Below are 141,432 nucleotides of genomic sequence, written 5' to 3' on the forward strand. Positions count from 1 at the left end.
TGGTTAATCTTTAAATGGAGGCTCCTATTAATACCAGCACTTTTCTTCCCATAATTATTTTCAGAGGGAAGTAAATCCCTGTCAGTGCTGCTCCAACAGTTTCACCTGGAGTAGTAGGCACTGCAGGGAGGCAGAAGGGCTCCTTTCCCACTGAATTCATGATGTAAGGTGTGTGGGGCACTGGGGCCCATTGGGTCACATCTTGCCCAATGAAGGCTCAGATGGCTGAAACTCTCTAGGATGCAGATAGGGGCCAGGACAGTTCCAAGAGGCAAAACAGAGAAAAGAATCAGAACTGCTGCATGGAGTAAAGATCTAGGAGATTTCCCTTGATTTCAGGAAGCAAATAATGGCAGGGTCTGGGCAAAGGGCTTGCTGGGAGCAGCGCGGAGGATCTGGTGGTGGGAAAGGGGATCCAGCAGGCCTGGGGATGGATTCCCCAAGAGAGAGACAGCACCTCGTTCCAGGGGGAGAAGGTCCCCAGCACCTTCTAGGCAGTGGGGGTTCTTTTTTTAAAAGCAAGCTCAGCATTTCCTTTGCTGTTCACATGCATGCACATGGTTATGCTGAGAGAACTGACAGAGCCAGTCCTAAGCTGTGAAGTAGGGACCACGGGTGAGTGGGGAGACAGTCGGGGCAGAGGAGCTGTCTGAGCATGAGGCTTGGAGCCAGGACCTTTGATACTCCAGTCCTGGGCCTGACCCTGGTCTCCTCTGAGACTGTGGGGTCAGTTGCTTAACCTCTCCTCATTCGTGTCATTATTGACCTTGTGGAAGGGCTGGGTGTTAGGGGCTCCATATAATTTGGGGAAGGATTGTGTCTTCCTTATGATACAGAAAGGGAGAAGGATTTGGGGGTCAGGTTAGTGGGTCTCAGTAGCCTGGTTTCCAAATGCCTTCTGATGGATTTGACCCACTCTGTGTGGCCACACACATGTAAGCACACCAGATGCACCAGTGCAGAGAGCTGGGTGCTGTCTGCTCCCCCCAGCACCCAGCATGAGTCTGCCTTGTGTCTGCAAAATCCTGCTGGCACAGGGCAAATGAAACAAATCATCTGAGTGTACATCAGCAGGGTGAGTTATTTTTCCTCTTGCTCACACATACAGAACAGCCCCTTGGACCTCCTTCCAGCCCCGAGAGAACGAGAGAGATCAAAGGCAGAAGCAGAGCCCAGGAATAAAGGCTCAAGTCTGGCAGGAGGGCAAGTAGAGATTGGCTGGGCCACCCCACAGAGTTAGGGGGACAGAGGCCCCCTTCCTCACCGAACATGAGAGGTGCATGGCCATCAGCTGACCATGCTAATATCCTCTGCTTGTCTTGCCAAATGTTAATGCTGATGCTCGACAGGCTTACTTAAGGAGCCTTAGCCAGTGCCCAGGAGAGATTTCCAAATCTGGCTCTTTCCCAAAGGAGTGATTTCTGAGCCAGCTGTCAGCAGCTTCCTGCTTCCAGCTGGGGAGGACCTCCAGGTCTCCCCATGGAGATGTGCCCTCCGTGGAGGGGCTGACTCACCTCCAAAAGGCTTGGGAAGGCTGAGGAACGGTGCTAGACTGTGTCTCCCAGATTCAGTCTGAGGCCAAGGGAAACTGTTAGAACATCTCTTTCCACCTGCTGCCTAGCACTGGACATCACATTTCACCCAGACTGGTCCCCTTAACCTGGGACCAGTCAAGGTCTCTCTCCTTAAGGCACCTGAACTTAGACACATATGAAGAAGGAGATGCCACCTCTCTGGGCAGTATGTGTGAATGTCTCTTCACCCATGCTGCAAAGGCCAGGCCTGAGCTCTCATTTGAGCTGATCTGGTGCTGTCTTCCAGCCAGTGTCCCTTCTATCTTTGTTCTCTAGGCTGAACCTTCTAGTACCTGGGATCCCACCATGCGAATATCCACACAGCACACATGTAAAGTGTATTGCTGTCTGATTACTTCTAGTTCCCTCTTGCCCCCTCTTCATTTTCTAACAGCTCTTTAACCTCAGGACAGCAGAACTAGTTGCACTTTCTCATTGCTAGTCTTAGCACGTGCTACTCCCTGTTGGGGAAAATCACTGCCCCTCACTCTTGCTCCCTGCTTTTTATGGACACTTCCTGGGGATGCAGGTGGCTCTGGTCTTCAGACAACCTGTGCCAGTGGTTATCCAGCTTTCTCCATTTGCAGCTCCTTCATACAACAACATGTAGCTCCTCATCCTGGCCTGTCCTTAACTCTAACTTTCAGACCCTTTGAATGCAATCAGACAACATCAGGCACTGCGGTTTGAAGCCTGACTCGCTGCATATCAGATTCACAGGTTCATTTTTCCCAGCTCTGGCAGCTTCTCCATCAAGGGTTTTATCCTCCTCTTGCCTGTCCTGGGAGTTGGTGCATGTCCCTGTAGTATCCTAATCCTCCCATGGGCTTCTGTTGCCAGGACTAGTTTCACTCTCTAGGCTTAGCTCGCAGACCTCCTTCTAGGTGTACCACTTTGCATCTGAGGCTATTAAAACATATTTTGTTGGAATGGGCCCAACAAAATAGCGATCCAGCTCTCTGAGTGACTGCCTCATTATTCACAACTCTGCCAATCTTTATGTCATCTACAAATTTTATCCGGAGAGATTTTGTATTTACTGCCAAGTTATTGATGTGATGGTGAATAGCATCTGGCCAAATGCAGACACTCCTTCAGCACTAAGATGATGTGGCCAGCCTGGAATCATTTCCTAGCTTACGTACTACTCTCCTCACTGACCTTCAGGATGTCATTTAGCTCCATATCTCCAAAGATATTTAAATGCATAAAGCTCCATACCAGTGACAGAAGCACTAAACAATTTACACACTCAATTTACCGGAATCATGTGTGTCCTGGGCATTGCAGCAAGACCCACTGGGAAGCACCAGTACCTTCACAGAAGCAGCTTGAGAGGCACCAGATCCCATATTTTATTTCCCCAGATAAGACACAGACCTGTCCAAATACTTAGTTTCCTGGTCCTGAGAAGAAGAAAGGGGTTATGTGTACAAGTATCTGAAGGGAGGGTGTCGAGAGGATGGGGCCAGACTCTTTTCAGTGGTGCCGAGCGACAGGACGCGAGGCAATGGGCACAAACTGAAACACAGACACTTCCATCTTAACATGAGGAAAAACTTTTTCACTGTGAGGGTGACAGAGCACTGGAACAGGTTGCCCCGAGAGGTGGTGGAGTCTCCTTCTCTGGAGATATTCAAAAGCCGCCTGGATGCAATCCTGTGCAATGTGCTCTAGGTGACCCTGCTTGAGCAGGGGGGTTGGACTAGATGATCTCCAGAGGTCCCTTCCAACCTCAGTGATTCTGTGATTCTGTTATTTTCTGTCTCATGGGAGCTGCCAAGATACTCCTGTAAAACAGTGTGAGGTGGGCATTGTTTTGGCAATGGTGGCCAGGAGCATTTCAAGGTGGGTAGAGAGAAACTGGGGAAGTATCTCGAGCAAGGAGCCATTTGGCACCATGGGAGTAACAACATGCTTACTGCCTGTGTGTCTGTGTTCACGGCTACCTCTGCATGGCTAACTCTCTCCCTGGGAGACAGTTTCCTGAACCCAGGTGGCCCAAGATACTGTCTTTTCACAGACCATCTGAATCTCATTGCCTTCATGATCTTGCTAAGAGGCACACAGGGTAGCAGGAGGCTATTACTACAAGGTAAGGGGGTCATCTGCTCAATGCACATCCACACTGACATTCAATCTAGGTGCTACCTGCACCGTCATATGCTCCGATGTATGCACACCTATTCACCCAGCACTGGAGCTGTGCTGGTGCCTGGATCCCTAATAGCAAGTCCCAGTTCCCTGTGCTCTGCCTCATAGCTGAGCATTCTGTAGCAATAGGAGGGAGACAGGAGATGCTATGGCTGTGTGCTGGAGTGTGCCTGACATGGCAGCAGTTTGCGTGCACACACAGTCAGCTGTCCAGAGCGCAGGGCTGGTTAATGAACTATATGAAAGCATCATCCATGGGATTGCACAGTTTTTCACAGCTCTTCTGGAGGAGAGGAGGGTCAGAGGAGGAGCAGGCCAGATAACGACCTTGCCCAGCTTGTTAACCTTCATGTCTCCCTGTAACATACTTGGCTGCTTGACTCTCTTTTTAATTAAAGCATAGGTTGTTTAACAATTAACAGGTCTGAAAGAAGTGCTTTCCGGCATAGACTTACATGGAGTTGCAGAAACTGTCCAAGGCTTGTTGAAGCAAGAGCTGTCCTCAAGGAGGAGAGCCAGATCATGCCACCCTCCCCCTGTAGCTCCTCCACCCCCCAGCTACTCCTGCATCATCAGTTGCTGTCGGCACTGGATTGGAGGGGTTGGAGCCCATCAGGGCAGAAAGAGGCACTCTAGCCTCCAGCAAAACGTACCTCCTGCTCATTCCTCTCTGCTGGATCATCTGGATCTGGTGTGAATTACACAGCACTGGTCTGTTGGAGAAAGACTAAGCAATAATGAGTTGGCTGAAACCTTTTCTGGAGAAAGATGAAACCAGACACATTCAAACAGGAGATAAGGCCCAAATATTTCACAACATGGGGAAAGAGCAGCAAAGCATGCTGCCGGGGCAGTAGCAGATTCCCCATTCTTGCAGTCTCCAGATCCAGATCTGAAGGATGTCTGGAGAACACTTTCACCCATAAAAAGAGTGTGGGTCACAGCTCCCAGCTGTGGAGATGCAACAGTGAGACCAGATGCTCTAGTGCTCACTCCTGGCCCTGCACTCTATGGCCTTGAGAACAAAGAACAAAGATCATTAGAGATCTGCAGTCCCAGGGCTGTGCTGGTTGCCTGGGGTGGATGTAACATTTCCAGAAATTTGTTATTGTCTCTATTACCCTCTTGGGCTACTTGTTCCAGGAGAGCCCAGACTGTGGGATTTGTCTGACTGAGTGTGGGTGTCTGCAGCGTAAATGTCCTCATGGGAACTAGCCATCCTGGGAACTTGTCCGACACCTAGCAGAGCCCAGGACTTTCGACCATGTCAGGGTCTATTCCTGCATGTAATGAATTGCTCCCTCACTTCTGGACTCCACTGGCTGACCCTGATGCAGACACTGACATGCAGATAGCAACCTTTAGCCAGGCAGATCCCTCCTGCGGGTGCTGCAGGCTATGCCCATCAAAGAGCTCTTGAGTGGGGTCATTTCCAAGGGCACAGGGGCCTGCATCAGGAACCAGTCTTTGCTGGTACGTGTGAGCCAAGAGAGAGGAGGAGGCTGGGCCTCTTTGCTGAGAGGACCATTGTTTTCTGGGGGGCAGAGGCATGTGCATGTGACAATGGTTCAACAGACCTTATACCTAGCTGCTGAGCGAACAGAGTGGCACCAGGTCTGGGATGCTTTTCATGCACGATTGGTGACATACCTGGTGTGCATGCTGATCTGCAAAGTGAGTCTGAGGGAGCAGGCACTGCGAGGGTTAATCTTTGCTGAAATACATGCCTGGGAATCAGCCAGGCAGCTGCCAAGGCTCTATAGATTTTGGAGCAGTAACTCTTCAGTTGGAGAGTGAAAAGGGGACAGCTAATGAGACTCATGAGATCTGTTAATACTTAACCTAATGCAACACCTACTGGCCCTGGCAATAAATCAGAGATGAGCCCTGGCGTGTTGTTCCAGCTGCAGCCTGGCCTGCCAGCAAAGGCCCCACCACCAACACACCCACAGGGGTTCCTCCACTCTCACCTACCTTGGGGTTCAGTTTCCCTCTTCTCTGCTCTCCTTTCTGAGAAGTCTGAGGGAGACTGGTGTGCCCAGTGCTTCAGAGAGGTCTGGAAGGCAGCCAGAAACCCCAACTCCAGGGAGTCGTGGGCTCAACTCTAGAAAGGTCACAAGCATGCGAAAATTCAGTCTAATGGTCTGAGGGTGGGAGCATTGGGTGGCAGCTTGACATTCAGTTTTTAAAACCTCTCTAGGAAAATCTAGCTTTGGTTTAATCAGTACTGATTAGCTTCTGCTGCCAGAGCAGGGAGAGAGGCTGCTGTCCACAGCTCTGCACATGCAGAGGGCTTGATTTCCAGCACTTGCTCTGATTCTCAAGCTGCTCAAAGACTTCCGTGCTTTCACTTAGTGCTACAATTCATTTCTCATGCAAAAATCATAAGCAAACAATAGAGGCAGAGCCCTCCTGGTGGGACCGTGTTACAACGTGGTGGCTAAAGAGGTGCCCCCTACCATGAAAAATACAGAGTGCTCCTCTTTGGGAGGCATAAGACATTTCAAAGGCATCGCTAGTCCCCTGTATAAACTTTTCTAATGTCCCTGTAACAGCAGAAACAAAACTGAGTTTGTTAATTCACATTAGGGGTCTTTCAGTGCTAAAGGAAAGAAGACAAGGAGCTGCCATTCTCTTGTGGACACGTTCGAGCCTGGTTTTATGGTCTGACATGTAGGTAGATGCTGAAGGGGTTGGGGAGAGACCAGTCTATATTTGTTGGTATTGTTCACATGGCAGAGATCATTGTTACAAAAGGGCACCTAACAACAGGGTCTATTTCGTGGATCCCAGGAACTGTGATAGCTGCAAACATATTTGGATCAGGTGTTCAAGGCTGTGCGAAGATGACATTGCTGGGTTCCTGGTCATACAACATGGTACTATCTTGGCAGGCTGCTGATGGTTTCCTGTTTCGGACCTGGCTGTGTCTGCTTCTTCCTATGCGGTCTGCATCTGACATTTTCTCTTGCTCTTTCAACTGTGGTACTCATGGAACAAGTCGAGATTAGTTGGTGTAACCTGAAAAACTCATTGTCTGTTGGTTCTGGGATCTGGTTTGGATACCTTCAGATTTCTGAGGAGGTGGCTCCAATGAAGCTCTCAGAAATTTTCTGTAATTAGAGCTGAGTGAAAAACCATATCTTGGATCAACAAAATGGTGAAAAATCCTAGTTCTTTAAAAGAAACTCACAAAATGCAGCATTTCAGAATAATCTCAGTTTTTAATGACCTAATAGTTTCCATTGGTTTTATCTCTTCCTTTTCCAAGAAGGCAAAAAGGAAGAGAAGGAAAGGGAAACAAGGAAAAGAGAGGGAGAGACAAAGCCCCAGGTTTGGAAACTCCTGTGCTTTAGGAAGAGCACCAGGACATCTGGAATAAACTAGAATAATCATTCTGGGGAAAAGTCTACAAATGGCACATTTCTACTAATCTTCATAATATCATTCTAAAGCTCCCCAAGATGGACTTTTGGCAAGCACCTGCCCTTGGTGGCAGCTGAGGGCTGGGGGTTTTACTTGGTGCTGCCATTTGCACTTCGCTTCCAACCCATTTGACTACGTACCACATGTGTGAATCTGAGCTGATACACTAGCAGGAACTGTTGAACTGAACCTCCCAGAAATTATACGCACTTATCTGTTGTCCTCAGCTCCTCTAGAAATCCACAGTAAGCAAACTCTGAGGGAGAATTACGTTTCTACTTGATGTGTTGCCAATCACAACCATTTCAAAGAATTTGAGTCATGTTCCTCTAACAAGAAACAATTTTCTCTGTCAAATCCAGCGGATCTGTGCTAACATTGGATCAAAGTTGCTCTGAAACTTTATGGGTTTCTGTGGTGTTTCTGAGTTCTGTTCCCTGCTTTGGCTACAGAGGTCACACATGGAGGATTTATCTCTTCTATCAGCAATCTTGTCTGACCAGTGTAAGACAGCACAGGCTGTCTAATCCCAGACAGAGTATGTCTGTGGATAATGTTTAACAGTTTCAGTGCCGTGACGTATATTTTTAAACATAAAGTCTTGGCATCTCTTTAGCCTAGTAGATTGGCATGATCTTTTGTGCTTGGTCTTTGCTAAAGCATATGTGTCTCACATTGGAAACATTTTGTGTGTGTATGCGTGGGTGTTCCTTTGAGATGATCAAATTCTGCTTTGAAACCTTGTCATGATTTTTAGTCCAAACACCTCTGTCTGCAGTTCCACTTTGTCACTCTTTTCAGGCATTCTTGAAAGGCCAGTGCTGAAAGCAGCTCTCTACTAGCCACTGTTTTGCATCAGCTAGTATTTTTTCAATATCAGGATTGCTGCATGCTGCCTAACAGGTACTCTGGACGGTGATTTGGATGATAGCTCCCAAACAAGGGAAAATACAAATTGGCCTTCCCCCAGAATCATAAGACTAGCTCAAAAATCAGAAGATTTGAAAACAATTACTAGAGTGCTTCCTGCCTTCTCTGGATGCTTTCATCATCCCATTTGCAAGCAGTCTCCATCATCATGTGCTTTAGAAATTTGCACAACTGAAAGAGAGCCAAGACTCCCCTTTGCTCACATGATGCCAAGACCAGAGGCTATGTGAATATAACATCAACCATCACAAGATGCACAGTGAGATCATGAGATGTGGTCACTCCACAAAGACTTAGGGCTTATCATTATCTTCCCCATTCTTCGACTATCAGTGCAGCCTCTCTATGGAATGGCTTCTGCCTCTCACTGGGTCATTTCCTTGTATTTCCATCTGCTCCTTGGAGCTGTGGACAGGACACGGAGGACTTTGAGTCATCTGGGATGGGTGATCCTTCCAGACTTGGGGAGTGGTGACACAAGCTTCATTTCATAGTTTGCAGGTGCTAACCCTCGTTCTGGGAGTGGTGGGGCTTCTGGTCCTGGCACCTAGCCTGGCTTCAGGAGGACAAGTCTAACTGGGCTCAAGGAAGACCAGATAAAAGAGAGGGGAACCATGACCAAGGCCCTGCCAGTACATTTCCCTGGTAGTTTTCTATCTGTAACAAGTCAGAGAGCAAAATAAAAAGAAGGCAAGCAATCAGCCAATCCACTTAACTGCAGTTTTCTTCCATCAGGATCTATTTAGTTTTATTCAGCCTGACATTGCTCAGACAGAAGAAGAAATTCTGGGAGCCTAAAGCCAGAGGGAGACCACACAATGTGTGCTGGCCATACTGGGGGAGCTTGTCTCCCTTATTGTATCTGACACCAGCCAAGAGAAGCCAGGGTCTGTGACTGTGGGTTTGAGAAGCCTTTCCAGGGATGGAGACACCCTCCCCCACTGCATGCTGGCTGCGTAGGCATTGGGATCCTGCTTTTGCTGCTATTTTGCAGGCTGAGGAGCGCAGCTCCCTAGAGCTCCCTGCCGTGTTCAGGGAACGGGACATGCCCACAGCCCCCAAGCCACTGGGTCTCTGCTCAGCTCTGTCATGCAAATGCAGGTGGACTGAGACAAAACACTGCCCTGGTGGTGCTCCAGCTGTGAGTCGGGGAGGATGACATTAAGCCTACACATTGGAAACCACAGCTGCATTTTGTAGGCAGAAGCACATCTGTGTTCCTGCTTTCCAGGGAAGCCTCTTCTCAGCCCAGATTGCCATGGAAGAGGATTTTATGCTGTGTAACACAGACAAGAGGAAGGAGCAGACCTGCTAGGATGCCTGTTCCCTATAGTACAGCCCTTAGTTGTGGGATCTGCCACACTTCAATGGATGGGGGATATAATGAGGTATGGGGTTGGGGGGTCCACAGGGTGAAGTACTGAAGGCTGCCAGGCCATGGGAAGCGGACAGTTCCCGGCCTGTGACCAGCACTACACAGTGGTTGAAATATTCCCATTAGCTCCCAATGTCTTGGGTGCAGCTCCTGTCGAGGGTGAGAGCAAGTTATCTGCTTGTCCCAAGGGCTGGGACACAGCACTTATCCAGAAGAAGAAAGTGTCTGATGGGATGGGAGACGTGATAGCACTATCATAGTGATGCTGTGGAGGGCATATGTCGAGTTGGGTCTCTACTGTATTGATCCCAGAAGTAGTCCCTTGGCCCATCCTGCCTCTGTACAAGCCATTTCTGATCATGCTTCAGCCTGAGGATAAGCAGATGCCAAGCTGTCCTGGACAGGCAAATTCTGAGGGGAGCTCATCACACTTCTGGCAGTGTGCACTTCTGCACCTTTCCTAGGCTGCACTACCCAGAGCTGCATAGATGATCATGAACCTCAGCTGACTGTTTCTGAGTGCTGGCAGAGCCCCTGGACCTGTCCATGCGGACACTCACAGAGATCTTTTCCTGCCCATCTGCACAAGCACAATTCACCCTGATTTCCTTGCCATGCAGCCCTGTTAGAGCAGCAGCATTTTTGTGATATTGCACCTCCTGCCACCCAAAATGCTGCTGTGTCTATCATCTACCCAGCCAATGCTCTTCCTGTATAATGTCTCTCTTTGAAACTTCCTCCTGCTTAGCTTTTGCTAGAACGTCAAATCTAACTACTCATCTCCATTTCCAAAACCCATCCTGCTCTGCCCCCCTCTAAGCTGCAGTCTCTTTGTATGGAGATTTTTCTCTGTGTTTTACAGCACTTAGCACAGAGTGCACCTTTTCCACATTGAGACCCCTTACAGAAGTGCAATGGCACAACCAGCAGTCCTGGTGCTCCTTCTGCATACATCATCCATCCTATTGTCTCCTTATCTGCCCCTTTCCACAGACTGTCCACCCTTGATCCAGGATGGTGCAGGACCCAGGAGGGCTCAGAGAAGAGCTGCAGGAATGACTGGAGGTTTGCAACTCCTGGATGACAGGGAGAGACTGAATGGCTCAGTCTATTTAGTTTATCAAGGGAAGGTTAAGAGGCAACTTGATCATAGTCTATAAATACTTACAGAGGGAGGAGATTTCTGATAATGGAGGGTTTTTTAATCTAGCAGATAAAAACCTAATGAGATTCAATGGCTGGAAGCTGAAGCTAGAAAAACCTAAATTGGAAATAAGATGCATCTTTTAAACAGGGAGTATAATTAACCATTGGAGCAATTTGCCAAGAGATGTGGCGGATTCTCCATCATTTGTGGTCTTTAAATCAAGACTTTCTAAAAGAGATGCTCTACCTCAGCCAGAAGCTACTGGGCTCAGTAGTGTCATTGCTGCAGGAGGGAAAACAGTTCCCTGTGCTGCAGGGATCACTGGTGGATACTCTGTCTGGTGCAGTGTGGGAGTTGAACTAGGTGACCACCGTCATCTCTGCTGCCCTTTCAGGCTGGATTCCCCATCACCTTACAGCCTGGGTACTAATTTGCACATGGGCAATGTATTCCCAGATAAGAATGAGAGCGTGTCCCCTCCTCCTCATCCTGAACTGGGGGACACAAGAGACACACAGTGAAGAGCCAGGCCTTGTGCGTGCACCACACATCTCGCATTTGTCCAGCTCAAAGACATGTGACATAGATGAGATTGGGATAAATCATAACACATGTGAAGAGACACTCTGGACCTGCTGGCACTGCCCAGGCCCTTCTTCTCCAGCCCTTTATGTGTATCCTCTGTGGAGGATGTGCTGGAGAGGAGGGCGGAAGAGCAAGATCTCCGCTCAACCTTAACTTCCTTGCTGGTGCTGTGCTCATTCACCTGCTTTTTCACCAATGTCCACCCCTGCAAGGCAAACCCGCAGTCTGGCAGTGGGGCTGCCTGCCTCGAGCAGGCTGGGCACCACTGCAGGCACTCACGCCACAGCACCTCGGCACCCTGGCCTCCACGCCTATCGTTTAGGGTGACTGCTCCCAGGAGCTTGGCAGCCACACAGCCTTGCTGGTGCTGTCACTTCACTGCTTCTTTTTTCCCCTGGTTTCTTTCTTGATATTTTTTCCTTGCTGCCCTAATTTTTTTTTCACCTATAATTTTCTCCATTGACTTTAATTAAGCTCTCCCCAGGCTCGCTCTGTAGGCAGGCTTCCCCAGGTCTAATTAGACTCTCATCATAAGTAATCTACATGGAAAGCAAACGTGTGTGTGTGTGAGAGCCAGTGAGATTTATAGAGAGCATGCAGGGAGCAGATGGGTGCATAAAACACTACAAATAATTCTGGTACAGATGCAAAAAAGGCAGGCACTGTGGTGGGGACTGGAGTCTTCCCCACATGCTCCCATAAGTCAAATTTCTGTCTGTCTCTCTCTCCCTAGGTATCACCACATTTCCCACAATAAAATCAATAGTGCAGATCAGAGTAAATCATCTTTGACTGGAAAAGCAGGACTCGTTGATAGCAGCGATTCCCAGATGAGACTTAAGGAGATGTCTCACACTGATCTGTTTCTAACCATGTACTTAAGACCCAAGGTGTATGCTGAAGTAATTATCAGAGGTAGGCTGCCCGTGGTGAGAGCTTTGTGCTGTTTGCTCAGGGGTGCAGTGGAGGATGTTTTACGACGTGGGGACGAGGTGCCTGGTGTAGCCTTGGAGCTGATTACATACTCCTGCTGCCTGGGAGCCCAAGGGAGGCAGACCCCAGCACACTTCTCAGACATGAGAGCTTCAAGGAGCCTTCACTGCAGCAAGAGAAAAAAATTGCCCTAAGGGGAAAAGAGAGCTTGGAAGCGGGCAGATTTGAAACTAATGAAGGGAGTTAAAAATACCCACCAGCTGGGAGTGTGTGGAGTCACCCCTGCTGTGATGCCAGTGCCTGCCTGCCTTGGGCTGCCTGCCACCAGGGAACCATGGAAAGCTGACCCAGGATAGCAGCCATGCTCAGGGGCAGGAGAGGTCTTGGGATGCCATCAGTGGGTCCTGTTGGGCTGTCACAGCAGCTCCAGAGAAGCCCATGATCTTGGCTGGAAGATACCATGGCCTGGAGGAGAAAGTCTGCCCGCTGCACCCCTTTCCCTGCTCCTACTGGGAGCTGCCTAGTAGAGAAGAGAAACAGAAGATGAAGAAGAGCCGCAAGCTGTGCTGTGAGCTGAACCTCTCAAAGCTGCTGGGCTCTGGTTGTCCTGGGGGTATTCTTGCATCCATAAACAACTAAAGCTTCACGTTGTTCCTAATCCCTGCTTCATCCCTCATCCAACCAACCTCACACAGAAGAGGGGAATGCACACCCACACAGCCTGTCCCCAGCCACAGTGGGAATGGCAGGCAGACAGGAGAGCTGATATCCTCCCCACACCCACTGAACATCCAGGGATGGACCATCCTGTTGTTGGGCACCAGGGACTTTCAGCAAGCAGCTTGAAGGAGAGGGGCTAGGAAGCCAAGGCCCAGCTTTCAAGTTGATCTCCATGATTGACCCTTGTGTTCCCCCAGCACAGCTGAGAGCATCTGTAATGCCTGGAATGGGGATCGGAACAGGCTGAAAGCCAAGTCCAGCACCAGTTGTGGGACTCTGAACCCTGCTTCATGAAACTCTTGGTGCTTGTTCGGTAGGGAGGAGGACTCTGCCCTGCTGCCCATTCCCCAGCCCCAGAAGGGTTTTGTGCATGAAGCCACAGTTAGTTGCACTGCACCCTGCACTTTCACCCTGGGCAGCGTGGGTGACTGTGTCCTGCAGGAGGGAAGCCACCAGACATGCCTGAGATGTTTCTCTCACAGTTGAGTCTGCCAGGGACCTGGCAGGCAGGCTCTAAGTATCTCTCTAGGAGGCGGTTTGTGCCCAGCAGGCTGGGGGCATGTGGCTCACCTATGTTCCTATTTGCACAGGGACGTGGTGCAAGGGGAGAGCATGTGCTGGCTGGGCTGGACTTACCCTTTTCCTCCACTCAGTGTGACCATCCTTTCCTAGCATCCTCTTTCTCTTCATCACTGCTAACACATAAGATTGGCACTGATCTTTCCCTGGGGAGTTCTACCACTTCATCTGCTTCCTAGAGGCTGATTAGGATTTCTCTAGTGCATCTTTCATTTGCAGTGATTGACCATAGCAGAAATGTGGTTCTTTAGACTGTGTGTCCAGCACAGGGCAAAGGCTCAGTGTGTTATATACCAGAGCACAGCTGCCCTGATATACTTTGCTTGGCTGCAGGGTCATACACGGCATCTCTGCTCTTGGAGGAGGCAGACAAAAAGCCCTGCTGTGCACTGCGTTAGGCAAGCGCTGGCCAGGAAGACATGCCCAGAGAGGCTTCAAAAGTGAGATAACGAGAGAAACTGGAGACAGGTGAGTACAAGGAGTCTGCATATGGCAACAGTGTCTGCACACCAGCAGTCCCACAGGGTTTGGACATGCTCCCTTGTTTGCTTTGCCCCAAGACATCTTGGGCAGGAATCCCAATCCCATGGAGGTGCAGGAAGTGCACTGTGTGAGGATGCGGCAAATCCCTGCCTGCCAGCCTCTGTAATGTCTCCCTGTCATTCTTTAACGCCCTGCATGCAGGAACAGGATGAAAATGGTCTGGCACCCACGCAATAATGGCTTGAATTGCTGAAAACAATGAAACTCACTACCATACAATGTCATGAAGACCAAAAATATAAACATATGAAAAGGCAGGTTAGACAAATTCCTGGAGGACAGGGCCACTGATGACTGCCATGGGACCTGCTGGACTGACCCAAATGCTACGTGCAGCTTTGGGAGTCCTTGAATCATTGACTGTCGGAAGCGGGTAAAAATACCATGGGAAAGGATGGCTCAGTGCCTTCCTTGATTCTCTGAGCATCTGCTGCTGACCTTGCTAGAGATGGTCTAGGGTTTAGATGGAGCTTTGGTCTGGCACAGTCCAGCCACTCTAATGTCTTTTGTGTGCAGAGAGAAAGGAGAGTCTTCAAATGGTCAAACATCAGCTTCTCCCATGCAGATGTGTCTCTCGGGCTGTTCACCCAGGCTTCTTTACAGACTTTGGAGGCAAAAGGGCACTTCCAGGACATGAATTAGCTTGTTCTGAGCTAGTCATGTGAAACAGGGCAGACGACTCACTCCCTAAAGTGCCTGATTCTCCCTGCTGACCTGCAGGTGGGGGAGAGATGAGCCCCAAGGAAACCACCATCCTGAGTCACCTTGGTGCTCCACTGCTCCCCCACAAAGGAGGGCAGTAACCTTTGCTACACCCACTCTGTGTGGGTCATCCCTACAAGCCCCTGCTGCCATTGCAGATGGAAAGCACTGATTTAGACCCAGCTCACCATCACCTCCTACCCTCTTGATTCTGCAATACCATGTTCATGCATAATATGAACCCTAGTTGCCTCAAAATAGTTGGGGAAAATGTAGGCAGCAGAAAACTTAGTACTGGGCCTACAGACCTCCTCCAGATGCCCCTGCATGGCTATTCCCTTGAGAGTCTTTGGGGTAGTCTCTTGAGCCTGGAGCCACCAAACCTAGTATCAAACACCCATTTGAAGGTACCTAGTGGAGGGACTATGAATAATGGGAGGGAACAGGCCTCTGCAAAGGGCAGTTTATCCCTTCAGACATCAGTTCTACTGAGCAGACTTACTTACTGTAGCTGCATCTCTCTCTGGCAACTGTTGAGTCCTCTCTGTGCTCCTTTGATGTATCTGGGGACCAGGCAGAGTCTGAGCTCTGGACCTGACCCATATGATTTATCTCATTTTCCTGGTCACAAAATCATTTAACATTGACACTAGAGGGTTGCAGAAACTCTCAGCCAGCTCTTTTCAGACTCTTGATGTATGAAATTAGACTGAATATTGAGATTACTATTATTTTTAGGGTGATTTAAAAATGTTTGTCCCGTGTAGATGTTGTTTGACTTTCTCCTTGGATACAAAGAGGCTGAAGAGCACTTCATTGTCCTTGCATGCTGCAAGTGCTTCTTTCTAAATATACAGAACAGAAATACTCGTCGATCATGTCTGCCTCTTCTCTCTTGTTTTGAGCAATTTTACCATCTCTATTTAGTAGCGCCCTTTGCCATCACTAGGATTTATTTTATTCCTAATATACTTCTAAAACATCTTCACCTTGCCAGCCCAGGAGTTTATCCCAATACTTTTGCCACTTGTGACTTGAGGACTGTCACTCTAGTGCCAGCAGAGCAGGCATGGAGAGGTGCAAGCATCTGGAGAGCTTTGGGAGAGGCTGGTATGGCAGAAGGACTGGATGAGTGCCAGCAAAGGGATAGGAAAGATCACAGACATGACCACATTTCTGAACTCACCTTAGGGGGCAGACCCGAACCAGACCTGGTATGGTGGTTGTAAAATCCAAAGTAAACTTTGCAGCCACTGGGAGAGTGAATGCAGGCAGGAGGGGTGAATCTGGGTCAGTGACAAGTCAGAAGGGACCCAAGGCTGAGCCGGTGTGGTCACCCACCCCGTTTCTGCTGACGATGTCTTAGTGCGGCAAGGTACTGGCAGGGCAGGGAGTTTCACCACCCAGGAGGGACAGCCAATGGTCTCCATGGTCAGAGCCTCTTTCACCCATTCTCCTTCTCCCCTGGTTGCACCTGCAATCTGGAGGTTCCCAATTGCTGTCCTTGGGTGGTAGTGCTGCCAGGCTGGAGGGCAGAGAATTGCTTCTTGCTTTACTCTGCCTTAACTGAAAGTCTGTGGGTTTGCTTCACTCATCTGTTGTCTCCAGTCACTGTGCTTGGTCTAGGATATACTTTGGCCCTCTCCAAGATACGCACAGTGCCCTCTGTGGCATAAACACCATCTCCTCTCTATAGACTGTCTTCACTATGGGTTATACACCATCCCCTCTCAGATTGTGCTGTGTTCCCAGGCTCCTCCAGGGACTTTAAACAGGAGCGAGGGAGACACTTCTGTCTTCCAGCCTCTAGCAGGCCCTGGGGTGGGACAGAGCACCACTTGGGTGCCTTTACACCTGGTCACTCAGAAGCAGAGCTGCCTTTTTCAGCCTTGCTGCAGCCCTGGGACCCAGCTGGACTAACTGAGCGGGTCCCAGCCCCCCACATTTCACATGTGTCTGACAGGGCACCTCGCCTCACCGTGCCATGCAGAGCCCCCTGCCTGCGTGCCCTGTGTGACATGGGTACCTTCTAGGCGTCAGCTGGTGGGGGTGACCATGCAGGACTGTCATCCTCCCATCCCTGTTTCAGTCACGCTGCTTGTGGACAGTGGCTCTGTGTAGCATCACAGCCTTTTGTGTTGCTCTGGAGCTGGGGAAAAGAGCACCTGCTTCCTTTACCTGTGGGCCATGTCCCAGACCTTCCTGGGGTCTAATAGCTGCTTCCCCGCTTGTCACATGGGGACAGGGGAAGGTGTCCTCCTAGTGCCAGATCTCCATGCCTCCGACTCCTGTTTGTGAGGCTCTGGGCATGTGGTCAGGAGCAGAAACAAAAGAGCAGGTTGCCTAAACTGACTAATCTGCAGCCTGCTAGTCCCTTGCTTGTGGTGGCTCTGTCACATTGCGAAGGCACAGAAAGATTTGTAGATAAAGGGGCTGATGATGTCCCTCCACCACGTGAGAACTGTGTTGTTACCAGCAGAGCTGAGCTCAGGGAAGGCTTTGCGCACACCCAGGAGGCAATGTGCCCACAGCTGACTTTGGGATAACTGTCCTTGCTCCTTGCTGGACCAAGCCACGGAGCACAGGATATCCAGAGGGACATTTTCCATCTCTTCCATGGCACAGGTGGCAGCTGGGCACTTGGGTATGTACTGTTTTGAGCTTGGAAATAGCTGCTCATACAGTTCATGCTTTGGGAACATTGGTATGCACAGATCCAGCAGAGCCAAATGCCCCAGGCAGAAGTGGGATTCACCCCTGGGGTGGGACGTTACTCATGAAATGGCCAAGGTTAACAGCTGAGCAGTTGGTGACCTGGAGTGACGTTCACATGACAAGAGCATGTGGTCCCCTAATGATAGAACTGCAGGGGCTGTTTCCACAAATAGTAAAATCTCGGTGTCATTTTAGGGGGCTGCTATGGAATTTGGCTGCACTTTGGCAAATCATTTTGGCTGAAACCAAAATGGGGAGAGGAAAACAAAAAGTTTCCCTTTTACAACTCTGAAAGTCTGATTTTGTTTTATAACTGACCATGTTAAAGGGGTAAAAGGAAAACCAAGAGGAGAAAAGATACAAAAACAAAGTCCACTTTATTTGGAGATGAATAAATTCTTTCAGGTCAATTCAAAATGTTTCCTTTTGCTTTTGCTGTAGAAAAAAACAGGAAGTTTCTAATTTGGTTTAACATTAACCATTTTTCTTCTGTTTTACCTTTTGGTCCCCGAATGAAAATTCACTGGGCTCTGCCTGATGTGATCATTTTCTGCAGACGCTGGTGCTGGTGCCTGAGATATTCCGAGCTGCCAGCATCACCCTGAGAGAGCCACTACCTGCAGCTCCTATGGGAGCCTTGGGGCATTCCCACCTGCAGCATTTCTTCTCTGTCAGCCTTGTCGAAGTCTGTACTGCTGCTTCCCTCTCCCTGGTGGAGGATAGCTCCTGCCTCGTACACACGCAGACGGAGAAGGATGAAGGGTGGAGGCTGCCAGCCCTGAATCCTCTTGTCTCACCCTCGGAGAGTGTACCTGCGCTCCGGCTGCTGGGGCTGGCCAGCCCAGCTGCTTCAGCCTCCGCTGGGTGGATCTGATAAACTGCACATTGTATATTTGTTTCAGATATTTAAATACATCTCAGGGTTCAGATCACAGCTTCTCAACAGCAGTTAAATAAGTAACACATTCATATTTTGTAAACTGTTTCTCACAGCTTGTTTATTTAGGGTTATAACTCGATTTGGGCTCCTTATGGAAGTGTGACTCATTGTTTAATGTGTCAGCTCATTAGCAATACTTGTTTTTGCCTTATATTTCTGTGCTACCACTAATTGCTGAGCCCACTGTGAGCTTCAATTTCCAATGGCACTGTGGAAAATGCAAGAAAATAGATCAGTTACTAGATAAAAGGCAACAGAAATAAACAAACCCATGAACCTGCAGAGGAAGCTTTTTAGCTACTGTGATTTTACTCTAAAGAGAGACTTCCCTTGCTTGGTAAAATGATGCCACCAGTTCCTGGGCTCTTCTGTTAGGAGAATTCGAGCAAGACCAGGTTAAGGACCAAAGCACATAAAGAAAATGAATCAGGACCAATTCTTCACATCAACACAAGTGGGTTGAGTACATACAGCTCAGAAAAACTCAGTCTTCTGTCTTTGATTAGCTGAGAGAATTCTGTGCCTTGATGCCCTAAGAAAGGAAAAATCCATGAGCTGGATTTCGGGCATTTTCTTAGTGCAATTTATTTCTTTGATACAGTATCCCCTAGGTCTGGGACAAAGGTGGTCAAAGTAATATTCACCCTCCTCCCTTTGGCAAGAGGACAGTGTGTCCCAGGAAATATCTTTCAAGGTCCTTTGTAGACTTGTGTAGAGAATAAACTATCCTGAAAAAAAGCATCCTCCTCGGAGAGACTGCAGGCAAAGCTGAGAGCAACTCCAGCAGCCCCCCAGGATGGACTGCAGGAAAAGACATCGCAGAACAAGGGTGACTCTGCCGTAGCTTCATGCACACGCTTGGCATCTCCTCTTCTGACGTGACTGCTCTGCACTGTAATAGTTTGTACAAGAAGTGTACAGGCTATAGGATGGGTGGTTTCTCATTTACAGTTTTCTGCTGGGACCACACCATGTCTTTAGCAATTGACAGCTAGAGATAGAAGAGCCTTTGTCATTTGTTTCACATGTTAACCATGGTCTTTCTGCAGAAGCCTTGAAAATCCTGATGTTCATGATCACATTGTCTCTGACAAAACAAAAGTTCTGGACACCTGAAAATCAATCTTGCTTACTTGCTTGCTTGCTTCCTTCCTTCCCTCTGCATCACTCAAGCAAGAATCTTTGCTGCTTTGCTGGCGCAAGCTTCCATTTAAGAAAACTGCTGCTAATGTCTTATACAGTTTTATATTTTTTCATTAAGTATTTGCAGCAACAACAAGCACCAAATGAAACACACTTTGTGAGAGAGAGGCAAGAAAAAAATGGAGTGGCCAGTGATGATGACAAAGGGGGAATGAGCCAGGCTTCTCTGGCTAATGTTTTTAACATTTTCCTCTTTGCATGGCCTCTTAGGGGTGACACTAGGAAAGGCCTGGCCAGGTCCCTGAAGGAGTCAGGCTGGAAGTGATGTTTTCAGGTGCCACCTCCCGCTCTAGCTTCCTGCTCCAGCATCTCTCCTCCTCCTCAGGAGGAAGGAACCTTCACAGGCTGCTACTTCCCCACTGCCCACAGCAGCGCACAGTTGCTCACTCTGCTGGTGTCTTCTCTGAGAGCTGCTTGCAAAGAAGGCTGCTGGCCCTCAGTGTGTGTCACTGGGGAGCGCTGGGTTGAGGCTTGTCCCTGGATTGCTGTAAAGTGGTGGCAGGCAGAGGAGACACCAATACAGTGTGACTGGCCTCAAATGTAATATTTCAGATAATAAGAGGAAAGTCAGGGAAGTCTAAGTAAATGCAGGCTTTCTGAAGAACGCTGCAGTAGCAAAAACTCCAGGGTCATGCTTCTGGCAACAAGTGCTACAGATTTGGAAAAGTGTCCGTTAGAACTGGGGAACATACAAGCTGGGTATAATTTGGCCTTGATTTCAGCAATGCTGAGAGGTGGTCCTTATGTAATCAGCTTAAAAGCAAACCTTCTCCTGCTGAAATACTGTGCCCCAAAATTGAGGAAAGCCCACTGGCAGAACAACCTTTGCATTCAGCACTTGTCTTATTTGGTAGGTTCCCCAAGGAGGCCTTTGTGATAATCCAGGTCTGTATGGGATTGCTCAACAGCACTGAAAAAATGGGCTTTTAAATACAACTGGGAAGCTCTCTGCTACCCTCCCACAGTGAAATTTAACACACTGACTGCCTAAACTAAAATCTAACTGCCCAGCTCTGGAGAGTCATTGTGGTATGTCTTGGTCCCTGCTAGCTCTGCAGGAGACACCAACCCCATCTTCCCCAGAGCTCTACTGAAGTTGGAGCCCAAGACACACTACCTCTCTCTCTCTGTTCAGCATGCCAAAGAGAAAGAAAAATTCATTGTCTGCTAGATGTAACAGGGCAGAATTGCATTTTCCAGCTCTGAGGAGGGCTTTGCAAACAATGGAGATTAAAAAATAAATAAAAGCCATAAAAAGTGCCTGACAATGTCCTTTTAAATTATATTTTTTTCTGAAAATATGCAATAAATCCCATGCAAGAGTCATAAAAGTACCTGAAATGCTCTTAGAAAGATTTATGGGCATCTTACCAGTATTCTCAATAAAGTGAATATGCTGCTTCGAAGATAATTTCTCATCATCCATACTTCAGATTCCTGAACTCCTTTCAGTCAGCCTATCCCAAGAAATACTGTAACATCAGGCTGTCTGAATTATGTCTTCTTAGACATAAGCACCTTGCCTGATTTATATGTTCTAGCTGGGATCTTTCTCCTTTGCCCACATTGCTGAATCCAGTGCTTTTTAGCTTTGATCAAATGCCAATGAGCTGTCCCTGTGACTTTTACAGAGAGCTTTGTCATCCAAAAATAATCTAATTATTACCCCAAAGTAGTTTGGAAACTCTGCTTCTGAGACAATCACTCCTGATATGGAAAAATAATGGGTTTCTAATACCTGCACGTGGGATGTCATTTGTCAACAGAGGAACCTAGGAGAAGGAGGTGGAGGGGGTACAGCTGCCTCTCTCGCTATGAAAAAGGAAGAAAAAATGTCTTTACTGGACAGGTCAAGCCACTGGTTACAAATGGGGATCCTGTTCCCAGGGCCACTTGCCATGCAGACTAGGATCACTCATGACACCCCCTCTGAGCAGAGCGGCTGCTGGAGCAGAGGCCCTGCCCAGCCAAACTTTGGACTGATCAAGGCCATCGCTGGTCCCTGGGTCACCGCTCCTGGCTTCTGCAAAGCAGTGTGCCCTTGGTTTCACCATAGGGCCTGCACTCACATTGGTCAGCATCTTCGTGGTTTTGCATCGCTTGCTGGGGCTGTTACTGGCCAGTGGATGCCTGGGGGCCCATGGCATTGCCTGACCCATTGCTGGATGGTGTAAAGGCTTTAGACAGTGCAGGATTCAGGTGACTAAAACATGATAAATATGATTCCAGCATCACCCTCCAAATGGCTGCACCCAGGATGGGGCAGAGCCTTTATGGGCTGCCCACTGAGGCAGGGTGTGAGACAGGCTCACGTCCTCCTTACCCTGCAGTCTTCTCCATCACTCACATCAGGGAAAGCCCTCTCATTCCTACTAAAATAATCATCCCAGGCAAATCAATGCAATGTCTGGGATTTTCAGAGACATCTACAAGAACTGGCAGCACCTGGCTCACTCAGGAATGGAATTTATTGAGAGGAAAGAAACAGCGTTGGGGAAGAAAATCCCCAAATGTCAGTGTTATATGTTCACTCCCCAGTAGGATTTTTTTTTTTAATTCTTTGATTAAAACAGTCATCCCCTGGAAGAGATAATAACCCCAGAAGAATGATACCCAGAATTGTTAAGGGCTCTGGGTTAACTGCATTTTTTCACCTTCTTTCTTTTCCCACAGTCCCTTTTGCCAGTTTTCTAAGGTGAAGAAGTTTGTAAAATTAGGCAGTAGCAAGGGGAAAATTACAAAAAAGAAAAGAAAAAAAAGAAGAAAAGGCAGGTGATGTTGTAAAAGGTCCATGTTCTTAATCCTGACAAAAGGATGTGGAAAATAGAAATTTGTCAAAGAACTCTGAAAATGGGGGGGAAAAAAGGCAAATTATCTTTTCAACAACAACAAATGGAAAATCAAAGATGGATTTTTAATAAGAGGTTATTTTTATAGGTTTCTTGGGACAAAATCATTGTCCTCAGAGGTAACTACTGTGATCTGTCCCATGGCCTCTCAGATCAGCTGTGCTGGGGAGGCAGTGAGATATTTTTGGGAAGCTCTTACCTTTGAGACTGTATGGTCCACCCTCACCAGAACTGTATAAATCTCACTAAAATCTTTGTTGTGCCATCTTACTAGTGACAAGTAGTGGTGGCGTAACACGAGGTAGCTAACAGGGAGGTAAACTAACATAGAGCCAACAACAGGTAGCAAGTCCAAGATATTTTTCCTGACTGACACTTAAACACATTGCTGTTTTCCTGTGCGTTCGTGTGCCAGCATAGCTGCACTCGGTGAGGATCTCCCTGGCTGTCCCTACCTGGCAGATTCAGGCATGCGGCAATACAAGCTAAGCACAAGAAGGGGCCATAGGAGAACCTACAAGATCCTCTACAATGCAGTGGCCATTATTTTCTCTGTTTTCCAATGTTTAATAACTAACCGTAAGGTAACTAAATGCTCCCATCTTGCCAGCACTATTTGATAATGAATAGTCTTCTTTCGGTATGATATAATTCTCTTGAACCTCTGTTGCCTTATGCAAGCATGCACAGACACACATGCATGCATGAGTTTATACTACAAATTTTTCTTTTGAGGGCCCCCAGCTAAAAACCATTACAGCATCCACTGGAGGGAAGTATGTAGCTGAGGGTGTGAATTTTCTTGCAGATGCCTTTGATCTGCCAAGACAGAAGGTGCTGGCAAAGCAAAAGCACTGTGAAGAGCACAGCAGAGTCCTGTCACCACTGAGAGCACCAGGGGCTGAATGTGTGCCGGGGGTCTGTCCCAGTTAGACCAAGTCTGGTCCCACCATCCAGGCACAGACCCTCCACAGACCTGCTTGGCTGAGCTCTCAGCTCAGGGCAGGGACAGGGACTGTCAGGCTTGGGTGACGGCAGGTGGGTACACCTAATCTGGTCTTGCTCTCATCCTAAGACTCAGTCTGACTCATCTATAGGGAACCTTAAGATTTCTCTGCAAATATCTGTGCTTTCTGCTGGTGAGTCTGAAAAATCAGTTCCCACTCAGAAGATGAATTTACAGGAAATTAAAAAAAAAAGAAAATCTCATTTCACTTTCATACATTTCTAACCACTTTTTTTAACGGCAACTGCAAAGTTGGAAACAATGAGTTAGATCAAGGCAAGGATTTAAGAATCATTCAGATCTGGAAATGGGAGAAGTTCCTTGTTGTGAATGCAGTGTCTCCCAACACTGCCTGAAGAGGGGTGAAGGGCATGAAAGACAGGCATTCATCTACTCCCTGGGGAGCCTGCCAAGGGCACAAATCTCCCCCGTGCCCAAAAAGCCTGTGCCAGCATCACAAATCAACCTTTTCAGCGCTGCCCAAGTATCTTCATATTGTTTCATCCCTAAGTATTGAGAAAATTTACCTCAAATTTAGTAACATTCTCAGCTGTCCAGTCATGCATTTCACTGGTGGGATTTGGGGTTTTGCCTTTTGCATTGGCATACAAATGCTTTGCTACAAACATGCTTATTCATCTCTGGTGAGAGCCTTTGTGAGAGTCCTTGATCTGTGTCTCAGCCACTGCAGAAGCCCACACAAGTGCCCTGGGCTGTCCTGCATTGCCCCAGAGGGGTCTGCTATCGTCCAGCATTTGAACAAGTTCCTCTCGTTCCCCAGTGTGCACCAGACAAGCTTCCCAAGGTGATGCAATCACCCTGGAGTCAGAGCGCTGATCTGGACAGGGCTGCATTGACCTTGAAGTGGTGGTGCCAGATCTGGGGCATGATTTTCCAGCTGGTCGCCCTTGACTGCTCCACCTGATGCTGGAGCTGCCTTGCAGCAGGAGGTGCCAGGTGCATGCCTGGCTGCCTCTTGGAGAGCACAAAGACAGAAATAATCAGGGAGTTGCATGCACTGAAGAAAAAGCCAGAGTGGAGATGAAAGGAACGACAGTAGCAAATGGCCTCTGCTTTGACAAGATGGAGAGCAAACTGAGGATTCAAATAATTACAATGGTTAATTGCTTGTGTGACGGGAAGCATGCACTGACTATAAAAACGTTCCTGCACTGGCTCATGCTTCTGGAAGCATAGACATGCATGAGTGTTTGCACAGCAATGGTGGTATCATGCTTTCATGAGATTTCTTGATGTCATTTGTCTGCAACATTGATGTCTTAAGGAAACCCAGCTGTCCCACCTCACGTCCTCTGTCTGTACTTCCAGATCTGCTGCTACAATAGCATCCTTTGAGCTCTGCCTAGCTCTAAAGGAACTGGCACCTGCTAGCCTCACACCCCATTCCTCAGAAGGGCAAGCCATACTCCTTGGCATGGTGGTATGTGGTATGAAAGAAGGAGATAAAATTAACTGAGATGTTTGAGGCTGAACAAACTCACCAGGGTGAGGGCTGTTTGACACCTTTTCCCTGCATCCTTGCCTCAGTCCCCATCTGATGGAGGGGATATATGACTGCTGCCAGTGCCAGGACTGAGAGGATGTGAGTGTTGCAGAGAGAGACTCTTGTGTCCGCTGTGATCCCTGTGGGATCCATCTCTCTAAGAACAAGCGTCTGTGTCTCCATGGTCTCCGGAAAGCCAATCAACAATACTTGTTAGCTGCCATTTGGGCTCCCAGTGTCTCCAGCCTATAATTCAGTGGCTTGCATGCATTAATTGTCAAACTCAAAGTGCTACAGTGCCCAGCCTGACTTTCTTGTGGTTTGTACTGGCGCCTTTCAGTGCAGGCTCGCTGTCCTTCAAGTTAGCTTTTTGACATAGCAGCTTGAGTCTGAGGCTTTGTCTCCAGGTCGCCTCAGCGGTCCTGGCCTCTGTGGTCTCGCCCCAGCCAGCTGGGATGTCCCAGGTCTATGAGAATGAACAGCCCAGTGCTCCCCACAGGAGCACAGCAGATCCTCTCTCACCCTTCTGCACAGATCTACAGAGATTCTTCAATGACCAGGGAACTATCCAGTCATCTTTGAGACCCAGCAACAACCTTTAACTCTCTGATGTCCCATGGGGCTGGGTGCCTCTGGCTGGTGCCATGCCATGCTCCTCAGTCCTTTGCAGCATGGAGAGATCCAGAGCAAGGTGGCCATCTCTGGGGATTTTATTGCAAGTCACATCATTTTCTTGTGGCTGTAGGTCTTGGAGTCAGATGATCATAAGAAAGAGAGGGACTGGACTTCTAAACTTACTAGGTAAGTGTACACATGGAGCCCCCACGCTGGTTCCAAATGCATCAGCGTGTTTTCACAACTCAGTGCGGGCTAAGATAGACCCCCATCTCAGAAACCATATCGCTGTTACCCAGATGACAGGAGTATGCCACAGAACTGCACTCATGTGCTCACAGAGCCTATGCAGACTCCGTTGCATGGCGCGTCCAACCTCTTGAAACTAGCCACTCTCAGTGTCCTTTGAAACACTCAAGAAAATGAACCTAAAGAACAAAGAACCTAAGAGACTTGTTAATTTGCTCAGCGCCCTCTGTGACTCGCAAGTGAGTAACGTAGCTGGAGATCCTGGCTGCATCCCCCTGCTTGTGGGTTGCAGACGCTCACTCTGTGGGCAGATCTTTGATCTCTCACTGAGACCGCTCTTTTACCTGCCATGAGTTGCTGCTCGCAATATTACAGCAATACATGGGTGCATGGGGAGAGAATTAGGGTAAATAGATAGGAACCTTTTATGTTGTACTCCTCTGTCAGTAGCTTAAGTTCCTCCTGAGATCATGGGTGCATCTGGCATCATAATGTTGTATGGACCTGTCCTTCCACTGTGTACATATTGGGCTGCATTAACAAGAGCAAAGCCAGCACGTTGAGGGAAGTGACTATTTCCCTCTAGCTGGCACTGGTGATGCCATGTCTGGAGCACTCTTTTGGCTCCTCAGTGTGACAGAGATATCAATGGGGTGGAGAAAGGCAGTCAGGATGGTCAGGGAGCTGGAGCACATGATGCATGAGGACTGGCAATGGGAATTGGTCTTGTTCAGCCTGGAGAAGAGAAGACTTTGGAAGGGGGCCAAATTTCTGTCTTCCACTACTGAAAGCAGCTGGGGGGATAGAGAAGATGGAGCCAGACTCATGTCAGAGGTGTTCAGTGAGAGGACAAGGGACAATGGACAAAAATTACAAAGGAAATGCCACATGGACATGAGGAAAATATTCTTTACCACAAGAGCAGCGCAGAGCTAGAAATGGTGCCCAGAGGCAGTGGAGTGTCCATCCTTGGAGATTTTTAAAACTTAGTTGGACCAGGCCCTGAGCAAGTTGCTGAAGTTTTGAAGCTTTCCCAGCATGGAGTAGGAGCCTGGACCAGAGACCTCCAGAGGTCCCGTCCAACCTAAATTTGTCTGTTTCTGTGTTTCTGTGATTCCCAGTCCCTGTCTGAGTTCAATGATAGTTTACAGTTCCATGTATTCAGTGGCCATGAATCCCACAGGGTGATTGTGTGTGGTTTGGTTTAACTCCGCTACCTGATTTTTTCCATGGGGTAACTTCAGCTCCTTACTGTGAGAAATAACAATGCTCCTCTCCCTGTGCTGCTGACGGTTTTATGAACAACTATCAAACCTCTCTTATTCATGCTTTTCCCATGCTGGAGGGGTCTTGAATTCCTTCCACATGGGTAAGAGATGTTCCATACCCCAGTCCTCAGGTCTGTCTTTTCCTGCCTTCATCATTTGCATTTCACATTTTGATTGCTGGGATGCATTGTGTATATCAACTGCAGGATTATATGGTTCCAAAATGATGTATTGTGTTTTGTCCTCTGGTCCTCTCCTTCAGTTTGCCTTTTTAACCACCACTAAGTTCTGAACTGATGTTTTTGCTGCACTCTCTTCAATGCCTCCCAGCTCACTTCCCTCAGTAATGTGAGTTAATTTAGAGTCCATCCTTGCATGGGTCTATGTAGCCTTGTTCTTTCCCATTTACACTACCTTGTGTTCACTGATGTTGAATTTAATCTGCAGTGTCTCAGCTACTCAGCATTGGATTCATCTGTCCAAACTGCAGCTGCATATAGCTAGCCATCTATATTTCTTTAAGAAGGAGAGAGAGATCAGCACTTCTAAGGCATAATTCATCTCATTCAGAGGGGAACATCTAAAACAGGGCAGGTGAGCTGTGCCACAAGGTGCCAGCTCCTCTCCAGTAGCTCCAGTGGGAAGTTAAGTACCAGCTCGGGTAGAGGACCTCCTGACAGAAGAGCAGGGTAGATGGCTGGTAGTGAGTCCTCCTCCTCCCCAGACACATGGGTCTGTGAGCAAGACATCAGACACAGGGTAAATGTGAGAAGCAGACAATGTCACGGAAACAGAAGCCCTACAGTGTTGACAGTAGATTTCCAATTTCTTGTGCTGAAAACTTGTCTATTTTTACCAACTATAGTCATTTAGTCTAATAAAATAATATTGCACCTCCCTACAAACCTTCTGACACCCATGTAGGACTTCCACTCTCCATCTAGTACAAAGCCAGGCTCTGGTCTGCCTGGCTGCATCACCTCTCGAACCCTTTTCAGGAGGTATCACATCTGCCCTCCCCGTTTCTTTGATACCAAAGATAATTGAGGGTGAGTAGTTCAGCAGTTTCATAACTGGGTTCCTGAGATCTCCCAAGCTAATTCCACCTGGTTCTGGTGATTTGCTCCTCTTTCTGATTGATGTCTCAGTTTGAAATGCTTCCTAGAGCCCCATCCCCAAAGAACAGCTCTGGCACAGGAACCTCATGAAGCTCTCCCTGTGAACGAAGATGCAGATAATTCATCTGTGTGACCTTTTCCTCACAGAGGGTTTCCCTTACATCTTCACCATCTCTTGGCCCTGCAGACTTTTTGGCAGGCGCTTTCCTTCTGATGTATTTGAAAAACCTTTTATTACTAGCTTTTACACCATTAGCAAGCTGCTCCTCCAGGTCTTACCTGGCTTGCTCTGCCAGGGTTTAATATTTAGCTCACTTGCCTTTATGCCACTTTGTTACATGCACATACTGGGGGAAGCTGGTCTCAGCTGCCTGCCTCCTGTGTGTGCGTGATCTTCCTTATGTTCCCCAGGCTCTTTCATTCCCAGAGCAAATATGTGGGCAAGACCTCTTCATTGTATTGCAACATCTGGTGCTTTTCTTAAAGCTTCAACTTCTGGAGCCAGGTAACTCCCTGGCAATCTTAGTTTTCACTGTCACCTTCTCCCAGCCCAGAGGCAAGAAAGCAAATGAGAGCCCAGGGGAGCCCCAGGAGCACTGGGAACATCAGTGCCCCAGGATGAGGCAGGAAAAGCCAGGAAGGATCAAGTGGACTGAGCCAGGTGTCAGAGATCAGCAGAGGCAAGTGAGTTGGGAGCTGGGAGGTGGTATAAAGTCATGAGTGTTGTAGAGCCACCAGCAGTGGTAGAGGACAGTGGGCCAGTGCCCGAGTGCTCTGAATATAGGTGGCTCTTTAGACTCACCAAGGTCTCTGTCCTCCTCTCCAGATGAACTAATTCAGTCTGCACCTCCAAGGGCCATCATTCCAGTGTCCTCAAGGTCCTGGCCTGGGCTTCACAGTAACAGGCAAAATTGCCACTTTTTCTACAGGTAGATCATCTTTGCTGTGTGTAGCTGAGTAATTTTTCATAATAAATCGTCTAGGTTGTGGAATTTTCCTTGATTCAGACCTGTTCACGTGTCCAAGTTGGAGTCCTGGTAGATTTGGCCCAACACACATCCTGCTGGAAAGCAGATCTTGGTGATAGTTTCCAGATGAAATTTCCCTTCTCAGTCCACCACTGATGAGCATGGAGTGCCGGTACCCCATGCTCCCTCCCAGACTGGGCTGCCCAGTCACATCAGGCCTGGCCTCAATTCCTTTCTGCCCTCCTCAGAGGATACAACCAGCCCCAGGCAGTGTCTCCAGCTAAAGCACTGCAGCATTTCAGTCCAGGCTGCCCAGAGCAGGTGAGGATGGTTCCACAAGCTGGTGGTGGGAAAGGGACCACTTCCAGCATTTAATAAATAGTTCTGGTTTGGTGTGAGAGTGAAATGACCAGTTCTCCTCCATGCTTTGTCTCAGTCCACATCACACATGGAAGGAGGAGAAAGTCTACTGGGGTGAGACAGTAGGACACAGGGTTTCATCTGGATGTTAACAGGATTCAAACAGCTGATGACAAGATGCTTGAGCCAGACAGCTGGCAGGAACTGCCTCTGGCATTCAGCAGCACTTGTGTGACACTGTACAGAGCCACTGATTACACCCAAGCCCTTCAGCTGGGTGGGGGGACATTACAATCAATAAGCAGCTCTGGATATTATTTAAGAAGTCAACAGTACCAGCCTCAGAACTCTCTCATCAGATAACTGAATGGCTGGGAGAAATTCAGATAACAGCACTGTGAGGTCGCTAGTAAGGGAAAAAGAGGTTAAGAGGCACAGTTGCCTCCAGGCAGCACAGACTATGTATTATCTGCTGAGGTGCTACAAGGTTTTACTGTCAGGTTTTAAAGCTTTTAATGATACAGCTTGTGAATGAAAATAACCCCTTTTAAAAAAAATTGCTGCTGTTTCTCAGTCTTCGAATTTAACTTTCCAATATTAGCAAGGAACTCTTCAGTTTTTCATATGAACATAAAGATCTAGATTGGTTCATGTTAGGTTGTGACTGAATGCTTGGGCCTATGAGGGTCTTTATTTAATCTTTAAACTTGGGCTTGCAAAGAAAGAAAACTAGGAGTACCAGGTTAATGTACAGCCTATGCATAACATGGCATGTATCATCCCCTGGCCCTTTCCTGGAAGGGCATCTCCTTGCTGTTCCTCACATGCAATGCAAGGGCTGGTCAGCGCTCACAGGATGGATGAGGACCATACTGGTTAGAAGACACAGAATCTGTGCTGCAGGTTTAACCTGGGCATTTGCTCTGCAATGGGTGTTTCTCCATAAACTCTGTGGGGCAGAAGAACATCTCAGCCTCTGGAGCAGGCTGGGGCATGGGCACTGCAGATGGAGATGTGGGTATACCTTGTGTCTCCTGCTGCTGTACCTTGGCATGCAAAGTGCTCCATGGATGGGAATGTCTCCTGATAACTAAGAACATCAGGCCCTGAGACCTCGGAAGTTGCTGCCTGCACCCCATGGCCCGTCCCCTGCTAGAAATGATTGGGATGGAGCCAGCCTCATGGTGTGGCCCCTCCCCAGTGAGGAGGCTGGGTCAAGAAGCAGGAGAAGGGATGCCAGTCACCATGGGAGCCAGCTAGTCAGTGGCCATGGTCCCTATCCTGCTTCTGGCTCAGTTCGAGGAGCGAGTTTGTGCTGCAATGGACAGGAGCTAATTCCAGGCAGTGGGACATGAGCAGATGGCAGAGCTGCTCCTTCTTTGATACTGGGCTGTACTGGTTGGCTCAGAGTCACAGGCCAACCTTGGCAAGCTGCAATCTGGGATGCTGAAAAGGCACCTTTGACCCAAACTACCTCAGCTCAGTGGCTCTTTGCTTCCTCCCATGTCTCCTGCCTATTGCCTTACATGGATCCAAGAGCAGCTGTCCTCCTTCTGCCTCTCCTCACATCCTCTGTCACCCCCTGTGCTGTGTGGCTAAGTCATCAGCATGTTTGGCTCTTCAAGACTTTTGCTGTAACACAGCAACACAGTTTCTCCAGACTCCCTCCCTGTAATGGCTCTTTGCTGAATTTCCTCTAGTTTGTCAATAATGAGGTGCTCAAATCAAAGGAGAATATTCCAGGTGTGATTTAAACTGACACCTATGCCTTATATTAGTGAGAATTACAACAGATGCTTTCAGAGAAGCCTTTGCCTCATGAAGAACTTTGGAAAACAGTCCACTTTGAATCAGTTCTGCAAATGTGAAAAGAGAATAACTTCAAACCAAGAAAAAAAAATTTGAATTTCATCTAGAGAAAGAAATCAAGGTTTACCATTCTGTCAGTTGTAACAAAAGTCAACAAAATGAAGGCCTTGATTCATTAAACATCATGTGGAAGTAAATTGACCAGTAGCCCATTTAGCCAGTAGCCCTGTGGCCAGGACACATACCCAGAACAAGAGTCTCATTTGTCTCCCCAGTCTACAGCACCTTCAGGAGGGCCATATGCAGCCTTGGGGAGCTCTGGGATACACTGCTGTCATTCTCTCCTGTGGTGGGTGCTCTTCTCTGCTTGGAGTGTTTAACCATTTGGGAGTGCCAGGATAGCAAGAGCGAGGAGGAGGGTACAGGCTAGGGGCTCTGAGCATTGCACCATGGGTTGACATCTCCCTGCAAGGCCGAAGGCCTTGGCTTTACTTTCTTTGTTGCCACCAGCTAGAGTCCTCCCCAAATATGTAGAAATTTTGCTCAGTTAGAACTGCAGCATAAACAGAAGTCGCAACAGTGCTTTTATTTCCATGTAAAAAGCCTGCTGATAAAGAAGATGGGAAGGAATCTCTTCTTGGCATTTTACCTGGGGCATCACTGTGCTCCTAATGATCGTGCTCATTTGGGTGAACTGCTTGTAGTACCCACAGACATAAAACAAAAGTATGCTCTGGATAAATCATGCTGTGATCTGCAGTGTTCATGAAGGAAACTTTGGGCAAGAAAAGTCTGCAGGAGCAGGTTTTACATGCTGTGATTTGGCACTACCCTGTGCAACCAAGACACAATAAAATGAGAGAAGAAATGAACAGAAAATCTGTTTGTCCCAGCAAATACCTTCCTTGGCATCACCCTCAGGGCATTCACAGGTTGAATGAAATTGGGATGGATTCCACCATGGTGACCATGGTGACCACAGTGCCGCAAGAAGCAGATATTGAGACGTTCACGCATCCCTGTGTTTTGGGACAGAAAGCTCCATCATGGTCTGGGCAAACTATGGCACTGGGATCAAGCTGCTCATGGATGACATACCTTCCTCGAGACCCCTTCCTGAAGACTCACATGGAGTAGTTCTGGGAAAGGGATCATGGTCTCTGCAGAAAGTTCCCAGTATGGCCAGCACAGGCTTGCCTTGCCTTGCACGTGCACGTGCACAGTGGGTCCCAGCTCTGCTCACAGCTGTGCATTTGCCAGGGAAGAGCAGAGGGGTGCTGCCTGAGCTGGTCGCAAGAGTCTGTCTGTGCAGCAGCACTGTGTACAGCCAGCTGGGATGTACTGAGGTGGTTTGGACCCTGTGCTGCTGCAGGGTTTGTTTCTCTTCATGGTGTACACATCCGGGGAATCCAGAGGTGCTGGGGCAGGCCTGGCTTGCTCACAAGCACAGGAAGTTGTGGAGGAAGCAGGCACGAGCCTCAAGTTGCATCAGAAATCTGCCTTCTCCACCAAGATCTTGGCTCTGCTTTGTCTCCTGTGCCACCCTGCTTTTTCTTGCAATGTTGTTTGCCCCTCTGCCTGTCCCGTCTCCCCTGTCTTCCATTCCTTGGGACATCCCAAACCTGTTTCTGGACTGCCTTACATCATACACTAGGTCATCATTGCTTAATGACGTCCCCAAGTACTTCTTCCTAGGCTTCTCAGCCTCAGCAACTGGGTTGGGGGGCTGAGGACAGAAGCAGGTTGGCCTATTAGTGAGCTCCCAGACAGGGCAGACAACTGGGCCAGGGAATGGGGCCCAGCCCCTGCTAAAGACCAACTTCCATCATGCTCCCATCCTCAGCACTGATTTACCCCTCCCCTGTAATTTCATCTCTGCTTCTCAGACCCCTCTTCAGCCTGTTAGGGAGTCTGCAACCCACAGCCATGTGCCAGTCAAGCAGCGCCTTTTCCTTATCCATCCTGATTCTGACCCTGGCCTTGCTGGTCCCCTTGGCAGAGGAGGCATTTGTCTGAAGCAGATTGGACTCTGCAGACAGAAGTGCCCAGAGCTGCAGGTGGTTGTGGGCAGCACCCTTTGAGGAAGCTCATGAAGAGCGCTCCTTCCTCTGCAGGAACCCTGCCACTTCCCCCAGCATTCACACCTGAGCAGGGCTCTGCCCTGCGGTTCTGGCATGCTTGGCTCTTCCCCTCCCACAGTGTGTGCAGACTTCACTCTGCTCCCTGGGTGATTCCTGAACAAAGGGTGTTTTTATAGGGGAATTTTGGAATGGAAATGGGCCGTGTGCTAGGAGTGCCCAGCCCTCTGCTTGTTACTGCCTAATTGTTCCATCTCCAATACCACCTTCCCTTGTGCTGTGCTAGTGCTTGTGGCTCTATGGGCTTGAAAATGTAGGGCTGCTGGCAGCCTCTCCCAGTGCTTGCGGTGAGTTTAGCACTCATAAATCCCCAGTCATGATTAATTCTTCATGGGGTTATTTAACTGCTTGTCAGGGGTTCACATGGATGACTCCAGGAAGATGAAGATTTAGGGACGGCTTTACCACATTGCATTCTGATGGGAGCTGCTGGCTTTGGGTAGCTCTGTGAGCAACCACTTCTTCATCTGGACAATTAAAATAAGGGACATTAAAGTACAGTGCTCCTGATCTACATGACCCCACGATTTGAACAATTGCATGTCCATAGGATCATTACTTCCCATGGCCTTTTGGCCAGTGGTCCCCAGAAAACTCCAAATTTTAGTCCGAGGCTCATGAAGACTTTGAAGTCACCTAGCTTTCAGTCCTGACTTCCTACAGCTTTGAGTTCCACATAGGTTTTGCGCTGCAGGATTGAGTATTTCCTTTCTATTATTCGACTTAAAATCATTTATGACTTTATGGGGAGCAGCCCCTTGATCCTTTAACACAGGGGAAGAACTCAAGGAGAACTGATGAGCTTTCATAGTCTCCTGAGTCCTGAAGAAGGTGGTGAGTCCACCCATGCCGTCATCCCCAGGCACCTTCACTTTTCCCTTCCCCATCACCTTTCCAAAGCTGCTCCCTTCTTTGCAGTCTTGTGTGTATTACAGATCTCTGCTTTTTCCAGGGCTGAGGTGACCAATTCTTGGCCTGCTCTCTGGGGTCCTGGTAGCCTGTGATATACAGGGTTGTTACTGAACATTATGCTCCAGTATCTGCCATCAGCTTTCAGGGGATAGTAAATAGCTGTGCTGTATGCACAGGATATTCCTAGGAGGAGAAGGATCTGACTATAGCCTTTAGCATTGCCTTCCTCTTCCCTGCCCACGGTGATACCTGCTGCTGCTCAGGAGCTTTGGCTGAGATCCTGAACAGAGCCTGAATCTCTGAGCTGTCCCCTTCTCTGGCTCATCAGAATCACAGAATCACAGAATCGCTGAGGTTGGAAGGGACATCTGGAGATCATCTAGTCCAACCCCCCTGCTCAAGCAGGGTCACTTAGAGCACATTGCACAGGATTGCATCCAGGCGCGTTTTGAATATCTCCAGAGAAGGAGACTCCACCACCTCTCGGGGCAACCTGTTCCAGTGCTCTGTCACCCTCACAGTGAAAAAGTATTTCTTCATGTTCAGATGGAATTGTCTGTGTTTCAGTTTGTGCCCGTTGCCTTGCGTCCTGTCGCTCAGCACCACTGAAAAGAGTCTGGTCCCATCCTCTTGACACCCTCCCTTCAGATACTTCTACACAGTGATAAGATCCCCTCTCAGCCTTCTCTTCTCCAAGCTAAACAGGCCCAGCTCTCTCAGCCTTTCCTCATATGAGGGATGCTCCAGCACCTTAATCATCTTTGTGGCCCTTCACTGGACTCGTTCCAGTAGCTCCATGTCTTTCTTGTACTGAAGAGCCCAGAAATGAACACAGCTCTCCAGGTGTGGCCTCACCAGGGCTGAGTAGAGGGGGAGGATCACCTCCCTCAACCTGCTAGCAACACTCTTCCTGATGCACCCCAGGATACCATTGGCCTTCTTGGCCACAAGGGCACATTAGTGGCTTGTGGTTAACTTGGTGTCCACCAGCACTCCCAGGTCCTTCTCCGCAGAGCTGCTTTCCAGCAGGTCAACCCCCAACCTGTACTGGTGCATGGGGTTATTCCTCCCCAGGTGCAGGACCCTGCACTTGCCTTTGTTGAACTTCATGAGGTTCCTCTCTGCCCACCTCTCCAGCCTGTCCAGGTCTCCCTGAATGGCAGCACAGCCCTCTGGCGTATCGGCCACTCCTCCCAGTTTTGTATTGTCAGCAAACTTGCTGAGGGTGCACTCTACCCCTTCATCCAGGTCATTGATGAAGGAACCACCAAAGCCCATCTCCAAGACCTGAAGAAGAAAAGGTGAAAAAATTTGAGACAGGACAGCAATATCCTCCTAGGAGACCCCCATCCATAGCAAAACTCCCAGCTTGCTCACTGCATTCTGGATTTCCACGTGACTGAGTCCCAAGCAGATCACAGTTGCTTGGATCAGTCAACAGAAGGACCCTTAACATGCTGTGTGCCCTCAACCTGCTTTGCTGTCAGCAGGGTCTGGAGTACTCAGGTCTTCCCAGGCATGCTCAACTCCATGCACCCTTGAAGAATGAAATAGGTTAGCTGTGCAGTGTTTCACTCTCCCAAAGCAGCAAGAAAGATCAGGGTTCTGACCAATCGCTGGTAAAGGATGGAAAATCTGTGTTCCTGTGAAAAATGGAACTCCTTCATTAATGACACATGACCTTGAAACTTTTGATTTGATTTGGCAAAAGAAAGAATGAAAGAAAACAAATCTGACCTAGCACCATAGTGAACCTTCCCCTGAGGAAGAGAAGTGTGGTATTAACTCTCAGGGTGCCTTGCTGGTATTGCCCTGCCTGTCTCCCCTGTCTCGTTCAGGGTCTGGGAAGTAACAGAGCTCTTCATTCAAAAGGAAGAACAATTAACAAGAAATAAAATATCAGTGAGCCTTGAAAATCACCTGGAAGATAATAAAGGGAAGACAAATCTATCTCTTTTTTTGAGAGCTCTTCTCAGCTTAGCAGATTTATTGTTGCCTTTTTAAATTTTAACAACTTGTGAGGCCAATGCACTGACTTCCATTACACTAAAACTTTCGCTTTTTATTCCTAATTCGAAGCAGAAGGGAAGCTAAATCACCGAGCAGTGAAAGGTTTGCAGTCGACAGGTGCTACTGTGCAGGGAAATACATTTCTCTTGCAAGATGTCCTGTCTGCTAGGCAGCACTGAGGTACAAGGGAAATTGCCTTCCCCAATTCTTGGGGATGAGCAGGGAGAGAAGCAGGCTCTTGCAACCTCTCAGGGTCCCTGAAAGCAGGTAAGAACTTGCTCTGAGAACCTGCTCCAGCATTTTGATGTCACAAGACATGTACTTCCCAGGACAGGGGCTGGTTGTGGTGAAGTGCCCACTGAGAGACCCATTGTCTTAGGACATGCATGTCTGTGGTGTGAGATGATTGTGCATGAGCCAGGTGTGTAGCTCTGTGCTCCCACAGGAATGGGGTCTGATCCCACCCAGTGATGATGAGGCCTCAGTCTAGCCAAGACAAGTTGGAAGATGCTGTGCTCCGCCACTCACTTGCTCTTGCTGCAAGACCTTGAGCAAAATGCTCTTCTCAAACTTCATCTACAAGAGGCACCAACAAAAAGTATCTTTGTTGAGGGTCTTACAAGGCTTTCTCACTTGTCACTGTTTGGAGAGGACCTGAGGAGCCTCAGAGGGATGCTCGTAGGGGTTCCCACATCCTGCCTTCACCTACTACTTCCAAGCACGGGTATACTGCACCCTATGCTTCCCTCTGGGTTTCTCTGGTTGGTCCCTGAAGTTCAGAGATGAGCCAGGGCAACACGGAGAGGTGCAGTGCCTTCCATTGCCTTCAGAAGCTCTAGACCACAGGAACCCAAACAGATGTGCAGGATGCCACATAGGACATGGCCATGCTTGGGGCATTCAGGGCCTAATACTGGTATGTGGCAGTCACCCTGGACGATGAAAAAGACAACTGCACTGAAGGTTGTAAATACTGTGTGCACCTGAATGTTCCTGGCTCAGTGCACAGGTTTCCTGTGGTCATTAGACTCACTGGGGGTAATTAATGCAAATTGTTGAGCCTGGTGACAATTCAGTGAATGCTTCATTAATGAGGGGATGTGGTTCTGGTATTCTGTGCCAGCCTGACAAACAGGAGGAGGCAGGCTCCTCAGGCTGCCAGACATCCCCTCACACTGTTTTGGAGGCCAGGGAGTGTATACAGCACTGTGTTCATTTGCACATCCTGGTGGCTCCCTCTCCTTGTGCCCTGCCCTGCCAGCCTCACCAGCCAGATATTGAATACTGCCCTTCAGATACAGAACAACTTGTTCCTGCTGGGCCTCTGCTTTGCACTTCTCCAGTAGGTCACAGCAATCCAAAGCAAGCACAGACGTTCTCATCCTTGACACATACGTGGCTAAATCCTCTGGGGTTTTATTTGGCCAGAATTCAGGGAAAACTCCCAAAGGGACAAGTTTTCCATCCTTCTCCAGCCCCTCTCACTTATTTTCCATGTGCCACACTGCCAAACACCAATCTACACCCCCACACCACCTTGTCCTTCTCTGGTGGCCCCAGTTTATAACCACAGCTCCTACCCCCTGCTCTCACTGCAGGATGGCCCCAACACAGTGATCACCCTGCAGTAAATCAACTCTGAGGCTAATCTGTGGACTTTGATGAGAAATGAGCCTGGGAACAAAGACCAAGCAAGGTCTGCCAATTTTGTTTCTAGCTAGAGTGTAAAAGTATTCGGGGTCACATCCTCTTCCTTTACAAGCTAACAATGTTTCACCTGGGAAACAGGTTTTCCTGGCCTGGGAAACCTGATGGCCATAATCCTGCAGGTGCCTTAAGTACTGCATTGCCCATGTGCCAAGGGGATCTGCCAGCATGAAAACGAGGGTGATGCCCAGGCTTCAAATTTCATCAGGATGGAAAGGGAAGCGAGATGGCACAAGCAGAGGTTGTGCAAGCATGTGGAGTTACTCATGGTCAGATGTAGCATCAAGAACCTGCTTTTCATGAGGAACTTGACTTGCTAATGAGCCACGAATCTGGGTCAGGCATTTCCCACACTGGGAATGGGTGGACATGGGCATTGGCACTTTACCAGGGAACCTGGAGACATGAGGCAGAGCAGCTGGATTGTCTCTGGCTGGGCCAAACACAGGTGAATTTTTGCAAAGGGCCCTTGGCTTCTGTGTCCTGCCAGTTTCACCAGGTTGGGGTGTGTGTCTCCCCTGGCTGAGAGCAACCACTTTTGTGAATCTGGCCCTGACATCATCACAGAAACTTGGCTCTTAACTGAAGGTGTCTGATGCACAGTGGGTGCACGTCCTTTCAGGCCCTGACTTCTCCTGGCATGCGGCTGAAGGTCATGGCTGTCCCTCTTCTAGGAGCAAAGCAAAAGCTGCTTTGGAGATTATTCATTACTTTTTTAATGCAAGACAAGTCAGCTAGACTGTGTGCTGCCCTTCTTGGGGTTTTCATGGGGTGAGGGGTTGACCCAAGTTGTGTGTCACAAACCAGAGCCTGGTCCATGTGATACAAAAGCAGGTGCTCTCTCAGCTGAACTGAGCGAACATCTCTGCAGATTGCTGTCTGGGTCAGTGCAGCCCTCATTCAATACTCTCCAGCTGCTGGGGCAAGAAAGATGTTCTCTCATACCTGCTTGAAGGTTATTTTCTGCATGTCCATGAGGATTCTGACATCACCACTGGGGTTGTTGGGTTCAGGGACTGTCTGCCAGCTCTGACACCACGGCATGCTCCAGCACCAAGCAGATTTGCTGAGCCCTCAGGGCTACAGCACCATAACCATGGGGGAAAAGACCAGACAGTGGATCTTTCCTCTCTTCTCTGTCCTACACAGGGATGTGGTTTGGATGTTTTATTTTAGTGCCACTCAGATCTTTGACCAAAATTTCAGAAATAGTGCACAGCAGCATATTTCATTTGTATGCATGTCTGGGCACTGGATTTGAATATGAAATTGGTGCACTAAAGAGGGGTTAAAGTACAGGCAAATGGCTAATCAGATCTTTACATCCTGTGTGCAGACTGGGATGCCCTCGCTTGATTTGCAGGTTACTCTGCCTTGTAGTCCTTTAATTCCTTGATCCAAGCAGCACATTCAGTGGAAATCAAAGTAAATAAGGCTCCTGTGGTTCTGCCTCTCCCCATCGGAGTCCAGCACTGAAGTCAGATGGACCAAAAACTGTTCTCAGTGACTTATTTATTTTTTAAAATGAATCCAGCCCAGAGCAGGATTACATGGATTAGCAGCAGAGCATTCCCCTGACTACAAAACATGCACATCCAGCCAGCCAGATATTTGCTAATGGGAACCCTGTCCTCCAAACACTACATGTATTTACATGGCCTCTTGACTGCTTGCATCTGAGCCCATCTGTTCATCTGATGCGGGATCTGCCCATACTCCTGAGCTGCTTGGACCTCTGCCCTGGGGTGGGGGCACCAGGCACAGTGGTGTAAGCAGGTGGACAGACATTGCTATGAGTTTCTTTCTCTGTCTGCAGGAAAACTACTTTCTGACATCATTGCATACTGATGGGTGTCATGGAGCCAAGCAGAAGGCCTCCTCAGAGCAGGGGAGTGTAGGGAAGCAAGGGCTCTGGTAGAACAGCTGGCATTTTTACAGCTGGATGCCAACAAAGCTGGTGGCATTTTTCAGCAGACCCCCTTGGGGAGTCCCTGCCTGGTAAAACACCTGCAGAGGTGGGAAGAAGGATGAAGTGTGGCCTGAAGTGATCAGATCAGAACCCTCGCTAGGAGGGAAGTATTGGGCCACAAAAGCTCTGGTGCTTTCCAGGCCTCAGAAGGCACCTGAGCACCTTGTGCAGGGCCATCACTGGGATGTGGTCTCCAAGTCCCATGTGAGATAGCAGAACGAGGCAGGAGAGCCTCTTCCTGTAAAGAAAAATCCCAATGGGACCTTCATGGAAGAAAACAATACCCCAGCTGTCATTGTGACCAGCACATTGATAACTGAAGGAAGGACTTCAATCCTAAAGGGCTGGGTGGCTCTGAGCCACTTGGAACAGCACAGAGAAGGCCTGGATCCATCCTCATATCTGCCCCCATGAAGGGTCAGCCCTGGGCACAGAGTCCACTTGTCCCCGTTGAAGGGCCTGTCCTCTGGCCAGCCCAGGAGAGTCAGTTTGGGGGCCCAGCTGGGTCAGTGGTGAGCACGTAGGTCTGCAGTGGTGCTGGGAGCCTGCTCATCTGAGTCATGCAGGTGGGTAGGACCGGGGTGGATTGCTTCATGTTGGGTGGGGCAGGTGAGATGGGCCACGTGTGTTGCCAAAGCTTCAGGGATGCAAGCGAGCACTGCGGGAATGGCACCCCATCCCAGTAGGCCACTGGGGATGCCCTTGCAAAGCATCCTGTGGAGTGAGAGGGGACTGTTTATGGTGGAGAAGGAAGGAGGACAGCCTGGAGTGCCTCACCAAATATCTTGTGTTCCAGGCCCCATGCTTTGGTTGACGCTTTGACCAACAATAGTGTCAAGTCCTTTCGCACCTGAACTGGACTTTCACCCATCTTCAGCTCTGCCCTAGCCCCTCCAAAAGAGCTGGGATCAGCTCCTTAGAAGGTTCTTGCTCTTCATCCACATTTGCTGCTGGGACAATGCCAGACTCTAGAAAATGCTTGCAAACTGTGGCTAAGCAGAGCTGGCCTGCCCAGATCCCCCATTCCCTGTCCCACCGTAGAGAGCCACACAGCCTCTAAAGCTGATCGCATGGCTCTGGCTGCTGCCAGCTCTGCTCTGCTCCCCACATGTGCCCACACTGCCTGGTATGAAGTAAAGACCACAGCAGAGAGGGGTGCTGTTCTGCCCCAGTCCCTGTGCCAGGGAAGCCCACTGGGCTAGACAAGACTATTTTCTTTAATGGAAGTGTTTAAATTGCTTTCCGCTGAGCAAAGCAAAGCCAGCTGCCTGTCTGGTGCTTGCTTAGAGAAGACAGCTGGTTCCTGCCCTGATCTGGCCTCAAATGCTGAGTGCCGAGCAGACAATACATGGGTCCCCCACTCTTTTTCATGCATGCTCATATGGAGAAAGGGGTGCCCATGCAGTTGTGGGAAGGCTGGCACTGCTGGATGCTAACACCTGATCTGCAGAATAGAAATCCCATCCCTGAGTAGGCACTGTTGTGCTAGCAGAGGAGGCCTCAGGGTCTGGCTCTGACCCCTGGCTGCAGCTCGTGGGAACTCCCTGGGACTCCCCATGTGGTGAACTCCCCTGGAGATTCCCTCCTGTGAGCCCGGACATGTCACAGCTCTGCCCAAGGGGTGACAGCTTGAAAGAGACACTGGGGCCGGTTCAAACAGGTGCTGACAACCTCCATCCTCTCTGGCGGACATCCTGGCTTAGTCTAGTTTGAGGACTGCGGACTGAATCCTCCCACCTGCACGGCCAGGCTCCCTGCATGGGCCTGCCCTGCTGTGTTCCTGCAGAGTCATGACCGTCTCTACAAATGCTGCCACATAGGCTTCCCAGGAACTGCCCCTGGAGTTAAAGAATAATTTGGGAGAGGGAGATAGGTGGATAGAATAAAGTTGAGGTGAACAGAGATGGCTGGCTGGCTGGCTGAACAGATGGATGGATGAAGACAGAAAGGATCCTGCTACATTTGAAGGATCCTCTCATTAATGTCTTGCTGGTGATTCCTGTCTTGTTCATAGCAGGTGTCACTTGGGGCCCTTCTACCTTGCTCAGTGTAAGATTTAGACATGAATGAGCCTGTGATTCACTGAATGAGTGCCGAGGAAAAGAAAATATTGAGCAGCTTTGTCATTCAGGATGCATTGTTCCTCCTTCACTGAAAAGGCAGGGGTGAGTGCTAATAATCTAGGATCTCATAATTAAATACCCTGCAGCCTGAATACGTATAAGAAAGTGGAGTTATGGTTTCATGGATGATCTTACTTGTGGCATTTCTGTGGGTTGAAGTTTCTTTGCTTTGCAACCTTAGCACTTGTGTAGGGCTTGCTGTATGTGGCACATTATCAATCATGGGTGTGAAAAATCCCCCAAGCCACCAGAAAATGGAAACAATCTTGAATGTTCCTGAAATGAAAGCACAAAGACATTCCCAAGACAGCAAAATGGCTTTTTAAGGAATTCAGATAGAAAATGTAATAAGGGAAAAGCTGTACAGAAAAAGAAAACCCCACTACCTGCAGCAACATAGTAGCATAGGATAATTCATGGTGGAAGGGACTTCTGGGTGTCTCCAGTCCAACCTCCTGCTCCAAGCAGGGTCAGACCATGTTGCTCAGAACTTTATCCAGTTGAGCTTGAAAAACTCCAAGGCCATAAACTGCATAACCTCTCTGGGCAACCTGCTCCAAAGCCTGCCTTTCCTCATGGTAAAAAAGTTTTTGCTCTTATCCAATCCTGGTTTCAATTCTCAGATCTCTTGTTTCAGTTTCTCAGCCCTCTTGTTTCAGTTCATACTCATTGTTTCTTATCCTCCCACAGTACACAGTTGTGAAGAACCTGGCTCCATCTTCTTGATGACCTTCTTATAGGTAGTCTCGAAGGCTGCCATTAGGTCACCCTGAAGCCTTGCCATTCTCAGACTGAACAAACCCAGGTCCTTCAGCCTCTCCTCATAACGGCATATGCTCCAGCCACCTGACCATCTTTGTGGCCCTCCACTGAACTTGCTTCAGTTTATTGATGTCCTTCTGGTATTGCAGGGCTCAAAACTGGATGCACTATCTAGATGTGGTCTAATGAGTGCCAAGTAGAGGAATGACAAAAGGCCACAGCTCCTTTCTAAGCACCTCTAACCTTGTAGTCTGCCTCACCAGGCATGCTCTCCCCCATCAAGACAGAAGTGTTCACACAGGCAGGTGGCCGGTGAGGGCTACATGAGAAATCCTGAGCACAACAGGTCCCTGGATGTGAAAAGCTTGGTAGGAGAGGGCTAAAAGCACCATCCTGGAGTATAGCTGGACAGACTGGCAACCAAAGATGTCAACGCCATTTTCCGAAGAGATTACAGCCTGGGGAGAGGACAATTTGTCCCCTCAGGGACAGCACCAAACCCACAGCATCTGTCACCCCTCTGAAAGGCTCCACAGGGAAGTGGGAAGAGATGACACCAATCAGGGTGGAGATGGTGTGGGGAAATCAGCTTGGCTGTGGCTTCTCCATGGAAGAGAGAAAGTGCAGCACCACCCTCCCCTAGGGCATGGGGCCAGTGCGCCTCTGCAAGAACAGGCAGAGCTTCCTGCGCAGAAGACAGACCAGCATTTACTGCAGAGACACTGTTGAAAGCATTAGAAGAGCTTCTGTGCTCTTTAGTGCCTCCTGGGAGGCATCTGCCCACTCGGAGGTATATACTACTGCACCAGAGGGACCTTGCCAGTGTAATGGTCATGGACCTAAATTCCAAATAAAAATGCTTTAAGTGGGGGTTGTGAAGTAGTTCCTCAGTTACTCACACAGCTGTGAAGGAGCAGAGCCCTGGCTGTGTGTACCAGCTGTGATGGAATTGTTCAGGCTGTAAGTGATCTTTGTCATGAATTTATAGCTAATGCTGAGATACTGGAAGTGACTTTGGAGGATGCAGTACTTAGCTGCCACTCAATGCACCATATCCCTCTTTCTTATGGGAGAAGGAACAGGATTCCAAAGACCTCTGAGCAACAGTGACAATGATGCCCTAAACCAGTACAAGTGGGGTTCCTTAAGTCTGCTTTTTTTTGTATGGAAGTGTCTGGGAGGTTGGTTGCAGCTGTTTGGCCAATAGGAGGTCTGCACAGAGCTCTCCCCATGTCTGCAGGATGAAATACAGCACACTATTATTATTATTATTACTCTTGTTTAGGTGGCTTATATGCTGCCTTCATCGGACATAATCCCTCAGTGTCAGACATAATCCCTCAGTGTCTTCTCCTCTGGTGTCCTTCACATTTGCTGAAGGCCTGTAGCAGTTGAGCTCTCCCATTGCTCTTGTTTCGGTCCCTCTCCACTTCTATGTTGCCTGTAGCCCTCAGCATGATGAAGTAGCTAGTCTGGAAGACCCCTTGCTCCCAGTGCTCCCCATTTCTGTTTGCATCTATCAGCTGGCCCCTGCTACGTGTGGGGAGTGAGGCAGGTCCTGCAGTGTTTGAACACCACATAGTTGTGATGATAGCTTGCAAGGGGAAGGGATAGTCACTTCATGGTGTAGAGTTCCTCCTTGGTTGTCTTAAGTAACCTGTCAGACACATTCTGTTGCAATAAATAGGAAAATGGGTGTTTTGACTAAGGCTTTCCTAAGAGAAACCTGTCAGCTCTCCAGTGATGGACTGGCCAACCTCTTGAGACGTGCCATCAGCTGAGAACTGTCCATGACTAAGGTTATGGCTATTTCCTGTGAGCAAGGACGTAGTTCATGTGAACCTTGGCCGTGGATTGGGACTTCCCTGTGGAATCCCAGCCTGAAGTCTTCTGATGCAAACAAGGGCCTAGCTTAGTGTTGGGGTTGAGGCACGTGAGGTGGAGGAGCGGTTCACACTGTCTGTTGCAGAGGTGAGGAGTGGGGATGTTGCCTGCTGTCTAGTCCAGGGCAAAGTCTTTTGCCGAACAGCAGCTGAGTGTGGCTGGGCCATGGCTTTGAGGTGGGTGCTGGAAAGTGCAGTGGGTTGCAGGAAGGGCTGAGGTGGATACTGTAAGACCCGGAGCTGGGGCAAGAGTTTGGTGTGTGTTGTAAAATCTTCACTGCCAGCTACCCATTACATACACATTGTTTAACCAGTTTGTCTACAGCAGTCCAGTTCTTACCTTTTCATCCTGGGGTAGTGGTGCATGCAGTATTTAAATGCAGATTGCCTGGCACTGAAATACTTCATTTCATACTCACTGGTGCCTAAAGAGTTCTGCAGATTGTCCAGCTTTTAAGCAGTTAATTGCAGAGCTATTGGCACGTCTGCAGTGCATCAGAGACTGGAGACATGTAGTTTGTTGTAGGCCTACTGAAGATTAGATAATTTATCCAGAATTGCTGACAAGAACACACTTTGACACTGACTCCCTAGCTCATTGCCAAAGCAAGCCAAGACCCTGGTAGGCAAGAGAAACATTTTTAGGTAAGCGCAGCCTATGCACTGGGCCTTGGAGAAAAGTGGATCACAGGAACACTGCTTGTAAAGCCCAGTCATTGAGGAATTATAGTTTTCCACCATCGTTTTGGGAAAAAAAATCACAAAATTATTTCCTCTAAATTCACTCATTACCCAGGAGAAGTAGCTGGGCTGTGGGGAGTTCCTCTGACCCATAACACATCTCTGAATTGCCAACCCCCAGGGTGGAATTCATGGTTGGCTGGGAGAGAGATGGGCCTAATTTGGATCCTAATTTACCGCCTTCGCTCTGTCAACCACCCACAGCATGAGGAAGAACAAGACACTTGCTGTGGGGCTGGTCTGATCAGAGCTAATGGAAAATGTTCTGGTTCAGCAGGACTTGTGCAAGGCACATCATGATCACCTAATGAAGATACCCTCCCACCACTGGGAATGGGTACCCCATAGCTGCACCCCCAGCAGAGAGCCCCAGGCCGGGTAGGACAAAGTGCCCATGTCCCCCACTTCTCCTGGTTCTTGACTGTAGTCTGTAACCCCAGATGTAATTGGCCACTGGCCTGCTTTGTGGTAGCAGAATGGGTGGAAGGCAGAACGTGGACTCAAGTTCAGCCTGAGGGACTCTCATTTTAGGCTGAAAGGAGGCAGCACTTCCCAATGGTTGGATCAACGGCATGGGAACCTGGGTCTTCCTGGCTGCTTCAATCATCTATAAAATGGGGCCAGCGCGTTACTCGACCTCCACGCAGCATCTCTCCCAATAACAAAGGATGCAAACCTTTCTTCACATTGTTGCAGTGTGTCTCTGTGTGCCGGGATGCCAAGGGTATGCCAGGTTTTGTGAGGCGATTGCATGTTGGTGTGGGACATTGTTAGCATGTGTTGGTGCATGTGTGGAGTGTGCGTGGTCTGCGGGTGAGATCTCAGAGGCCTCTTTCCACCCTTGTCCAGGCACTTGCCTGTCACCCCTTGGTGCTGAAGCAGTGCCTGTTTCGTGCACTGCTCCTTGCTCAGCTCAGCTCTTGCAAGGTACACCAAGCTGAGGAGAAACTGAGGCAGGCTAGCAGTACAGGAAAGGGGGTCTGGGGAAGGCAGAAGGCCTGTACTGTGAAAGCTGGAAGAAGTGGGTGCAAAAAGCAAGGGGCATTAACTGACCTGACTGTCCCCAAGGCAAGCTGAGAGCAGGTGACTGCATCCGTCGGGCTCCTCTGTGCAGGGCGGGACCTCTGGCTGAGGGACCAGGGGCTAAGGCAGTGCTGTTTATTTACATAGCTGTTGGAGAGGAGCTGGCGGGTGAGCACGGCCGTGGGGTTCGGGCCATGTGTCAGCTGGGGCGGGGAAGGCCTGGCCTTCTGCTGGATGCATTTGCCTTTCGGGATATATTGGGATTGATGCCTTGTGCACGGCTGAACAACTGAAACGGTAGACGCGCCTACTTTGGGGAGTCCTAGGGGCGTCGCGGATGAATTTAGCATTCCTCCAGCGCTTTTGGAAAGCCTGGCGTTTTTTTTCTCCCTGTGGGCAGAAGCAGGGAACTGAACGTACTCTCTGAGCTGACCTCTCCTTTGGGGTCAGCAGGTCCGCTGGCCCAAACCGCAGGAATGCTGGAGCACAGGCCGTTCAGATGTCTTGCTAGTTAACTTCAGTCTGAGCACTGAACTCATCTAAAAATATCCTCTGACAAATACCTGCCTCCCTCCCCAGCACAAACTGGGAGCCTCTGCAGGGAAAAATACCACCTAGTTCTTTAAAAATGCATCTGTAATTTTCCACAAGACGGAGGTACGCTTTTGGCCTCCCCGCCCTGAGGCTGCTCCGAGGTCCCTTGCCCACCATCCTGGGTGCTGCAGCCACCAGGGTTCACCCTGCCCCTCCACCAGCGGCCTTCCAAGCTCTGGCTGAGGAGCAGCGGAGTGGGAGGGAGCGTTACCTACCCAGCGAGACCCTGGAGGGTGAGGCTCGCAGAGACGAAGCACCCGCCTAAGACTTCCCAGCAAGCATCTGGCACGGCAGAGCAGGGAGCAGGTCCTGCCTCCCATTCCTGCGCTGACCCGCTCAGCCGCACCCTCCTCCTCGGCTTGCCTGCGCCGTCCGCTTTGCGCTCTGAGCTATTCCCTGCGCTCCAGCGGGCTGGCACTGCCTGCTCCCAGCATACGGCTCCTCACCTCCCTCCTACACGGGCGTCAGGCACCTCCCAGCCGGCAGCTGCGATGGCCTTTCGCACTCCCGTGGGAAAGGGCTGAGATGGGCGCTTGGTTCCCGGCTGAAGTGGGTTGCCTGACACTGGTTTGGGGCATTGGCAGGAAGGATGTTCCCAGGCAGAAGCCTAAGATCAGACGCAGTGTTTGGAGGGAAGAAATGCCAGTCTTTCTGTCTGTGATGAGCTGTGCTGGGTGCCCCCGTGTCCTCTCAGCACCAGTTCCGTGTACTAAAGCTCTGTCTAGTTTCAAGGCCCTGGGAGCTGTGGGTGAGGAACTTCCAGTGCTCTCAAGGACCATGTATCTGATCGGGCAAGAGAGGGGAAGAAGAGGCTCAGCGCAAGGGGAGAGTGCAGCCTTGGGGAAAAGCCTGGCAAGGGTCAGGCACAAGGGCTGCACAGAGGCACTGGAACATGACCGGGGTGCCCAGCCTCTGGGTGCAGGACCCAGACCCATTTTGGAGGCAGCCTTGGGAACATCCCCACTTTGCAGACATCCACTGGGCAGCCAGCACCCAGCCAGCACCTGGCTGTGAGCATCAGCTGGAGGGGAAGAGCTGGAGCGCTGTCCAGGGATGGGACCAAGGTGTGCAGGTACCTGTCATGGAGCACAGTCCCCTAGCCACCTGGCACATCCTCCCCAGCACTACCCCCTGGAGCCTCCTTGTGAAAAAGCATGACTTGGAGATCCCCCAGTTGGGTCCCTCTCCTTGGCACAAATTCTTGTTCAGCAGGGACTGGGTCCTGGTGCGGTGTAAAGAGCCTGACTCCCAGCCCTGAAGGATTGGGCAGGCTCCTCCTGGCCTTTAGCAGCGTGGGGAGAATGTGTTACTGGGATCCAGAGCTAAAGAGGTACTGCAGAGTGGAGGAAAGGTGGCAAGGGGGGTTGAGGAGCATTAGAGAGCAGAGGGAGCTGGAGCCTGGTTCTGGAGGCATGGAGGGTCCGGGAAGGCACTGTCAAGGATGCAGGGCTCTTGGCAAGCGCAGCTTCTCTAACAGCAAATACGGGCTAGTGCCTCACGCAGGCACTGCGGAGCACACCAAGGCACTGGGAGACCCCCAGCCCTCCAAGACTTGGGCCTGGTGCGCCTCCCTGGATCAGTCCCATCCTCCCTATGGGCTTGCAGCAGGCTGTGGCCTGTCCAGCTGCCTGTTTTTTTCCCTCCAGATGATCTCTCTTCTGCCCGCTCTGTCCTGCTGGGCCCTCCCAGCTCTCCCTGGGCACGTGCGGCAGGGCTGCCCCAGGGAGTCAAGAACCTCAGCACTGTCTACATCGCTCCAGGAGTAGGAGCAGGCATGGACGTAAGTGCAGTGCACAGACCTGGGAGTGCAGGGCCCTGGAAAATGTTGTCCTCCTTCACGAGAATGGTGTAGCTCTGTGCTCAGCGCTGGCAGGGAGAGCTAGCACAGTGATGCTCTCAGCTCCCTCTGACCTCTGTGGGTCAGTGATGCAGGACCCACCTGGTCATGTGCTCTGCTGGGACAAGATTCCCATGGTCACTTTAAGAGCGAGGGTTTGTGCCTTTTGTGGAGGTAATTTCCCTCCTGCGGAGCAGCACTGGCAGCAAACCCCGGCAAAGTGTCAGCTGGCTGTACCGAGAAATGCTCTGAGTGGGCAGAACATTAACCTGTGCTCTGCTCTCATCCCTGAGCTGTAACCCCGGCGCCTCCCTGCAGCCCCTGTGCCGTGCGCCCGGCAAGCGCTAATGAGAAACACATTCCCTGCACCGCAGTGACCTGCAGCGCTGCCTCCTCCACCCCCACCGTTCACTGGCTCCCTTCCTCATGCACGCAGAGGATGCTTCATTCCTGGCTCATGACAAAGCTGCCTGCCGGGCATGTTTGCTCTTTGAGGGGCAGAAGGGAGACTGCTGGGCTGCGTGGCCTGGCTGAGGTGCAGAGCGCCGTGAGCGGTTGGCACGGAGCGTGGAGCGTGGCTAGCGTGGCTGGCCCTTGCCAGAGACACACAGAAGGGCAGCGTGAACAGAGCACTCTCATCTGTGGATCCCCGGGAAAACTGCTGAGAGTCTTGGTGCCGTTTGAGTGGTGCAGGGCTGAACTGTCCTCATGGGACAAGGCCCTGGGCACTGGACGCCAGCCTGTGTGGAGCAGGGCAAGGTTGTGGAAGGGTGTGGGAAGACCTGGAGCAAGGGGTCTCCAAGGGCCTTGGAGGCCTTGAAGCACTTCTGTCCTCCTCCTGACTGCTGTGGGAACAGCAAGAATAGTCTCTGGAGCCCTGTGGACAGAAGAACCCTGCTTCAAAAGTGGCACAGCTCTGTCGCCAGAGGTACAGGCAGCCTAAGGAAGCCAGAGCTCCCTGGCTCCGGGACTGAGTCTACCACAGCTCAAGGAACCAGGACCTCTGAGCAGGTGCATGTGGGTTTCTGTGCGAGGGTGTGTGTGTGCGTGTGTTTGCATGGCACACATACATGCACATATGTCTGTGCATGCATATGCAAGCGTATGTATATGAATGTGGGCACATGCATATATGTGTGCATGTATGTATGTCTGTATGTGCACACACGTGTGTGCACAGGAGATTGTGCATGTGTGTGTGCCAGCAAGTGTGTGCACGCATGCAGGTATGTACCTGTGTACATGCATGTGTGGGCGCATAGACATGTGTGTGCCCATGCTCATACAGTCTTGTTCCTTTGCCCTATGAGCCTGCTCCCCTCGCCCTTCTACAGGCAAAGGCTCTGCATAGGAGTGCACATAGCCCCAGGAGCCTTCCTGCAGGTGTGTGCGCTCCTGCTCTCTCTTCCTTGGAAATGCAGGTATTTATGTGTGAAAATATGGGCACATATTCAGTCCCTGCTCAGTGACCTTCAAAACCATCCAGCAAATTCAGCTTGGACACCGAGCCCAGCCAGATGGCCCTTCTCAAGCATGTTGGCCGTGCAAACTGGGGTTTTACTCTTGATTCCTGCTCCTGCTCCAAGGCAGGCTCGTGAAACAGCGTATTCAGTATGTGCTCTGGGAAGGCAGCCACGCAGCCTGGCTCCAAGGAGGAGGATGTGGGGAAAGTGCCAAGCCGGGGTGGGGAGGGAGGCGGGGGAAGGGACGATGCAGCATGCTCCGGCAGCCACGGGCGAGCGGCCGAGAGGCTTTGGGATTTTTAATTGAAATGTGAAACACAGAGTTAAGTTTGGGGAATCCAAACAACCCACAGGCTCAAGGGGAGGGGGGGCCACCGCTGCGCAGCCGGAAGCCCCGGCTGATCTGGGTAAGGGAGGCCGTGTGCAGCCGCCCGGGGCCGTCAGCGCTGCCTCCAGCCGGAGTGGCTGCTGGAATGCGCGAGCAAGGCTGGGGGTGGCGGGAGACATCTCTGATGCTGGCGGAGAGGAGCCTGTGGGAGGGTGGCTGGGGCAGCCCGCAGCTCCTGCCCTGGCCAAGGCAGTTGGACCTTGGGGAGCCGGGCCAGGCCAGGGCTGCATGCTGGAGACCCTCTCATGGGGAGCTCACTCCCCTCCAGCCTGTCTCCATGGGGCCGCGACTCCTCCCCATCACTGTGCTACCGCCAGCCCCTAGCAGGACAAAGGCACCAGTTGGGACCGGTGGCTTTGTCCCAGCACAACAGCCTCCTGAAGCCTTGGGGCCACTGAGAAGAGACAGCCTTGTGTTTTGAGACCCGCCCCCCCCCCCCCAAGCAATCCCATCTCCTGACAGAGGTGCTAGAGTGAGGGCCAGACCCATGAAAGACACCATCTCTCTCTCTGTGCCACCCCTGTTCCCTGGCCTACTGGCTGTTACCCCAGCTGGTCCAGTCGGTCCTTGGTTCTGGGTTTGTACAGCTCCTGGCACGTGCTCCCCACCATGCATAGGGGTGATGGTTGCAAGCGGCTTCTTGGTGCCGGGAGCAGGGATGGCTCTGCCTCTGGTTGCTGCTGGCTGGTGAGCAGCCCCAGAAGTGCCCCGTGCCTGCGTGGGCACATGTGGCCGGGCCCAGTTACACTGGGTCAAGTCGCAGGGATGTGTAAAGGCAAGTTAGCCCTTTGGCAGGCCTGGAGCCTGCCGGGGAAAGGCATATCTTGCATCTCCTCCTAAGGAAACATCTAGTAAAGCCCCTGTGCCATTGCCCTGGGACAGCTGCTATCCTTTCCGAGCAATTGCCTTCCTCTGCTCTGAAATGAGGAGACAGCATGGGGGAAAGGGCCTGGGGGTTGTATTTGGCAGCCTCAGAAGCTGATGGGTATGGATGGAGCAGTGTGACTGGCAGGGCTGGGCACTGGGATTCTGGAAGAGGAGCTGCCTATAAGAGAAATCAGCTCCAGATCTCATAGTGCCCTCACAGCCCCAAACAGCAGTGCTGCTCAACTTGCACAGGCTGATGTGAACACCTGATCTTGCAGACAGACAGACTCCCATGGAAACCTGTTCTCCACTCCAGAGTGGCACCAAGACCTGGATCTCTGAGGAGCACCGTGGGACCAGTGTAGTTCTTGAACCCTGGGAGAGAAGAGCATCAAATCAAAATACAATAACCTAATGGAAGGGAAGAGCTAAAAGACCTGACAGAGCTGTGACTCCGTGGAAACATGGGAGACAGCTGGAAAAGATTTAAATAACACTTTGCTGTGTTTCTGCAAGCCGTGGGTGCCAGCGAAAGGTAGTCTTATTTCTGATAATATCTGGTCTGACACACTCAATGTGTTTAACAGTTTTCAGTTCACTCAGGCAGATGAGACTAACTAGGAAGCTATAAAGCAGGAATTCCTGAATGCTGCATTAAAATGCAATCTCCGAGAGGAATATTTTCAACTCTACATGCAAATAAAGGAAGAAACTATTGAAGAATCTGTGACTGATCTGAGTCTGGAGAATAAATCTTGCAAATTCAGGGGTAACTGAGTCCCCAGAGTGGATGTGATCATGCTTGGAACCAGAACGAAGCCTGACAGAGAGACCTCTGGGAGCCCCGGATGCAAAATTGGAGAGGCAGTCCCGGGCGAAGGACAGTGCTTTGTGCTGGAGAAGGCAGATGGAGCTTGGATGCTCTGGCTGGACTGAAAACCCAAGAAAAGGGAAAAGCCACTGATGAAAAAGGTGAGAGAAACCTAAAGACAAGCAAGAGGAGCTGAAGAGACTGTGCATGCTGCAATGGACCCCTTCACCCAGGACATAGTGAGAGGGGCAAGAACTGCCCGGGCAAGCTCTGAGGGACTCCTCGCAGGTGGCTCAATTACCCCCCTGAAAGCAAACAGGCCTTTGCTTACCTCCCCACTGGAGACTGGGCCACAGGAGCCAGTGCTGGCCCTAGCGGGGAAACTGCTGCAGGCAAAGCTGCCTTGGTGCCTGGGCAACAGGGAAAGGTGCAGTTCTGCAACCCGAAAAAAGCCACGGACATGTGAAACAGGACTGGCTGCAGCATCCACAGGGAGAGACACTTTGAGGAAAGTGGCTGACGCCAATCATTTCCTCCAGATCAACAGGGCTCTGGCAGGGCACTGGTAAAAACAGAGCTTACTGACATGGGACACAATCCCCAGTAGTCACCTGAGAGGTGCAAAGGGCTCCTCAGAGGAGGAGCTCAGTGCCGTGTGGGAAAGGCAAAACTCAAATATTCGTAAATGCTTCCCATCGGGATTGGCACAGCCCCCATTCAGCAGCATGCCCCAACTGAAGACCTGCTACCTTGTGCACTGTGGATGCTAACAGCACGTTGATGCACTCACACAGAAAATGAGGCTCTGGCAATGGTTTCATGTCCTCCTCTGTGGGACACCACCGTTGTCTAGAGCTGATCGCATCCCACTAAGAGCTCTTGCCAAAACAGTCCTCTTTGGAGACGGGGGACTCTGCCCAGGGAATCAGAGACTATAACAAGTGACTGGGAGCTGCTGAGGTCATGCTGTGGACAGAGGAGCTGATGCAATCTTTTGGTGTAGAAATAGGGGAATGTTGTGCTGGCCTGGACAGATTTTATTGCCTTTGTGTTTGGCAGTGGTAACTATGCCAGGAGGTGAGATTAGAGGGTTCATGAACTTGTTATACCACATACACTGTTTTCTATCGAGCAAAGATATTTTTAATCACATGGAATTAGTACCAGGAATTAGCATTGAAAACTATTATTAAGCATTACTATTATTAAAGAACAGCTACAGCGTGTTCCCTAAGTGCCATTCTGCAGCAAAATTTAATAGCAAAAACGTACATCAAACGATGGTCAGAAATTTTCCATCCAAATTATATTACAAAGAAAATGGATTTATCAGCTACATGAGACTATTTATGAAGTGTCTGCTTGATTCCTCATCAAAGTCCCAGCAAATCAAAATGTAAAGATTTTCATTTTCAACTGAAAATTTTTGTTACTGAAATTTCTCCAAATAAAGGTAGGAAAATTTAGTTCCACTCTTGCCCTTTTGGTTTGACATGAACATGAAGGAGAGGATAAACCCTGCTGCTGATGGTCTGCCTGTGCCCCTGCTCAAGACTAAGGCTTCAGCATAAGCCCTTACCAGATGCTGGAGAACTGAGCCCCGAGATGCAGAGCGGACCCGGTAGAGCTGTCAGCGCAAGGTGCTCCCTGTCTCCATCCTTCCCCTTTCCAGGTGCTGGTGAGAGCAGTCTTCTCTCTCCGGCAGTGCCCGCTGCAGCTCCAGGAAATTATTCAGGTGACTTACAAATGGGTGACATGGTTCTTTACTAGAAAACTCTCTAAGTAGTGCTGAAGGAAAACATTGTCTGGAATGACTTTCCATCAGAAAACATGGTTTAGTTGAAATCAAAGCTTTCCCTGAGAACTTGTTGATTTTGATGCCATTTTCTACAGGAAAAAGTCTAGCAGAATCACTTTGACTTTCTTGTTTCAGCAGTGTCAAAATGTTTATTCTGATCATGTCAAAACACCAAACTCATTTCAGGAAAGTAAAAATATTTCATTTTGACTTTATCATTTCATTTGCTTAACTTCAAGTTTATGTTCCGTGAAAGTATTTTTTAATATGCACTGCTTGAAATCTTTTTGCACTGGAACGTACAAACGCTCTGAGAAGAGACAACTTGGTATTGCCACACACAACTTTTCAAAGGCCTGAATTAGTATTCAGGCGAATTTTCATTTCATAGGACATGCTTAAAGTGTGGCTTTTCCTTTTAATGCAGAACAGATTTTTTTTTTTTTTTGCAAACTGCTGGAATTTTCTCAGAACAGAAGTTCCTCCTGGCACTCTGCAAAAACCCATGGGAAATCCTGTTAGCCGGTTCCCATTGGGACTGGGGTCTGGTGAGACGTCTCGGAGCCAGCCCACAGTGAGGGCGGTGGGCTGCTGTGTGTGATGAGCAGCCAGGAGGCCGTGGGGAAGCAGGGTCGTGTTCATCTCTCCCTGGCTGTGACTTCCTCTGATCTCACCTGGTCCCAGGGAAGCTCATACTGAAGCTCACACAGATACAGTTTGTTGCAACCCTGAAAGTTGGATTTCTCCTTGGCAGTGAAACAAACTGGTAACAAATGTAGTCTTTGGATCCTGCTGGTGTTTTTGCATGGATATATTGCTGTGAAAACCAGCGCTGGGCAAATATCCCCATCTGCCTGCCACTGGGGCACTCCCCAGGCCATTCCCTCCTTGGCGCTCATGCTGGCCCAGAGGAGCTCCCTCGTTCCTGCCAGGGACATCTCTGCTCTGGGCCCTGGGTTGCTGGGACTCCTCTAGCAGTGACAGTGAAGGGGACAGTTGTTTTGAAACAGCCCTAAAGTGTAAATCTGTCATCAGTGCTGCTGAGGGAGCCCCAGCATGGTGGGCCCAGGAGGCTGGAGGAGCTTGGCTGAGAGTAGCAGGGTGGTGGTGACTGGCCTGGGCTGCACCCTGCAGCAATTAAAAATCAGGACCAAAATGCAAGTGAAGAGGGTGTAAAGAGTGGCAGGGAAAGAGGGAAGAGGGGGTCTGCCTGTGCAGGTGCACGGGATGCTGCGGGAGTCGGTCAGGAGGAGGAGAGATGCAGGTCCTGCTGCCCTGGTGGGACAGGACGTCACACCAGCTCCAGCCATGGGCATCCAGGCCTTGGCTCTGCCCAGAGGCGTAGAGTAGATGGCGGTCCAGGAGCTCAGGCTGGCTGGGCTGCCCCATGGGGCTACCAGGCTCCAGCTGGTCAGAAGCTGCCTGGATCAGGAGCCCTCCTCCTCCAGTGTCACATAACTGGCCCCTCTTCCTTTGTCCCTCCTCTCTATGGTCTGGCCCCACCACAGCTCTGCCCAAACCCTTTGCTGGGATGCCCCCTTCATGAGGAGAATTTTCCTGAGGAGCAAATGCTGTGGGGCTCAGCACGGTGCATCCTGGAGGTCTTCCTGTTATGGACCCTGTGGAGACCATTTAGTCCAATTTCACAGGCGACTTGAAGCAGCCAAGACACAGAATGAGGCCCCAGGCAGGAAAGCAGCCATCTGCTGACTACTGTCACAGATATGATGCTTACTGGGGGGGCAGTGCTGGGAAAGGGCAGCCACAGCCTCCCTTGCTGCCACCTTCACTTGGAAGAAGCAGCTCACATACATATGGCCATGGCAAGATGTAATGGAGCTGGCCCTCCTCGTCCCTGTCCCCGCCACACTTCTGCTTTCCCCTTCCACCCTGAAGATGCCAGACACCTTACTGAAGCTGGACATGTCCAAGGAAAACATCCCCTCTCTCCTTCCCCTGAAGTGTGAGGTTCACGTGATAAATCAAGGTGTTAAGTGGCATCATCATCAAGAGAAAACTGGCTCTTCCGTGCCTGTCCCAGAGCCAAGTAGAATCACAGGAGCATGTTTCCCAGCTAGCAGGCTGGGAACAGGGGAGGTGAGCACCACACCCCAACGGAAAGTGTTTTCCCGGATGCTGCTGGAAGCCAGCAGGTAAATGACAGATTTGGCAGGCAAAGGGGGACCTGGCCTCTGGGAAGGCAAGGCTCACTCAGCATCCAGCCAGCTCCAAAGGCTGCAAGAGCCCTCATCCCACCGAGCCATTTCCACACTGCTCTGAGAAGCTGGAAGTGGGCCCAGGGTGTACTGTGTTGTGTTGCATTGTGTTGCATTTGGCAGGGGCTGCGCCAAACACTGACCCTGTGCTGGGGCCATGAGCACTGAAGAAGGGCCGGGCCATGCGAGGTTATTATCTCCCGCGATTAGGACATGGGCCAGTGTCTGAGGTCAGACACCTGTGCGATTCTGGGCCAATCACTTGTGTACAATTTTGGAAGACACTGGCTGTGATGGCACAACCTAGCCTGAGCTTATCAGTCCTGCTGCAGTCACTAGTGCAGCTGGATAAAAGTCAAAGAAGGAGCTGGTATCTGGGAACCTGCCACCTGTGGTCCACAGGAGGGATGCTGGAGAGCCATGTGCCTGGACCCCGCCAGCCTCAACCACCAAGCATTGCTCCCTTTCCTGACACTGCACAGAGGGACCCTGGCCAGTGAGTCTGCAAAAATCTGGCCAGAGAGTGTCCCTCAAAACCCTTGGCTGTAGTGCTCACCTCGGCCATGTGGCCATCTCTGAAACCCCAGCGCTTGCCCCACAGAACTCGTCCACCTCCCTAGGCATGGCAATGCAGTGTTGCGGGCACCAGAGGGCCCTGGCAAGGCAATGGAGCCAACACAGGTGAAAATAGGACTAGATCCAGGCAGGCCTATGAGCTGTCCTCCTCCAGTCTCCTCTCCCTGCTAAAACTTTCAGGATCAGGCAGCTGGGACAGTAGCGGACCCAGTAGGAAGCCAGACAGGGTGTGTGAGAGTGGCGAGACAGCTTTGTGCCCCCACAGCTCTGCTCCCAAGGCTGCCTCTTCCCCAAATGGCAACGAATGAGTAGCAAGGCCTGCTGCTTAACTGGGATGGTGTCAGTGTGTAGCTGGCTTAACAGAGATGCTCTTGCCTCATGCCAGGCAGTTAAGTGATAATTAACCAGGTGCTGAGGAAGGTGATGCTGGAAGTCAGCCCTGTGCTGCTCCTGCAGGGCAGAGGGTTGAACACGCGCCTCCATATGCCCCAGACTTGAGGGTTAGAGCTGCCTCTGACTGGGCTATGTTGTGCCCAGAAACACAGTGATCTGCACTCTCAGAGGCTGGAAGAGGAAGCAGGGGCCTTTTCCATTTGCCCAGGCTGCACTTTCAGCCCTGCTTTCTGCCCCACGTAGGCCATACCCTAAGCATGGTGCTAGATGAACACATGGTGTCTTTGCCTTGTGGCCAGTGGAGGCTGTGTGGATGCTGCTGACACTGGAGGGCTGCCTGCCGGGGTGGGACCCCAGGCAATCCAGATATTTGGGAACTTTGAATGCTTTTAGTTGTAAGAAGAAGTTATGAAGCTAGACAACAATTACCCATCATCTTCATCACAGCTGTGAGCAAGAACAGCATGTTTCTGCAGGTATTGATAAAAATCACCATTTGACCTGACAGTATGGACATGGATGTCTGAATGCTGTTGCCCAAGGGGTTAGGCAGCCTGAACATGACGTACTGCACCAGGTAGTTGCAGGAGAGATGGACTCATGCTGCAGCACAGGCAGGGAAATGCTGGCAGGGCTGTATGAGAAACGGGGCAGTCATCATGCAGGAGGACACTGGGGGAGGCAGCTGGGTTGGCTTGCACAACTGGGGCCAGGAGAAGGATGGCCGGCAGGGCACCCATGAGAGCAGCGGGGGAAAGCCATCCCCGGCAGTTGTGCGAGGGGCAGCAGCACCTGGACGTTCAGGCTGGGATCCTCCTGCCGTTTTTGGCATGGCGGAGCTGGGTCTGGCCCTGAGTATTTGGGAACGACTGGAAAGAGGCCAGAGGGAGCAACAGGAGGTCTGGAAAAACAGGGATCTAGTAGAGGATGAGAGATGTAGGTGTGTTTTGACTAATAAAGTCAAGACTGAGGGAAGAAACACCACCAGGCTCCAAGTGGGCAAAGGGCTTCTGAAAGAGGAGGGAATGATCCTTCCTCCAGGCCCTAAGGGTAGGTGAAAGAAATTGTGGGTGTACACTGTACCAAGGGAGATTTAGGATAGATATTAGAGGAATGCTCTGGTGAGGATGGAGGGAGGATATGGAGGCTGAGTCTCCATCCCGGAGGTCTGTAAGGAGAGGGGGCCTACCTGGGGGGGATCCAGTCATGGGGCTGTTGTCTCTGTTTTTGGGGCTCCTGTCCATGCAAACATCAGAGTGTGGGAGCAGTGAACTCAGAGGGGCAGTAGCTGGGGTGGCCAGCCTGGCCACAGCCTGGCGGCGTTGGCAGTACAGCCCGCAGCCGCTCTCTGCCACCTTCGCTCACAGTGTGACCAGACACATGCCCATGCGTGACCGAACACAGGTCTCCCTTCTCACGGAGGATGCGTGTCCACACGGGGCAGCCACGTGACGTGGCTGGCTACCCTCTGCCACCCAAGGGGACACGTGTGGAAGACAGATCAGGAGGGAGGCTGCCCCCGTGCTGGTCGCGTGACAAAGGCGCGTGGTCACTCCAGGGGACGGGCTGGGGGTCTGGCCCCTTTGGCAGTGCCCTGGGCTAACAGTGAACTGGCTAGGAGGGCGTTTGGCACATTTGGTTCCAGTCTAGCTGAGCCCAAGTGAACCGGCTGCACCAGTAAACATGGGTTTTGGCCAGCAGGTCCCTGTCTACGCTGCAGGCAGTTGGGGAATGTAATACCTCTCTAGCCCCCAACTGAGACGTGCTAGCAAATGCCTCCAGTGATGGCCGGGGGCATCTGTAGGCACTGCTACTGCTTGTGGGTTGTGTGAAACAGAGCACTTGTCAAAGCTGTGCTGTGTACTGTACTGTACTGTACTGCATTGTGTTGCATTATATTATATTATATTATATTATATTATTATATTATTAGGGCTATCAGGCCAAAAACTTCAAGGCAGGAACCATCAGCTTTCCAGTTGCTTGGGTAACCTTAGCCCATTCTCTTGGAAATGAATGGGACTGCAGGAAAAATACAGCGTGTGACTGTGGCATTAAAGACAGTGTTAAAATACAGGCACAACTGATGGTGGCAAGGGTGACAAAAAAAAACAGTGTCTCCCTTTGAAATGTGTGGCTTTGTCACCCGTGAGCACAGCGCTTGGTTAACCCTCCCCCATGTCCTCCTGAAAGAGGAAAAATCAAAAGGAAATGCCGAGGACCTTCATCCTCTCCCCCAAATCAGCTGGGTTATAACCTACAGCCTCTGGGGTAAACTGCAGCAGCGGGGAAGGGCAGAGATTGTGGGTGAAATGCCCAACCTGGTCCAGGACTTGGGGAGGAGTCCCTTAGCACAGAGGTGGGGTGGCCCTCATGGGGAAGCTCTTACCCGGCCTTTCTCCTTTCTCCTCTCTTCACTCACTGCTTTGGTAACTCCCACAAGCTCTCAGCAGCATCTTTCATTGTGGCCCAGCCTTAAGGAGCTGGAGTTCAGCTGTTGCTCAGTGCAAAGCTGAATGTCCCAGACACAGTGATAGATGGAGAAGGTGGGTATTTGGGCATCTGAACCTCCTCTGAAGCCAGACAGTGCAGGGTGTGCTCCCATATGAGTCAGCTGCTGTCTTGTCTTCGAGCAGGTGAGCCCCGTCCCAGCCTTGGGACTGACCTGGTCCTCACTGCAAGTGCATGGTCACATGTTCACATCCCTGGCAGGGGCTGGGGCCAGCTGGTGCACAGGGACGCAGGCACTGGGATCCTGCTTGCTTCTCTGCACAGTGGTCCAGGGTGGGCCGAGCCAAATCCTTGGAGGGAACCCCTAGGACTGGGATGGGGCAGTAGGGATGGGTCTGCTGTGGGGACAGTCACAGCAGGGAGTGTGGGATGGGTCTGCTGTGGGGACAAGGTTGGGGGACACGGAGCTGCTGTGAACACCCATGCCCCCAGTGGGTGCAAAGGCAGGAGTGTGTCCTCAGTGGGTGCACAAGGAGGCGTGCACTGGCAGTGGGGTGGCTGCATTCAGAGGAGCAGGGCTGCATCCCCAGTGAGTACGGAGCACGAGGAAAAGCAGATCCAACCCCAGATGTGCTAGTTGATGCGCACAGCAGTCTGGATGCCTTTGGGGAGTGCCAGCTCGCCCACAAAGCCTTCCCGCCTCCTGCCTCTCCAGGCCCAGCCCTGCGCGGGGGGCAGCTGCAGGCCCCACTGCCTTGCTGAAGCTGGGAGCAGGAACACGCCTGGTCCGCAAGCTCTGGCCGTTCCCGTCACCTGTGTGTGTCCTCCCTACCACGCCAGCAGCATCGGCCGTAACACCCTCGGCCTGATTCGTGCTCTCTGACTTCACTTCGGCAGCATATCAGTGCGGTGAGATCATCAGGGAGTCACCGGCCCAATTACCCTAAGGAGCGTATCCTGCTGCCATGCCAGGGAGAGCAGTGGCCCAGCCCAAGCGGCTCCCCACCATGGGACACGCGCAGGAAGAGGGGAACGGGGCCAGCACCGGAGCTTGCTTCCTGGAGCAGGGAGAGCGGGCTCCCAGGATGGCCATCACCCCACGTCCGGCACTGCTGGGAGGCACTGGCAGAGGCTGGAGCTGTCCCGGGCCGTCCTTCTCTGTCAAGGGGACCCTGCTGGGGGTCAGTGGTGTGGGGGGCAGAGGCGGGCTCCGAGCGGAGCAGGGTTGGGCTGATCCTGCCTTTCTCCTCGCTGGCATGGTGGCAGAACCCGACATTTGGCACTACAAACTCGCACGTGAGCGTGGCTGGGCCGCCCCGCGCCCGGGCTGGGGTGCTGCCCACGTGCCGGCCCCGGTGCCGGGAGGCTCCCAGGACGGGGGTGCGGGCTGCGCGCGCCGCGGCCTGTGCTTGCCTGGCTCCGCTCGGCCCCGGCTCTGCTGGGAGCTTGGCCCAGCGCCAGGGCAGTTGCTCAGCCTGCAGCGGGCCGCCCGCCACTCCCTCCGCGTCCTCGCCCCAACCGCGCGCAGCACCGCCAAGGCGCTGCGTCGCTGCCGCGGCCCCACGCGCCCCGCGCCGGTGGCAGGCCCGGCGCCTCAGGCCTCTGCACACCCGCCGGCTCTGTGGGGCAGCCGAGACAGCTCGGGGCCGGTGCTGGGGCCACTGTGCCCGGCAGGCGGAGGGATGGCGCGGCAGACCCATCCCCATGCCAGGCCCCATCCCCGACCCCTCTCCCAGGGCCTGGGGCACCGCAGCCACCCCGGGGCAGGGTGGGCCGCGGGGGCGGGGCTTCGTGGGGAGGGCGGGGATTCCGCGGAGGGGGCGGAGCTTTCAGAGCAGGCTGCGGGGTGCCTAGGGGGTGGGGCTCTGCTTGCGGGGGGCGGGGCCATCGGAGCAGGCGGGGCCTGCGCGTTCCACCGCGGCGCGCGGGTCTCCCCGTCCCCATCGGCGGGGGCGTGGCCGCGGTGGGCGAGGGGCGTGGCCCGTAGTAAAAGGGCGGGGCTCGGCGCGGCGGCCGCGTTGCCCGGGGTGACGCGCGGATACCGCCGGCACCCCTGACGTCACCCGCGGGGAGGGGAGGGGGCGACGCCCCCTGCCCCCCGCTCCGCTGCCGGAGCGTCCCGCCGGCGCCGCGCCAATAGGCGGGCGAGGGGCGTGGCCGCGGGCCGCCTCCCGCCAATGAGGCAGCGGCGCCGCGAGCGGCTGGGGGCAACAATGGGGGGCGGGGGGCCGCCCGGGGCACACGTGGGGCCGCCGCCGCCGCCGGGGGCCGGGGGGCCGCGGGGCCCGGGGGAGCGTCCCGGGCCGGGATGCTGCGCGGCCCCCGGGCGCGCCGCTCGCCCGCCGCCTTCCCTTCGCTTCCCTTCCCGTTGCCCTGCACGGTGCCGCGCGGGGCACTCCCCTCCCCCGCCCTCCTCCCGCCCCTCCCGGAGCCCTCCCCCTGTGTCACGGCGGCGGCGGCGGCGGCGCTCGCATTCGCGGCGGGCACGGCGGAGCGAGCAAGCGGCGGCCGCCCCAGCATGCGGCCCGCCCGCGCCCTGGCGGCAGCGCGGCGGCGGCGGCGGCGGGCAGGTGCGCGGCCGGTGCGCGGCCGCTGAAGCCGAGCGGGGCGGGGAGCGGGGGGTGGTGGGGCGCCCGCGAGGGGCGGAGAGCCGCCCGCCCGCCGCCGCCGCCCTCCCCAGCGCTGTCAGGTGCGTGCCGCCCGCCAGCATGGCTCCGCCGCTCCGCCGCCGCCGCCGGACTTAGCGCCGGGCCGCCCGCGGGTGCTGCCCGGCCCGGCGGCGCCCGGAGCCCGCCGCCGCCGCGGGGCCCGGCCGCGCGCCCGCCGTGCCAAAGGCTCTCGCTTCTCCCCGCCCAGGTGACCCGCCGCCGCTCTCCGGAGTCGCCTCCCGCGCGCGCCGGCCCCCGGCCGAGGATGCCGCTCGTCGCCGGCCGCCGCCGCTCATCTGTTGCTGCCTGACCGCGCTGCCCCGGCGCGCAGCCCAGCCCGGCGCAGCCTCCGCCGATGGATGCGGCAGCCCCCGCCGCCCGCCCGCCCGGAGCCACCCCGCTTCCCATTGTGCCGGGAATTATTCCGGAGCTCCGTGGCTGGTAAACCCCCATCTTGCCCGAGGCTGGAGGCTCCTGATGAATATGCAGCACCCCCCCCGGCTCATCTCTCCCGTTAGCCTCCCGTTCCCCACCGCGGCGCCGGGCAGCGCTGCCTCCTAGAGCTCCGGACTTTGGGCTGCTTTGCGCTCTCCGCCGCCGCCTCTGCACCTCGAGGATCCGGGCGCACGGACCGGCGTCCCCCCTCCCCGCCCCCCTTCCCTCCTCTTCCCCTTCACCCCCCACCCCCCCGCCTGCCTCGGAGCCCTTCCTCACACTCCTCTCCCTCTGTTTTTGGGTGGAAATCGACAGTAACTCCGGGGGGGGCGGGGAGGGGGGGAGGACCATGGAAGAAAAGCTCCAGGCGCATCAGGTAGAGATCGACCCGGATTTTGAACCCCAGAGCCGGCCCCGGTCGTGCACCTGGCCTCTCCCCCACCCCGACTTCCCGGCGGAGGAGGAGGATGGGGGCGCGGCGGGCGGCCCCCCGGCGCTGGCGGCCGGCGGCGCGGAGGGCGCCGAGAACGCGGCGGCCCCGGCGGAGCGCAGAGCCGCCGCGGCGCTGCCGCCGCCCGGCGCCGATGTTGGACAGCTCCGCAAGGCCAAGACCTCGCGCAGGAACGCCTGGGGCAACCTCTCCTACGCCGACCTCATCACCAAAGCCATCGAGAGCTCCCCGGAGAAGCGGCTCACCCTCTCGCAGATCTACGACTGGATGGTCCGATACGTCCCCTACTTTAAGGATAAAGGAGACAGCAACAGCTCCGCCGGCTGGAAGGTACCTGCCCCCCTGTCCCTGCCCCGGCCCCGTCGCGCAACTTTCCCCCGCTCCCGGAGGCGCCCCGCGGGCTGCCCGTGCCCCCGGTGGCTTCCCCGCGCTGCAGCCCTCGCGGGGCGTTTCGGGGTGGTGGGCGAGCTGGGACCCCCTGCTTTCCTCGCGGCTGGGGGAAAGGGAGCCGGTCAAGTTTTGGGGACAGGTGCGGTGCTGCGTTGTGCGGGCGAGCGGGGGGGTGAGCTTGGCCCCGATTCACCTGCTCGCGCCACCGCTGGGGCTGCGCTCCGGCTCAGCGGCGTGCCGGTCCCCGGAGCCCCGTGCCCGGATCCTCCCCAGGGTGAGGGGGATCGCGCCTCCCACTCTGCCGGCAGCGCTGGCGGGCTGGGTAGTGGGGACTGCGTGGAGAGGGTGGCTGTGGCTGCCTCTCCTTCTGGCATGTGAGCACCAGAGCATTATGAATGACAATCCTGCTGCCACGGCTCTGCCCGTCCGTGTATGCGGGAAGCCCTGCCAGCAGCACAGTGTGGGTACCCCGAGCTGTCCCAGGCGTCGGGGCTTGGGAGTCCCGGTGCCGTGCCTGGGAAGACAGCTGGAGGAAGGGCTTTCCCCAAACAGGTGGCTCGTGGCTGGCATCTGCACAGTTGTGCTCTGCGTCTCTCTGTCCCAGCTTTGAAGGCTCTTTCCCTGCCCCAGCCTTCCCTGGCGCTGCGTCCCCCTTCCTGGGGGCACATACATAGCCTGCTTGGCTCCACATTCAGTTTTCCCAGCTCTGCTCCAGGCTGGTGCTGTTGGTTTGTTAGAGATCCCTGGTAGCAGCGATAATTGCCCCTCTTGCTTGGCTTGTACTGGGGCTGTGTTACACCGACCCTCCTGGAGATGGGAGAGAGCAGGGAGGCCACCCGGAGCTGAGCCGGGCTTGGACCGTGCTGGCCGCAGTGAGCCCTTACCTCTCTAACTGGCACTTACTCGGCTCCCAGTAGCGACACTAGGAAGGGGGAGAGATTGCCTTGTGTCCAGATGGTGTCAGTAAAAAGGAGACGGTTTCTCTTAAGCCCTCCCCTAAGCCCTGTCACCTCCAGTGTGATTAGCGTGTGTAACGAGGCTTGTGGCCTCTAATAGTGGCCTGCTGTGATGGACGGGCCGACCTCTGTCCTGGCACGGTGTTTCCTGGTCTCCCTCACAGTCAGTCCAATCTGGCCTGCTCAGGGTCCTTGTCTGGTTGTACACGGGGCTGCCCTGGCTCCCCATTATGTCCCCAGTGCTCCTGGGGGAGGAAGGGACACTGGTCTCTCCGTCTGTCTGCCTGTGGCACCTGTGGCTGGGGTTGTAGGAGCTGGTATTGCAGGTGGTTGTGTGGAGGTTGGGCATTCTCTCTGCAGAGAGATAAGTGACTTGCCCTGGATTGTACTGGGTGGGCAGGAAGGGAGCTGGTGGCACTGGAGTCCCTCTGCAGTGATTTCCTCACTCTGGAGCGCGGGGAGTGTCAAGACCTGTGGAGAAGGCAGGGATAAGGCAGCTGATGTGGGGGTCAGTCAGACCTTCACCTCTGGAGAGACCTGTATGGCCTTGGGCATGTGCTGCAGGAGAAGGGTCTCCCCAAGGCTCATGCCCTTCGGTGACTGCTTGTGAGGCACACTGATGGAGTTGGGGGGGATGCGAAGTGGGCTCTGGGGGCACAGGTACGCAGCAGAGATGTTTGTCAGGGCTCTGGACTGGTGGCCAGGAGCACTGGGGTGCCTTCGGGTGAGGAGCGAAGGGATTCCCTGGCAATCCCATGCCCAGCTCTCTGCCGTATGGTGTCACTGGGGTTGCGGAGTGCTTGGGGATCTCCTGTGCTGGGTGTCCCCGGAGGGCAGCCTGGGGGAACAAGGGCAAGGGGACAGTGCTGTGAGCAGCAGCAAGTTTGCGCACCGAGCTCTAGCTGGGAAGAAGCAGGGATGGGTGAGTTTATGCTTTTCATGGTATGCTGGCACCGACCTGGCACATGGGAGAGACCAACAAAGCTTTTCTCCCAGGTGGTAAGATCCCTGGCCCAGGGCAGCACAGGCTGGCAGCTGGGTTGGGAGGCTGGCACAAACGTGACATCCTTATCACATGTGAGTGCCAGGGTTTGAGCCTCCAGTGGTTTGCAGGGTGGAGGAGTGACTGGTGTCCTCTGGGAATATGAGGGCTGTGGTGGGGACACTTGGCAAAGCATGTGTGTATATATATATATATGTGTACATGTATGTGCAAGGTGGCACAGGCTTCCCACTCTACACACACCAGCAAGGGCAGTGACTTTTGGCCTTCGGGCAAGGACAGACTTTGAAGCTAGCTTTGCCTTCCTGGATCAGTCCTTGGAAGTGGTGACCCTCAAGGGCTTCCCTTCTGGAAAGCAGGAATGACCATACCCGGTTTGGCCCATCACCTGGGTATCCCCTACCTCGGCTCTCTGCCACCAGGGACTGCCAGCTCCCGAGCCAACACCCTCTCACACTGGAGCCTCCACCAGGGAGCGTGTGGGAGCAATACAGGTTCTTCAGCTCTGTCCCTTGCCCCCCACGCCATTCCTGAGTGTCCCTTGTTCCTTGGGGTAGGGGTGGTGTCTGGCATGTGTCTGCACAGCACTGAGTACCTGCACTGCCCGATGTGCACTTTAATACCAACGGAGCTGCATGGAGTACTGCAGTTTTCATGACGGGGCGACGTTAAAGGAGGTGGGACGTAGGAAGGGTACAACACCAGGGGATGTGCGGGCAAGCTGGGAAGGTGAAACAGGGGTGGCACCTCTCTGCAGAGCACCATGACGTTGTCAGGGCAAGGAGGTGGCGACACCTGTGGGGCCATGGAGAGGCTGGAGGCATGGGGAGACCAGGGTCATGGCCTGCTTCATGGTGTGTAGTGTATGCAGGCCAGAGGAAAGGCTCAAGGTCCAAATGCTGTTGGGCACAAAGGGTTATTTGCACAGGCAGCTTGCTCAGACAGGTTCATCTGGATGCACTCACCAATGATGGAGGCTCTGCAGGATGGCGATGTGATGCTCCCTGTCTCCCTGGCCCTTCTCGAGGAGCCCTGTTTCTGGAACGGAGTGGCTCTGGTGGTGGCCCTGCCTCCCAGGGCTGTGAGCATGTAGCTCCACTGCGCAGACTGGCATTGCTGCAGCAGGTAACAACTTGTTCCCTGCAGCCTCCTTTGTGGTGCCATTCGGACCGTGTCTGAACCCTCCCACCCCAGCACAGTGGTTGGCCAGCATGGGCCCATGCGTGGAGCCGTGGAGCTAATGGGAGGGCTGCGGGCTGCGCTCTTCCCAGGCACTGACGGCTGCTGTGGGTGCCTGATCCCCGTCTGGGCTTGCAGTGTGAGGACTGGTGGCAGCCCAGGGGCAGGAAGCAGTGTGCAGAGCCCCCCCTTTGCTTAACTGATCTCGCTGCTGCTGGCTGGGGACTTGCATGTCAGGGGATAAACACCACACAGTCTTCTCCTGCCCAGCCAGGACTGGCACAGCCACAGGGCTGTGGCCAGCTCCTCCTTGCCGAAACTGGCTTCCTCCCTGGTCACTAGCATGCGTCCGAAGCATGGGGACAGCAAGGACAGCTCTGCTTCACCTCTCCCCCTCCACAGCTCTGTGTCCCTCCTGGCTGTCCCCTCCCTCCAGCTGTCCCCCTGTCCTGGACTGCACAGGGGTGCCCCCGTTGCGTCCCCTCCCTGGCGGGAGCTCCGCTCCTGGCACAGGGCAGGCTGGCAACTCCACTTCTTGGCAATGTGGTGCTGCGGTAGCACCTGGAGCGCTGGGCAGTCAATTTTGTAGTAACGAGCTGTTTGCAGCTTAAAGAGCCCCTGGAGATCCCACGTCCCTCCTGCCCCAGGCCTGGGAGAAGCATCATGGATTTAAAGTGTTTCATTACCGAGCACAGCAGTGTCGGAGGGTGGTCTCGGGTAATGGGCTGTTCCTTTAATTAGCTCCTTCGAAGCATCCCCATGCTGGGGAGAGCAGGACTGGCGCAGGTTTGAGAGTCAGGCTGGGGGCACGGCTTCCTCCATGAGGAGGTGGCCGAGACCACGCTGCCAGGCACTGCTGGAGCTGCGTCTCCCGGCTGGCTCTAACCAGTAGGCAAGACTTTTCCATATCCAGGTGCCCTGCTCAAACGTCAGGGCTGGAGCTCACAGCAGGACCCTGAAGGTCCTGACTGCATCTAACCAAGGATCAGCCCACAGGGTTGCTGTGCCTGTGCCCAGCAGAGGCATGTCTGATGGTGACCTGTTCATCAGGGACTTAGTCCCCTAGGCTGGGGATTTGCCTTATGGAGAGGGAAAGGATGCCAGCGTGGCATGTATTTTGGGGTCAGGCCTCTCTTTCCCCACTGAGATGTGGGTTGCATTATGCTGCTTTTCAGAGAGGTAAACTGAGGCACAGCTTTTAAACAGCCTGGCCATAGTCAGCACTAGGACCAGGATCCAGCAGTCTTGTTTAATAGGTGGGGATTGCTCTGACCAGGAGGCATGCTGCTTCCCCAGTGCCTCCTGGAGGTGCGCAGGGCAGCTCTGGGATAAGCGTGGGGTGGCTTCTTGGGGCTCTCCGTGCCGCAGCGGGCTGGGCTGGTGCATTGGGCACGTGCACCGGGAGCTGCTGCTGTTTCCCAATGCAGGGCAGCAGGCGCCCGTGACTGACAGTTCTGCTTAATTAGGGAGTTGTTATTTTATCAGTTCCAAAGCGCTTGAAGTTTTCTGCTCCAGCTCACGCTTTCCACTTGTTAATGGGAAACCAACACCCTCCGTCAAAAAGGCAGCAGCACCGATGCATTTTAAAGGTTCTGCTTGCTCCGGTTTGACATCCAAAATATAACAATCAAGCAATCAGCTGGTGGATGCCTGTTTGATGTGGCTCTGACAGTGCTGAAAACCTTAATTTTCCAGCCCTCCCCTACACCTCCTCCTCCTTTATTTTGCTGGATACACATCATGATGGGCTGCTCCCGAAGCGGCAGGCAGGGTGGCTGCGGGAACCCGGGCTCTGCCAGGCCACGGGCGCCTGGGAGCGCCGTGCACTCGGGCCGAGGGCTGTCACACGACGACCCCGCGATTGGCAGCTTCCCTGTTGCAGGGCAGAATGGAAACAAATGATGCCCTGTTTGTTTCTGCAGCAGGGAGAAAAAGGGGCCCAAAGGGGTGTTTGGATGGGAGCAGGGAGAAAAAGGAGCTGAAAGGGGTGTTTGGGTGGGAGCATGGCCTGCACACCCTGCTCTGTCCCCTGGCAGGCTCTGTCCGGGACCGGTGCATAAGGAAGGACTTCACCTCCCTGTTCTGCGTGGAGATCCCCAAGATATGACCCCATCCCACTATTAGCAAAGGGAGGTAGAGCTGCAATCCTGGCCCGGAACACAGCTGTGCCAGGTGCTGTGCAAACACGGCAAAAATATCCTTTGGGGGAGCTGGGCCAGGACTCCGCCTGGCTCTTTCGCTGCCAGTTGATGCCAAGCCCCTGCATTTCACCTCTTAGATCTGGGCTAGCGCATCTGCATGGGACATCGCCCTATGTGGCTAAACAGGCTTGAAACCAGGGCATGAGATAAGTGGGGGGGACTTTCCCCTTGGGGAGGGCAGCCGGGTGCTGGGGAGGGAACAGGCTGTGCCCCGGGCGGGCAGGAGAGCGGTGAAGGGGGAAGCGATGGGGAGGACGGGGGTGAGATGGCGTGGCAGGGGCACAGCGGGCTGGCTCCCGTTTGCCCCGGGACTTGGAGCCCGTCCCCGGCTGGAGGGAGCACTGCTGCGCGGTGGCTGCTGCGGTGGGGCCTGGCGGAGCATCCCTGTCCTCTCCATATACGGAGATCTTCCAGCGGCGGAGAGCTCGGTGCTCCCGGAGAGCCCGGCGCTTCCGGCCAGGAACAGGAGCAGGCGAGGGGCGCCGGGGCTGGCCTGCTCCGTATCTCTGGGAGGGGAGCCGCTCGCTCCGCCGCACCCTGATGCGTCGGCCCTGGGGAAGCCCTTCCGCTTCATCCCGCGAACGAACGGCTCCGGAGAAGCCGCCCTGGCCCCGAGTGCAACGCTGCTGGGTCACTGGGGAGCCCCGACCTGCTCCCGCGGGACGTGGGGTCTCGATGCAGCCTGGGGTTCCCGCCGGATGCGTTGTACCTGTGCCCGCTGAGGCCGTTTGCTGCCGGGTCTGGGCACCGAGGCCCCATCCCTGGGCTTTCCCCGGCTCTGTGCGTGGCGGTGGTGCCGGCAGAGGGACGGGCTGTGCCCGCTGTGCAACGCGCTCCAGTGCTGCTCGCAGCGCTCGGTGAGGCAGGCGCTCAGGGCAGGGCCCGCAAGGGATCCCCCAGGCTGCTCTCCTCCTTCCTGCCTCATTTTTCTCTCTTTTTTCGGAGGTTTTCATCTTCCTTTTCTTCTTCCCCCCCCCCCCCCCCTTCTCTTCTGGAATTGCTTTTCATGCAGCGCTAACTGCTGAAGTAACACAAACCTGCTAAATGGTCCGGCTTTATGATAGCATAAAAATGATACTACAGCAGTGAGTGGGGCTTTATTAAACCCAAGGGAAAGGCTCCAAATGAACAGCTTGCTCTGCTCTTAGCTCTCCCCCCCCCTTTATTTTTAATAACCACTGGAATATAAACTACAGTTAAGATTCTGCGGACTAGAAGAGCACTTGGAGGCTGTCACTTGCTGTCTCGGTGTGTCCCTGCCGCTGTGCGTGTGTGCCCGTGTGAGTGCATGTGTGTGTGCGCATCCCTCCCTCCCTCTCGCTCTCTGCAGCCCAATGCTGTGATGCGAGTGCCAGATTCCCGGGCTGGGGAATGGATTTCCTGGTGTTTGGATTTGTACTGAAAAAGCCTTGTAAATATTTTGCACGGACTCCAGTGCTCTGGTGGATCAGGCCAGGCTCGACATAGGAGCAGCCTGAAGCTCTTGGAGCCCTGGGAATTCCTTGGCCCAGATCTCTTTGGCGATGGGATCCTCGCTGGGATGCTCCCGGCTGGGAATGACTGTCGTGCTTGGGAGCCTGGCAGCATGTGGTCGCCAGTGATTTCAGGGCAGGGTTTTATGCCTGGCTCCTGATTTTGCCATGCTCTCAGGGAGGCAGCGAGCAGGAAAGGGCCGAATCTCCCCTCCTTCCTTCCCTCCGCCTCGTGCAGCCGAGCTACAAACCTTGGGAGCGTCACAGGCTGCACTTGCTTCTCCACCCATGCGGGGCTTGGCAGGCGTGACTGAGGCCGGACTTGCAACGGCTCCTTCTCGTAGCAGGGCTGGTGCCGGGGCACCGCTGCCTGTGCCCTCCGGGCCTTGGCCGAGGGAGAAGTTTCCTCAGTAAGACGCGGAGGACACGGGAGAACAGACCTGGGGGCGACAGGATGCAGAGGAGAAACCTGCTAGCGGACGGCTGGAGCTGGGATGAGCAGAGGGGACCATGGTGCAGCGGGGACGGAGGCCAGAGCAGGGCCTTTGCACTGGACCCCTGGCTCTGACCAGCTGCTGATGCTCCGAGGGAGCGAGGCTCTTTTGGGCTCTCGGTTTGGTGAAAACCCTGGGGACTGTTGTGGTTGATTGCCCGTAGGAAAGCTCACAGGCGGTGACCGAGGTGTGTGGAGGCAAGGGCAGGGCCAGCGTGTTTCTGTTGCCTCGATGCAGCTTTTGGGCCCATCCAGGGAGCGGGTGGAGGGCTCTGCCCAGGGCTCTCCGGGTACCACAGCCCCGGGGTTGCCCCTTTTCCCTGTGCTCCCTCCTTATCCTCAACCCTCGCATGGGGCTGTTTGGAGGCATGATTTGGCCCCCGGCCCCAGACTGACCCCGCCACCCCAGAGTCTTCTGTCCTGAGCCCTTGCATCTCTTGCATTTGCCCTTGGGTCTCCTGCGGGCAACCCCCTGGCCGTGGATAAGCTGGAGAGCCAGGCAGGGCTCTGCGTGGGGTCTCTCCCTGCCCTCCTACCCCCGGCTGTGCCCCTTTCCCTGCCGTCCGGCCTGCAGGGAGGTGCCCAGGCAGCTGCTTTTCCTCCTTCCCTCCCTGGACCCATTGACGGGGGCTCTCCAGTCCCCGATCGCATTACTTTTAATTAGCCAGACACTTCACGTCCGCTCCTCTCTCCTGCTGAAGGTGCCTGATTAGTGCCGAGGTGAAAGGCACTTTAGGTTACGGAAGGACACTTGGAATGGCTTGCCTGTCTGCTGCTGAAGCTCATTTTGGACAGCATCTGTTCATTATTATGTGTTGTCTTGGCGGCGCGCCAGCAAGGAGAACTGAAAGCACGGCACAAAGATTGCTTTCACCCGCCGGAGGAGGAGGCAGCCCGCGCTGGGAGGGGGGCACAGCCGGAGCGCCGCGGCACCCAGCTGCCGGCGCGGGAGCGGGGACCCCGGGCGCCCCCTTCTCTCCCAGCGGGGATGCCGAGCCCCAGAGCCGGGGCAGCCTTCGCCGTCCCCTGCTCCGTCTTGGCCGCGGGGCGTCCTGTCCCCCAGGCCTGGTGCGGGCTCAGGGGAAGGCCGCCCCGGAGCGGCACGGCCGGGATGAGATGTCGGCGATCGCTCGTGATGGGGTGGTCTGCGCAGCCCTTTTTCCAAGGGCAGCGTGTCTTTCCCTGGCCCAGCACCCAGCTACCAGCCAGGCCCCCCAGGCAGTGCCCGGGGGCTGCGTGCCATGCGGGTGCTGGGTGGGATCCTCCCCAGCGCGGCAGCCGGAGGGCTCCGGGGGTGCTGCCCGCTGGCCCTCCGGGCACGGGTACCAGGGGTTACCGCCCATCTCCGCAGCCGGCTGCCTCCGGCACTTTGTTCCCGCAGATGTAGCAGAGACGGAGCCTGGCTTGCTGCTCCCCCGGGGCCTGCGTGACATGGAGGAGGTTTCCCAGGCAGCGCCGGGTGCTGCCGGCCTGGGCACGCAAGGGGGGGATGGCAGGACAGGCACACTCACGGCGGCTCTGCCGGCCGTGCTCCCTGGTGCGGAGCAGTCCTCGCCTCCGCCTGCCCAGGGGCCGCGGGACTGGGCAGAGCATCGCCGGGGCGCGAGGTCCGATGCCGCAGGGAGCGGAGGTGCTGACCTTGGCATCTGAGCGCGCCTCGCGGGGCCCCGCTCTGCCGCCACGTCCCTCCTCTGCCAGGTGCCCCCGTACCTTTCCCGGCAACGTGGGCACTGGGGACTCAGCCTAGATCAGGTCATAGCACGTGCGAATGTGCAGACCAGCACACCCGGTCCAGTCGTGCGTTCATACAGCACCGTGCACGCACGTGGCTGCCACGGCACTGTCTGCCCTGTGCGCAGGGACTTGTGTCCCTTCTTAATTTGCACGTGTGGACTTGCATTTGTATGCGTGTGCATCGAGGGCACCAGGGTGCCGTCGGTGCACACACTGCACGGTCGTGCTCTGTGCTAACACGTTGTCCCTCAGCGGTGTGCAGACGCATGCACAGAGCTCGTCACGTGTTGGCATTTGCACTGGTGCGTGCACACGTGCACTCACACTCGCACGCTGCATTCAGATGTGCGCACCCCAGTGCAAAGCCAGACCGGGGAAAGGCTGTGGGACGGCAGCCGCTCGCCTTCCCTTAAACTCAGACCAGGCTGGACTCATCCTGCTCCCCGGCCTTCCTCAAAGCAGTGGGGCTGGCAGGGAGAGTCCCGGCGTTGGCGGGGGGCCGGGGAGGGAAGAAGGGGCCTTTCTGCAGAGCGGCGGGTATCAAAGGGGCTGCAGCGCTCGGGTGCTTTTGAAGACGTGGCCGTGGCTTGGCGCGCGGGGGGAGCCCCAGCCGAGGAGCCCAGCAGACACCTTTGATTTGCTGGGGGAAAAAAAAAAAAGGAAAAAAAAAAAAGAAAAAAAAATGCGAGGGTTGTTAGAAGCCGCCTGCCACCTGGCGCGGTGCCAGCCCGGGGACGCTCCGACGCAGACATGCCAAGCTGTAATTGCAGACAGACTCATTTCAAGAGACGAGACGGTTATTTTTAACTCGCGCTAAGGTAATGCACTGATCTCCAGCCTGTTGGTTCAAAAGTTCACGCACCCCCTCCCTCCCCACCGCCAGCAGCTCGCCCACCCCAAACCGGTGCCCCCGGCGGCGCAGCCTGGCTCCAGGCGCCTTCCCGGGAAGCCCCCGGCCCGCAACCCGCGGCCAGGCGGCCTCGTCCTCTTCAGAGCCGCCTTTGTTGCCTCCCGGGAGCCTGGCGCCTCGCGCACGGGGAGGGGAGGCCGCGGCGGCGGTGGGGGCCGCGCCGGCCCCAGGGTGCAGCGGCGACGGACGCTTGCGGGGCCGTCGCCAGCCTCGGCGCGGCTGAGCTCCCCGCGGGGACGGCGGTGGCAGTGGCACTGGGGACCGGCGCCGGGAGGCCCGGAGAGCCCCGGCTTCGCCCGCGGGGTGTGGAGCCCCGCGAGGCTCTGCGGGAGATGGGGAGCGTCTCGGTTCGGTCCCGCGGCTCGGCGCCCCTCGCCTCCCGCGCGCTGCAGAAGGTCCCCTGCCCCAGGTGGCCCGGATCCCGCTCGGTGCCAAGAGGGATGCCTTGGGGTGCTGGGAGTGCTGGGGTGGCGCTTCTCACCCTCCGAGGTCCCCGCGTGCTTTCCCGTCACCCTTGCGCAGGTGGCCACGCTGCCCGGGGCACCCGGGTTTCTCCTGCAGCAGCTGGCTGGAGCGGAGGGTGGCGTGGAGATGGGGGCGCCCTGCCCCATCCCTGGCCCCTGCGGAGGGTTTCACCCCGCAACCCTCCTCCGTCTCGCAGGGCATCCCCGCGGCTGAGGGCCACGCCAGTCCGCCTGGGAGCCAGCGTAGGGCCTGGATCTCCGAGCCGCCCGTCTGGCGGGACCGGCTGCCAAACCGAATGCTCCAGTGCTGCTTGTGGGCTCCCACCAAGGACCGTGCGTGGTGGCGGGGAAAACACCGTGGCCCCGGCTGCAGCAAGGGGCAGAGCCCAGCGGCCACGTGCAGCTCCCCCGAGCACGCTGCCCACCACCGTGGCCCCAGCGCTGGGTGTGCTTGCACCCCTGGGAGCTGCCACACGCCCTGGCAGTTCAGGGCCCCGGCATGGGATATTCCCACTCCTTTTGCATCAAAACATATTGCGGATTGCTGGGAGGGGATAGGTGCCTGCTGCTCCCGGGGTAACACCTTTGCGCCCCTCCGATGGGGAGAGACACTGTGAAAGGCAGCGCTGGTGGCTGGGTGGGACCCAGGCGGTGCCAAGTGCCCGAGCGGGAGCACGAGGCTCTGCCAAGCCTGGCACTTGCTCCAAGAGCCTCTGACAAAACCATCTGAAGTGAAAGCGGAGCAGAAGTGCTTTTTTGCACGTTAGATTTAGACCTGTAATAGCTTTAATTAATCCTTTGCCCCCTGTTGGCCTCCCCCGTGAGGATCGCAGACGCTAGGAAATGGAAGGAGTGAAGCCTCGTGGTGTTCCTGAGCAGTAGCAGAGTGTCTGTCCGTCTGTCCCCAGATGCCCTCTCTCTCTCCTAGCCCCGGTTTGTGTCGTCAGCAGTTTGCGAGCTGTCCAGGAACTCCCCGTGTGGCTGAGAGGTCTTTTCTCTGTGGCTGTCGCATGGCTGTGATGATGCAGGTATCATCGCTGCTACCTGGAAAGATGCTGGTTGTTTGCTCCTCCCCAACCCCCATATCCGCTTGTGGTTGTAGTAGTTGTTTGGCATCTCCCTCTGCTCTCCCTTCCTGCCCGGTAGCATATGTGTAACTGGTGTAGCTGCTTTTGGGGTTTCGACAGGAGCGTGGAGGGTTGTGGTCCACACGGACCCAACAGTGACAGTGCAGGCGCGAATGGAGGTGAGACCTGGTGGACTAGGGATGCAAAACACAACTCCCAGGGAGCTGCCGCAGTTTTTATGAAGTTTTGCTGCTCGCCCTGGCTCTTGGCTGGCCCACGTGGCTGTGCATAGTCTGCTGGCGCCGATAAATCAGAAGGAATAGCTAGGATGCGTCAGTGGTGAATTGTGGGCCATTATCTGTAATGAGTTCAACTAGGACGGCACGGTGCGAACCGCGGGAGGAGTGGTGTGGGGAGCCTGGGATTATTTCCGGACGGTGACCCCAGCAAAGTGCGGGGCTCCTAGATCAGCAGGGCGGCCCGGGCTCTGCTGGGGGCTGGTGGGGGGATTGCACATTTAAATACTTTTATGCGTTGCGCAGACCTGCACGATGAGGAGGGTTTTCCATAATCCTGGTTTTCACATCCCCCTCTGAACACTGGGAAAGGGGAGCGGAGTGGGACCCGTGTTGTGTGGGTCCCACAGGCCATGTCAGAGCATCCGCCGATGTCTGCGGGAGCTGGCGTTGCTCGGGTGGCTGCTGAGGACACAAGCCGCTCGGCGTCCCTTGCATGGGGCTGCGCAGAAGAGCACCGCGTGCGGCGGCTGCTCCCCGCTGCGTTCAGCGGCGTGAGATTGCAAGCCCCCACCGCGATCCCCAGAGCCGCCTGGGGATCAAGAAGGGAGAATCTCTCCCCTCCCCGCCTGCCCCATTGAGTAGGGCTGTAATGTAGGAGACGTGTCCCCCTCTGCGGCTCCATCCCTGGGCACCATCTGCTCCCGGGAGCTGCGGAGAGGACGCAGCACGTCCCCTGCTCCAAACTGTCTTGCTGAAGGGCTTCGGCAGCTAGGACACCTGCTGTCACCTCCTGCTTGGATCTAACCATCCGGCAGCCTGGCCCCTTGCTCCCGCCATGCCCAAGGTGGAGGGCGCAGGCGGAGATGCAAGGAGGGAATTAACAAGCTTGTTGTGGAGCGACAGGCTCATAAATTCCACGAGGTTTTTTGAGACTGTCAAACCTATGTCTGTCCCAGGGATGTAAGACAGCATTTTATTGCTGCCGGCTTGATGGTTGTTCCCTTCTCCTCTGCTGCTGTGATTTATCTCTGCACTTTGCGCTGATTGGATTAGAAGTTTAAATGCTAAGGGTGCATAACAATATATTTTTCTTATTAATATTAAAAAATCATTATTGGATTTTTTATAGTTCTGTTTTGAATTGAATCCCCTTGCTTGATTTATTCGCTCTCCCAGAGTAGAATTTAATGCTAATAGGAACAATCATTGCTTTGTTTTGAATCTTTGACTGTTTGGAAAACTTTCCCTGCAAAGGGAAATTACAGCATTATTAAGAGTCCATTAAAAGAGGGTTTGCCCATTCCTGGCTATTACCTGCAAGCCGGAGAGAAAACAAAAAAGCAAAGACAAAGAGTCTGTTTTGCAGCGCTCTCTGCTTACACCCTTCCCTAGGTGTAACATAATTATTATGCCAATTATTATAATCAGCTCTATTATGTTGCAGGTATTAATTGCAGGTCCCATTGGTTAGATTTCTTGTGGGACGCCTGGCTGCAAACGTGTGTAAATCACGGCCGAGTGTGACTCTTCTGCGTTAACCTGTGCATGGGCAAAACGTGTGGGTTTGGCTGGCCGCGACGAAGGGAGATGCTGTGCGGGGAGCTGGGCTTGGTGCATGGGGACCGCCGTGGCCAGGCCTGGTGTGCGGGCGCCCGGCCCACCCCACGGGCCCCCGCGGCCCCACGGGACTTTGGATGGGTCCTGGCCAGGCGACGCTCTGCCTGCCAGTGCTGGCTGCTGGATCGCTCTTGCACGAGGGCTTGGACCCCTTACTTCCACAGCTTCTTTTCCAAGCTCTCTCTCTTCCCGTTGGATGCCATACTTTTAAGAGAAATTTGGGAAACAGAATGGCAGCCGCTGGCTGATGCCTTTGCACCACGGTCGCCCCCTTGCCCCACAGGAGCAGAGCCCGTGGGCAGCGTATCCCTGGGGCAGGGGGTGCCGGGCAGCAGGATGCAGGATGTTGGCTTTTAATCCAAGCGATGCCTTCAGCCCCGGCAGCGGCACCGTGGCTGAGCAGTCCTTCTGCCCGCACGATGAGTGGAGCCAGCCAGCCGGGCGCGCGAGTGGAGCCGGCGCGCAGCCCCAGGCATGGGCGAGAGCCCACGCTTGTCTGGTCTGCCCAGCTGCTGCTGGCAGCCCTCAGCCACCCCAGCTTGTGCCAGCCCCCGGGTCCCGCCACGTCCCCCCAGCAGAGCCGGGTGGTGGCAGGGCCCAGTGCCTCCGTCGCCGTCTGCACGATCCTCCCGGAGCCGGGGCAGAGAAAGGCCCGCGGCCGGATGGTTCCCCGTACAGCCGAAACATGGCCGTGGCGTTTCTTGAACGTGGCCGGCTTGTTCCCTTAACCCTGCCGGTCCCAGCAGAGCCGAGGGACCGTGTTCTTCCACGGCCGGGGGAACGGAGCCGGATCGCAGGGTGATCCTGCAGGGAGGCGATGCCAGGGGGAAACGGGGCACTGCGCCTTTCCCAGCACCGCTGAACAGCAGCGTGCGCTCCCTGCCTCCCATCTCCCTGGAGCGCTGCCTCCTCCCGGCCCTTTCCTGCCCACGGTCTCATTCCTGCACTGTCGCCGGGCCGCCGGCTCCGCCGCAGCCTCGCTGCCTGCCCCGCGGGGCTCTGGCGGGCGACGGGCAGGGCGGCGAGCGGGGTGCGGGGCGGGTGGGCAGGGGCACGGCGGGGACGGGGCTGCGCGTTCCCCGGCGCCGCTGGGGAGCTGGAGACGTGCCCGGGCTCCGCGTACGGCGCTGGGACAGGCGCAGCAGCGGCGGGGAGCTGAGGCACGCTTGGCACGCACCCGGGCTCGCTGGTGGAGAAAGCACAGCCTGCCTGGGCACGGCTAGGGCAGGCCTGGTCAGCTGCTGCCCAGAAAAGCACCGAGGCAGAGCAGGGAGGCTGCTCGACGGCTGCAGGGCTTGCGTGGGAGCGGTAGGAATGCCAGCTGGAGACACCCAGCCCAGCTGGCTCCGTGGCCCCGAACCGGAAACCCGCTCTCCCGGCTCCCGCGGCGGCCCGGCACTCCTATACCGGCATGCGCGTCGCTGCAGCCCTGCGCCGTGCCAGGCTGCGAACCCGCGTGCCAGGACTCTGCTTTCAGACCCCCAGCTGGCAATTGCGTTTTGTGAACCTGCAGCCTCCAACCTCCCCTGCACGTGCCATACCTGAACCCATGCACCCCGAACCCAACCTGTGCTTGCTGCACGCCCCGTACCTGGATCTTACAGCCCTCGTACCGCTACCCAGCCCACCCCACGCCTGGAGCTCCCCAGCCTAGAGCCCCTCGCTGCATCTCCGCTTCGGGCTGCTTCGTTGCTCTCGGCGCCTTGCCTGAGCCCTGCTGGCCCAGCGCGCCTCACCCCAGCGCACGGCCGGAGGGGACGGCTGGGGGGCCCGGAGGACCTGCTTGGGAAGCTGCGGTGCTGCGGCAGGGCCCTGGGAGCTGCCGGCGGCGGTGGCTTCGCGGAGGCAGCCCCCCTCCCTGCTGTCTGCCCAGACGCGGCTTCCCAGGGGTCCTGCGCGTATTTTTGTCTCGCGGTGTCTCCAGTGCTGGTGCTTGGGGACGCTGGTTAAGTAGTTGAGTTCTCTGCAGCTCTCCTGTCACGCAGCCCCTGCTCTGGCCCATCCGCGCTTTCCCGGCTCTCCTCCCCGCTGGGGCTGCTGGAGCTGGGAGAGGGGACATCCAGAAGGACCCGTGGCAGCAGGCAGGAGAGTGCTTTCGCGCACTGCACTGTGGGTTTCCCCAGAGCTACAGGGCTCATTGCTCTCTCCTTGGTGCTGTGTTGGGGTTGCTGGACCCTGATCTAAGCCAGCTGCTGATTAGGAGCTGCCCTAGGGGCTGCCTCTGCTCCCAGCTCCCAGCCCGCCGGGCTGTGCACCGAGCTGAGCATCGCGGCGAGGGGAGTCCAGCCCGGACTGCCAGGCCCGCAGTTAATTTGCAACTTGTCCTCTGTGAGAACTGCACTTTGGAGTCATGGCTTGGGCACCACCACCTGCCCTTTGATGGTATTCTCAGTTGGACCAGCTCCCCAGTACACCCCGGGCGCTGGGAAGCTCCATCTTTCGTGGCCCCTGTTTGTGGAGATGAAGCTTTCTGACAAGCCCCAGTGTGCTCAGCTCTGCCTCCCCCTTCCCTTCGTGCTGTGCGGGCCAGCTGGTTGCATGGTCTCACTGCAAAATACATTGCTAGTTTATCAGCCTAGGGGGTGAGCTCCTGCCACCCTCGCCTGCCCAGCACCCCGTGGCACACCAGCAGGAGTGGGGAATTGAGATGTGCCACCTAGGAATCTCCCAGCCTCCTGGTTCACAATCCCATCAGCAGCAAGGGGATGCTGGAGGCTAGCGCGGGGAAGGATGGAGAGCTGGACCCTATGCCAGCAGGCTGATGGGGTCAGGAGTGCTGCGGCAGGTTGGGGAGGCATTTTCCAGAGGGCTCCGCCATGCAGAGTCGGCTGCATGTTCTCCCAGGCCCTCTGTGCGTGGCTCAGATCTCACAGGGGGTGATTTAGGTGCAAATGGCTTCTTTTTTAAGTGCTCAAAGCCCTATGGCTGCAGTTATGTCTCTTCGCGACTTGTGCTGCAGTGCGCACCCCTCTCTGCTCAGCGCATCAGCTCAGCAAAGGGCTGGCTCGCTCCGCCATTGGCTCCTGAGCCCGTCTCCTCTCGGCTCTGGTTTGCGCACTGAGGGGTCTCGGAGTGCATTGCTGTCCTTTGGGAATGGCTCTTTGCTGGGGCAGGGATGGGGGTCCCCAACACACCTCTGCCTCTTGGCCCATGTTTGTGCGATCCATTATTGGAGAGCACAGGGATGCACTTGGCTGTGTGTGTGTGGCTGGAGGCTGGCAACTGCCAGCATTCCCACTCACCCTGCTTTCCCACGGCACGCTGCCATGCCTGCAAAATAGTTTTTCCACCACTGACAATGCTGTGGCAAATGCACACAGCAAAACAGAAGCCCTCAGTATAATGAGAAAATGCCAGACGGGTGCGTCAGATCCAGGGCTGCTCTAAGTTAACCCAGACACACGGTGTGGTCTGGCTACCCCCGGGAAGGAAATGAGGAGGTGCAGTCCCCAGACCCCTCTGGAGCTCTGGGATGGGCCCCTCCTCGCCGCAGCCTGGCAGCGGCACCCCCAGTGTGCGGCGCGGAGCGGATGCTCGCTCAGAGGTGGTCCAGCTCCCCTCCTGCACCCAGCTGCTGCTGGACCTGCCGCAGGGACAGCTCTGCAGCGGGCCCAGCCTGGCTGCATCCTGGCGCGTGTCCGTGCACACGTGTGACCCTCCCTGCGCTAATGGGTGATAGAGGCACTGTGGATGCACACCGTGCTCAGCCCTGGGACAGCTGCCGGAGACGAGGCACAGGCTTGAGGGACCCCCGCGTGACATCCCCAGCTAGCAGGCAGCGTGTCCTTAGGAGTCCTCCCACGAACAGTGACCATATGGCTGAGGTTTCCCAGCACCCAGTTCACGGCCAGGCAGCTCTGGAATCCCAGCAATAGGATCCGCTCGCCCTCCGCGTGCATTTCTTGGCTGACCCGCTCTTGTTTTTGCTGTATCCTGGAGCCCGAGCGCGCCAGCCAAGGAGCGGCTGTATGGGGAGGCTGCCTGCCAGGCCCCTGAGCCAGCTGCTAGGCTGCAGGATTTATGGCAACGACAGCCCCGCACGGGGTTAGCGATGGTGGCTGCAGGTTAGGCTTTGAGCGTGGGGCCTTGCGTGGAGGGAGGTGGGGGACAGCCTCTGCCTGGCCCCCAGGATGTGCAGTGGGATCCCGGCAGGCGCCTTTGGGTCCGCCAGCGGTGAGAGGCGGCTCCGGCTGGCTCCGTCCTCTCCAGAGCACGGCAGCAGCTCTGCCAAGCCCTGTGCCCCGTCACACTGCCCGTTCCTTGGAGGCAGGGACATGTTTTCACGCCCCTCTCCAGCTGGTTCATGTGGGGCTCGGAGGGGTGGCCCCTCTGCTGCACGCACTGGGCCAGGCCTGTTTGGGGCTTCTCAGAAGGGCGGAGAAAATTGAATTTTGTCACCCTGAGGAAGAGGTTCTGGGAAGCAGGGCTGGGAGCTGCTGGGCTGGGGAGTGCAGGGTGCATGGCTGAGATGTGGGGAACAGGACTGGGGGACAAGGAGCGTGGGGCTAAGGGATGTGGGGAATAGGGCTGGGGAACCTGGGTCCCAGGGCTGTGAGATGTGGGGTGCAGGGCTGGGAAGACTGGAGTGTGGGGCTGGGAGATTTGGGGTGCAGGACTGTGCGATGTGGGGTGCAAGGCTGGGAAGACTGGGGTGTGGGGCTGTGCGATGTGGGGTGCAGGGCTGGGAGGTGTGGGGTGCTGCGGCTGCCATGGGGAGGCGAGGGGGCACATGGGTCAGGACTCCCCAGCAGCGGGACCAGCCCCTGGCTCCCCAGTTTCACCAGCAGCCCCCCCACCTGCCACCCTTGGCACAGGCCAGCTTCTGGCCCTGGGCACCTCATGCATGTCCGGGGTGCAAACACTTGGGGGGTGAGTGCCGGGCAGGCACAGTGCCATGCTGGGATGGGTTCACCGGGTGCTAGGAAGGGTTTAAATCTCATGGGCTGGCGTGTGAGCAAGGCTCTGCTGCTGCTCCTCTGCAGGCAGTGCCATCGGCAAGGGAGGACCCGGTACCCAGCTCTGGAGGTCCGGGGCAGGAGCCTCCAGGGGTTTCCCCGGGCAGCAGAGGTGGGTAGGTCTGTGTCTCCAGCCGCTTGGCTGGAAGATGAAGTCTCCGTCGTGTAGGTGTCTGCAAACGTTAGTCCTTGCCTGTGGCCTCCCCAGCCAACACTCGCAGGTGGCTCCTCGGCGGGAGACCCAGGGGGAGCAGGACGCTCGGGTTCTCTTCCTGGCTCTGCCGTTTCCTCACTGGGGCACCCCGTGACGGCATGGCCTCAGGGAGATGGGACCGGCGATGCCTTCCATCCCCAAGTCCCGTCTCCCTGCCCCCAGCCCTTTCTGCAGCACGAATCCAGATCCTGTCTGCAGAGAGCGAGCAGAACCAGGGGGCTCCTATAATTATCATTATGCTCTGAATAATTCATAGCAGCATTACTCCGACAAAGCCTCTCCCTGCCTCAGCTCCCCGCCATGCCGCCTGGCAAACGTCGGCGGGGTCTGAGGTGATGCGAAGTGCGGGCCAGACCGGCTGTCCCTGTGGCCGGGACGGTGGGATGGGAACCGGTGCCGCAGCGCAGAGGGATGTCACCTGCCACCGGTGCCCACCGTGGCTGGGGTCGGGGTTGTTGGGCAGCAAGGGCAAGGCATGGAGGAGGGTGGAGGTGCTTGCTCTAGGGAGCATCTCCGTCCCAGCGAGGCCTCCAGTGTGGCTGTCCCCTCCACTGCTCCCCCGCACCACGTGCCTCAGTTTCCTCCTTGTCACGGTGCCAGTGATCCTGGCCCGGGGTGTGATGCTGGCGCGGTTCCCGGGGCGAGCAGGACCTGCGTCTGCTCAGCCCTCTGACAGCAAGTTGGTTATTTTGCTGCCTGGCTCAGGACACCCAGGCTTGACTTTGTGGTCTCTGCACAAGCGCTCAGCACTGCTGAGTCCTCGGGCCATTCCTGCAGGGCTGGATTTGCCCCAGGAAGGTCTTGGAGGGGGCCATCCTCTGGAAAGGGGTTTTAGTGGGTGCCAGGGACCAGCTGGGCGGGAAGGAAGCTCCTGGCACAGAGCACCTCCGAGGCTGAGAGCTGCGAGGGGTTAAAAGAAATAAAGCCGGTGTGAAACTTTTGGCTCTGGAGCTGCAGGCAGAAAGTGCATTTGTAGCCGCAAGTGGCCGCCTTGAAGACAATCCAGATCTGTCTGGGAGCCGTCTGCTGCTAAAACCCTTTGATCCACTTACTTCTCTCCAGGGAGCTCCCTGCAGCTCTGGTGCTAATGCCCCCATGGCGACAGGGGCTTAGCTGCCAGACGGATGCAGGAAAGACCCCCTCCCTCTGCCAGGGAGGAAAACGGCAGCAGAAAGAGAGTGAGGGAGAGAGGGGCTTTGAGACACAGAAATGATGCCACCAGGCTTAACCCTTGCAGTGCTGGATGTGGGATACTGTCTGGGGATGGGAAGCAAAATTGGAAATCTGGACGGTGCAGAGTATTTCCAGGCTGTGCAGCGACGTGAGCAGATCCAGGGAATCTGTGGAAGCAGACAGCCCTTTTGGGTGGCTGCCATGAGGCCAGGTCACAGGGAGATGGTCACAGGAAGGATTCGCATCCCTGATGGATCCCCAGACCCGCACGTCCTGGGGGGTCCCTGCTCTGTGCCTGACTGCCCCACCATGGGGACATGTGTAGGGCTTGGCGTGAGGACATGCCGCTCACCAGCCAGACCCTCCAGTGCTTTTGGCATCATGCGGGTCCGGAGCGGCTCTGCTCGGGCGAGCGTGTCCTTCTGCCTTCCTGCCAAGCCCCAGGAGCAGGACACAAGCCTCCCCGGCATGCAGCCCTCCTGGGGCTGGGAAGGCAGCGGTGGCATGTGCTGGCGTGGGGATGCTCTTGGGGGTGCAATTCATGCTCGTCTTTACCCTGCTGCGGCCGCACAGCCGGGATTTGTGAAGCAGGAGGACTGGCCTGGTGCTCAGCTGCAGCCAAGTGTTTGGGGGTTATCCGGTGTGTGTTCGTCCCCATTTCCAGTGTGAGTGGCACCATGGTGCCTGTGCCAGCCTTGCTGTGCCAAGCCGGTGGGCATGGGGGTAGCGGTGCTGGGATCAGTGAAGATTTGGGGTGTTGAGAGCTGGGTTCAGAGGCAGTTGGGCAATGTTTCCTGGTGGGAAATGTTTTCACAGAAAACCAGCAGATTTGGGTCAGCTGGCCCAGATAGTGAATTCAAACTGAGCTCTGCCAAATGGGCCAGCTAAAAAAGAAAAGTAGGAAAATCAGCAGTGCTGGACAGACAGGTCCCAGCTCCTGCAGGGTTAAATGAAATTTTGAGAATTTTGGTTCACAGAGATTACTTTGATTTTACCATAGGTAATTTTTAAAGACTTTGAAGCTGAAACTGGCTGCTCCGCTGGACCTCTTTCAATGGGTTTCAGTAGTGCAGGTGACTTGAAAGACACACTCAGCTTTCATCCTTGAGCAGGTTTCTTGTCTGCCCCTCTGCAGGGAGCAGAGAGGAGCTGTAAGGGCTGGGACAGCAGTAGCTTAGGGAGTGATGGAGCCCAGCATGGTGCTTAGCCACGTAGGGCAGACCTGGAAGAGATGTTAGTGTGGGTTATACCCTGCAGCCAGGTGTAACACACATGGACTAGTTGAGGACTGACCCATTGGCCATGGGTGTGCACTGTGCAGGTCTAAGCATGGAGCAGGATGGGGCTGTGGGCAGGAAAAGGGCACTTTATATTCACTCCTGGATGGGGTCTCGGGCGATGGAGTTTGGGAATTGGTGCTCTGGAAGATAAGGGACACCCTCCGCAGCTGCGGTGCCCGTCATTTCAGAGATGCTGAGCCACCCTGCCAGCACAACGGCAGCACCTCTGCAGCTGCCAGCAGCCCTGGCACGGCGCGAAGGCCGGCCGGGCTCTTTGGGGAAGGGAAAAAGCAGGCAAGGAGGTGGCAGAGGTGTCAGAGAGGCCAAGGGATGGTCATGGCCCGGTCTGGAGGGCGTGCGGGGAAAGCAGAGGGACCGAGGGGGTGGGACGGAGGTGTGAAAGGAGGTGACTCCGCGGCGCTAACAAAGGCTCCATTGAGTGACAGCGCTTGGCTGCTCCGCTTTGTGCGGAGCAGGAGGCTGGCCAGGAAAAACAGGGCCTGGAGCAGGGAGCACATCGTGTCCCTGGCTGGAGCTGCCGGAGCCCTCGGTACATTCTGTTGCGGAGGAAGCTGGCGCGAGCAAGGAGGCTCGGCTGTCAGGCCAGCTCTGCACATCTGACCCCGGCTGGGAGAGGCTCGGGGGCCCCCGGGCGCTGCGCCCTCCGACTGCACAGCTCGCCATGGCTAATTGTCTGCATAATGAGCCCCATTGAGGCCAGCCGGACCCCCTCGCCCGCCGCTCAGGGGGCTGGAGGCTTGTCAGTTCTAGGTCAGCGCTGGGGAGAGGAGGAGACGGTGCGGGGGGGTCAGATTGCAGACAGCGAGCGGGCGCCTTGCCCAGGAATTCGAGGATGGTTTGCAGGCTGCTCTGCCCAGGCAGCAGCGTCTAATTCAATTAAAACTCAGTGTCACGAAGCTGGGAGGCCGGCAGCGCGTGGGATCCGAGTGGGGGCCCCGCGGGGAAGGAGGCCGTCTGAAGGGCTGCCAGGTCCCCTGGGAAACAGCCCATACGTCACCATCCTAGAGTCCCCACCTGCAATATCTGCCCAGAAACCTGGCCTGCTCCATGTAGGGCTGTGCCAGGCATGGTAGGACACCGCTGGCAGGTGCCCATGGCCTGGCGAAGGTGCTGGGACCAGTCCAGGGAGCTGCCAGGGAGTGAAAATCTCCTGTGTTAGGAGGCATTGAGGCACAAATCCGGACCCTTGAACCCCTTGGAAAGGGCTTCCAGGGGACAGGAATCAGCATCAGCAGAGTCATGCATGAAGATCCTGGGCTACCCTGGCATGGGTTGGGTAGGTGCCAGGGGATAGCAAAGCCTTGCTGGATCTGTCTGGGCTCTTGCACCAGCTCTGGTGCTGGGCAAGACCTGAGTAGGCAGGATCACCCACGTGGTAGCTGCCTTCCTGCAATGACGTGTGGCTTCACATTGCTCGCATCCATCCCTGCCCACCCACTGCCCAACACACTAATCCTTATGGCTGACATGCCTTCCCCCTCCCCCAGCATCTCCCCCCCCCCCCAATCCCATACATACTTTCCCACTCCATATATTCCCTCATGCCCCAGGATCCCCATTCCCCCACCCTGGCATCCTCCATCCCCTGTATGCTCCCCCACTTCCCCATCCCCACACCCCTCATCCATGTCTCTCCACACTGGCCCTGCCATGGTCCCCATCCCCTCACACCCCTGTACGTTGCTCAGCCCCATTCCTTCCTCTTCCTCACCTGCCATCCCCTCTCCAGCCGATCTGCCCCCCTCTATAATGCCCCCAAGGCCCTCTCCCCTGCTGGCTGCCACCCCTGTGCTGCTCACACCTGCCCTGGCCATCCACACATCCCTCGCAGACCAGCACTGTCCTGCAAATACCCTCCCCAACCCTATTCCAGCACTCGTCTTTCTCCCACCTTGCCCACACCATGTTGTGGCATCACCCCCCCGCCTCTCCCTGCGAGGACATGGAGTGCTTTGTGGCCCCCTCCTATTGAGTGTCCCTGGCTTGAAACCACCACACAGGAAGCTAGAGTCAACATTAATGACCACAAAGATTGTGGAAGGTGTTCAAAACCATCTGGTTCAGGCATAGGTCAGTCTTTCCCCACAGTCCAGGGCATATTTGTTCCTCATAGCACAAGCCAGGGCTTCGTTTCTTCCTTCCCATTAGCTGGATATTTTGTGACCCTTCTGGACACCTCTGTTGGTGGCTTTGTTTCCAAGTGTCTGATTCCTCCAGCTGAAACAGCTGAAAGACAAGACGCAGCTGGTAACACGGGCCTGAGGATGGGCCTGGGGCCATGCAATGCCTGCAGCAGTGAGCAGAGGAGCCCAGCAGCCTGGTGCGCCGATGCCGGTTCACAGGTGGGCTGTGCAAGATAGACACAGAGCAGGTTTTCAAAGTATTTCTCTCCCTCCGCTCCCAAGAGACCTGATCAACACTGATAAATGGCTCTGAGCATGCTGCCTTGCCCAGTCTGGAGCATCTCCACCTGCTTCCCAGTCCAGGTCGGAGGAGGAGAGCTGGCCCCATTGCAGCACCCATTGCTCGAGTCTCCTGGTGGCCCCCACTGTGCAGGGCTCCGGCAGCATTCAAGCAGGGCCAGCTCCTCCCTCGAGAAGCATCGGGGACCAGCTGCTCTGGCAAGCTCTGGATGATGTAATTTTTGCCATTACAGGTAAAGCTGCTCAGCCTCAGGTGGCTGAGCTCCTCTGAGACCAGCAGGTGGGAGATTGTTGTGTTACTGTTGCTTTGCAACATGCTAACGGGAAACCTGCTGTGTCCCCAGGTGTGTTGGTCTCCTCTTGGAGGGCCTGCTTGGGCTTCATGCTTTGGTTGCTAATTCCCCCTGAAGGGGTATTTCAGGAGCTGTTCTGGGGAGCAAGAGGGTCAGTGCTGTCACGTGTATAGCGCTCAGCGCTTCTTACCCCACCGTTTACTTCTCTCATGATTCTTAGGCAGGATGGGAGCTGCCCACAGCGTTTCCCCTCACCAGTGACCCTCCTGCAACTCCCTGTGTTGCTTTGCCAACTTGTTGCCCCTAGTTGTGCTGGTTTTGTACCTATTTTGGAGGTATTCCACACACATGGCTCCTGTGTCTTGCTCCAGCCAGTGTGCATGCAAGTGCAGCCTGGAGGCTGCTGGGCCGGGCTGTGGCTGTGGCTTTCCTGTTGCCCTGTGCGGTGGGGTAGGACTTGGTGGGGATACCCTGCCAGGGGGAATGGCTCATCCCTGGTGGGGACAGGCAGCTGAGATTTACAGGCAGGAAAGTTTAGGGCATCTGGGGAAATCTTGGAGTGTCCCTGGTGCTTCTGAACCCTTGGAGGGAAAACCAGAGACTGTGATTAATCTAAAGACAACTCAGGAGTGCTATTTGGGATGTAAAGCTCACCCTCTCCAGGGTGCAATAGCTGGCAGACCCCAGGCAGAGCACTAAAAGATGGGCTGATGCTGGAGAGCTTCAGGCAGGGGAATGCGTCCCTGGGTATCATTGGGCTGAGCGCGGTGGAAAGACAAAGACAGAGCAAAAAGGCGGCAGCAGGAAGGCAGCAAAGCAGGCATTTGCCTGGGCAAGGCTTGGGGTGCAGTGACTCTTCTCTTCCTGCCACCGGTCTGCCCAGGAGAGCAGCCCCAGGTGCAATGGCAAGTCCCCAGGTGGAAAGCCCTCACCTTGCCACCTTGCCAGCCCCTTCGCGAGTGGACCCAAGGTGGCAGCGGAGTGGTGAGACAGTGGCCAGCACTGTCCACCTCCCAGGTGCGTGTCCCTGTCTGGAGTGCAAGGACCCCCTTGCAGGAGAAGAACACAGACAAAGCAGGGCTATGGCACTGGGCTCCACCTTCGCTTACCTGCGGGATCTCGCTCAGGGCTCGCCGTTTCCTTGGCAACGGCAGATGGCATCCCTAACTCCTAAAGCGAGAGTTTCCCTGCCTTGCTTGCGATGTCATCAGCCGTTTCCTGGGTAACCTAGAATCCGGAAGCTGGTCCTGGCAGGCAGGTAGAGGAGGACCTCAGCCCACCTCCTTTTTATCTGCGAATGCATTTGCTGCCTGGAAGCAGAGCATCAGCTCTTCCCCTTTGCTGGTAAAAGGGCCGTGGTGGTGCAACTGCCAATCATGGTTATGGGCAGCTGTGGCTGAGTGGGCTGAGCAATGGTGATGGGTTTGGCAGGCCCCAGGGTTGCTGCTTCTAGACCTAGTAGCAGCATGGAGAAGGGATGGAAAGATAAGAAGCGTGGTCCAGGCAGCCTTGGCAGGGGAGGAGGCAACCCTGCCCATGAAAAAGATGCAAAGCCCTGTCTACACTTTGCTCCCTGAAGGTGCCTCTTGTGTCTTCTTTACACTTCAAAATGTGACAAACTGGCGGCTTGGGAGTTTGGGGGAGAAGTGATACAGGTTTTGGGGACATGGCGGTACTAGCAGCCTGCCCACCCCACTTCCCATCCCCATCCCTGCACAAAGGGCTGCGGTGTCTCATGGCTGTACTCTTAGGGAGTCACCTGTGTTTCTAAAGGGAGAAAAAACAAGAGAAGTGGGAAAGTGTCCAGATCAATTGGTAATTCCCTTTTTTGATCACCTTTGAGCAGCTGGTCTCAGACACATCTCAGCATTGCTGGCTGGGAGCATTAACCCACTAGATGCCTCTGGGAGGGCACTTGTGGGCAGTGAAGTGGGTTGGGCATCCCACTCTATGCTGGTCCTGGGAACATTTTCCTACGGGCAGTTCCCCTCAGGCCATGAGCCTGTCCTGGGTGAAGGCAGAGATCAGAAAGTGGCCTGCTGGCTGTAGCTCTTTTGTGCTCCTTTTTATATAAATGGATTTGTTGGTTATCTCCCAAGGCTTAGCTCTATCCCAGGTCCAAGTGGCAAATCCCTCCATCCAAGTCTCTGAAAAGTCAGAGGTCCTGCTACGTCTGGCCGCAGGAGGGTTAAACACTGCCGGCCCTGGGGCCTGAGGCAGGGAAGGATGTGAGCCCCTGGCTCGCACACGCACAGGCGGTGCTGGGAGTCAGAGTACCCCAGGAGAGCAGCAGCCCCAGGTGCTTTCTCCATCAGCTGATCATGAGTCTGGAAAGTCCCTTGCTGATGCAGCAGTTGTCAGCCCTGCCCGGGTCTGCTGCGGGGCCTCCAGCTGACACGACTAGGCAGGGCAGTTATATTTGGATGAAATCGGAGCCTGTAGCGCTGCAGCTGCCAGGATTTCCCTGTGGATCATGCACTCTCTGCACTGTGCTATGGTACTGGGGAGGTGAAAGCAGGCAGTGACCATTCACTCATATAATCGGGGTGAACTGTTGCTCCACTGGGAGCCAGATGCTTTTCCCTGTGGCCGCTGCTTAGGTACATTGCCTTGGGCAGGGGCTGGCCATGCCCTTGTCTATGCTGCATGGGGATCCATCAGCCCTGTCCCCCTGAGGGCAAGAACCCTGTCCCAGGGATGGCTCCCTCCTTCCTGAGCACCTCTGTGGGACTGGGCTCATGAAGGAGCATGCCTGTCCCGCAGAGTGCGAGCATGTCGGTGCAAATGTGCATGCACGAGTGTGTGTGAGGCATATAGGGTGACTCCAGGCGTCTGGAGGCTGCCTTGTGCCCTGCCCAGCCGTGACAGCACGTATGCCAGGCAGGGTGGCAGGAAGTTCATTGACCCAGAAAGGACTCAGCGAGTGCCCAGGGGCCCGCAGGGTGCTGGAGGCAACTTCATTTCCCTGTGGCGGTGGTGATGGGGAGTGCTGGGCCTCTGGGAGCAATAAATGGCACAAGTCGCCTGCTCCTGTGCTTGCCAGGGCACCGGGGGCCCGAAAGCCTCCCCAGCCGGCCCTGTGCGACTCGGCAGCTGATGTGTGCGTGGGAGGCCTCCTCTCCTCCTGGCTCCTTGCATTATGAGTAAGCACAGGCTGGCGAGACCCTGGCGAGAGGAGCTGAGGGGGCGGAGGGGGGCTGTAATTAGCAGGTGCAAAGCAAGCTGCTGCCGGTCAGGTCAGCTGAGTCACTGCACAGCCGGTGTGCATGCGCGTGTGCCTGTGCATGCACACGTGGGCAATGGGGACATGGGGGGCCGGAGCGCCTGCAAGGGACTAGGAGGGCATGGGAAGATGCAGAAGACAGGGGGCTGCTGGTTGCGGTGTGGATGCAGGTGTGTGGTGTGCATGCATGCACACCATGTGGAGGCCCAGGAAGGTGTGCATGTGGGGGGGATTTATGCAGATGGATGCATGCTGTGCTCTGTGCGAACATGGGAAACCCCATGTGTGACCAGGAGAGGTGTGTGACATCCTGCTGCGCACTGATGGCCTCCTGGCAGGGCTGTGCAGCCTGCTGGGCTATCGGTGCTCAGGCCCTGGACCAGTCCACACTTTCACCACCCTGGGAAGATGAAGCTTTATCCATCTTCCTTCAGAGAGTTCATTTGCTTTTGGCTTCTGTTCAGCATCAAATGGACCTCCCCATCCTGTGGCTCAGAGCCACGTCCCCGTGGCTTTCTGGTGGGACACTGCTAAGGATGCTCCTTGGTACTAATTGGCACAGCAGGGATGGACCCCCACATCCCTGTTCACCACCAGGACCCCTCTCTCCTCATGAGTGAGCTCACGTGCCCCAGACATGAGCCCCTTACCCATGCACTGTGCTGAGACACCAGGGTGATCCGCTGGTGAGCCGACATATGTACCGGACCCTGAGAGCATCTGCCCCAGGGAGATCCACAGGGCACCTTGGGGACCTCTCATCCCTTGGCCCTCTCTGTGGGCCAGTGCTGTGTCCTGCCTGCAGCTCAGTGGCCTCAGCTGGCCCTGGGCTGTGTTGGAGGAGCAGTGTCAAGTGGTGCCTGCTCCCAGAGCCATGTCCGAGCCCTTCTGGGGAGGCAGCCAAGCGGTGGGGGCACGGCAGTCAGGCAGGGATGGGGATGACAGGAAACAGGCTGGTGGGGTTCACAGACACAGCAGGAAGCAAATCTCTCTCAGAGGTGACCTGCAGCAATGAGACAGGTTGGGAGAGCAGTTCTACCAGTGACTCACTCTGGGACGTTGTCACAACCCCACTCTGTGCCTCAGTTTCCCTTGAATGCAGACTGTCCTCCCAGGCTGTGCACTGGGTGTTTTGGGGCTCCATTTCTTTGCCTTGCTGCTGGCAGGGCTGGCAGTGCAGAAACAAACCCTGGGGCAGTGCAGCGTCTGCCAGCAAGGGGTGCTGGGCCCTGCGGTCCCACAGTGACCTTGCTCCACTTGCGTGACTTTGTCCTGCTGAACATGTGCTGGGGTGGACTGGTCTCAAGATGCGATAATCATATCATGAGCAGTTCATCCCAGCTGGATGCTTGAGTGAAGGGGGCTCTGGTCAACCCCCTCTGTGTCTCACCATCTCTCTGAAAAGGGTCTATTTGTGGCTAGGGATTGTGCGGCACAGCCCTGGGCGCAAACTAAGACCTTTCAGCTGAGGAGCTGCTGGCTGGGCTCCCTTAAAGGCATCGCGAGCTCAGCTCCACTCAGCGCCGGGTCTGGGAGCTCCCGTCCTGACGCGTCTCGCCCTGGGGTGTGTGCATGTGTGTGTGTGTGTGTGTGTGCACAGCGCGGGGATGCAGCTGAGCTCTCCCTCCCTGCAAGGGATGAGCAGGCAGCAATTCGCCTGCTGTTGTCACTGGCACCTGGATGCTCCGTGCTGCCCATGGGGCTGGGGCTGGCTTCTGGGAGCCCCCACGGCAGAGGGTACCACGCTCTGTGGCACCTCACTCATGCCAGCATCTCTGGGTTGCCTTTCCCTTACGGGGATATGGCCCATGGATCAGGATCCGGTGCCACTGCACATCCCTTGGGCCTGTCTGGGCCAGGAGGGATGTCAGCGTGAGGCCATTTCCCACTGCGATGCCACATGCCAGCTCCCTATTCCCATCCTCGTGGGACGCCAGATCCAGCCCTTGGCACCAGGACATTTGCCCCTGCCAAGCAGGCAAGCACAAGAATCCATTTCCCCCTACCGCAAGCAGCACCTGGGGAAGGGCTAGCACCCCTTGGTGCCTGCTGGGTGCCCCTGCCCAGGCAGGCTCCCTCCAGCCTCCCGCTCGCTCTGGAGCTGCCTGGAGCCAGGCTGTGGGCTGCAGGGCCCCCAGCCCGACATGTTCTCGGCCACATGATTCACCCGCTGCTCTCACTGGGATCTTCCTGCTTTTTGCAGCATCTGGCTCAGGTTTCTCCCCTCCACCCCTCATTCTGCCTGTCCCAGGTGGGCTGGGTTGGTGGCACGGGACTTTGTCTCCTCAGCTTCCTGGGACCACACACTGGGCAACGAGGGGTTCCTGGCAGAAAAAAGGGAGTCGTATGATTTTTGGTGGGTTCCTGGGCTGCATTGTGTGCCAGCATGGGCTTGGGCTGAAAGGGCTGGTGTGGAAGGCATAGGGAGGGGCAAACTGGTCAGGTACTGATAGAACTGGTAGCGGGTAAATGGGGCAGGAGTCTGTTTGGGGTGGGTTGGGCTGTGCAGGGGGGTTAACAGGAGAGCCCGGCCTGCAAGGATCAGAAAGGGGAGAGCAGGTGGGAGGCTTTGTCTGGATGCAGCTGGTGACATTTTGCTTAGAGATTTTCTAGTGTTGTCCCCCATATCCCTCTGAACCCCCATCACCTGCCCAGTGGGGAGGGTATCATCCAGCCTGGAGAATGCCGGGGGATGTAACATCTTACCAGACTCAGCTAGGTAGGATGGCTGGATCCGGCCTGGGGCAGGCACCGCTCTGGGCTGGAGTGCGTTCGGGTGTGGAGCACTGTCCCGGGAAGGGGACACCAGTGTGGGGACAGTGGGGTTAGAAAGAGAGCATGCCCGCATGGGAAGGGGTGCTGGTGCAGAGCTGGAAGCAGGTCCCTGGGGGCTGTCAAGTCTCTGGTCCTTCCTGGGCAGGGAAAATGTCCGAGTGCATCAGACATTTCCACCCTAGAGCGGACATATGGGAGGGGGTTCCTGGCTGCATAGAGACCTGTACTGAGCTGGTGCGTGCAAATAGGGTGCCCAGTGCTTAGGATAGTCCAGAAAGAGGGAACGGAGATGGGAAAGCCGCAGCTTGACCGGAGCAGGTGGACCCAGACACTGGAGTTTGCTGGAAATTGCCAATTATTTTTGCAGACATTTTTGAAACAGTGTCTTTCTGCAGCCTTTCTCTACTGCTCCGTACTGCAGGTACCCATGATAAATATTTTCTCCTCTAACCCAAAGACATTCTGCTATTAACCCCCTCACCCTTGGGGTCTAAAATCTGCAAACTAGTACAAATATTTCTATGTTTCTTGAACAACTGGGAAATTTTTATTGGAATAAAATTGTTCCACAAAGCATCCTTCAGCAAAGAACATCATTGTGAGGGAGAAATTCACCCTGCTGACTTGTAAACTGTTCTGGTCCCCATCCATCTTGGAGCTGAGCACCCTAGTGTTCCCAAGCCTTCCCAGGCCGGCCACAGTCTCCATCTATGCATGCTGGTGGCAGACTGAAATCTTTGCAGATATTTTAGCAGGGAAAGGCACCTGTCTACCTGCCAAGGATTCTCCTTTCCATGCACAGCAAAATCAGATCCTTTTCTCCTGGGGTCTCTGTTGCAGAGTGTTTTTTTAAGACAACTCTGTACAGCCCTCCAAAGATGTGGGGCAGGCTGGAGGGCTTGGCTGGAGGCAGCCGGGCAAGGGAGAGGGGAAAAGAAGCACAGGGTGCCCGTGGTATTTGGAAACCACTATATTCCTTACCAAGTGGGTTTGACTGGGGACTCCAGTGGGAAGGGCTGAGGGAAGGACATAGGCTTTTTGCTGGCTGCCCTAAAATGCATTTCCATGCACTGTCCAGGGTTTGCTACCATTGCCAGTGAGTTTACAGGGCATGGAGAGTCTGTCCTTGCTCTAGGAGCCAACACAAACCTGTTGGTGTCCTGGATGGACATCTAGGATACAGTGTATTGGAGATCAGCGTAGACAGGGTTTGGCTTAGCTCCATGGGCTGCCTAGAAAGAAAGCATGGAGGAGCTGTCCTTTGAATGGAGCCAGAGGGTAGAGTGCAAAGGGACTCACTGCTCCTCTGAGCCTCCCCCCTGTGCTGGTACCAAGGTGATGCAGGGACATGTAAAAGGCAGGGAAGACCTGTAGCAGGGCAACCTCCCTCCTGCAAGTCCTCAGGGGGTGTATGTGCCCTAGTGCATGGCCCTGTGCCCAGCTTTCTGCGCTTTTTTGGGTACAGTCCAACTCTAATGTTGATCACAGCCTGGAAAGCAGTGCCCAGGCAACTTCGACAGAATAGACTGTTTCGAGACAGGCTGTCCCACCACGGGGAGAGGATGCTCAGGAGGACAGGGTGGATGTGAAGCCTGGGAGAAGGGTGGTGGTTCCTCCAGGGGTTTGGGGTTTCTGCTTCTGCTCTGGTCAGCGTGGTGTTGTATTGGTACATTAGGTCAGGACAGTGATAAAAGGGTAGCTCATGGCTGGGACCCATGACTTCTTCCATGTGGCTGGTGACAAAGTGATGTTTTTTGCTGCACCCCTGTGGAATGGTTGTCTCCCCAGCTTGTGCACAGGTGCCCATGCACCATTGCATAAAGCTGGATGGCACAGGCTGGACTCCATTGCTTCCCTTGTCTTTCCTCTGCGGACTGAGAGGAGGTGATGAGGATGCAGGTGGTTTCCCTGCCAGGAGCAATCAGCTCCTTTGGAGCCCCCATAGGGACTGATTTTCCTGCTCTGAGTGTCTTGTGCATCTCTCATGGATGCTGGGTCTCCCCAGGGTATCTCAGAGCAGTTTGGTCTTCCTTGCCTTCAGGTCTGGAGCAGCTCTGATTTGCTCCGGGTGTATTCAGTGTGGGCACAGCTTAGGCTGTCTGCGGGTGTCAGGGTTGTGTCCTCTTCCAGCAGTGCTGCCCAGCCAGCCCCAAAGCTGTCTGCTATGCTGGCTGTGCCAGCACGTGGGACTGGCACGGCTGTGTGGGCTGTGCTTCCATCTCAGCTTTCCATGCAGTGAGTACAAATGGGAAAAGCCAAACTCTAGGGGGATTTCAAAGCAGACATGGCTCTTAGGGCCCTGGAGGGGTCTGGGGCTGTGAGTTGTGCCGCCTCGGCTCCCCCCAGGCTGGCGGTGCTGAGGGAAGTGAGCGTAGCCCTGGGATCTGTGGTTGCCTTTGGTGATGCTGTAGGACATGGCTGCTCTGGGCCCAGTGTGGGCTGCTCCTGCAGCGAGCGAACCCAACATCTTTAGTCCTTGCGGCCGTGGTCACAGACTCCTGCCTTGTCCCGTGACGGTGCCTCACATGCCATCTCCCTGGCCAGTGGTGGCCCTGGCACCCAAGTGGCAGGGGGAAGCAGTCAGCGGGGAATTAAAACAGTACCTGAGGAAAAGGGAGTGCTGCTGCTTTAATTATTTGGCTGCGGTAAGAACTTGGTGTGGAGGAAATTGAACCCAGGGGAAAAAATACTGTAATTTCATGCAAAAATTACATGGCAGCTCTGTGTGATTTACTGCAGCTATTTTGGTGGCCAACTCTGGGGTGTAATTAGAGTATTACTGGATAAGTGGCTGATACTGGAGAGGGTCTTTCCAAGGCATCTCAGCTGGTTTTGCATGCTGGAGAAGGGGTCCAGGCAAGCTGGTCCTGGGGCACCGGAAGGGGGCATGTGTTTCGTCCCCCAAAAGCAGGGAGTCTTGCTGCCTTCTAGGTATTTCGGCACTAGGAGCAGGCACCTCATACAGTATCCCGGGCTGTGCAGACGCCTCATGGCTCACCAGCACCCTTGGGACCCTTGGGGAGGCACCAGGGTCTTCTTGGGCTCTGGGGCTGCTGGTGTGGGGTTGGTGGCATGGCTGTGTTGTGTCTCTGGGGGAAGAGGGTGCACAGGCTCAGCCTTGCTGGGAAGCAGTGCCAATGGGATTTTTCCAGCATCTCCTGTGTCTTGGTGCCATGGCATTTTCCGGGGAGCCAGGACAGGATGTGATTTCCAGTTGTGGGCATCAGCGTGCTGAGATCTGGGATGCTGGGTCTGGTCTTTGCCCCGTGCTGTCCTGCCCTCGTACATGGGGATGGGGATGGCAGGTGGGGTCTGGGGCTCTCCTGGCGTGCTGCAAAAAGCAATCCTCATCTGCTGCCAGCCCCACAGCCCATCCCAAGCATCACCACAGGGACAGGAGAATGAGCGGGAGCAAGGACCCAGCGCCTGGTGCTGGGTGAACGGAGGGGCCTGGCACAGGTCCCCCTCCAGCGGGATCCGCTCTGGACTGTGACCAGCCTGTCAGCTCCATGCCCAGGAGCCCTCACGAGGGCCGACTGCTCGCACTGCGAGGTCCCCTTGCCATCTGGCCAGGGCAGGCAGCCCAGCAGCCTGCAGCTCCGCCGCAGCCCAAAGGCGAGCAGGCAGCCGTGCCAGGGCCTGCCAGCTTGGAGCTGCGAGACACACAGTCACGGACTGTCAGCTCCGTAACCCGCCTTGCCGATGCCCGGCCAGCCCCTCCTTCGGCACTGCGCTATGGGGCAGGAACAGGGGACGCACGTGGGGGCAGGCAGGAGGGGGCATAGGCTCCTCTCCTTCCCCTGCCTCCCTTCAGCCCAGCGCTGGCAGCAGGGTGCAGCCTGCAAACGGGGACCTGGAGGCAGGGAGCCGTGCTGAGCCAGCGCAGCGTGTACGCCCCCGGGCATGTTGGAGCACCCGGCCAGCTCTGCCCGGGCTCCTTCTCTTCCAGGCACTCAGAGCCAGCGTGAGCCCTCAGCCGGGCTCTGTGCACCCACTGCTGCGTGATTGCATGTGGGCACCGCTCCCTCACGCATGTACGCCTCCTTCCCGGCCGCACGTCCAGCCCCCGGCCCAGCCCTGCCCGCTCCGCTTACACGTTTAGCCCCAGCACTGTGCAGTGCCCTGGGAGAAGGTGTCCCGGGAGAAGAAGTACCCCCTGCATGGCTCAGCCCTGGGCTCTGCAGTGCAAAAGCACAGCCCATGCCCTTAGCAAGGGGAGCTTGGGAGGTAGCTGGGGGCTTTGACACCGCATCGGGCCCAGCTCACCACCTGCTGAGCCCCGTTGCCACGCTCGCAGCTGCCCCTGAGGCCGCTGGGCTCCTGGAGGTGTCCCCAAGCTCCTCGGCCTGCTCCCGCCCCACCTGCTCTCCGCCTGCCTTCCCGAGGAGGTGAGCGTGCATGTTCGTTATCTAAATCAGTCATGCTGCGATCTAATGAGCCCTTTGGAGAGTGCGTGGGGCGGGACAGACAGTGCTGGGGGGATTCAAGGAGACAGCGTTTCTGCTGGAGAAGCAGAGGGATTACTGCATTACACACACTGCGCCGCCTGCCCAGGGCGCTTCTCTGAACCTGTCCAAAACCCACACCCCTGCCAGGTTTCCACAAACACCCATCCAGCAGAGCCGCTCTCCCCTGCTAGCACCGAGCATTGGAGCAATGCCCAGCGCACATCCGCTAGCAGCTCTGAGGTCCTCCATACGTCCCTGAGACAGCCGCAATCCCAGCAAAGGAAGCCAGGCCTGGCCTGCTACATGCACAAGACATGGGGATGGGGGACCTGATTTGGCTGGGGAGTCAGGAGGGTGCTGTGTGCCAGGTCCTCATGATGGAGCATACAGAAAGCATCTAGCAGCTGCTTGCTGAGATGCCCTAGAAAGCCATGACCTGGTGAACAGGCACGGTGTGCGGTGACCACAGAGCCCCCCTGCTCCTCGGCCTTGGCAAGGACAGTGCTGGCTGGGAAGGCAGCATGGCACCCTTCAGGGTGATGGGCTGGGCTGCCCGGCAGGGCAGGACTTGGCTGTGTAGCCTGTCAGGCTCAGACGCATTGGGGCATCTTTGCTCTGGCCTCGTACAGACATTGTGGGATGAAGGGATGTCTCCTCTACTGGCCGCTTATCAGCCACACTGGGAACTCACCCTGGTTTCGGGTCTGTGCTAGCCCTGTGGGGAGGACCCAAAGGCTTTGGCTGAGGGAGGCGCAAACCAGAGTGGAAAGTGTCCTTGAGCAGGACACTGCTGGTTCCCACATCGTAGGTTGCTGTCTCAGTTGCTCAGACCTGCAAAGTGGGATCTGGTGTGGGACCAGGCTCCCTGACAGCCAAATGTGTCTGTTTTGGCATCTGCCATGTCCTCCCTGGCCTCCTGACTGGCCTGGAATATGGTTCGTGCATCTCACCCTGCAGCACCTTGAGCCCCAGAGCAATCCTAGGCACCACATCCACGTCTCTCAGGGCATGCCTCTCAGGTCCTGAATTTATCATCCAGATGTTGCCTCTCCCTCCAGCAGTGAAATCACCTGGTGCTGGTCCTGATCCAGCCCCTGTGCATCCAGCCCCTTCCCCTAGGCTGGTGGGATCTGTCACCTGAACTGTGTCACCATGACTTGGTGGCCAAGATGGTGTTGACAGCAATGGCTGTAGCATGAAGTGGGGAAGATACCAGTGCTGCAATTGTCCCTTCTGGACTTTGGAGTGGAAAGCTGGCTCACAAGGATGGGTGCTGTGGCTGCTCTCTGGGCTCACAGCAAGGTGCTCTGGGGATAGGGGCAAGGCAGGTTGGGAGCTGGGGGTGCTCTGCCCTCTGCCCGGGACTGATCTTCCCCTGGGGCAGGGAAGATGCTCTGTCTGATGTATTTTCAAAGGGGACATCGAGTGATGGCAGCTGGCTAAAATAAATCTGCTGCCATGGCAACAGAAACACTCCCATTGCAGAACTTCCTAGCAACCAGCTGTTTGGCAGCAGCGGTAACCAGGGCCAGGAGGGCAATGCTCGGCCTCTGTGTGCCTGTCGCCTCTGCCCAGCTGGCACCCACCTGGGCCTGCAGCCCTGGAGCGGCACCGGGGGCCAGCCTGCCCTCAGGTGGGCTATTTTCAACCTTGGCGTAAGGAGCATCCTGATGTGGCTGCCCTGTCCTCCCCTCCACCACCCTGGCGTGTCCCCTGGCCTGGAGGTGTGCAGGCGCTGGCACCCCGCTGCAGTGCCCCGGCTTGCAGAAAGGGCTGAGTCAAGCATCCACATGCAGTTCACCCCATGGCACTGCCAGGGCCTGGCACCCGCCTGGGGGTCTCCAGCATGTCCCTGCGTTGAGCCATGGCGTGTGGAGGCTGCCGGACTGGGATCCCCGAGGGGGCATCCCTGGCCGAGGGAGATCGGTGCCCTGTTGGGCTGTGGAGCAAACCCTGGGCACAGGGGGCTGCACGGGGCCACAGGGGCGGGTGCTGTGGTTTGATTTGCGTCAGTCACTTCTCCTGTAAGTTTGAAAATAACTTGCATAGCTCATGGTCAGGAGGGGGAGGGAGGCACCGAGCCAACTGTGAAACACAGTCTCAGCTGCCAAGTCCAGAGGGGTGGTGAGGGGGAGCGTCATGCCAGGGCATGCAGCCTGGGCTGCTCCGCTGGCTCCACAGTACTGTGAGCAGCTGCCCAGGGCATGCGAGGAGCTGGACCTGCAGGCAAGGGGCAGGGATGGGACCTGCTGCAAGCCACTGATTGTATGGTAGAGGTAGGCCAGGACCTTCTCTGGGACCAGCAAGGTGCCATCCAGGCGATAGGCTTTACCTGGAGACCCATCTAGCCCCTACGCTGGTCATCACTGTCCTGAAACCCAGTCCCAAGCCCAGATAGCCACAGCCAGGCTCCTCTTGGCTCTGGGGCTTGAGATAGAGGCTGGTGAGTCCTGGCCGTGTGTTAGGATCATGGTGGCAGGGATTTCCACTTGAACTTTCTCCTCCAGGAGGGGTTGTTCTGGGACACACCATGACCCAGCACCAGCAAATCACAGAGGGATGTGTTGTACGGACTGGGGAGGTGAGGGCCAGGCAAGCTTTTGCCCCAGGCTGGTACTGTTGGGCCCAACAGCATGGGATAGGTTCCCAGCTCTGCTCCTACACCTCGTAGCATGAGGCTCATCCAGAGCCATCCTGGCTCTCTCCTGGCACTCTGGCCCCACGGCAGCACAGACCTGTGGGGCAGGGCAGGGCTGGACCCCCTGCCTGATCCCTGCTGGCCTCGGCACCTCGCCAAACCCAGGCTCTGTCCTGGAGCGTGGTGCAGAAGAGGGACGTGCAGGGGCTGCAGAGAAGGAGGCTGCAGCCTGGCCTCCTGCCAGCTTGGTGGACAGGGCCGTGGGCAGGCTCGAGGCTTGGTGGGGCAAGGGCTTGAAGCGTCACGGTGGGAGGCCAGCTGGGCACGGTACCCGCTGGCTGTGCCGCTGCTGCTGCTCCTCTGCAGGGCTGGACCCACCTCCCTGGGCAGGGGTCACCCGTAAGCACCAGCTGCCCCTCTCCCCCCCCCATCAGTGCATGCCTGGGGGGTGATTAGCAGCCCTAATGAGATGCAAGCTGGGCTTTGACTGACAATCTCGCACCAGCCGTGATGCGTGACGAGGCAGGAGATGCTTTGGACAGGCCTGTGCTGACACCCGGAGCTGCCTCCAAGCTGCCGCCAGGCTCCTTGCGTGTCAGCCACCTGCGACGGCGGGCCTGTGACTGACACGGCCCGTCACGCCTCTAATGGGCATTTGGTTCAATTAGCGGCACGTCAGGCCAGCTCTGCTCAGGCGAAGCACTGACCCGAATACGCTCGCCTCCGCTCGGCAGCTACCGGCGAGACCCTCGCTGCGGGACGCTGCCAGCGCGCCGTGCTGGGGCCGCCCGGGGGGGCTGGTGCCTGCGGAGCAGCCCCCGGCTGTCCCTGTGCCCCCGCAGTGCCCTTCCCGGGGGCACCAGGCACCCAGCGCCGTCCCACCCGCCCGGCTCCAGGAGCGAGTCCCTGGGAAGGATGGTACTGTGGAGGGCACGGCAGGGACAGCCCAGGCTTTGCAAGCGGGGAGCTGTCAGAGACAGGCCTGGGGCACCGGCTGCGGTGCAGAGAGCCGGCGGTGAGGTGCCAGGGACAGCGCGAGGGGCTGTGGCGTGCTCATGGGGCACTGCGGGGGGCTGGCTAAAGGATACCGTAGGACACTGTAGAGGACTGGCTGTGGGACACTACGGGGTGCTGCAGAGATCTGTCTGTGGGACGCTGGGGCACTGCAGAAAGCTGGCTGTGGGGTGCTATGGGGCAGCACAGAGAGCCAGCTTTGGGGCCCCGTAGGGTGCAGTGCAGAGGGCTGGCTGTGGGGTGAGAGAAGGCAGTGCAGAGGGTTGGCTGGGGGTTGCTGTGGGGCAATATCACCCATGAGGTGCTGTGGGGCAGTGAAGAGCACGAGCTGCAACTTTGGGTCCCGTCTGCATGGACGAATGCTGTAAGACCCAGGTCTGGGGATCCCAGCTGCCGTGCTGCGAGCTCCAATTAGCCTCGTGTCTGGTGCTGCTGGCAGGGGACAGCAAATTAATTATGGATGAAAGGAGCAGTGTCTCTGCCCAGGCCTGGTGCGAGCGAGCCTCCGCTGGACTCCTTGGTGTCTGTCCTTGCTCCAGCTGCCCACACCACCAGCAAGGAACCGGTTTGGGCATTGCCAGGCAGCAACAACCCACCTCATGAGCATCCCTGCCTGGGATGCACCTGGCCCTGCTGCCTGGCAGTTGGGGCTGGTTCTGCTGTGCGCTGGCCTCCAGTGAACAGCACATGGCTCAGACAGGGCAAGCCGTACTCTCCTGTGGCCTGCCTGGCTGCTGGGAGAGGGTTAACGCTGTGCAGAGCTGGCTGTGGATGTCCCATGCATGTGGCAGGCAGCTCAAACCTGCTCTGTCCCATGTGCAAACACCTTCTGGTGCGCCAGGCTGCCCAGCCACATGACCAAGCTCTGCACGGGGGCTGCCCTTAGCCTGCAAGAGACTCTGTGCCTTTCCTGTCCTGGGGTGGTCCTGGGGAGATGGGGAAATCGCTGTGGCTCCTCACACCAGAGAGGCCAGCAGGAATTCATGGCCCTCCTGAGCCTGGTGTGCTGCCAGTGCCAGGTCATGTCCCGTCCTTGGAGAGCTTGGTGCAAAGCTGGAGAAACCTTGTCATGTGTTAGCCTGGATTTATAGCAGCTCTGCTGCCCTGGCCCTGGTCTTCACCTCTGTGGAGCTTCCTGCCTCCATGTGCCACTCCCAGCCTGGAGCTGGTGCCACTGGGGTCTAAGAAGCATTGGAAAGGCTGCTTTTGTCCAGATGTGCAGCAAGGTGCTCTGTGGAGCTGGCTAATGTGACAGGGCCCTGCACTCAGCTTGAGTGCTGCAGCCACAGGAGGTGACACTGGTGGAGGCCATGATGATGCCCATCCCTGAGATAACTGCACTTAGGAGCTGGTGTACCTGGGAAGTGCCATCTCTTGGGTGAGGATGATTTCTTCGGTCCTCTCGGCAAGGATGCCATGGGGCAATGACTGTCCTGAAGCAGTGCCCTCCACCACCACTAGCCTCTCCATCAGCTCTGCATGGTATCCCCTGGGATAGTGTACCATAGGGGTTGTTGGAAGCCTCTGGTCCTTGGAATATTTCCTCCAATACCTGCAATTTTTGTGTGCAAGGAGTAAATAAGCATCAATTAACCCCTAGAGCCATGCTCATGCTACTGGAGAGCACCCGGCAGAGCGCTCATTAGTGGCCCTGTCGCTGTTTCCTCTTGTTAACTAGCATACGAATCTCAGCCAGGTAATGGGCTCATTAGCTGGCCTGACTAGCAGCCAGGCCAGATGTGCAGCCCCCAGCAGGCCCACACCAGCAGCTGGGCCACTTGGCTGTCTGCAAGGGGATCGGGGCTTTCTGGGAACTCTCAGGCTCTTCTGTGAGTGCAGCCAAGCTGCCTCTGCCAAGATAAACAGAGGAGCTCTTGGACTGGCTTTGCAAAGCTAACCCTGTGTGCTTGCCCCACTGCTACTCACTTGGCAGCCGCAGGGAGTGCTGACCCTGGCCTGACAGGAGAGCCCTGCACAGATGCTGCTGACAGTGGTTCCCATGCACACTCGGAGCTGTCAGCAGGCATCAGACTCAGAACTGAGGAAACCAGGTTTGCAAGGGGACACAGCACATCCAGGATGAAACCACGCTGTTGGTGCTCCTTGTGTTTTTGTGCTTTTGCTCAGAAAGATCCTAGGCAATGTGTGGACAGCATGAAAGGGTGGCAGACCAAAGGACAGTGACTGGGACAGCATATAGGAGCATGGTTTGTGGCAAGGGACAGGGGCAGATCAGCAGGGCTTGGACACAAGCCAGAACCCCTGAATTGTCCCTACTCTTGTATTAGGGAAACACTTGCACATGGCTCCAGACAGGTCCCTCGTATGTTAGCTCTCCTGCAGGCCATAGGAGACCAGGTCATACCCCCTCAGATAGTGGAGAGCTGAGCTGGGGGTGAGGGATAGGGGAAAAGCCCAGAGCTCTCTGTGCTCTGAACTTGGACCAGACTTCCCAGAGGGGCCCATTGGATCCCTCACAGATCAACAGACTGGAGATGGGGATGGGACATGGTTCTGCATGTTGGAGAGGACCATACAGGTCAGCAAATCTGGGATCCTGCAGGGTGTGAGACAGCGAGCTGCCTTGGCCCAAGCATGGGGCTGGACCTGGGCAGATCTGTCACAGAGCTGTGAGCTCCAAAGGATGGAGAATCCAGCCCTTTCCGGGCTCTGGAGCTTGGCAGTGCCATGACACCCCACGGTCATTCACACTTGTGGCAATGCCAACACGTCTTATTGCTCAGCTAAATTTGCTTGGTGCCAAATTCTGGCCACTGGCTCTTGTTCATGTCTAACACCCATCACTGGCTAAGCTGAGTCCAGCACCCAGCTTCTCAGCAGTTCATCCCAGGGCATGCACGTGGGGACGCGTGGGGGCCCTGCTGCTTCTTGCCGCTGGTGAGGGAGCTGGCTTCCCTCCCAGGGCAGGGGACAGGAATGAGAAGAGGGTGGCATCCACTGCAAGACGGGGCCTGCCTCGCAGCTCACGCATGGTCCACGGCCCAGCACCTGCCTCCCCACCCTCTCACCGGCTGCACCAAGTGTGGGGGCCCCTTTGCTCCATGGTTGGCCTAGGCCAGGGCTTGTGCGATCCTGCTCTAATTTGAATTGCACTTGCCCTCCTTCCCCCCACCTCCACTTATCTCCTGGGGCACAGGGGAGATGGGCAGGATGTCCAGTCCCCCATTTTACCCTGAGACCCTTGGGCATCCCAAAGATAGAGGATCAACCCCTGGGGCATGCAGCTTGGGTCATACTGGCTGCACGGCAGCCTGGAGGCTGCAGAAATGAGCTAGATATTGGTCTAAAACGGTGGTCTCCTTTGAATGGTACTGAGCACCCCCAGCTTCCCTGGAGGAGTCCCCGGGGCTCAGCACTGCACTGGAAGGGCAGATGGGTGGCGGCTGGGCAGGCTGGTGCCAAGCTGAACTTGGGAGTGCAGCCTACATTTGTGCCCGGTGTGGATGCCAGGCTCTGGGGATCTGAGCTGCCGCCTCCCAGCCTTACGCTGGCTCCTGCCACCCAACTCTCCCTGCCAGGTCCCAGCAACGATGCCAGGCACAATCTCGCCAGACAGTGTCTGTCCGGTCAAAAGGACACAGGGAAAATGCTCCGAGTGCAGCCAGTACAGCACTGCCAGATGCAAATTGATAGTCAAGTCACTCATCCAAACAATGGGGTCCGGCTAATCCTTCTACAATGGGACTAATTGCTAATCAGACCGATTTCACACTAGCTGTTCCCCTGACAATGAGGCTCCGTGGAGAAGGGCTCCTCAGGGGGTGAGGAGGCTTCTTGGGAGCACCACAGATCCCGCCAGCCCCCAGGGCCAGGCGCTGCACCAGTGACCGTCTGGGCCAGCCTGCAGCAGATGGGCACCGGGATGGCACTGGGGTCTGCTGTGCTGGGAAAGCCTCCAGCAGCCAACTGCTAGGACCTCCTTCCCCGTGGGGCTAGTCCAGGCTCTCTGGGCTCCAATCCCCCTCCCTTCTCCCCCCAAATCTCTTGGCTGCCAGGGTCTAGAGGTGCCTGAAATGATGGAGAAGTGTCATGTCACAACAGGGAGCCCTGGCATGGTCTGGATGTGGTCTGGAGGCTGAGGTGCAGAGCACGGCAGGGATGTGGTTTGGGGCCGTGGAGCTGTGTGGAGCGATGCTGTTGGGGGGGGGCAGCGTGGATCAGTGGTCAGTGCTCTGTCAGCCAGGCTGTGTGACCTCAGGTGAGGGGCTCTGCGTGAAGGGATGGAGGTGGGACGTTAGCAGCATCTCCCTGCTCTCTGCCATCTCTAAGAGCTCGTCCCCAGAAACTCCAGCCGCTGTGAGTAGGGGTGATGTTAACCACCCCAACGGTGCACCCACAGGCTTGTGTGATGAGTTGTCAGTTATTTGTATGGCTGTGCCCAGGAGGAGCCAGTCACATGTCTCTGCTTGTCCAGGAAGGATATGCATTGCAACCTCCTGTCCCACCATCTAGGCCTGGAGAGCTCTCCTGTGGGCAGGGACCAAGCCCTGTGCTCAGTCACAGGCCCGAGGGCAGTGAGGTGAGGGCATGAGGGGCTCAGCCCTGCATGCAGCATCACCCTGGGGCAAGTGGTGCTTAAGCCCAGTGCTGGGTTGGCTGTGTGCCGCCTGCAAATATCTTGTTGTGCCACTGGAATGGGGGGACAGGGCAGAGTGGCATGGGGACAGACAGGGAGACAAACGTGGTCATCCTTGCTGGCTGCAAAGGTCCAGGCTGGTGTGTGAAGTGGTGCAGGGCTGGAGGGCAAAGAGGGACAGAGAGGTATCGGAAGTGCAGTGGGGCACTGGCCACTGGCACCTGCTTTTGCATGCTTCCCCCTGCACCCTGCCCAGCTCTGCCAGAGCACTGGACATATCCCAGCTGAGGCAGCTGCTGACCAGCGTGGCTGACAGCCCTGCTGGCTCTCTCCCTGTCCCTGATGTCCCGTGCACATCACTGCACTGCCAGGGGCTGCCTGAGAGCTAAGCCCCGGTTTCCAGGGTGTGCAATCAGGTCTTCCCCCCCCCAGTCCCTGGCTGGGTGCTGTGGGCCGAGGGTTGCTCGTGAAGCTGCCTGGGGGCTGCTGGGGTGGTGTCAGGCAAAGCTAGTGTCTGCCTGCGTGGTGCTAATAAGCTCTTGGCCCGCCTCTGTGCAGTCAACTGCCCTGCTGAGGTGCACCCAGAGTCATGGCCAGCCGAGCGCATCCGGGTGCTAATGAGGAGAGAGCCAGACTTGCCGCGCCTTGCACTTAATTGCTGCAGTCTTTTGGCTCTTAATGAAGCTCTGTTGCTGAAGCTCTGTAGCTCTGGCAATGGCCTCCCCTCCCCTCCTCTCCCTTGGGCAGCCTGACCCTGCCAGCTGCCCTCAGCCAGCCTTGTCCCCTGCCTGACGCCAGCCTGGCCCTGGCTGCAGCCTGGGTGGTGCTTGGTGCCTGGGTGTCCTGCATTGGAGGGGCTTAAACAGGAGGGAGGCAGTGGCTGAGGAGGAGCGTGGCACTGGGCTGATTGTCATCCCTGTCCGGTCTTGGCATTCCCCAGGGATGCTGGCACTAGCAACTCCCTTCACTCTCTCCCTGTTGCCCCAGCCAGTGGCTGGTCCGCAGGGTGCTGGCCTGATGCTTGCCCCGGGGCAGGGCCAGTGCAAGATTGGCAACTCTTCTTGCCACCTCTGGCTGAGGGAATGCTGTGCCCTCTCCTTGCCTGGGCTGCAAGTCTCTGGGCAAGGACCTTTCTCTTTCCCTCCCTGCAGTCGAATGGTCTCAGGGCTCTGCAGCTGCAGCCTGGCTCCCCGCACATGGGCTGGACCTGGTGTCCCCCAGCATCCCCACACTGCTTCCACCATTGGGGAGGCTGTGACCACACATCCCACCAGCGAACCAGGCTCCACGCTGAGGGAAGGACCCCCAAACACCCGACACCTCTGTCCATGCTGTGCACGGCACCTCAATCACAGAGGGCTGCAGCTCACAGACTGAGCAGACTCAGGGAGGGCATGGGGCCCGGCATGGGGCTGTCAGCTCTATGGAAAGTCCCCAGTCTTGCATGAGCTGCCCAGCAGCCCTGCCAGGAGAACAGCCACTGCCACGTGGCTCCCTCAGGACATACCTGGGACCTTGTCACCCAGTGAGGATGACAGTCACACCGGGAGGGTGGCTGTGAGTGCCATGTGCTGGTAGCAGCAGCAGAGCCGCATGTCCTAAGTACTGGTGCTGCATTACTCATGTGCTGGGAGGGCATGGGGAACCCCACTTGCTGGGGCAGAAAAAAAAGCCCAGAGCTTTCCTTCCTCTTCTCTGCCAAGTGGGCAGCCCCAGGCATCAGCAGGTTGGCTGCTGGCTGCTCTCATCAGCCCAGGCCAGGCCCTGCTCGGGTGTCCCCAACCCCCAGGTGTCCGTGTGTGGGTGCAAGACAGCATTGCTGGGGCTGAGCTGGCCTGTGGGTCTGGCCCTGCAAATGTGCTGCCACTGTGTACACTGTTTATGTCCTCTGCCGTTCACACAGTGGCTTAGTTGCATGGTGGGGAGCATGGGTCATGGCATAGCTCAAGAGAGAGGTCTTTGTAAGGCGGGAATGGAAGGCTGTCCCTTGGCTTGCTCTGGCTGAGGATGCTGAGAGACAGTGCGGACAGCCAGCGCCATGGAGAGGGCAACAAGGCAGACTGTGTCCCAACCTATTCCCTGCGCTGTGCCAGCCCCAGCCTGCCCTGTTCCTGGCTGTGCAGTGGGGCTGTGCAGGAAGGGGTTAATGGCTAGCCCATACCTGCAGTTGCATTTTAAAGATGTGAAATTAAAGCCCGTAATTTATTCTCCCCACACACGAAGGAGCAATTAGTTCTAAACACGGCTTAATCAGTCAGCGCGAGATTGATTTCTGTAGACTTGGATTTGGTGGCTGCTGGCGAGGAGCCAGCCTGGGAGCAATCTCCAAATAAATGAAGTGCAGAGAAGTAAGCCATTACATAATATGATAGATGAGGCTGGAACTCACTCGCCTCTTCATTAGTATTCCACTGTACGCCGGCAAAGGCACCAAACTTTCTCCCCAGCACCTTGGTTTTCCCGCCTCCTCATCTCTCTACCCTTCCTGCAGCTCATCTGGGGCCAAAGCTTGGGCAGAAAGAGCCCGCATGCCTCCCTTCGGCAGCCCATGTCCCCTCTCTGCAAAGTCCCTTGTCCTCAGGCAGGCAGTGCCAGCACAAGGGTTTCTACACCTTGCACCTACTCCTCTCTGCTCTGCTCTTCCCTGGGCTCTGTGTCTTGCCTTTCTCCTTTGACCACTTGGGAAACTGAGGCACAGAGTACTAGGACAGCTTCCAGTGAGCTACATCAAACCAGCAGGCAAGAGCCAGATATCCTCACCCTCTTTGGTCATCAGTCCATCAGTCTGAAGACGTCACCTCAGCATTACCTGAGCCCATCACCCCACAGGGTAGTGGGCAAGGTCCCTGACTGCTGGGTGGTTCGAGGTCTGTGGTTGATTCCCACCTGGAAACTGGCCTGAGATGGGCTCAGTGATGCATGGACTGTGGCCAGACCTGGCACAGCTGGGGCAGCCTGGTCTGACCTGTTCCTGCAGGGGCTGGGGCAGCTCATGCAGTTCCTCACTGTGCTCTCAGTGCAAATGTGGAGGAGCTAGGCATACTTGCATTGGGAAGGGGACTCATGTGCGAGCTTCCTGCCTCCTCCTGCCTTCTTCAAGAAGCTCCCTGCTCCAGCCAGATAGCTATTCAGAGCTGCAGCAACAACAAAGAACAAGAAGAGCAGAATATTGCTCTCAATAAGAAAATCTCTTGTGATGCTGGATGTGGATCCAGAATGCCAGAGGTGTATGGGGAAAGCATTCCCTGACCAGCTCTTGTGTTGGCAATGGGGTTTGCAGCTGGATTTGCAAATCCTCTGTATGGTGGTATCAGAACCCCTTGGGCAGGGTGCTGCCTGTAGAGAGCTAACTCTCCTCTCGAGAGAGAACTGCTAGCCAGGCTGTGGCTGCTGCAAGTGTGCTGCTCTCACTGGAGTTGTGTTTTTGTGCAAGACTATCCTTGGATTGCTAGTTTTCAAATGTACTGCAGGGGTTGAGACCGTGGCCCATTCTCAACCATGGCTCCAGCACTGTGCAAGTCCCACATGCCTGCTCTCTGTGTCCCTGAACCTAAACCTTTTCTAAATGCTCCCATTTCTGCCACACAAACTGCAGAGAACCAGTCTCTCAGTTTGGGTCCCTCTCCCCACTTGCTGGGTAGAGCAGGTCTTTCAGGGACAGGATGTCTCTCTCTCACATAGGGTTGATGCTTTGCTTTAAACTACTATGGAAGCTTCCTCACACTGTGGGAATCATATTTCTTCCTTCCTGGTGATGAGAGAGGAGGGGGAGCTCATGATGCCAGGCAGGGAAAGTGGTTTGGAGTCAGCATGGACTACAATCCTGAGTGTTGGTACCCAGCAGTGTATGGGTGGGTGAACGGTGGTCCATCTGCCCATGGAGCTGATGAGGGAGCAGGCCACAGGAACCTATGGGTGCCTGGCAGTGGGGAAAGCAGGCTGGGACCTCTGCAGAGGTGACAATGTGCTGGGCTGTGCTGGGAGCATCTCGGTGGGCTCTTCTGGGCTGTGTGGGTGGCCTGGGCTGGGCAGGAGAGAGAAGTCCAGAAACTCCTCATTGACGTCCCTGGCTTCGGTGTGGAGCAGGGCCCGACTGCCCCTGCTCTTGCTGCCTCTGGCACCTTTTCGTTCCCCAGGCTCCAGCAGGGCCGCTCCTGACTCCTGCCAGTTGAGAAAAGCTCCCCAAGACTTGCTTCTGCCTGTTGTGGGGCTGGTACAGGTCCTCTGGGCATGTAAAGACTCCCCTCACACTCCCCATCATGACTGCAGTTACACTTACAGATCCCTTTGCTGATAGATGCAACAAAGGGCCAAGGACCACTGGTCCTGGAGGTAAAATGCCTGGCAGTGCCATGGGTGAGACCGACCAGCTGAGCCCTTGGAGCCCCAGCAGAGCAAAACCCCTCTGCCTCAGAAAGCTGTGGCAACCCAGAAGATGGAGTCCAGGTCCCCTGCACCACCCTGCGCCCCCTCCAGCCCCACAGGCAGTCCCCACTGTGCCCATGGTGCTGGAGCTGATGCTGACCAGCTCTTCTGTGCTTGTTGTCTCCGCAGAACTCCATCCGACACAACCTCTCCCTGCACACCCGGTTCATCCGCGTGCAGAATGAGGGCACTGGCAAGAGCTCCTGGTGGATGCTGAACCCCGAGGGTGGTAAGACCGGAAAGACGCCCCGCCGGCGGGCAGTCTCGATGGACAACAACAGCAAGTTCCTGCGGATCAAGGGGAAGGCCAGCAAGAAGAAGCAGCTGCAGGTGACGCAGGAGCGTGGGGAGGACAGCCCTTCCTCCCAGCAGGCCAAGTGGTCAGAGAGCCCTGCTTCCCACGCCAGCGATGAGTACGACGCCTGGGCAGACTTCCGGACACGGGCCAACTCCTCAGCCAGCACGCTGAGTGGGCGCCTCTCGCCCATCATGTCCAATCATGAGCCAGATGAGTTGGAGGAGGACGATGGTACCCCGTCCTCTCCTCTGATGTACCCCAGTCCCTCCAGCACCATGTCTCCTTCCCTGAACGCCCGTTGCTCTGTGGAGCTGCCCCGGCTGACCGATCTGACTGGCACCATCAGCCTGAATGAGAGCCTCGGGGAGAGCTTGCTGGATGACTTGCAGGATGGCTATAACATGAGCCCTTCGCAGCAGCTCCCCCCTGCTGCCCTGCGGCAACGGAGCTCCAGTTTCACCTTCAACTCCAAGTGCTCCACCATGGGGGCTGCCACCAACACATACTGCGGGACTATCTACAGCCAGCCGGCCATGAGCCTTATGCGCCGCCTGCCCATGCAGACCATCCAGGAGAACAAGCAAGCCACCTTCTCACCAGTCAGCTCCTACAGGAACGCCTCACTGCAGGACCTGCTCTCCTCCATCTCCTATGCGCACAAGGAGAGCATGGTCCAGGGGGACCTGCCCCTGCCGCAGGCCAGCCCCATGGTGCCGGCCCGTGGCCACAGACAGAACCCACTCCTGTGTGGGAGCGGGGAGCAGGGCTTGTCCTCCTACCCGGCCCACTCGGCCTCTCTCATGAAGAGCAACACTTTGTACCACCCGTCACCAGCCAGTCACCACCCTGCGGTCAACACCAGTGCCTTAGCTAATCCTGTCAGCCTTATGAGCTTGCCCAGTGACACATGCAGCATGACAGCCATGCCGCACCATGGGCATCTGCATTCCTACGCTAATAACCAAGGGGCACACATGAGCTTGCTGGATTCACTGCAGGGCCCCTACCCAGGGGTTGTCCATCCCCCTGTGTTGGGCCAAGACAGGTTCCCAGCAGACCTGGACCTGGATATGTTCAACGGGAGCTTGGAGTGTGACGTGGAGTCAATTATCCTGAATGACTTTATGGACAGCGATGAGATGGACTTCAACTTCGACTCAGCTCTTCCACCGCAGAACGCGCTCAACATGCCCACACTGCCTGGGGGCCCACAGCCCACTAATCAGAGCTGGGTGCCTGGGTGATACATGCCCAGACACTTGCCACCAAGAAGTCACAAGGGGAACATTGAGACTAACTTTTTTTTTTCCTTTCTCTTCTGCCTTTATTTGTTAAGATGGGCTAGAGCCATCGGTTTAAACTTGAGATCAACACTAAACACAAACCATAGGGTCAAACATTGATAGAGGCGTAGGGCCTGGCCCCAGCCCCTAGCCAGCCAGATGGGAATGGCTGGGCATACCACAAAGCTAGCGCCCGATCTGCTGGGGTCCACTGCCCTGTCAGGTCCTCCCACTAGCACTCGCCAGAGGAAGCAGGGTGAGCAGGCGGGAGAGGCAGCTGAAGCCGCGTGCGGTTCCCCAGGGCATGCATGGGGGAGCAGGAAGGAAAAGCCTTTCCAGACAGTTCAAATGCCCCGCTGTGCTGGTGTTGGTTTAATTTCTCCTTGTGTTGGTTGTCCTTGGGCTGGGTGATGGAGTGGTGACGGCTGGTGGTGTAGGACTCCCCTATGTGGGCATTGCTAGTGCACCCCTGCCTGGAAAGGGACCCTTTTCTCTGAGCCACCTCAGAAAATTATGTCTCCAAGAGGAAGTGTCAGGAGCAGGAAACCTGCTTCGGGGCAAGGTACCTCACTACCATCTAGATCATTATGGGGATTTGAGCTCTGTGGAGCTCAGCCCTCAGGCTCTTCTGCTCGCACACCCAAGCCATGTCCACTGCAGCGGTTTCCTTGTATGGCTCCAGGCAGATTTTCTTACCAAATAGTGAGAAGCGGGGGTTGGTGATGGCGGGAAGAGTATGAACTCTGCAGCAGTAGCAGCTGGGCCAGCATTTTGGCAGCCAATGCATGCACCAGCCTATTCCAGTGCTAGCCAGGGGCTCTGGATGCCTTGGTCACAGGCATGTGTGTCTGCAGGAAAACAGTAGTACCAGGCACTGCCTGCCCAAAGCACACGTGTGCACACTCTTGCATGTGTGGTACACAGCTCTGCCTGCCCTGGCACACAGAGGCTGTGTGTGAATGTGGCCCTGCTAAGAGTGACATGCTGCTAGCCTGGATTCCCTGTGCCAGAGGCAGGCCAGGGGGACTTCACAGGGTCGGGGGGAGGGGGCGTATTTATTTGATTTCATGCACTCTTTTGCCATTGAGTTATTGCATTGGGAGAAAGAGTCCAGCTTAGGGAGAGAGGAGAAGAGAGCCCATGGGCAATGCATGTGCCCATCACAAGTCCCATCTTGGCTCAGACATGGCTTTGGGTGTTTAGTGCTGGGGCCTTTAACATAAGTTGGGGGACTGTGATACTGATCATCCTTGGGAAGGGTGCCTGTGTGTGTGTGTGTGTGTGTGTGTGTGTGTGTCAGGAGGGATGTTGTGGCCAGACCTCTAGAGAGAGCATAGTGTCTGTCCTACCACTCGTGAGGGACTCCAGGATTGCTCAGACAGTGTGACCCACGCTACTTGCCCCCATGCTTGAAGGACAGGAAGCAGAGAGGTGCCACAGGGCTCACAGCCACCGTGCGAGCTCCTGGAGATCATTAACTGTTCCAAGAGTGACTCCAGCCAATAACCAGCATGCCTGTCCGTGAGGGCTCACCACGTTGTGCTTGGGCTGACAGGAGAGCAGGTCAGGGCACAGAGGCCAGGGAGGATGTCAGTAAGAGCTGTGTGTTGGGAGCCCAAGTCTGCCTCACACTGTTCTGCAGGGCAGGGATGAACCAGAGCCCTGGGCTCATGGACCTGTTGTAATCCTGCACAGCTGGGGTGAGGGATCCTTGCTCTGGGGCAGCCCAGCTCTTGATGCATCAGAGCCTCTGCCCTGGTCTTTGGAGTGGGGCACCCAGGCAGTCTCATGGGCAGCTGGAGAGGAGGTGCAGGGGCTAGGAGGAGAGGGCTCAGGGAGCTGCTGCTCTGTCCTGTTGGGCTCTCTGCACAGCCCGTCTTCCTTTTGGGCATCACAGACTTTCCCTTAATCCCCCTGACCCTGGATTGCAGCAAAGGTTATTCTACTGGATTGGCATGTTTCCCCTGCTCAGCTCTTCCTTTCCCACTGCAGCACCACCTTGTGTATTGTGGTCCAGGCGCTGGGTCCCACTGAGCCAGAGGGGAAGTGCAGCTGCTCAGAGCTGGGGCAGTGTGGGACCCGCAGGTGGGTAGCCCTCACACTCCTCTCCTGACCCATGCCTGGGGTATGTCTGTGGCAAAGTGTGACAGAGGAGCCCCATGTGCCACCGCTCACCTTCGCCCTGGGCACACGGCGGGCGTAGTCTCTAAAGACATTCTTACAGGTTAATTATGTTTACATTATTTGATCATGTACAGAATTTAATATATTCTATTATATATAATCTTTCTTGAATGCTTTTTTAAAAAGGATTATTCTTTGGTCAAGATCATTACTGCATTTGTTTTATACATCACCTCTCGTTTCAGGCATATTTAAATCATTGGAAACCAATTACAATTGCAAGTGGCTATTTAATACCTGGCACCCCAGCTCTGCACGTGGGGTGCAAAGGACTGTTAGTGAAGAAAGGTAGGGAGGGCATATGAGGCTGCTGTGGGAGAAAGCGTGTTCTGCCCCCCAAACATGGGAGAAAGGAAAGGGGCCCTGACTCTTCCAAGCAGCCGATCTTCAGGCACACATCCAGCAGCACACCAGCATGCAGGGCAGCATGGGCGAGTTGGGGCTCACCCTGGCGATCAGGTTTTGCAGATGGGTTGGCTGGATGAGCCAGCTTCAGGACCTCCCTTTCCACCACTGTGGGTCCCCCGCTCCTGGCAGGGTGTTTTCACTCCTGCTGCTGGCAGGGAGCTGAGCTCTGACACCAGGTTGCTTAGGTGCAGGGACCCTCACAAGTCCCAGACACGGGCCATCCGTCGAGGTGGAGGGGAAGCCACACCAGCAGTAAGAGAAAAGCCCCCCTGTCCCATGCCTGCCCTGCTCCTCCCTGCTCGCCTCACCCTGCCCCGCAGTGTGGTGCACCTGGGCATCCACCCCCGGGGCACGTCTTATTGCAAAGGTGTCTTTGTGGTTCGTGACCGTGGGGTTGTCGTGTGTGCGGTGGAGTCGTGTTGGTAAGCGTCGTGTGTACAGTCGTCGTGCAGTGCGAGGGACAGCGGGCAAGAGGAGGCAGGAAGCAGGCGCAGATGGCGCAGGCCCAGCTGTTGCCCCCCAAAGTGACTGGGACCCCAGAAAGGGGGGTGGGCAGTGGCCAGGGGTGCATGGCTGCAGGGGGAGGTGAGACGGGCTGGCCCCGCAGCTGCGGAGGAGAGTGGAGCTGAGGGGCTGGGGTGTGCCTGGACCACGGTGCCTGCGCACCCTTGCGAGGCCGCGGTGCAGGGTGAACCGGCGCGCAGGGAGCCGTGCCCCAGCCCCATGCCCAGCGCGGGGACGATGGGGCTGAGCTTTGCGCACGCCGGCCACATAGGTCTCACGCGGAGCCTCAGAGGCGGACGGCTCGGCCGTTCCCTCCGCGGCTCTTGCCACCCTGCTCCTGGCACTGCTACGAGCGGAGAGAAGGGGAAACCAGAACTTCATCCCGCTGTCTCGTGGGGACGGAGCCGGCGGCAGAGGCTCAAGGTTTCGTCTCTGGAAACGGCTCCCCAAGCACAGGCCGCCTCATGCCATCTCGCTTGGCTTTGGCCTCCCCACGCTCCATCTCCCCCTCTCCTTCCCGGCCTCTGCCGACCCCGTCCATCCCTGGCGGCCCCGTCTCTGCCCCACAGGACAGCCTTTCGGGGCAGGAAGTACCTGCCTGCTCCCGGCCCTGCTCCCAGCGAGCCCGAGCCCTGCCCGGAGCAAGGAGCCAGTGCTGAGGGGACACTGAAGGGGCCCCACCGGTTTGCTTCATACGACGGTTTCAGTTCGTTCTTTCCCTCGTATTTATAACTGTACAGACTGGGGGGGAGGGTCTCTGACAGGCGTCATCTCTCACCACACATCTATCGTAGGCAATGGTAACTTTCTTGATCGTGCTATTAGAGTTTGTGTATGTGGCAATGTAAAGAACTGTGTATAGTGCATTGTACAGCATATTTTCATGAATAAAATTGTTTTAAATATTACAAGGCTGGGCTGCTGGCATCAATGCTTATGTGTGTCTGGGCCAAGCTTGGAGGGACAGCGCTGGACCAGAGGTTGAAGCTGGAGGGGCCTGGGGACATCTCCTGAGCCCACTGAGGAGAAGACACGATGTTTGGTCAAATGGCGCTTGCTCCCACACCAGCGACAGTGGAGCCATGCACTCGGGCCCGCTGACGTCAGGGTAGCCCTGCTTGGTGGATCCCTTTGTAGGGGACATGGAGCATGTCCTATGGCTCCACCAGCCTGGGACACAGGCAGTGGAAGTGGTCTGGCCCTGCCCAGCCCTGCCCAGGAGAGACTCTCCCTGTGCTAGAGCCTTTCCAACCAGATCGTCTTGGGTGTGATGCTGCTGAGGATTTAAAAGGACCCACCGTCCCAGTCATAAAACAGCCTGTAAAACAGGGATGGGTACCAAACCCATCACACACCCAAAACTTGTGCCAGCCTGTGGGAAAAATAGTTTTCTACAGTATCTTGACATTTTTATTGATATTAAAATATATATATATATATTTAACTGACTTTAAACTTTTACTAATAATTTCTAAGATTGACAGGCTGCCTCAGCATCACCACCAGCCTTGTGCTGCCTGGTACGTTCATGGGTGACTCTGTACAGCTGAGTAGAGAGGTTTGTGCTCTGCATCCACTGCCCCTTCTGCTCCCTGGTGAGGCTCCCTAGGTGCAGCCCCCAGCCGCTGGCCTGGAAGACCCCTTTTCAGCAGCTGTTTGTGCTACTTGGACGGAAACTCACCCTTCTTGTGGCTGAGTTTATTTCCCACCCTGGGAAAAATTCCTGAAGCCTCTGAAGTGACTAGAGGATGTGGCTCCTGTTTGGCAGGGATTTAGGGTCTTGAATGCATGGAGGGTTCAGAGGACACCTATGGGAAAAGGGCAACAAACTTCCATGGACCACCAACCTGTGCTGTCCTGTGGATTGTATGCTGGGCTGCCCAGCTGGATCTCAGTAGGTAGATAGCTCTTGAGGAGGGGAAAGGTGTTCAAGTGACTGCAGGGAGATCAGACAAGATGGACCAAGGAAGGTTTGGGAATGTCTCCCTGGGGATTCAGGGCTTGTGTACAGGGATGTGTCTCTGCTCTAAGACTCAATGCTACAGGCGTGAGGCTGACGTGGCTGGAAAATGTTGTCCCAAGTGATGGCTAGCACAAGGTCTGTGCAGTGTGGGAGGTGTTGCACCAGATCCCACCTCTTTTACCGTTTTCTGAAGTCTCTGCAAGGCTGGCTTTTGGCTTGGCTTCTGGCATACAGGTATGTGGTCCCTTCAGCTGCCCCGAAAAGGGGACTTATTCTTTCAAAGAGCTCCCCAGTGCTTATCAAAACAGTCTGGCTGAGGTGAAGCACCTGAGGTGCCCTCAGGCCCAGAAAGCAGGATACTGCCCTGCAGTTGGGCAGTGAGTGGGTCAAGTGGACAGCCTGCTCCAGAAACCTCTGGACCACACGTGACTCTCTCAGCTGTGTGACCAGCCAGCCTCTCTGCCTCATCTTGCCTGCTCCTCCAGCAGATTTTCAGGTGCTTTCTCTGAGACCTCTGCAGGGAGGGCAGGACTCACTGGATGAAGTGATGGTCCTGCTCAGGACCCTTCCATTAGCACCTGAGCTCCCAGCCCAAGGCAAGACTTAAACTCAACTTCTCTCTTGGTAAGCAGCTAAAAGAAAGGTGCAGAAACTGAGACAGTCACAGTGCTTCTAAAACCTGTTTCAAGATATTCTCACCTTCTCCACACCTGTGCAGTGCTCATGGGGAAGGGCCTGTTGACTGCAATTTATGGGAGTCAGTGCACACAGCTAAAAGCATCTGAATTATATGTCTTGAGCCTATTGCACTTGTAGGGCACATGGCCAAGCACCCCACTGCCACCAGTTCATCTACTGCCCCTAGTTGATGTTGTGGATAGGGCATCTTTTTTTTTTTTTTTCTGCTCTTGTGAATCCAGCACTGTCCCCATGCCACAGCCATGCACCAAAGCTCAAGCACAGGTATCTTGGCAAGGAGACTTAAGAGACCTAGTTCTTGTCCACTGATTGGCTTTTTTCATTCAGTGGAAAAGTCATCAGTGTGGAAGAGCAGGAATGTCTCACAGGTGTTCCCAGAGGCCTCTCATATCCCTGTAGGCTGGTTCCTAGGGGTCAGTCCTGAACAAAATAATGAAAAGGGAGGAGGGGATTCAACTACTAAAAACTTTCCCGTAAAAGAATGTGATTCATGTGGAACATAATTACCACAGGCTAGGATGGCTTTATGGAGAATCAAGTTGCAGTTCCTGAGACAGCACTGAGCTTGGCTGGCTGAGGGAGCCACATGGCTCCACATTAGCCTTTGTACCATGTGAGCACGGTATTGTCCACCCTTACAGAGCCCAGCTGGGTGGCATCAGGGCAGCTCCCACCGAGCTGTCACCCAAGATTTGAGTTCAGGGCAGCTGCAAGGCGAAGCACCATTGGCACTGAAAAACCCATGTGCAAACCGAGAGGAAGGGGAGAGATGCCGGCAACGAGCCCCCCTTGTGCAGTGAAGCCAGGCACCTTCTGCTGGCACTGCCAACTGCGAGGAGTAAGTGACAGACAAAGCAGGTGCCCATGGCTCGTCCAAGTGCAGACAACCAGGTTTGTCCCAGAGTTTCCCTTCCCCCAACCAACTAAATCTAGTTGAAAAGGAGCTGGTGCAGCTGAAGGTCCACCTGTCACAACGGGCCCATGTGTGCTCGTGCTCTGGCGTTGTGAGTGATGCTGTCATGAGGCATATGGGCCGCCCGAGAACCTGGCACGGCTGTGCTATGGTGTGTGACGGAGCTGTGTGCACCCCAGGAGCTACTTCAGAGCCAACAAGCTTGCACAGGAGGGGTGTAATTCCCAGGAGGGGAGTTTGGAAAGGGGATATCTCTATGAGGCTGGAGGAGGTTTGATGCAGAAGGACCCTTCTGCCTGTCCAGGAGGGAAGCAGAGGGTCTTTGGCCTCTGGCTGGGCTTCCTGGGCTTGTCATTTGCCAGGAAACTGTCATGGGATAGGATATGTCATTCACAGTCCAGAGCAGGCCGGAGGAGTGTAACCAGGGTGTTATCTGGGGAAAGTCACCAGGAACCAGCTGCTTTTCACAGGTTTCCACAGGAATTTGTGCTTGACCTAAAGCTTCTCAGTATTCCTCGCAAGGAAACCCACAGTATAACACAAGATCCCCACTGATAGCCTCTGCAGAGGTTGCAGGGCTGGCAAGACAGAATGATCACAGAAAGCAATCAGATATAGGTCCCAGCCTAGCACTGTGCAGGACACAGAGAGCCTAAGCTGGTGTAATCAGGTCCATGCCAACAGAGATGCCAGGAAGTGTTTGGGGGCCAGAGCAGCTCATCAAGAGCTCCCATTGCATGGCAGGGGTCAGAGTGACTGCAAATGGGGCCCAGAGGAACAGGGAACTCCTTCAGCACACGGCAGAGAGATGGACATGGGAGAGCCACAGTGTGCCTATAGGACCATGTATTGAGAGGAAAGTGAAGCACTCCCAGAGCACTGTTTCTCAAACAGGTGGGGAAGATCATGGGCACCAAGATGAGCACAGAGCATGCAAGGACAGCACAGCCCAGAACAAGCTGCTGGAAACCAACAGAAGGCAAATCACAGCTCAGAAGAAACTCCCCTTTTCCCCTAGTAATAAATGCTGATCACCTTCACAAAGGCAGGGCTAAACTCCTCTCCACTGACAGTTTTGAGTCCAAACTTTCCTGCAGTCTTAAGCTTTCCCAGATAATGGGGCAAGGAGGGAAACTGGGGCTGGCATTATTGACAGCTCACATAGGCTGTCGGGCTTTTCTATGCTTATGCTTGGGGAGCTGAGGACTGCTCCATGGCTGGCAGGGGAGTGCCGCAAAATTGTCTGCATGGCTTACCAGGTGAGGGGTGAGCTCAGGCCATGGCCTGGGGTGGTTTGAAGGCTACTAGTTCCTCTGGGTTGGCTGTGCCCCATGGGATCCTGTCTCACTGGAGACATGAAACCATCCAAGATGAGTCATGGTGCTAGGACTGGAGAAATGACTGCAGAAAGTACCACCAACAGCATCCTGGAGGAGGTGTAACTTTTACTCACATTGTCCCTTTCCATAGGCAATATTAGTCCTTTGGCTGCAGTCTGATGCCAAGTGCTCCTGGTTCTGCAAATCATTCCCTGTATCCCCAGCCCTGCAGGGTCACTTCTCATCAGGAGCTCCCTCCTCACAGGCAGGCCCCCAGTTAGCTCCGCTGGGACGCAAACCATCTGCTTTGCCCAATGTATCATTCCCACTGCTGGTGGGACATGCTACAGATGAGTTCCTCTTGAAGCCCTGCTACAGTATTTCTGCTCCGGGCTGGTTTATAGTCTGCCACTGTACAACCAAACCCATGACTTATCCAGTCTGAAACCAATTCATGTGAGCCACTTGGGTTTTATATTTTTATGAGAGAACATCACATGGTGCCCAGGTGACCTGTTACTGTTTTCTGTGTCCTCAATGAACCCCGCTACCTCACTGGGGAAACTTGTAATCCTGTTAAAAAAAAAAAAAAAAAAAAAAAAAACAGGAAGAAAGACATCAAGTTGGTTTGACAGGATCTGTTTTCCATAAATCCCCGTTGATTGGCATTAATTATATCACCCTCTCTGATTCTTTATTCATTGCATTCCATATCAGCCGTTCCATTATTTTGCCTGAGATCAATGTCAGGCTGACAGACTTGTAATTACCCATGTCGTCCTGTTTCCCCTTTTAAAATATTAGGCCAACCTCCACTGAAAAAGTGGGAAAACCAGGGCTCTGGAAATTCCTGTGTGCTCTGTGTCATATCGAAACCCAATGATAGTGGTCCACCACACTCCTCAGACAAACCTTTTAAAACACTTGGATGACGATTATCCTCCCTGGAAGATTGCAAGTCCCCAACACAGGGAGTTTTCAGTCAGTTTCTCCTGAGTGGAGACTGGTTCTTTGTTCCCTGTGATCTTCTCCAGCAACTGGCCTTCTTCCAAACACTCAGCAGAACTGTGCGCTGACAGCTTCTGCCTTCTCTGCTCTGACTGACCTCCTCCCAGTGCCGTCTCATAGTGCCAACACTGCTGCAAGGGGCCCAGCAGGCTCAGCATTCACATAGCTCACAGTGCATGAACATAACCCTTCTCATGCAAGCCCAAGTTTCAACCAGCTGTGAGGGTGGGATTTAATGTTATACCAAGAGGTCAGACAAGATGGGCCAGTGGCATTTCTGGTCTGAAATGCCCTGAGAACACAGCCTGGCTCAGTTTGCTCCCAAATCCACTCCTGCTCTAGCGACATCCTCATCCCCTCTCCATCAACTCTCTTCCTATGAAGCAGGCCACTGTTCTGCAGTCATTTCAGATCAAACTTCACCTCTACCCTCTTCCCTTGACATTGTTCTCATGCCACCTCTTGTCCTAAACACCAGCTGCTTCCTTTGTTCTCACACTGCCAGCTCTTGTCAGAGATATCCTCCACCTCCAGCTCTCTGTGCCCTAGCTGCTCTCATGTCCTCTACTCTTCCCTGCAGGCTTCCCCTCTCCTGCCACTTTCTCAGCCTCACCACACCAGTTGGGAAGATGACCATCACAACATCAGGCTGAAGAACTGGATCCTGCTGGTACCTCTGCCATGGTACATGGACACCCTGGTTGAAGGCAGCCTGTGATGCAGCGTTAGGAAGCCAGGGTGCCAGAAGTGTCCTTCAGTCCCTGGCCCATGGAATGACCTTCCCAGCCACGAGCTCATGGACATGGTGTAAATGAACAAGGCCAGCAATGACACAAACTCCCCAGTGTGACTCAGGGGTTTCATTTCAGACTATGGATGATTTCCATCTGACTGTAAAAATAGACTGCTCTGCACATGTCCTACCCTCTGTCTTGTACTGGGGATTAGGAAGAAATGGCGGAGGAGAACCCTACAGCAGCTGTGCTGTCCTGAGCTGGCAAGAGCTGCATGTAAGGTGCAGGCACTGCCCTGCTCCCGCAGCCACTGGTGACACAGAGATGCTTCTCTCACAGCTACAGGGAGAGTAGCTCTGCTTGTGCCCCCCATGCCCTAGCCCTGAAAAAATCCACAGTGGAGGTCCGCAGCTAGCACGGATGTCAACCAGACATGAACATATATCTGATGGCAGTGAGCTGGGCAGAGACTTGGCAGCTCATAGCCTATAAGTCACTGAAAATGCTCAGTGATGAGCTGGATTTGAACCCATAATTTTGAAGAGGAAAGTTGTAGAAAAGCAAGGTTGAGAGATCTAGAGATCTAAAACCACCCAAGGAAACCTTCCAGAAATTGCACAAAGCCAAGGGGTCCAAGGCAGCCCAGGTGAGGAGTGTCTGTTTCCCATTGACTCCAAACCTTTGATTCAGCCCAGGAAGGGGTCTTCACTGAGGCTGCATTAGGTGCTGAGCCAGCCATGTAGGAAAGGGCAGGTAAATCCATGCACCCAACCTCTTCTTCACACCCCAGCCGCAGTCACTGGGCCACAATTGTCCCATCCCATTCCCACGGACTGGTGGGAGGAACCATTGCCTGCTTCGTGAGCCCAGCCCAGTGGCACAAGCCAGTGACACAAGGAGATTTCCCCAAGGTATGTCTGCATTCCAAGCTGGGCAGGCCCTCAAAGAGCCCGGAGGAAGGAGGCTTGGGAGACAAGGAAAGCTGAGACCATTGAAGGAAAGCATTGGCAGGGATCTGTGTGATAGTGGGGGAAGAGGAGATGGAGCAGAGCCACGGGGAGCAGCGCCTGGCTGAAACATGCTGCTGTTGAGCAGGAAGAGGGCCAGGCTCATCCTGCTGGCTCCACAGGATATGGCTGCCCGAGGTGGGACATAGAGCAGCAGAGCAGAGCCAGCCGAATGGTGCCCGTATCCCTTTCCATCCCCCAGAGCATGCAGCATACAGCACGAGGAAAGAGAGACCAGTGTCCCCATCAAGACCCAGGCAGAGGGGGAGAGGTCGAAATCCAGCCGTACTGCATATCTCCTCGCTGTTCCCGCTGTCCGACCCCTCGTCAGATCTGCTCTGCCTGATGCCTTCGCCAGCCAGCCTGCAAGGCAGGACCAGCTCCTCAGGGTGAAGGGGCACAGCTGGAGTTGCACAGACATTTGTCTTCATTTATAGGCTTTGGCCAGGAGGCCGGGAGGGTGTCCAGCCCGTGAAGACAGCTGGGGCTGTGTCTCTGACCTTTCCCAACCCCCTCCTTCCTGCTGGCCCAGCCCCGCACCACGACAGAGCTGGGGCTGGTTTCATCTCACTGGTGTTGGCTGCAGGCTTGTCCTGAGAGGATACTTTGACATATTTTACTATTATATGAGATAACTGGCACTTGAGAAGCTTAACTGGAGAGCTGCAAAAGTGTGCTGCTTTTTATTCCTTTGAAGAAACCACTCCCTGCGTGGCCATGAGTACTCTCTCGACTGCACCAGTGGCCTCCCCATTACCCCTGTGTTTCATTAACTCAGTTCCTCAAAGCTCCTAGATGAGCTGAAGGGAACCAGCTTGGAGGGTCAGTTTTACTTTACCACCGTAACTGAAGGTCAGGTCCTGGGGAGGGGACAGTGGCTCCTGGGGGTACCTGTGGGATGGGAGCCAAGCCAGGGCATTGCATCTTTATCCCTGCAATCCCACAGGCAGATGTATCCACAGACACCCTTGGAGCATGCGGAAGAGGATGAGGACAGAAGGCTATAGACAAATAAGGAGGAAAGCCTTCAGGAGCATGTGTCTGTCATAAGATATTCCCTTGCAGAAATCTTGGAAACCTTAGAAAGAGTTTTTGCTCAATGTTATTAATTAAGGCAAAAGAATCCCCATATGGAAAGAGAAACAGTCAAGTTATATTTTTGCTAAATACGCGGCACCATATGGTAACATACAGAAAATTGGCCACATAGGCAGCCTAGAATATATGTTACCATATGTTCATATGCACTTTATAATTTCTTTGTTTTTGAAAGAGGGCATTGTCTTATGGGGCAAAAATGAGCAGCCCACCCCAGGGAGAAGGAGAAACATCACAAGCTGCTATTGCTGAAATAAGCCCAAGGAAGCAACCCAACCACCTGGCCTGGGGCCGTCTGTGAAGACAGGACGAATAAGACAGCATGAGGGCAGTGTGAGCTTCTTCCCTGCTCTGCGTCATCCACGATACCTCCTCAGCATGGGCTGCACTGCTAATAATGTGTGTGTGCCAGCTGGGGAGACCCAGAGGTGAGGAGGAGTGAAGAGCCTCCCATTGTGCTGTTCCCAGGAAAGCTTAATTTCCCTGCAGCAAAAGCAAGAAGAAAGAGAGGAAAGGATCTAGCAGGGAGAGCAGCGGGGAGAGCAGCCTTGGGAAAATGCAAAGAGCCTGGGTCCATGCTTGTGTGCAGTCTGTGTGCACACAGCAGAGTCCCATGTGCACGTGTGCAGGGTGGGGTGTTGCTGGGGGTGTGCAGGCTGTGTCACAGGAGCATGCGTTCAGTCTCCCTGTACAAATGCATGCTTCCTCAAGAAGGTGAGAGGAGGGGGTGTACATTTTGCACTGGCTGTGTGTGGGTGTGCATCCACAAGCACACACTCAGGACACTTTCACATCAGCTGTGTAGCATCTCATAGCTCGTCGAGGGGGTTTTGCTGAGCAGTTGGGTCAGAAGTCAGTCCAAAGTGAATCAAGTTCCAGCCAGAGCCTCCAAAGTCTCCCTCTCACTCGTGTACTGGCAACTGCCTGTGCCACAGTCATGGTAATGAGTGTCCACATGGACAGAGGTGATTGTGGGGCTGTGACTGTGTGCATTGAGCTCATCTCTCAAAGCAATTGGATTGAGGGTCTCCAAACAGTGTGTGTGCACTTGTACATATGTGTGCAGAGGCATATGTGTTCGTGGAGGAGCATCATTTACACAGTGAGGTGGGAGAGAGCCAATGGCATGTCATGATGTCCCCAGAGACCAGCTCCTGCTTGCATAGCTCAAACTAGAGAGTTGGAGACCAGGGGCTGATCATGTCCTGGGGTGTTTCTGGAGGGCTCACAGGGGTACACCAGCATCCTACAGCAACAGACAGAATCTGCCAAGAGAAGCAGTGCTGTCACATGGACCCTGCAGCCTCTGCTGGCCACCCATGTTGGGGAGGTGAGCGTCAGTCGGATCACATCCAGCCATTTACTACCCCTCTGCTATTCCTGCCAGGCATTCTGGAGACCCGCTGGCCCTGCCGCGCTGTGCATGCACTGTCCCTGGGAGCCCAGCTTGCACCCCACACTGGCCCTCAGCTGCAGTATCTCAGGTGTCCCTCCTGGGAGTATGAGGAGGGCAGTGTCAGCTCCCCAATATCTCTCCAAGGAGAAAGACTAGCCATAACCCTGAGGGCAGAGTGATGGCACAGAGGTTTGCTGTGTGAAGGGGCTCCAAGATGTGGCCCTGTTCAGTACAGCCCTAAACCCTTTACTGACTATTTTTATGCTCCTTTTTTCCCCTCTATCTACCCTTAATCCTTCTCAAAGGACAGGCTTGACTTTTTTCCTTTGCAGGATGCTGCAGAGAGCATTGCGCAGAGTTAACCTCCAGGCTGCTGCACACAACCCCCTACACTCCAGCAGCACCCAGCTGGCTTTAGAGAGCCTGTGCCCTACAGTTCCTCACAAAGCCGTAATTTAATTCACAGACCTGAGAGCAGGGTTTCAGGGCTTGTGGCTGACTGATTAATAGGCAGTGAGTCTGCGGGCTTGTGGCCTTCCTGACTCCCCTGTGTTGTTGCAGCTGCAGAGATTTTAATGCAGAGTTACTGAGAGCACTGCCTCTCTGGGGTTGCAGTGTGCCAATGGAGTGTACTGCAGACGATGCTCTCTGAGCGGTGGCGGTAATGCATCACCATTCCCAAACCTGACAGCACCCTGCAGCTCTGGGTGGTCCTTCACTGACAGTGCCTGCTGGGGACCATGGGTCCGCAGCCAGCTGGGCAAGGTGCAGGTCCCTCCTGCTAGCAGACACCTTTTCTCCTGTTGTGGCTGGATGCTCAATCACATGCAACTCCAGTACACAATCCCTTCTTCCCATGGCTCAGTCCTCTGCTACGGATATACCTGGCAGCTGCTAAACACTTGCTTTCAAAGCAAACCTCCTCTCCAGGTCCAGCACCTGCCTGTCTCTTGTTGGAGGTTGCTTGGGTCTTCTTGGCTGGCTGCCCTGCTCTCTCCACAGAAAGGATTCAATTGCAAGTATGTCCCTTGACTCTGGGAAAGTGAAGGCTGCAGTCAGGCTGTGTGGGCTGCCCCTGTCCCAGTGCGAGCTGAGGGGGTAACATCTCGTGTCCTCATCCCATTCAGCATTATGGAGACTGCACCTACTCCCCTCTGTGCTGCCTTTGTCCAGGAATGGAGCGGGACATGTGCAGGAAAATTTCTCTGTCCAGGAGCATGTCATGAGCTATATGGTCTCAGGCATCTGGTCACAGGAGACAACAGAGGGATGAGGGAGGCCCGGATGCTGTCTCCCAGCTTGAAAGTGCTTCATGGTTATAACAAGCTTGGCTTGTCCAGGGGAGAGCTCTAGGCTGTGGACCAAGATCCTTGACCTCCTGTGCAACCATTGGCCTGAAAATGGAAATCTCCATAGTGGAAAGGAGAACTCCTGCAGACACCATGTGGCTTCTGGGAGGGGTGTGAATCCTGACCTCTTTGCATGAGGCAATGCAAGCACGGGAAGGAGCAGCACTTTCAGGGGAACAGGCTCTTCCTCACTGGCTCCTTGCATGCGTGAGGGTGGGCTGCACCCAGAGGAAGGGTCGCTGCACCTGGCAGGGCCCAGCAGCCAGGTGCTGCACAGTGGGAGTCTGACCCCAGGCTGCTCAGACCACGTGATCCCTGGAAGTCAGCATCCAAATCTACAGCTGTGTCACAACGTGATTGCTCTCAGGTCTTCATGGCCACAGCAGGACATCTCCAGCCAGGTCAGGTAGCCAGGAGGGACTATAGGGGCTTTACAAGGGGGCTGACTGGGTGTCTGTCACCCCAGAGTGGAGAGAGATGGAGGTGGGAGGAAGCAGGGTCCGGAAGGAGCCCTGGTCAAGCAGAGGCCCTCTGCCACCATGGAGCTCTCCTCAGCCTCCAGCTTGGACTGAGTGCAGGCTCCCCTCATTCTGAGCCAGACCTCCCCTCTGTGCTCACGCTTGCCTTGAAGGCCACCAGGACCTCCCTCTCTGCCAGGACAGCCTCTCCCCAGCATGCAGCACAGCTGCGAGCCCTTTGTGCTAGGGTCTGGGTGGCTACTGCTGCCTGGGCTGAGCCAGCCAGCCCTTCCCACCTCCCACTGTGTCGGACTCCACACACGCAAAGGCAGGGCTTGTTTCCAGCCCTAGCTCTAAGCCCCCCCTCGACTTGGAGGAGCTTCATTAAAAGGAAACACAAACCAGAAGCAGAAGGAAGCACTTTTAAGTTGCTGGCAGCTTTGCCTGTCTATGAGTTATGAGGTCTTGCTTTATTCATGGGGCAGAAAAAATGCTTATCTCCTAAGAGTCCATTATGTTTCATTTGGAGCCCTAGTGCAATTGGTGCTTTGGCAGAAATATCCCCCTGGCCAGCTCACCCTCCCGAAACTTTATCTCCCTATTTCATTACTGGGAGTTGCACTCACCCTGGTTTATCAGTGGTGATGGAGTGGATTGCTGACTTCTCTGCTGTCCTAGCAAAAATGAGGATGGAGACATTCTACTCCAGGTTCCTGCTATTTTCAGAGACCTTGGCTGCATGATTTATTCATAAAAAAGCCATTATTTATGCCAAAGAAAGAAGACAGAATGGGTTAGCTTTTTAAGTGCTTATAATGCATTATATGGTACCTTAGCCTGCCAGACATCATTTATAATTGTAGAATCCCTTAACCTCCTTTTTCTCTTTTTCCTACCCTTCACATCAGTGCAGAGGGTGATAGCAAACTCGGTAATTAGCAGAAGTTGACAGATGTGGCAAGGAGAGGTAAGGTGAAATATCATCGAAGGAGACATTTCTTCAGCACCTAAATGAAGAAAGACCCTCCCTCCTCCCAACCTTGATCTCCCAGCACAAGCAGTGCAGGGAACTGAATGCCACGATGGAGGCATTAGCTTGCAGGGCTTGACACCAGTATCCATCCAAACCATCAGCCCAGCTTCACATTCAGCCCCTCCTCTTTCTTTTCTGGTGGCCTGTAGGTCTCCCAGCTGCTTCTGAAAAACCCATCCCTGTTGTTACTATGAGCCAGCAGGTTCTGGTACTCCAGCTCCCCTTTGCTGCCACAAGCATCCCAGGCGCTGTAGCTCATGGCACAGGTTGGCCCATTCCTGTGACACCCCAGGAACCTGCTCTGCCACAGGTGCTGTGGGGTCCTACCAACAACTGACCCTCACTGCAGTCTCAGGGTGGCCTCAGACCCCAAACCTGCCTTCCTCAGCTCTTCTGTTAGCTCTCACACAAGGAAAACAAATGTCAGGGCAGTATCAGTCAAAAAACTTCCAAAACCTCCAAAATGTGGTGGCACTGAAGAGTGGAGGGGAATGTGGGCCAAGGACCATGGGGCCAGACAGGGCTCAGGAGCCGGTGCAGCCCTATCTCAGTCAGTGGAGAGGCTCTCATCTGCTTCAGTAGTCACTAAAATCTGATATTGCCTCAGAATGACACTGGGAAACCCTCAGAGAGAAGCATGGGGAGAGGTATGCATGCAGGGCCAGCCCATCCAACCATCACTCCTCACACATCTCAGCCATCTTCTACTAGCACATTAAATGACATTTGGGCCACAGTTTCTCACAAAATGGAGGCTGTGAGGACAAGGTTTTATTCATGCAGCTGAGAGCACTTTTGACCCAGTTGCCTGAGCTCTTGAAGACAGGTCCCTTCCGAGCAAAAGCCTCCTTTATCACTATTTTTCTACCTGTAGCCCTGGCTACACAGAGAGAAGTGCCTGTCTGGGCAGTGGGTGAAACATCAGCATGATCTTCTATCTATCTTCATAGCTGACTTGTCTCATGCAAAAGAGGGACCAAAGAAGATTTTAAATATCTCAATATTTCCTGGATCTTCTAGTCTCATGTAGCCTGTGCCCCACATCACTACCAAGGGTCTCATCAAGGCTGAAAACAGTGAGAAAGGGAATTATATCCTGGGTTTTGGAAGAAACTGCGACATTCACAGTGTCACCCATCCTGGGATGAGTGCAGACATATCTGCTAGAAGCTACTTGATTCTCAGGAACCAAATATACTGTGTGTTAGGGACATCGGAGGGAGCAGTGCTGGAGGCAAGGCTTGCTTTAATAGCTTCCCAGTTTCTTGTGTGGATCCCATCTTTGCAAGGACAAAAGGAGGCAAGAGGGTTTTCCCAGCAACATGGGGAATGCAGGGGAGAGAAAGGACCATGTTCCTGGGTTGCGGAGGCAGGAAGGACTTCCTGATGCATTCTGCATGGGGGTGCAACGTGATGCCTGGGGGGACAGAGCCCACCTCCATGCCAGGTCGTCCCAAAGCAGGGAGGCTGTGCTGTGCTGTGCATGTTCCCACTTGGCACGAGGCACCCACGCTCCAGACTGTGAGACAAAACGCTGGAAAAACAATTAGCTACTTGGAGGTGAGAGGCAGTCTTCCCCTCCGGCTTCTCTTCTAAGCTGCTTTCAAGTAGGAGAAAATCCCCATTAAAAGGTACTGCCATTTCGAAGATCCTTGAGTTCAAAAGCAAAGACAGAATCTCAGCTCTGATTTTGCTTTTTAAGCCCAAGATAAATAAAAATGTAGGAGACAGGGAAGTAATGTAATGTAATCATCAAGGAGAAGAGAAACCAAAGGCTCAGCTCTCACACACACATGCAAATATAAACACATACACAGAACACATTTTAAAACCAATTAAAATCCCTTTGCAGAGAAAGCTCTTTCACCCACTCTCCAGGATACAGGCTATCTGCTTCCTTGGTGTGCTGTATATGAATAATTAAAAGCTAAACATATGTTAAAAAATACAAACAGTACATGATCCTGGAAACTTCCCCTACTTATTATTATTTCCACAAGAAAGCTGTTAAATGGTTATAAAACTCGTGAAATACGCCAACCTTGGCATCTCGTGCAATTCCCTGGTTTGGCTAAGAAAGAGTTAAAACCATTTGGCAGAGACTAACCCATTAGGCCTAATAATTATGAAATTATAGAGGTACTCAGGTGACTGTTAATTTCACACATACTGTTCAGCTCTGTGGCTAATGAGAGCCTGAAGAACTCAAGTGCCTCATCTTTCTTGTTGAATGGTGACCTGCAATTAATGAGCTTCTGCAAGAAAAGGCAGCATTTTGCACTTGGGGCTAATAAGATGGCTTTTGTGCAGCAGCATTGTGATACCAGGAGCTTTCGAATGAAGATTAAGAACTTTTCCCCTTATTTATTTATGAGCGCTATGCAGTCCAAGAGACCACACATGCAGAGAAGCGGCCCTGGTGTGAGTCTTGGAACAAACTTAAGAGCACAGTTGCTCCGAGGCAACAGCAAGAATCTTCCGTCTCCTGTGCTGGGTAATAATAAGACGGAGATAGCAGAAAAACAATTACAGAGTGATCACCCATGATGAGGAGGAACAGAGGAGGCTTGGTTGTAGGAAAAAGAAACAGGCCAAGAACTGCCATGGTTCCCACCCGTACACATGCACACACGCGCGCACACACACACACACACACACACACACACACAGGCTCACATGCACGTGCGCACGCACATACTCATTCATCCTTCACAACAAAAAAATCCAACCATGAAATAAATCCCTTACAACCCCAAGTGACCTAGCATTGCTGCTGCATTCGCAGTGTTCTCCAGGGCATCAGCTGGGGCCTGCACGAAGGACCCTGAAATCAATTCCAGGGATTTCCAGAGACACTGGCACAATTTCTGCCTGTTACAAGCATTGCTTAAGTGTTCTGAAAATTGAATCGCTGGGATGTGCACACATGAATCCCTAGGCCTTAAGCTGCTGGACAGCAGCAATCCAGTTATTCAGCTAGACAGTCCAAGCCTAAACCAATCGACCTGCTGCAGTTCTCTAAGTACATAGCTCTGTGAGAAACTGGGATCTCTCTGCCCTCACTCTGTCAGTGTTTTTATGGTTATTCTTGGTGGCAGCATTATCATAATCATTATTATTAACAACACTTCTGTCTTTAAATGCTTGCTTGCATTGACATTTGCTTTACACACATGCACATAGGAAGTAATAAACCCCTGCTAGATGAAGCCAATGAGCCGTTTCAGGGTATTCACTCAATCATCACCCATATTTGAGGTAGCTCAGAAATGTCTCCTTCAACAGTCCTAACCATTTCCTCCTCCACTGATTGACTATCTGGGTCAGCCTTGACCCCTATTCAATGTTTGGGCGTTAACAGAAAGAGGAGAAGCTGGCCCAGGACACAGGTATGTGGAGCGGCAAGCTGGTATCCAGGAGACTGGGGCTCTCTCCCTGGTTCTTGTTCACTGGCCATGCGAAGGCTGGCAGTGCATCCAAGTAGGTCCAATGTTGCCTGGCATTTGTTCATACTCCTGCATTTCCCATCACTAAAGCCTGTGGCATCTCCAGTCTGCTGGAGACTTAAGCTGGTCTGCCAAGAGTTTCACAGATAAAAGTCTTACGAATGTCGCAGGGCACGTGATTGTTGAACGCTATCCTCAGCAAGGTCCCTCTTTTCTTTGTAGTTAGGGATTGATTCTCCATGAATATGTTCTTTTTATGTTATTTGGCCAAGTTGGAGTGAGGATAGTGAGTCCAAAATACTTTCCAGGCCATGACTCTCCACTAAAGTCTGTGAAAGCTCTTTACCTTCAGTACTGTGTTATTTGAGGTGAGTGCTTCTTACTCTGGCAGCTCTCTGAAAGTGTCAGCTGTTGTCTTTGTGCCTTGAAAGGGTGATTACTGCATCATGGGAATCCTTTGGGATGGCCACCCCCTGCTTGAGACCGCCCCCCGCCGCAGCTGATCTAGGACCTGCATGTCTGTTGTGCTTCTCTCCACAGTTAATGTGGAAGCTGCTGACCACAGTCCAAGATATGTAAACTCTTCTTTAAAATGTACTGCAAAGAGCTGTTCCTTCATTTGTCCTAGTTTCTTGGGGGCCACAGACAGAGCACACAGATCCCTGCATACATGGTAGGTATCTACTCACAGTAACTGCGCCGTCATTATTTCTACAGTCTAATCTGCAAGTTCTTGAGACATGAATATAGCTCTGTCCATAGCAGAAAAGATCCCTCAGGGCCCTGTGCTGGCCAGACCAACTGGGTGGCCAGCAGTGACCAGCCAGAAGAAACTGTAGCTAAGGCAAGGTCTCCTCCCAGCAAACAGCAGGTACAAGTCCTCCCTGTTCCTGCAGCAGTTTCTTCTTATCCAGTAATACTGTCCATGTCCTGCTGTAGTTGGATATTGAATGCTCATCCTCACCTGGATGAGACACCAGGAACTTGGCTGCTCCAAAATTACTCCACAGCCTCCCTTTGCTCCAGCAAACTGCAAGGAGAAGGGTTGTTTGGGGAAGTCAGGAGCATCCTTGGGGCAAGATGTCAGCTTCTGGGTTGCCATCATACCCGCCTGAGTCCTCCAGGTCCACTAGCAGAGGTGACTGGCCAGACAGAGGCACTCTGCTGTCCACTGGTATCAGCAGATGCTGATATGGGTATCAGAGATGCCCATTATCTTCTTTTCTCTGTGAAAACCATCACATTCATCCCTCCATTCCTGCTTTGGACAGCTACACACAGGCAGTATGACACCACACAGACACACTCTTGTTTTAATGACTATCTGGTCACTGTGGCTTTCATGTGACATTCTCTTGTTGCTGTGAGTGTGACCCAGGTCCTATGGACAACTGATCACATAACTACAGCTGTGCTGCCATGGTCCGGGGCAGAGTTAAGGTTACTTACCCCCTGGGTTTGAAGGAAACAAGCCTTCTTTCCAAGAGCAGAGGATTTGACTTGGCTGATACATCCTGACTTCCCAGTGCTTTCCCGTCCCTGTGTTGATGCCTTCAACCTCTAGCATCAACAAACTTGACTCCCTCTCTGAAGATTCCCACAAGCTACCTTCCCAGCACGTTGCCCTCACTGTATTTCTTCCTGACAGGCTGCAGCACCTGGAATACTTGTATAGGAGATATCCACACTCTTTCATCTTACATCCTTCCCTCACTCCCCTGTGTGACAGCAGCACACACTCCCATGTCTCCATCAGAGGTTGCATGTCCCCAGCCACCTATCAAGTGCTGAGATGCTGGTGAACACTTTCCTCAGGGGCCTGCTCCCCCTTGCTGCTGCTTGGAAGTAGTCTGAGTGCCAAGAGCAGCCAGCCTGATCCAGTGAGATGCTCATCTGTGAAACAGCAACCTGAAGCTGCACAAAGTAATTTGCATCCCAGTCCTCCCATCAGGGAGCTCGGTGGGGCAGCTTCCACCAGCTGACAGAGAAAGAGAAGTGTCGTGTCACAGGGAGCCATGTCGTGCTGATGAGCTGGGAGGGGGACCTGCATACTGTCAGGAGCTGGCATGCGACTTTCTATGGGTGGCCTTCAGTTGTTTTGCCTTCTTACATTTAAAGTCAATCATGTGGCCGTATGCAAAGCACCCTTCACAGGAACGGGGAGGGAGAGAGGCACTGAAATGTGTCTGACAAGGTGGGTGATGACTGCCTTCCTGCAGAGTTGTAATGGTCTTGGACAGGCAGGACCGGGGGCAGGGAGCGAGGTGTGAAGACAGGAGCTACAGCTGATGTCAGCTCACATAGACCTTCTGGGGTGCTGGCCTTGGCTGCCTCATCCCAGCTGAAGCACTGGGAGGTGCTGTGCCTCAGCAAATCAGGGCACCCACAAAACCTCCTGGGGCTATGGCAAGTCCCTGCAAGGAGGAGGAGGAAGAGAAGGAGGAGAAGGAGGAGAAGGAGAAGGAGAAGAAGAAGGAGGAAGAAGAAAGCCTTCCTGCCCCATCTCATCTTCTCTGGCCTGGTCTTGGTGGTGCACCAGGACTGGAGTTTCTGAGAATCAGCTTATGCATTTAGGCCCTGTCCCAGCCTCTTCCTCTTGAGGGACAGCCCCTTTCTGGGGCACCATAGTGGAGATGCCTGGCAGGGCCTAACCTGAACAGTTATCCCATGCCTAAGGGCAAAGCATCAACCTCTGTGTATGGCCACATCAAGGGGAAAAGGCAGCACAGGAAGGCCACCATGGTGGGAGGAAGAATAACTGTCCAGCAACCATTGCTCTCCTCCCAGGTCCATCCAGTCACCCCTCTCTCAGCCGGAAATAAAAACCTCCATTGTCAACTGTCCCTTTTCCTGGACTTCTATCTGACAAAGAAGTGGTGAGTTTCTACCTCCTTCACGAAAATAGTGTTCAAACGTTTCACTCATTAGTGCAATGGCAAAATAACAACATGCATTTAACTCTCTAAAAATGTCCTGTTTTGTTTGTGGAACAACCTCAAGTCCCAATGCCCATAGCACTACCATGGGGTAGAGATGTGTCTCCTTCTACCTCATGCACCCACAAGTTAAAAACAAATGTGTTCTGGCAGAAAAAAATGCTATTTTAGGAGTATCTCACGTTCTTTACAGGAGCTACGCTTTAGCTCAGCAGCCCTTGGGTACATGCCTGCTCTCTTGGTGACAGGCAGAAATGAATTTCTGGCCTCTCCGTGGCCTAAGAAGAAATAGCTTCCGGTGTCCAGGCTCAGGAGTGCAGCAGACTTGGAAGGTGTGTGGGGTGTTTCTGGGTGCAGAGTTCTTGGAGTGGCCAGGTGTGTCCCTAAAGTGCCATTTGAGTGTGCTGTCTCAGCAAAGAGTTCAAGGAACAACTCATGATGGAAAACAAGGCTGGGCTGAGGTCACCTGCCCCATCACTGCCCACAACACCATCGTGTTCCCCTTAATCCTCCCTCATGCATGTTGCTCTCAACATCCATCAGTGCTGGAGCCTCCACGACTGACTCAGGCTGTCTCTTCCTGGTCTCTGTCATCCTGATGATGAAGAAACTTCTCCCGGGGTCTCACAAGACTCACCCTTGCTGCAATGTTCTTCTCTGTAGCTACTTCTCCAAGTCTGAAGGCTGTCAGTTGGCTCTCCTCACCTCTCTTCAGCCTGAACAATCCCTTTCCTGATGGGTCATGCTTTCTAGCATGGCCCATGCTAGCATGGTTGTTCTTCTGTTCTTTGGACATACCCCATTTAGGCCACTACTTTTTTGACATGTGGCACCCAAAACATACTGAATGTCCAGCTGAGGCCCCACTGGGAAGAGCCTGAGGCTGAAGTGTCTCCAGGGCTAGACTCTTCCATGCATATCTCAGGAGGTGCAGGTCCTTTAGATCTGTGTGACACTGTGTTCTGAAAGACTGCCTCAGCCCACTGTTGGGTTTGCTTTCATCTAGCCTGTTCCTGATTGGGGCCATTTGCAGATTCTCCCTGCCCCAAACCCAGGCTGCTAATGAAAAGAAAATAGAACCAGAACTAGAGGAGGCCCCTCAGGCAGCAGCGCAGTTCTCCTGCCAGACAGAGTTAACATGTCTCCAAGCAGAGCCTCCCAAGTACTTTGTACCCATCTGATGCTTGCCTTCTCTCTTGTCCACATTTCCACAACTTGCTTGTGGGAATATCTTGAGAGACACTGTCAAAAGTCTCACGCATATCTAGATACATGACACCTCCTGCTTCTCTAATCTGCCAGGCCTGCTACTCTGTTGTAGAAGGAAATTAGATTGTGCGACACATTTTGCTCCTGACAAATCCAGGCTGGTTGTTACTCATTTCCTTGTTATCTACTACACGCTTGCAATAGCTTGTTTGATTAATTGTTCCAGTGCTTTTCAGGGAATTGATTGACTGGTAGGGAAGTCCCAGCTGTCCTTCCCAGAGTTCACCCATTCCCAGGCTCCCCTGGCACCATGAGCTCCTCGTCATGGTCAATAGCAGCCCCAGGTTGACTTCAGCCAGGCTCTGAGTGCCCTGGGCCTAGTCAGTTTGACTGTAGCTGAGAGAGCTGCTTGCCCCTGTGTTAGTGTGAGGGCTTTCCCCATTGGCATCCCTCTTATTTGAACAATCAGTGGGAAAGATTTTAGAAACATCATCTGCCTCTTTGCTGTTCTCCAGGCTGCCCTGTGCACCGCTTCACAGAAGGACCCTCTCTTGGTGCTGATATACCTGGGCACCCTCTGGCACCCCAAGGTATTCGTTCAAAGCTGCAGTGTGTTATGGAGGGGAGATGAAAAGCTCCTGTCCCACTGCGCCTGCTGCCCGTCTCTCAGGACCTCAGCACATCCTGGAGATCCTGGAGAGGGGAAGGGCAGGCTTCTATTGTGCCACCTTTCAGAGAATCCCCCACACTCCTCTCTGAAAGTCCGAAGGCCCTTGCTTGAGCCCTGCAGTGTAGCACTGAGCATGTCTAGGAGAGGCTGGAGACTTCTCTGGGATGCACATGGAGCTGCACAAAGAGACCTGGGCAGGAGAGATGAGGACCGACCCATCTCCATCCCCCAGCAAAGCTGTATCCTGAATCTGTGGGCTTTGATGCAGGGCTTGAGTGGGTCAAAGTCTCCCTTCCCCTTCAGCAGACACTGAGTGAAAATGTGGCGAAAGGAGCTAGTCTTATCTCTGCAGAGCATTGTAGGAGCTGGGGCACCAGGGGCTCTTCTCAGCTCTGCAATCAACTTACTGGCTAGCCTTTGGTGACTGCCTTGGTTTTCCTGTGCCTCAGGTTCCCCATCTGTATAGTGGGGACAATGAATCTTCCTGAGGAAATGGGGAGAGTGGGTGGGATGGCATTTTGAAAGCTTGTGACACCTTCTGTAATGTCTTTGCATCAGGCAGAGCTGCAATATGCGTGTTTATTTGACCAAAGAAGGAGATGCTGAAGAGGTGCAGGCCAGACAGGGAGGTCTGTTAGCTGATACAGAGATACACACAACAGAGGAGTCATCACCCCAGAGCACGGGCAAACCCAGCACTTGGTCTGACACATACTGGGCTGAATGAAGCCCCGAGATGAGCCTCACGAGCAGCTGGAGGGTAGGAGAAAACCTTGCACTGAGACACGCAGAGCCCAGTCTGTTCAGCTTATCAGAGACAAGATTGAGAAGTGTTTTGATTGCAGTGTGTAAGTGCCTTCACGGGGATAAAATCCCAGGTACTAAAGGGCTCTTTAATCTAGCTGTGAAAGACAGACCAAGAACCAGCAGCTGGAAGCAGAAGCCACAGGAGTTATATTTAGAAAGAACGTTAATGGAGGCAGAGAGAGGGGAACGAGCACTGGGGGTGATCCGGGGCAAGGCTGGACACCTTTCTGGTTGACATGCTTAACTGAGCATGGTTTGGAGGACAGTGCAGAGGGGAAGGAGGGTGAGGACTGGCTCTCCATATAGGGAAGGTCAGACCAATAGTGGTAAGACAGTGTGGCCCCATATCAGAGGTGGCGAAACCAAGGCACAGAGAAGGAGACTGGGTATCCTAAGATCATTTGTTAGATAGGAGGCAAAGAAAAGTACCCAGCAGTTCTGAATACCAGCCCCATGCATTTCCAGTCTGCTTTTGTGACCTAGGTACTCTGTTGCCTGCTGTGGGACAGATCTCTCTGTATATGTGTGTATGCATGCAGGTTTGGGAGAGCTGGATGTATGTACAGATATATCAGGTATCTATGTATTTAGGTGTGTCCCCTAGCATCATGCTGATGACAGCCAGTGCCATTTGAGACACCCTGGGGTAACCCACCTGTCCACCATCTGCCATGCCAGAAGGGCACAGGTTTCCTGTAGATCCTGTGTCACATCTGCCAGCCCTGTGGAGATGTCTCGGTTACCCCAGGGCTTCTTGAATTGCACCAGGCATCTCTGCTGAGTGGCTGAATTGCACCCCTCATCTGAGAACCCATCTATTGGCAGTGTAATTACTCTGCATAGACACTCCCGGCACTGCCCAGATGAGCTACACCATGTTCCCTGTACCTTTCCCCAGGCACTTCATTATAACAGCCTGACATGAGGACTGCTCTGATCTGAAGCCCCCTGACAGGTTCCTTCTTGTCTCCAGAGAGCTGGTGGGACACGGTGCACGTATCATAAGTGTGGTCACTCCATATTTAAGCACAGATGTGCAGGTAGTACATCTGATACTAAAGGATAACAAAGACTGGTTCAGCCATGTTGTGAGATGAATAAGTGCTCAAGTAGCCCTGTCCCCTGTGAGTTATTCAGTTGTTCCTGTGGGCCAGGCACTGCTATGAAAATGTGGATGGTGGGTTAAAGGCCCAGATCTATTAATGACTGAAGCACATAAAGCCCTTTGCATCAGTGGAGATTAGAGGGAAAAGGCCTCCTTAGTCCTAACATCAGACTCCCTGCCAGCATCCCAGGCAGCTGAGTGGGAAGCTGGGATCAGGTTTCCTGACTAGCAGGGCAGGCTTTGAAAGGGCCTTAAGAGCTGTCTGTCTGTGTGAGGGTGCCAGGCACCCCAGAATAGCCCCTTGTATTGCTCAGCCAAGCGCAGGGTCCCATAAGGACGATGGGACACGGCTGCTCCTCTCTTCTACAGTGCTGGGCCATATCCAGGACGTCTGGCAAGCTGGGCTGGCAGGTGTCCAGGGCTGCTGACAGACACCTCATGCCTGCTTGGAGCAGCACCCCATGACTGTGCTTCTGCTGAGGGTCACCCTGCACAGTGCAAATTTGCCGCCCCGCAACAAGGGGACCCTGGACCCAAGGCCTCCCTGATCCGTGGCCTCTGCTCACCTCTGTGAAGCCTTCCAGCCCTGGTTCTTTTTGCAGTGTAACCACACGCAGCAGCACAGGTAGTGACAGTGCCACAAAGAGCTATTTGGGTCTGGCTGAGGCTCGTGCCTCTGAGCAGGAGGCTTTGGTGTGGCTCTGCCTGCCCTCTGAGGCTTCTTTGGCATGAAGTGGTGCTCTGCCTTGTCCTGACTCTGACCCAGGAGGAAATCACGCAAGATGCAGCACAATCCTCCACCCCTTGCCTGATGCCTAAAGAAACAGTGGAGGAAAGTGAAGGACTGGGAAATGGGCTGGCAGAAGCCACATGCCAAAGGCAAAGCTTTCGCCCCAGCCTTGGCTCCATCTCCTCCAAGGGCAACATGCAACATGATACAGGCAAAGAAAGATGCTGGCTTCTGCAGAGGGTGTGAAGGAAGTGAGCCAAGCAGGCCAAGCTTTAGGACTCTGCTTCAACAGCAAACTTTAGGGAACAGAGCAACGTGCCAATCCCACTTCAGCCACATCACTGGAGATCCCAACAGATACTCATCTGGGCTCCTGGGCTCATCTGAGTCCTGGGCCTGTGCTGTCTGGAGAGAGATAGGGCTGTTCTGAGAAGTTGAGCACTGTGAAGATTTTAACTTTCCCAACTGAGGAAAAATTTTTGCGCTTAGCAGCCAGAACTGAGTCAGGGAAGCAGCAGCAGCTGAACAAAGGGCTGCACAGTGGAAAACGTATGCTCATAGATACCAGCTCACACCTGTTAACTACTGCAAGAGGCTGCCGACAGCACCAGGAGTGCAATTTAAATGAACTTTGCACAAGCAGGTGTGCCATTTATCCATTGTCTGGAGTCACCGAAATGCACTCACTGAATCTCTTCCCTGGCAGCCTTCCCGAGGAAGTGGCTGTGTCAGGTATCAGCTGGATCTGGAGGGGTGTTAGGAGATACCCTTGGTGCTGGCAAGCCAGCCTGGAGGAGGGCTGCCGTACTGAGGATGAGGAGCTGCTGGATGGCCTCCCATGCCTGCTGGGCTGCTGGGGGAGCAAACTCCATGGCACAGCTGCTAGAAAGCCAGGTGGAGAAAGTAAATCCTTCTTCTGTACTGTCTTGTAGCAGAAAGCTGGGGATGGAGCTGTAAACATCCAGGTAATCCCTCAGTTCCCCAAACTGCAGGGACCAGGGAGGAACAGCAGGACCACAAGCCTGCAGGAGACTTTCCAAAACTCTCTCAGGGCTCTGTCGGTCTCACCAGGTAAACCACTGGCCACAGAGGTGGGAAGGGACCTGCAAGTCTTCCTGGGAAGTTTTGAGATGCTTTTTCCTGGCGGGTCTCCACCTGTCCAAGGAAAACCCTATGGTGTTGACAAGCCACTGAGCAATGGGAGCAAGCCAGCATCTGGCTTCTGGCTGTCTCTCCCCTCCTTGGGACTAGTAGCACAAATGGCTGCAAACTGCCACTAAGAAATACCTGGTGTGTGTGTATGTGTGTGTGTGTGTGTGTGTCCTCTGGGAACACCCAGTCACCTCATCACTAGGGTAGGTTCATGGGTGGCTGCAGTCAGCATCTCTGTAGAGCTTCGAGTGCCAAGCATGTGGCAGTCACACAGTGAGGCCAAAGAGATGCCTGGTTTTGGCTGCCACCTTCAGAAGCCTCCTCTGGGAATCCTTGGCTCCTACTCCAGGAAAAAGCCCCTGTGACCAGCCTGGAAGCCTTGTCTGTTAATTTAACAGCCCCACTGGAGACCTCTAAATCTACTGAGTGAAGACTTCACCCTAGGGGAAGGTCTGGCAACCAGCAGTGAGTTACGGTTGGGAAAAGTAACTTTTCTAAAACAACCCAACATTTATTAGGCACTGGGGAACACAGAGAAGTTTGCAGTCAGAACATCAGCTTAGCAAAGCCCTGACATAATCCAGCATACCCAGCTCCCTCCAGGCACAGGTCTGCCCCTGCTCTTTCCTCTTTCAGGCAGTTGCTTTGATCCTTTCCTTAGGGAGAGGTGCCTGGGTCATTGCTAAGAGCTCCTGACTAGTGGATGGTGCTGCTATCCCCTCTTGAAAGACACTAGATCTCTCCCACTCCACACGAGCCCATTCTCTATCCCATGCACCCTCTCTCCCCTGACCCCCAAACTCAGGAAACCAGCTGGTTTGATGGCATCTCCTATAGCCACCCAGAGTTAAGCCATCAGTGCCTTGAGACCACACAGGACAGTGCAGGATGGGAGCCTAGTTCTGCCCCAAGCTGGGTCCCTTGCTCAGAGATGCAGTGGGGCCCAGTTCCCTGGGGGTCTGACAAATCACAGCCCTAGGAATAGCTTGGCACATGCTTGTACAGATGTGGATGATAACCACTGTACCCTCAAATGCCATGCTCAAGAGGC

The 141,432-nt window shown here is 54.6% G+C and overlaps 1 protein-coding gene across 1 annotated transcript; it reads left to right on the forward strand.

Annotated features, from left to right (window-relative positions):
* The first annotated feature begins 63,359 nt into the window (after positions 1-63,359).
* FOXO6 (forkhead box O6) lies at positions 63,360-116,227 on the forward strand. Its single transcript, XM_067311359.1, has 2 exons — positions 63,360-63,798; positions 110,802-116,227. Exons 1-2 carry the CDS (start codon positions 63,367-63,369, stop codon positions 112,212-112,214), a joined length of 1,845 nt encoding a protein of 614 aa, XP_067167460.1. The 5' UTR covers positions 63,360-63,366; the 3' UTR covers positions 112,215-116,227.
* The last annotated feature ends 25,205 nt before the right edge of the window (positions 116,228-141,432 follow it).

Source organism: Apteryx mantelli, chromosome 27, assembly GCF_036417845.1.
Source record: "Apteryx mantelli isolate bAptMan1 chromosome 27, bAptMan1.hap1, whole genome shotgun sequence".
NCBI classification, from domain to species: Eukaryota; Metazoa; Chordata; class Aves; order Apterygiformes; family Apterygidae; genus Apteryx; species Apteryx mantelli.

Bases quoted from the DNA above. Each gene is read 5' to 3' on its own strand.
- FOXO6 (XM_067311359.1), top strand. From the start codon at position 63,367: ATGGAAGAAAAGCTCCAGGCGCATCAGGTAGAGATCGACCCGGATTTT. The intron at 63,799-110,801 runs GTACCTGCCCCC...TTGTCTCCGCAG, and splicing joins ACAGCTCCGCCGGCTGGAAG to AACTCCATCCGACACAACCT.